The sequence below is a fragment of the Vidua macroura genome, chromosome 3 (genome assembly GCF_024509145.1).
Source record: "Vidua macroura isolate BioBank_ID:100142 chromosome 3, ASM2450914v1, whole genome shotgun sequence".
Classification (NCBI taxonomy): Eukaryota; Metazoa; Chordata; class Aves; order Passeriformes; family Viduidae; genus Vidua; species Vidua macroura.
In genome coordinates this window covers 96,366,685-96,489,314 of record NC_071573.1, presented here as the reverse complement: position 1 = coordinate 96,489,314, position 122,630 = coordinate 96,366,685, and the positions used below count along the sequence as shown (strand labels likewise).

At 36.4% G+C, this 122,630-nt stretch overlaps 1 protein-coding gene across 1 annotated transcript; it reads left to right on the top strand.

Moving 5' to 3' along the window:
• The first annotated feature begins 9,671 nt into the window (after window positions 1–9,671).
• PXDN (peroxidasin) lies at window positions 9,672–94,721 on the top strand. The gene is made up of 23 exons (XM_053973960.1): window positions 9,672–9,892; window positions 36,162–36,233; window positions 37,883–37,954; window positions 44,767–44,838; window positions 52,216–52,287; window positions 52,848–52,919; window positions 53,437–53,606; window positions 54,907–55,024; window positions 57,096–57,265; window positions 58,167–58,439; window positions 59,730–59,846; window positions 61,010–61,168; window positions 64,204–64,316; window positions 65,275–65,431; window positions 68,944–69,052; window positions 69,492–69,649; window positions 74,087–75,590; window positions 76,437–76,571; window positions 79,101–79,309; window positions 87,422–87,542; window positions 89,992–90,124; window positions 91,038–91,151; window positions 91,803–94,721. The coding sequence occupies exons 1-23, from the start codon at window positions 9,672–9,674 to the stop codon at window positions 91,923–91,925; spliced, it is 4,464 nt and encodes a 1,487-aa protein (XP_053829935.1). The 3' UTR covers window positions 91,926–94,721.
• Window positions 94,722–122,630: the final 27,909 nt, after the last annotated feature.

Sequence of the window (122,630 nt, the reverse complement as noted above, 5' to 3'; positions counted from 1 at the left end):
ATCCCTGATTAAAAATGCTGATACCCCAAAACTTTATGTTTCCTAAGAAAAAATGGAGAGCCTTCCTATGCTATACCTCTTGGACCAAGAAAGGATTTTATCTTTATTTCACTAATACTTTTGGTAAACTACAAAAAATGAAAAGTTCACAGTAAAATCTAGTTTTGCTCTCCTCCCGGGAAAATGGCATGACAACAGTAATAGCAGCAAATTTAACCAATTCAAGCCTATTCAGGAGAAACTTCTTTCTATCAAGTGCCAATTTATCTGATTAACACCTGCTTAGTTTTATGGTCCTTTACAAAAAAAATTATCTTCTGAAATTCCCTTGTAGTCATTTCACTCTTTCTCATTTGCAGCATCTATGGTTACCAGAATACATGTGAGGACAATTTCTGAAAATTACTTAAGCTGAATTTCTATCCCAGGAGGAAGGTCTGGAGCATACTGTCTGGAAGAATAATTCATTCCAGGAGAGAGAAAGGAATGATCTTTTTTAAGAAATTTCATTTACTCTAGGACAGCTGATACTTAAAACCAAGAGCAAAATGTGGTATGTCGAAAAACAGATATTGCAGTATCAGCAGAACTGCTAAGCTTTTGTAGTCGTAACTTTTGGGACTGTATAATTATAAGCCATTTTGAACTGACTGGCATGAAAAGGGAATCTTTCAGGGTATGTAGGTAAATAAGCAAGAAGCAATAGCAATATTCATGGCAAAGGTTGCCCCTCTCATTGGATGTGCTGACTCAGGCGAGGCTGCTAGCACTGCACAGGAGGTGATCTCATCTGTAGATAGGGATCATGAAAATCATTCCATGGTGCATCTTGTCCATGCATGATCAGCAGCTGTCTGAACAAAGATGATCAACATCACTTACCTTGGGAAGTCATTGTTCTCTCATGCTTCCCTTTGAAAATCCTGGATAAACCTTGATTTTTCGAACTGCCATTTGAATTCACCCACTATTTCCTAAGGAATCTGATACACAGTTAAGAATTAGTGACAAACAAACCCATAGATAAACTGTAAAATAAAAATGGTAAATTTAGATAAAACATAGATAGAAGGTAAAATAAAAAAGGTAAAACAAAAAGGTAAAGTATATATGCCACCCATAATACTGTATACTAGCATATAGCAGCATATATACTCATAACAATACTCATCTCTTAAATGATGTTTTAAATGTTCCAAGTGTTCTTTCTCCAAATCTCACTGTAGTCAAGAGGAAGTATGACTGTAATGAGCAGGACTACACAATGTGAGTGTGGCAAGGTCCTGAGCTGGCTTTGAAAAGGCTGCCTAGGAATTCTTTTCCAAAAGAAGACAAACTATTTTAAACACTGAAGAAGACAGATTTTTAACAAAAGTAGGAGGTTTTCTTTTTAAACAACTAGAAGAGAAATAAAAAGATTTTTCAGGTGTTCTCACGAGCTCCTTGCAAGAATGTCCTTGCTTCCAAGCTAACCAACAACTTTCTGAGTCATTGGCTAAGTCCTGGCTTATGCCCCCTGGTCCTAGGAGGCTCCTAAACCCACTCTGAGAAGAAACTCCAGCTGTCTGCTCCAAGTCTCTCAAACACTGACTGCTCCGGGCCCCTGCATTCACACAAAGGAGCAATCCTTGTGCTCCTGTGCCACAGGGTTCACCTTCCTTGGTATTTTTCAATAACACAAATTTATAAGAGTCAAATAAAATTAACACCACGACTCAAAAATAGAAATAGAATTAGGAATCACTCAAGCACCTTCCAATGTTTTGGTTTTTAATCTAAGACCTAAAAACCTTGTGCATTGAAGAGAAGGGGCAGGTAAAGCATGAAAAAGGATGAAAAAATAAAATTTGAAATGGAAAAATAATGACTGTGTAATTTTAATTCTGCTGCCTCTGAAAAAAAGTTACAAATTAATATTAGAAGTATGTTGTTCATGTCGGTCTTACAAATGATACAGGTTTGTTTTTTTTTTTTTCCATTTAAAGGCTAGTATTTTGTACTAAAATGCCTGCCAGCTGCCAGCTTCTTAATAGATAGTTGTTAACAAAGACAAGGTCTCTTGTGGTCTGTTTCTCCACAGAATAGGACATCTTAATTGCACTGAGATTTTCAAATATTTTGCTTTTTTGATAAAACAAAAAAAAAATACAATTAAAAACCAAACAACAACTTTCAAATTCATTACTACCTTAGGGCTGTTTTGGCTGTTCTGCTAGAAAAATGAGAGTGAGAATAGAATGAGAATTGGCAATGAAAGAAAAACAAACAAAATCAGAAAATCAGCAGAAAAAAATATAAAATTGGCAAATTTTCTAAAATTCTTCCACCTAACTTTCAAATGACAAGGATAAATAATAGAGCCTTAACTCATATTTTGAAGATATTGCTACTTTCAGTCAGAACTGGGTGGGAATAAATTATGCTTTCCCAAGCTATGCAAAAAGAGAGAAAGGAACCACACCTGCCAAATGTCCATTTTGTGGATGAGGTGGGACAAACAGATGAGTGGAGGCCTGTGGAACATGTACAGCAAGGACCATGGAAAATAAGATTACTGTCTGTGCAACTGAAGAGAATTGTACATTACATTATTTACATGCAAAAGGTGCCCATACTGCTTCAGGTTTTAGTAGTGGATTTTTTTCTCCATTTGCTTCTTTAGGACACTCTATTTTACTTACTCTTATCTAAAATCTTGCATCTGGAATGGCTATTTTGCCTTGGCAGGTCATTATAAATTCAAGGGCCAACAGGAAAAGAGCATGGCTGCAAACATGACATTTTGGTCATGATACCTGAATTACAAATCAAGACCCCCGATTTCACTGCCATTGTAACAATTCCCTGGGGCAAAGAACATTGTTTTGTTTTGTTCTCTTTTTAGTACTTATTTGTCTGCATTCCCGTTCACAGGACTTTCTTACTCTCTAAAATTACTTAATTCTAACCAAAGACTGTAACAAACAACAGAACATCAAAGGTGACTAGAGGAGGAAGATCAAACAGCAATTAGTCAATCCGGGAAGCAATTAGAGGACACTGAAAGTGCCCTAAGGGAGAGAGCAGGACTGAGCTGGCCCACCCTAGCAGAACAGTCATATTTGGCTTTGATCAGCCTGGAAATTGTGGATGTTGATAGCCTCAACCTCAGACAACCTAGCTGAACACAGCCTCTTGCTTCTTGCTGTACATTGGTATTTGACCCAAAAGTCTGAGAAACTACATCTTTCTGGTATATTATTTTTAAACACAAACATCTATATGGAAAAATACATATTCTTCTGACTGTCCTGTTAAGTATTGCATTACTTCTGATTTTCCAAAGACTTTTTTTAAACTATTGCTGCAGTCAAACTATGGTAAATTGATTTTTCTCCAGACAAACTGTTGCATTTCACTGGAAACTAAGGTCATGATGAATAGAGCAGACCATTCCTGACCCAGACTGTGTCATGTTGGTGAAGTTGCTCATGAGTCACCCTTTAAGCTTGTGAGGCATCTTGCCCAAGCTGGTCACCCAGGCTCAGCTGTTGTTAACAGTGAGGTGTCATTGCCAAAGGGCAAGTCAGGTGATGAAAAAAAACAGATGATGCCTGGAGGGGATGTCTGAAGATCTCTTGGCCCACCTTCTGCTGAGGTAAGGGCTATTGCCAGCAATCTCTCATAGGAGTCATGGCTTTGTCTAATCAAATCTTGAGAACCTCTCAGAAAGAGGATTCCCAGCATTTCTATGTAAAGTGTGCCAGTGCCACACTGCCATCCTAGTAAAAAATATTTTTACACAATATCTAACCTAAATTTCTCAAACCACAATTTACAACCATTACACTTATATCAGTGCTATTATATCATCTGCCACTGCAAAAAGATGGCTTTGTTTTATCAATGTTTGTACTTTTTCTTCCAAGTGTCACAAGTCCAAGTGCCACAAGTGTCCAAGTGTCACTTTCTCTTCCAAGGTCGCTGTTGGGTCACAACCTTAACCAAACTTCACCAGCTGAAATAAGCCCAGATCCCTCAGTCTGTGCTCACAAGTCATGTACTCAAGGCCGTTGGGTATCTTGGTGTTCCTTCTAGCTTTTTGTCACCCCCTTTGATCCGGTAAGGCAGAACAGGATGTGTCCTTCCAGGCGGGACCTCATGTGCACCAGCTGTGGTGGAAAGCATCTTCTCTCAATCTGCTGCCTCTGTTTCTCCTGATTATGCTAATTCATTTAAAATTAAGAACAGAAAACATCTACACTGCTCTGGAGACTTAAACAGCATTTGTTCACCACTGCATCCAGGATCCTTCCTAGGATTTCGTATGCCCATGGCTGGGGCTTATCCCTCCTGTCAAACCCCTCTGGGCTGGGGTTGGGATCAGGTGCATAGCGGGAACCAGTGTCTGGCACAGCCATGGGATGTGTGAGCAGGGCTGTGGGGATGGGGATGGGCTGAAGCCAGGCTGGAAATGGCAGTTTGTTTAAAAGCAGGTCTGCTTGCCCTCACGGGGGCTCTGGCCTTCCCCACAGCAGCTCCCTCCGCCCAGGGACCAGCTCTGCTCTTCCCAGATTGTCCCAGCACCCCAAGAGCCAGGTCCCTGGGCTCAAGGTGCCCAGGGTCAGCCCAGTACCCAGCTGGGAAGTGGGCACAATCCCACAGCATTCATCTGCCTTCAGAGAGGGCATTTGGTTTTATTTATGATTGTAAACATGTGGCTGGTGGCTCTGATCCTCTGAGGCCCCCAGGCACAGCTGCAGAACAAATCATAGCCTAGAATCTCTTCTGGGTGAGGTATTTCCTCAGTGTAGTCAAGGGATTAAACTAATAACACCCAATTTCCCGCTATGCTGATATTAAAGAAAATTACTCTGTGGGAAACCAGCAGCTCATTGGTTCAAGTACATTTTCCTTTGGGAAAGTCTCTTCAGAGGAGTTTTCTTATTTTCCTTTATCATCACAGGCAAACTCTTCCACTGTATGTTGGCTGGCCATGTTTCTTTGCATTTTAAGTGGCTTGCCAAAGCAAAAAAAAGCCAAAGCAGGGCTTTTTTATTATGTTTTTCTTTTATTCAGTATTTTTTTAAGCATATAATTTAAAAAGCCAGAAGGATAAAAACAGGTTATCCTCCTGTGCTATCTACTTTTCAAGCCTGGCTTCACTAGCCAGTGCAGGTTGATAAGTGTTTTATCGCTGTCTTACTTGTGAGGATTGTGTGGAATCAAACCAAAGGAATTAGGTCTAATCGATCCTTATTGCACAGTTGGTAAAAAAACAAGCTTATGGTTTATTTTCCTAAATATCAGTTAAGGGGTAGTCAAGGCACATTTCCTGCATGTAATAAACTGTCCCTTTGAAAGGGAGGATACATTAAAATGCATTGGCTGAAAGAACAGAAATATGTGGCAAATGTAAGTTATACCATTTGATTTAAGATAAAAAGTAAGCATCTTTCCTTGAACACATTCACTAGCACCAGGTAGTCTGGTTGAAGTGAAGATACAAAAAAATAACTTGGAAGACAAACTTTTCTTTTTTTTTTTTTTTTTTTTTTTTTTTTTTTTTTTTTGTCACGGGAATTTGGGAATTTATTATTATAAAGAAACTAGCAACACTTGTTCAGGTGTCTGCAAGTCACCAGGCAAATAAAGTTACCCATCACACTCTTGGCACACTCTTGTTTGAACTTGGATGGAGCATCTTATAATGGAGCCAGTGAAGGAATAATTTCCTCCAGAAATTCATATTATATTCAGGAAAGGAGAATGGCAGCTTTTAAAGGTATCAACATTATTATCCCAACTGAGAGGAAGAAGGATTTGTGAGTATGTGGAGACAATGTCCTCAATGTTCTTTGCTGTGCCAGCAGATACCATAAACCCTCAAATGCCCGTGGTCAGAGAAGTTACATTGCCTCTGACAGATCTGGCTGTGAAGATGCACGAGGTGTTTCAAGAATGATGTATCTGAGTGTAGCCTAAGCTTCCCTGGATAGATGAGAAATGCTTATGAACAAGCATTTATGAATTTTAATAATTGCATTTAGATCAATTGCTGACATGCCATCCAGCTACTCCATGACATCCACTTTGCATATAGAATAGAAATAAAAGGTAAGATTATGTGCTTTTAAAACCAGTTTGAGTTTTGTTTCTGCCTTTAAAAAAATCAGTGATCAGATGTTTAATCTTTAGATCCCTGTGCTGGTAAATTATCATGAAAACACTTTAAGTTTCTATGGTGCTTTGTTCAAGATTTTGTCAATCTGGTCCTCTTAACTCTTACTGTTATTATTGACCAAAAGGTTCAAATTAACGGTCTAGGTCATGATTCAGTGCCTGCTAAAGACAATGCGAAGCATTTGCACTGTCAGGTATGTGAAGTTATGTTGAAATGTCTAGAATGCCTGATTTTATATCCAAAGACAGAATGTTAACGTGGAGATGTAAACAAAACTGAAGAGGATTTCTTATACCTGAATTTTTAGAATAACTGAAAATAAAAGTATTAACTATTTGATCTTTTAGAAAGGTTTTTTTTAGTACCTCACCAAAGCAAAATCTATGAAACTAAATAACTGGTATGGAATAAAACCAGCAAGTGGCAGTATTTGACAAAATTTGTGAGATAGATAGGAAACTTTTAAAAGCAAATGGAGATTAACACTATATCTAACCATAAGATAATCACTTCTGCTACCATTCAGAAAGAAACATATCTCATTTCCAGCATTTATTCTTTTTTTTTTTTTTTTTTTTAGGTCAACTTTTCAACTAGAGAAATTGGAAACAGAAGACAAATTTCCCATGGATATTTATATGCAGGGTCAACAAAAATGACCCTGCACATTTTATAAAAATTCTTCTATAAAAACCAGCTAAGAATAGAAACATATATCAAAACCATTTGGAAGTTTTATTTATCAAAAACCTTCCCTGCCACCAATTTAGAATAGCATGCAATGAATATTAAAATCATACAATTATAGAATTGTTTAGGAAAAGATCACCTTTAAAATCACTGAGTCCAACTATAAACATAACACCTCATTGTTCTGGATTCCATAGGACATGAAAAAAATTCTAACTTAAATTACTTATGAGGCATCAATAATATATTAAACAAGAGCTTGGAAGCTGCATGTAACAAAGTAAATGGCAAGAATGCTGTAGCACATGTTAACATCTAAATTGCCTAAAGACCATGAGAGTATCTATGCACATTTATTTTCACTATCAGAATTACATGTGTAATAGCACAGATACTTCTGAGGCGTAGCACAATAGTCTATCAAGATCCCAAATGCTAAAAACTTTTCAGAACAATTTTAATTTCCTATAGAAAACATAATTTTAACTATGTAGTTTTTCCTGAAAAATAAATCAACATAATGCACCAAAATTACATGAAGTAAACTGTCATCATATTTTCCTAAATGCTACGAATTTCCCAATTTGGTGCTATCTCTATATTACTGTGTTTAATTATCTAACCTCAGATGTTCTGTTGCTTCCAGTACAGGTGCTGCAGGATGACAGATTTACAGCTGCCAAGATGCTCTAATGTGAGTGGCATTTCTGCAAAACAAACTTACTTGTGCCAACATTTGCACTTTGTGGGTCAAAAGTGTCAGAGGTTTTCCTGGACCAGGAAACAAATTTAATTTTCAGATTAAGACATGCTTATATCCCAACACTGATTACAAATGCAGAGGAGGTGATACACATAGCAGCTGCTTGCAGAATTGACATTGAGGTGACAAACTTTTTAACCTGTTTATTCTGTAAATTCTCTTCTACTTCAGACTATCTTCAGCTGATGTGGAAGTATATGAGTTTCTGAGCAACTTAGTATGTTGAAATAGAAGACTAAGGCCAGCCCTGCAAGAGTATTTAGAAATACACCCAATTTAGAAGTGTACCTAACCAGTAAGAGTCTTCTAGGAGTCTCTGACCACCCTAGAAACTCAGTAATCATACTGATGGCATGACAGTAAGCCTCCATTACCTCCAGACACAGATTGAGCCCACAGGCTCTCAGTTAACCACTGGGGTGGTGAAGGAAGCAGTTGTGTTGCTTTAGAGAAGGAGACATAATGACTCATGGAAAACATAGTCAAAGATAATGAATCATCTCAGTGTATTTTAATTATGGGTCCATTAGTGATTTCCAGCATCACAGCAGACTTCCAGGCTATGATTTTCTTGATGAGGTATTTGACTTGATGTTAAAAAAGAAAGAAAAAAAAATGTCCAAAAGTAATTCCCAGATTCATAGGCTAAACACAGGTTTCCATAGTGAGATTCAGAGTAACAGAATCACAGAGTGGATGAGGTTGGAAGGTACCACAATGTGTAATCTGGTCCAACCTCCCAGCTCAGGCAGGGTGGTTCTAGAGCACATGGAACAGGTTTGCATCCAGACAGTTATCTCCAGTGAGGAAGATTCTGCAACCTCTCTGAGCAATCTGTTCCATGAATTACTGTAGTTAAGTTTTAGGCACATGGAACAGGTTTGCATCCAGACAGTTATCTCCAGTGAGGAAGATTCTGCAACCTCTCTGAGCAATCTGTTCCATGAATTACTGTAGTTAAGTTTTAGGCAAGAATGGCCTCTACATTGTTTCTTGAAAAAAAAGAGATTCAGTCAATGCTGCAGAAGTGCCACGGCTTATTTCTGAGGTGGAACTGGGGGTGCTGACATCCATCATTTAGAAGAGGATGTGTTGTTGTTAGACATAATAGGTTAGTTGTGATCACTGTTATTGTCATCATAGAAATAATGTGCTAGTGCTCACCTGGGATAGGCAAAGGGTTGGTATTGATCTGCTTAGGACTGACTGACATCACATAAGAATGACAAAGTATTTAGGGCAATGTTAGAAATCTCAAAGGCAATCTAGGTTTTGTTTGTTTGTTTGTTTTGTTTTCAGGAAAGATTTAAGAAAGTGTTAAGATGACGTGAGCTGTGGCTGCAACCATTATTCTTCTACGTGACATTCTAGTGGGTCCTCTAATACCTCCTTGCCTGTGCACCCACCGACCCAAAACCACCACCAGGAAGTAATTCAGGGCAAATCCAGATTGACCTGGCTCAGCAGTCAAAGTTGCAGCACTCACAGGGGACAGTCTAAGGGGTTGTGTATGTAGGTTTTCAAAGCAGGGCAGAAATGGAAATTGGCTTGTTGGACTTGCTTCTTCCCATAAGGGTTTCCCTTTCCCTTATCTGTTTGTCCTCATCTTTTCTCTTTGCTTTCTGTTCTCCTTTCCTCTCCTTACCCTTTCCTTCCCCTTCTCCTCTTCCCTCATTTTGCCTTCCTTCACTCGTCTCCCGAGGTGCAAGCTGCCGTCCCGCTCAGGGGATGCCTTCACGCTCTCTCTTCCGAGCACGGAGGAGCAGCAGTCGGGGTGGCGGGCGGACCCCCGGCCCCCGCCCGTGCCCAGCGCGGCTCTGCCCCGCGGTGCGTGCGCAGGGCGGCGCGGAGCCCCGCGCGGGGCGGCCGCCCATCCCTCCGCCGGCCGGGGCGGGCCCACCGCCGTCCCCTCCTCCAGCCCGCGCGGGGGACGGGATCGCCCCGCCGCCGACCCGAGCGGCAGCCGGGAGCGGAGCGGGCGCGACGCGGATCTGCAGAAGCCCCTCTCCTCCTCCTCCTCCTCCTCCTCCTCCTCCTCGCCCTCCGCCCGGCAGCATGGCCCGGTGCGAAGCGGCGGCCGCCCCCGGCTTCTGCCTCCTCCTGCTGCTGCTCCGCAGTGGGGGGCTCTTCCCCCCCGCCGCCGCGCAGCCGCCGCCGCCGCCGCAGCGCGGGAGCGTGTGGTGCCCCAGCCGCTGCCTCTGCTTCCGCACCACGGTGCGCTGCATGCATCTGATGCTGGAGAGCGTCCCCGCCGTGTCCCCCCAGACCACCATCCTGTGAGTACCCGGCGGGGGCTGCCGCGGCGGCCCGGGGCAGGGAGGGGGGCGGAGGGAGGCAGGAAGGGAGGAGAAGGCGGAGGAGGGGATGGATACCTGGGGTGAGAGGCACTGGGGTGGGTGGCGGCGGAGCCTCAGCTCTTTGTCTGCGGTCGGGGGAGGGGGCCGGACCCGAGGCGGTGGCTCTGCCCGAGGGGCCCGGGCGTCCCTGCGCTGCCCTGGGGCTGCGCTCGCCGCCCCCGGTCCCGCTGCCCGCTCGGCCCCGCGGTCCGGCCGTGCCCGGCGCGCTCCTGCCCGGCTCTGGCAGCGCGGGGTCGAGTGGGTCGGAGCGGTGCCCCCGGTTCTGCGGGGCTCTTAGAGGTGGATGTTCTGGTTAGCGTACGGGTGTTGTGTCCCAGTTTAGTCGTCCCTAGAAGGTTTTCAGTACTTTCTTCTTTCTGTTTAAAAGCACATTCAGGCGGCAGGGGGATCATCAGGGACATAGGTGACGCTTTCTGCTCAATTTTTAGACATGTTGGGGATGTACGAGCAAACCGGGACCCAAATCCTGGGTTGCTGAAAACTAACCCGGCTCAGATTCCTGTAGGGATTTGCGAACAGTAGTTAATAACCAGTTTTTTAGTTCAGACAGAAATGTGTCAGTTGAAGTGCCCGGCCGTTCCTCTGGTCACTGTTTTGGGTGGGATTGCATTGGTATAAATTTCAGTATTGACAATGATTGACATTTAATTCACATTGATTTGACTGAAACAGTTACCTTTCCAGGCATATTTCCCTGCAATAAAGGCAAAGTTCCAAATGAACATCACACGCTATTTTGTTTCGTGGCTTACTAAGAGGAACAGATTTGTTCCACTGACCTGCTTATATGTTACTGGGGCTCAGAAAGCTCTTGGCACCAGCCCTGCCCTTTCCTTACACACAGGCAGCCGTGGAAGCTGAGCAGAGCTTGGCCCTGGGAATTTTCTGCGGGGCCTCCTGTCATAAATTAACTTGTGACTGTCAGATATTTTCAAAAGGGGTCTATAAAGCCTTGCTGTGTTTCAGCTTCCAAGTATTATTTAATGTGAAGAGTACAGTCATTTAGCATTAACTGAGTCCCTCTTTGGCAAGAAGTGCAGGCTTTTGGCAGAATTGGATTAGTCCTGCAGTACTTGTAAGCCTTTTAGGGAACAGTACAGGAAGTGGGTGGTTAATGTTTCTTACATTTGAAACAAAGTACATTTACAGAACACCTTTTGCCTTGAGATTACAGGAAACCGTGTAAAGCTAGTTTTGTGAATCATCTTAAATGTAAAAAGAAGAAAAAAAAAGGCCTTAGAGTGTGGAGTCAAGTCTTAATGGCTTGGTTTTGTCTTAAAGGTAGAAGGGTCTGCAACAGCAGAAAATATTAGATTAAACCTCGCCGGGGTGGAGCTCCCCTTACGGTGGGTATTTATAATCTTGCAGTGAGTCAGAGGAGAATGCGTGAACAATGCAAGCATTATACTTGTCTTACTCCACTAATATAGCAAGTTGTCTAGTATCCCAAATCTGAATTATCATTCTGGTATAATACAAGCTACCATGCTGCAGAAGTAATGCAAAAGAAGTTTAAAATATGTTTTCAGCTTGACAAAGAATGGTCGTTTTCAAAATATGCCTGCAGATGACCAGCATTCTTCAAAACCTAGTGGTGACCTTACTTGTCATCTAGTAATGGGTATTATCCTTTCTGGGGAACTATTATAAATAAAATAGGCAGTATTACATCTGTAAATACTCAGTTACTCCTTCTGCTACAGTTCTGCTGAATGGCTGTGAATGAAAAGGAGCTGGGTCAGAAGACAGTCAGGCAATATGAGTCTTTAGGACAAAGAACAATGGTACAATTTATTTAATAATCGGTAGTTTGAAGGTACCAATCATACATAAATAGCTTACCTGTTTTATATTAATTGCCTAGATTTAGCTGTAGGATGTGCTTTCAGAATAACTATTACATGTCTGAGGTACTCACTGAATTACCTACCACTCTTTTTGTTTTACTTACCCGCAATGTTGAACTGTAGTTCTACACTGCAGTGTTACACTTCACAGAGGTAGTAGCCCATCACCCACAGAGGGCTTTCTACACTCAAGAACAGTTTCTTTTTTAAGCATGAAAGTAAGCAGTTATTTCATCTCTGGTTTGACTCTCAATGTTTGTCTTTCAAGTGGTGCCTGTATATTAAATGTATTTTCTTTAGTAGTGGTGTTGATAGTTAGATAATTAAGTATAATAAATTAATTTAAATCTATCACCTTCCCCTTTAAAACAAAAATTTAGGAAATCCTGCAAAGTGTATTGCTGATGGGTTAAGTCCATTTTTACTGGCATTGATAAATTCCACATTCTCATCTGTTTTATTTCTTACCTGCCCTAAGTTTTTCCTGGTTTATAAGTATTTTGCTGAGTACTGATTCTGAAAAATTCCCCATTTTGGAAGCTGAGTTGACTTTGCTCTACTTTACATATAATTTGTTACATGGATTAAACCAGCATGGGGCCCAGACCAATGGTGCAGACAGTTGTTTTCTCCCACATATCAAAAATGTCTACTCGTAATCTCAGGTTCTCTTTTGAAAACTGTTCATAACATTACTAGTTGCTGACCTTGCCAGTGCTACTTCTGGCTGTACATTTTCTCACTCTCCCCTGCTTCTCCCACTTTCTGACACTTCCCCTTTCCTGCTGCAGGCTGGGAACCATGGTTTAGATTGTTTCTGCAGGGTGGATTCTGCCAGCTTTGAAAGAGCTCATGGAGCTTTGCATAAGCATGTGGTTTCACCCAAGATGAGATTGTTACCTGGGCTCTTTTTTTGACTAGGGCAAACATCCCAATCCTATGCCAACTTCCCTTAAAAATGGAGACCCATGTACAAAATGGTTTGAAAAACTACTTAATGCTGTAAATACAATCATGGAAATTTAATTTCATCTCTGACTAAATATAGAGTGCTTATTTTCACAGAAATTGCTGAAATATACTTATATTAAACCATTTAAACAGTTGAGGAATGTAAAATTCTGGGTATCCCCTCTTGCTGTTTCTTCTTCCCATAACTGTATCCTGTCTTACACTTTTTTAGGGAATTTCTGTGTTCTAGAGCAATTTCTTGTATGTGGTGTTGATGATTCTGATGGGAGACCTTTTAAAATTGATGCAATATGTTACTATTTGTATCTAAACACAATCCAAATCCAAACCTGTCTACAGGACTAGCTACACATACTCAGACCAATGCTGAAATTTGTTCACAGTTTTTCTTGGCAGCACCTCATTGCTCTCTTGTTTCTTGCTAGCTGTACAAACAAAATAGTATTCACTGCACTTGAGTCTAACAGACTGAAGAAGAAAAGAAACTAATGTTCTGTTAATAGCAGAAAAGGTAAAAATTGACAAAAATAGTTGTCACGAAAGAAAGTGGACTTGATTTGCACTGAGAATGACATGCAAATTATTGAGAAGATTTAATTTTAAAAGAAGTCATTCTGTATTTGCTGTGTGATTATTACTTTGGGTCACCTGCATGTCTGCTATGAATAAAATGCCTTTTCAACATGCGAGTATAATTTTAAGTGATCAAACCTTAATAGGACTTCTTAAGTTGCAGCCATTCCAGCTGAATAGCTTTGGAAGGTAGGCTGTGAAATGAAATTGAAGGCAACAGTCTGTGTTGCTTGTTACTGCTTTTGTTACATGATTCTAACATATTCTCAACATTGGATAGTTTAGGTTGTGTACTTTTTTATTTACTCATTTATCAATGTATTTTAATTTCTGGTTTGTTCTGTAGATGTCAAAGGGAAAGGGGGAAGTGTTAGTCATTTAATTCTATGGTGACTTTCTAGACAGCTAAGTAAGAAGTACTTACATTTTTTCATCCCTCCATAAGAACTTTTGGTGGAAACTAAAGTACATTCATAATGCTGGTGAAAACCATTATTGAGGCTTCCCAAGAATATCTGTCTTAATACAAAGAAAAACACCACAACACTAAATTACACAAATCACATCTATTTGGAGAATATGTGAATCACTAAAGAGGTAGGGGTAATGGAAATGTTAATGACATTTTGCATTTCATTGTTGATTGTTGCTAACATTATACCTCTTAGCAGAGGTGTTTAGGAAAATGAAATGGGTGATGTATATGGAGACTGTCAGTCAGTGCAGGAGTCTCTGGGCTATTGTAGCAGAAATCTTACTGCATGCTGTTTGCAGATCTGCTATTTGACATGATGCATTTTCAGCCCGCAAACAACCATCCCATTTTCATCTGAAAATACAATGTCCTTGTGTTCTATTAGATCTTTGAAACACTTTTAGAAAAATTCCAGTAGATTAAGACAAAATAAAATAAACACACCTCATCACTGTGAAGGGTGAAGGATTGCAATCTCAAATGTGGACTGTAAGTATACTTGATCACTTTATGGGTAAACATCAACTTGCATGTAGGAGTTAGTCACGAGATAACACACCAGAAGATTTTATTCAAGATGCAGGGATTTGTACATCCTTAATGTGAAAAAAAGAAGTACAGATACTGAAGATTTATTTGAAAGGTTTGAAAATAACTTAATACCGACACAGCTATTGGCACTCCTGGCTGGGCAGCTAAGTGCAGTGGGTGCCAGTGATGATTTGCTTGAATGACACAGAACAGGGAGGGTAAAGCACAAGATTATTTCAATAAAAATTATCTTACATCTTCCTTCATAGAAATATTATGAACAAATAAAGAATTCAATTTGAGATTAAGACACCTACATTTAGGTCTCTATACACAGGAGTTTACATCTGTATTTGGTTTGTGAATTTCCCTTCTAATAAGTAGCAACTCAGCCAGTACAGTTCATAGTGCCTGGAGCAGAACTCACCTCACTCAAAAGGGGAAACCTTTATTGGAAATAATAATTTCTAACCTCAGACTAGGTCCCTATTGGGCCTGCGTCATAGCTGCTTGCTCTCAGCCTAGGACATCTAAATCAACAATGGGCACCACTGGTCGGACAACTGAATTAATTAGCTACTGTTTGGGCAGTTTATTAATTTATTTGTGCCTTCTCCAGTCCAAGTGTGGTGACTAGTCTTCTGTTGACAATAAAAAGAGATGAAATGTCTGTATGTAGATTTTGGTATTTATTTGTCTAAACCAAAGTTTAAAGTATTTTTCAGATGAGAATGTTTTCATAGAATTTTCAACAGAAAGAAACTACTTGCAAAAAGTAGGCAAAGGAGTCATAAGTGATTTTAAAAAATTAGCTTTCAAAGTGCTTAAACTGTTGCTAAAAATTGTTGTTTTCTCTCTATTAAGCCCCATCCTGAGTCCCAACAAATCAAGTGGATACTGCAAAAGATACCAATCCTCCCCAGCAAAGCAGCTGTGGAGGGTGTGTAGGATGTAAAGCCTGCTGATGCCATTCCCAGGCAGTCTGGTTGTACCGCTGATGGAATGAGCCAGGACCAAGGCATGAGTGTGTTAAGGAGACATTTGCAGAGCTTGCAGAATGTGTTTGGTCATTAGCAGGGGCCAGAAGGGCACAGCACTGATAGTGTTTGACATTTACTGGGAGATGAGAGGCAAAGCTGCTGAGGGCTGCAACTGAAGGCCTCGAGTCTTCGCTTCAAGTCATGGGATTCACTGGTGGGAAGATATTTTTGTCATCTCAGCAGTATGTTAGCCCTCATCAAATTCTTTGCTGAAGAACAGGAAAACATAAGGAACAAAATCATATCCATCATTTATTGCAAGTAGTTTACTTTTCCCCTTAACACACTGTCATCAGGGGAATACATTGTCATATATTACAGTGAATAAATATGATTTCTTGTTTTCATCTTGTTTACTAAAATGTATTTTTGAGCAGTAAATACTTAACATCTGAATTTTAAAATGATAAATATGTATTTATTTACAGAAAGATACCTTTAATAAGTAGACCCAAAGACCCGTTTGACCTCATATCTGTTTTTTGAGGGTGATGGAAAGCACAGCTTATGAACAAGTAGACAGTATAGAGCAGCATATAGTTGTTTATACCTATAATAATTTGCAGATGTTGATTTCTGGGGCTAAGATACTTCCGTATTTTATGTAAATCTTGATGGATCTCTGCTCCACAAATTGTTTAACCTCTTTTTTTTCAACTAATTTGGCTGTTAAGTTACATTATAACTTTCAGTGATAAGGAGTACTACACAAACTACATGGTGGAAATTGCTGTCTTCTGTTTGAAGCCTGAAAGTTGTTAGCTTCACTTAGTGTTCCCCATTTCTTCTATTGGAAGAGACAGTGAGTCCTCGATCCCTCTCTATCATTCCAATGCCAGCCATGATTTTGTGATCTTTGATCCTAAGCTTCTCCATTCCTTTCTTTTTAAAGTTGGAGCCTTCTCAGTGAAAGGCTGGTATTAATCTCTCATCATCTGGACTGTTGCTTCCCCACTCTGCTGTGTTTGGAGGTGAGGGAATTGTAACTTTGCCCAGTATTTGTATGGACAAATCTGGTATGAGGTTGCATGGACTAATCAAGGGTAGCTTAAGAATCTTGTCTGTAAGTAGTAATGGTCACTTCTAGGCCTGCCATTTTATTTGTAAAGTTTGGTTTTCTCCATATACATTATTTTATATAAATACATGCATTAGGTCTGCATTTTAATAGCCATTCATGGACTGTTGACAGGTCTTTTTGCTGTTCTTCCTGTTAAAATAGAGGAATATCATAAGCAAAACTTTGTTCATTCTGTGGTCATCACTCTTCCATTTAGGAATAAACTGAACAATGCACAACTCAGCACAGCTCTCTGTGAAACTCTACTGGTGACCTTTCCCAACTACAAAAATTCTCCATTTACTGCAAACATCTTTTCGTATGCTCGTCTGGACTGTGGAGTATTTGCTTTATAGCTGTTTCAAAAGATTGTCTTCTAATTCCCAAAGCTTTGGGAGTTTGGACTGTTGTCAGCACAAGGTTTTTTGTTTGTTCTACTGAAATGTTTTAGCAAGCTATAAGGATTATACAGATCAGTGAATTGCTTGGTGTTGTTGTCTACATCCCCAATTCAAAATCTGTTTTAAACATTTTTCTGTCTTTCTGATTCTGTTTAACAGAGAGCTTCAGTGTCTCTGCTGTTACTCAATTTTCCCAAACAACATAATTAAAAAATGATGAGTTAAATGAATTTTCAGCGTTACTTTGGGGAATTTAGGGGCATGAGGGACTGTGAATAAGAAATTTTTGTATTGCAGAGACAAACATGGGATTACGTATTGGAAAGCGTAGGAAATGGATGCTTGGGCATGAGTAAATATATTCTTTCTTTCTTAATTCCCAAAGGTGGCTAGTGGAAAAATAACAGGGAGATGACTACCCTTACATCATCAGGAGGGTCTGGATCTGAAATACAGGGAGAGGAGTGTCTCACCTAAAACAGTGGTAAACACATGTCTAAGAGAAAAGCATGATTAATAAATATTCTAACCTTCTCCATTTTCTGAGTAGCCCCTACTGATTTTTCTCCCAGATGAGGTCAGTGCTCATTAAGAGATGACAAGGGGGTGTCACTAGCCTGCAGAAAACTTTGTTATTTAGGTGTTAAAAAATGTTAGGCTTGTTGCATGTGCTTATGGATTGCCTTGTAAGTAAGTGATGTTTAAATTGAAAGGTTGCAAGTCTAGCAGAAAAAAAAATCAGGAAATACAGCCAGTAAAGAACAGAGCTTGGCATGAAGATAGAAGGAAACTGCAGAAAGAAACCAACATAATATAATAGGAGAAATCGATATTGCTATTATGACATGAAAAAATAACAGACAGCTATTCAGGAAATAACAAAAGAAGAAGAGAAGTAGTGTATTATATTTAAAATTGCATACTATTATCTTTTTTTAAATTACAAAATAGTTTTTATAGGAATATTTTACTGTGTGTAATGGGTAAAATGAAAATGCTAGATTAATGTTTTGAGGCTCCAATTCTATTTTGAACAACTGAAAAAACAGCTAAATTCTAATCTATCTTGATTCATGTTTTAATATGGTATTTTTCAATTATTTATTTTTGGATTCAAATTTCTGAGACTTTCAAAGCTTATTGTAGTTTGTTTACAGTATTTTGTGATCAAATATTTTGTACACTCTTGATCTAATCTTGCAGAACTCACGCTTAGCTTTGTATACATGAGTAATCCCCAGGCTTCTGATTTTTCCCGGACAGGGACATTTGCTGAGTCTCTTTCCAGCAAGCCAAAGTGTTTACATCCTTATAGGATAAGACTTCACTTACAGAAAAGATCCATTTATAAAGGTAACATTTAAAATCTGTATCACACAATCTAAACATTTATAGTTGCTTGTCTTTCTGGTGAAGTTTATGTATTGGTTTTTTAAATACTTACATGTATGTGTGTTTCTGTATATTTATAAATACACATGCTGTACATAATGTGTGTGTATACAGATAGATATAGGGAAACAACTGAGCTAAATTGTCTACCATTTTTTCCATTTGGATTCATTAAAAAAACCTGAAAACCCAAACCGAAACAAAAATAACTTTAAAGGCTTTCTTATTGCAAATGTGGGCAGGGTTTCAAGACAATTCATAGAGATGGTGCAATGAGAGCTGACTGAGCTGGAACAGAATGACTCAAATGTTTCCTTTTCCTTCCTTTGCTTATCAGGCTGCCAAATTTGATTTCTTTTTCTTATGGCATTATTACTGCTGCTAATGAGAGTCAAGTGATTCTTTTAAACAGAAAATTGAATGTTTATTACAAATAAAAAAGAGTCTCAAAATCTTGAGAAAGACGCGCAGAGGAGAGATTAATGTGGTCTCTCATCTTCACGTCTTTTTGTTTAAGCTGTGTTTTCAAAGATAAGCAAAGATTAGGACATTGAAGAGTTTGTGCAGTGGCTGGCAGGGTTTCTGGAAACTATGTGAAAGTTTGTAGAATAAAAAGTGTGAAATTTTGTGCAATGTAGTGTTCTCTTTTAGGTTTTTTTCTGAGTTGTTTTTTAAGTTTCACTAAGGAAAACGATGAGTGAATATTTTTAACTCCAAATTAGTTTTACTGCCTGTGACATTGCTCTCTTTTTTTTGTGATCTGTTGTTGTAACTTTCAGATTTTTTTATTCTCTTTCCAATTGCCACTCCCTGTATCTTTCGGAAACATTTTCTTTCAGCATTCTTTCCCCTTAAATCACTTATTACAACAGACTGCTCATTGCCTGGCTGGTCTGAAAAAGGAAAAATACTACTTGGTACACAGTGTTACCTTAACTAATGACTGTTTTTGGTAAGCAGGATGATGACTGCTAAATGTCAAGTTCTTTGTACTGTGTTAGCCAGATTGGACTTAGCAGAATTTTATTAGCCATTTTGCTGCTGGTTTCCTTTGTTGCAGAAAAAATAAAGAATAAATGAGTCCTTGCATGCTTGACTTATCTCTAGGCAGTGTGAGCATTGTGACTGGGACAGCATGAAATTCAGTGCAGACTTCTCAAAACAGTTAAATTCAGAGGCTTATAGCCTCTGTCCAAGGTCCATCATACTCTACAGAAGCAAATATTTCACTTTTACAAGATCTTGGTTGTCCACTTTGATATAAAATTTCATTATTTGGTGTCTCGTGGTGGCTTCTATTTAATGATAGATTATAATGATAACCAGATAAAATCAGTCACCAATTTTCAAATCTTTAAATTAATGTAATGTTTTAATGGTGAGAAGAGAGAACTTTTCTTCCCAATTTTTCCACAATATTTTGAAAAATATGACGGGCAGCGTGTGTTCTGGTACACAGATAACTCTAGTGGGCCATTCAGCACTCAAATACAAATAAATGTCACATTACATTATCTGCTAAGATAAAGTAAAAAGCTAGAGCAGCAGTATGATGGTGTGACATATGTATATTAAAAAGTACATGGCAGGAAACCTTTTAAGGGATGTTTTGTCACTCTTTGGGACAATAGCTAATTTGGGTTCAAGAAAAGTTTTGGTTTGGTAGCATTGTGATAAACTCTCCAAGAAATTGGAGCGATAATAGTATTTATTTCTTACAGGCATAAATTGAATGAGCAAATGCAGATATTTGACTTCGGTAAGGTTTTCAGTCTCCAGTAAAAAGGGCCTAGGTAATTGAATTAAAGTGCCAGTAGAAGGAGAGACTTATATCAGGCACAGAGAACTGCAGAGCTATGACAGAGCTGTAAGAGCAGTGAGAGCAATTTGATTTTGTGAGTTAGTGGCTTGCTCTGGCCAGATTCAAGACATTAACTTCCTGATTTAATTTTATTGCCCTGGGAAAAGCTTAAGAACATGCAAAAGCACCTATGTAGGGGGTAAAATAAATTAAAATGTTTCCTAGTAAGACTTTTATGTATATCTAAAGCATGTTAACTTATAGATTGGAGACTTAGTTGTTAGGTGTGTAAATAATGGCTACCAGACAATTATTAAAGGTCTGTAAATACCTTTCTTAGTATGGTCACATTTATGATTCATTTAAACCAATTTTTAAAACTCAGGACATCATATTTTTTTCCTGAGTTGTCTATCAATAATCTAAATCACTTGAAATTTCTCAAATGTTGAAACATGTTGAAACATTTTTCTTGATTCAGTAAACGACAGTTTTGAAAATTTAGCCAGAAAATCCTCTAATCCTCTATTGTGATATGAGTATTTTCTTGGATGTTTTATACTATATCCTCTTTGTGTACTTTCTGAAGTAGATGTTTTCTTTTTGATATCCTCTATTTTACTTAAAAGTTTTGGATATATCTTGCATGGGAATAATTGAATATAAGATTTGGAAAGAGAAAAAATATGTAAAAAGAGTCTGAGACCCAGTATTCATTAGAGATTTCCAATGGAACAGTAATTAATTGGCTGAAAGCAAGGTTTATTAAAAAAAAAACCCAAAAAAACAAACCAGCCTTCAGTGTCAATCTTTATATTGGTCATATCTGTACAAAAGATATATATATATCAATAGGTGTAAGATAGACTTGTCTTTTGAACAAATTTGTGGGATTGCCAAACACCTCAGATCGTACAGGGGAAATTTTCTGGTTTTGATGAAGTTACAATGTGAAGAACACTTAAACCAGATGACAGGTAGGCAAGTGACTTGTGTACAGCCCCCACAATCAGGTATATTATGTAGGCCAGTTTTATAACTCCATGGCACGTGTTTATAATCCCTTATTCATCAGCAAAAGAAATAAGAACTAGTTGTGGTTTTCCACTCACCATTTAACAATATCAAGTTGAATTAAAATTAGTTTTATCTTTTCAACATTGATAAAATTTGGAATTCCCACTGTACATAGAACACAGCAATATCTGTGCAACCCAGATTCCTTAGATGAGAGCTTTTCTTTACCTATCATTTACTTTTTTTTTTCCACTGAATATCCACAAGGAATTATTTCGTAATAGTGCTAGAATAGAGCAAGTGCCTGTCTTGCATGTCAGACATTGTTTGTAACAGAATTTGTATCCTGGTTGGTTGGTAGGTTAATTAAATAACTTTTATATACTTACTGGCTTTTGCAGGCTGACTTCACTTTAAAAATATCTGTATTTCTCTGAAAGAATATTTCATTTTTCAGGAATCAATCTTCTAGACAGTGTAAACAAAAAATTTCTTTTAAAAAGGGGTCATGATTTGAGTGGAATTAATTTATTTTATTTTTTAACTTTAAAATTTGGAGATAGTTTGACATGATGCTAGACCTGTAAAATAAATCGGTTTAACATCCAGATCCACATGTAAGGAATTTCTGATAGCATCAGGATTTGTAAATCTTGTTGAATGCCTTTGGGGATTTAAAATTTGGGGTTTGTTTTGTTTTGTTTTTTTCTTGATTGGTGTCTCTTTCATTTTGTAAATCTCTTAGTTTTAACTGCATAGTGATGAAGCTTCAGTGGCCAGGAAATAAAACGTTCATTCAGTTCAGGCTTTAGCTGTATGGTTTGGACATGGGAAGGACTTGTCCCTCCAGAGACCGGAGCTCTGTATAATCTCTCAGGAGAGATTCCAGCTACAGGACTGCTGTAGTAGCACAACATCTGATGCCTGAGGAAACTTTACCAGTAGAAAGTTTTTCACTTATGTGCTGAGTGCTGGGTTTGTGGCTTGCAGTCTTCAGCCTCTTCAGTTCTTGAAGTGTCTTAAGTATTTGTGGAAATCCCAGCCATAAATTGGTGTTTGTATGCCTTTGGATCAGAGGGTGTATTTGCACTTCTGACCAATCGTTTAACTGTGGGACCAGAGGATTCTTTTGCAGTTGAACTTAAAATTTGGTGATTAATGTTTCTGGGAAAGAATTTTTTTCACAGGCTTTTAAGCCAAATATATGACATAGCAGTGGTCTTAGTCAAGTGGAATACTACTAATTTATACATTTTCAAGTCATGTAGATGTGTTTTTCAGTAGTAGAAACATTGCAAGAATCTTTTATTCAAAGCTGGAAATTAATTGGTAGATATATGTGCTTGAATTGAAAGTATTGAAACTAAAATTTTGGTAGATATATGTGCTCAGATTGAAAATATTGAAACTAAGATTTTAAAAAAGTTGGCTGCAGATAGTAGACTTTTTTTTTTTTATTATTTAGATTGCATATTAAAAGAAAATAGTAAGTCAAATGTATTTAAGTAGCCAGTCTATTTAGTATATAAATGCTAGTATATACCTACTTGCTTTCTTATAAAAACTTTCTTTTTTAATTTACAAAACAGAGATTGTACCCCTTTGCAGTAAAAAAAAAATTAAAAAAAAACCAAAGCAAAACAAAAATAACTCAGAAACACCCTGTGAAGGGACCTTGGCTTTCTTTTGGCCAGCAGTAGTTGTTCACTCCTGTGAGTGGTTTTCATCAGTTCTCAGAGTTAGCTGAAAAATAAGCAAGGGAAGAACATTTGGTTTCAGTCTGAATCATTTCCCTGGTTTGGTGGCCTGGTGGTGATGTTTGAGAGAGGGGAGGAGCTGCCTCCTGAGCAAACCTGCTGACCTGCCCCTGGGGCCTCATCAAACAGGACCTGCCCTTAGAGAAAACCATAAAATAAGCTGAATCTGTGATGCAGCTTGAAGGGGTAGGTTTGAGCAAACAGAGAACTGTAATGCCTCTTCTTGAGAAAAAGCCCCCTTGCACTTTCCTTCCTTGCCAGGCTTGCCAGGGATGCAAGTGCCACCAGCCCCTGCTCTGTGCTTCCCTGGGCTACTGCACCCACCTGCCAGGGCAAACGTTCTACCTCAGAAATGTCTGCAAGTTTAACTTCCACAAATTAATTTTTAATTAATGTCCCCTCTATGGAGTTGTTATGCTAGATATTTATTATGTGAATATTTTAAACCATCTGATATTCCTTAAAGGCAGGTTTGTACTTAATTGAATATTTTAGAGATAATTCTGGTGTTTTCATGCTACTTTGGCAAGAGTAATCAAATGTTTAAACTTTTTTTACATACACACTAGGTCAAAAGTGTTGTTCTTTGTGTTTGAGCTGAGGAAAGACCCCTTGAGAATCCGTTTGCTATTATGTGTTACTGGGCAGCATGGCTGCTCTCCATGTGGCCCAAATGGTGTTTATATGGCCTGGGTATAGCTAGTTTGTATGGGGCAATAAAAGCAAGAATGTAAGTTGAAACGTGTTCAAAATAGAAAAATCAGATTGAATTATAACTTTAAAAATGGCATTACAGTGTGAAGACTGAAGAAGGATAAACTTGTCTTGGATTTTATTCAGAAATTACCTTTTTTGTATTATGAACAACATGGAAGTGTATAAAACCATTATTCTGTCTGCAGATGTTTTCATACTTTTTTCTGGTATCTTCAGTATTTTGTCAATAGAATGGAATAATTACAGAGAGATTCATAGAAGAGTGCTTTCTAATTGATTGCTGGCTTAATGCTGCCAATATTAGAACTGCTAGGAAGAGGGTGCATGACAATGCAAAATAGGTGTGATCTCCTGAGGCCATTAGAATTTAAAAACTGACAAGACTAGTAAGATTTACTTGGAAATTTCAGATACATCCATAATTTTCAGCTATCCAGTTTTCCAAGCTGTTTTTTAAGATGGCAAATCAATTTAATTTATGGAGAGAAAGAAGAAAAGAAATGTGCAGGGGAAGAAGTTGTAGGCTAGTATTACTTAGATCTGCTTTTGCAGTGTGAGGTAAGAGATGATGTGTATTGATTGAGTCACACTATGGAATATAATAAAAATGTATAAATAATAATGTTATTAATCTTTTATTATTCTCTTGATGCATTCTCTAAGGTAACTTGTGCATTTTGTAGTGTCACTCGTTCCCTAATGAGTAGTAGCTCGAAACTGCTTTTTGTTTAAAAATTTGATATCTGTATGAGGATGGACATGATGTAAGAAGAAAAGTGAAACAATAATCTGTTCCCAGACGTTCCCTTCTCTGCATGTCATTAGGCTGGGTCTTCTAGTAGCCACTTGCATTACTCTTCATAGGGAGAAAACAACTTCTCCCAAGAGACAGGAACGCCCAGTGCCTGTCTGCACTCCTGAGGACTGGGGAAATAAATATCAGAGGAGTCCTAAGACCCCTGTTCCTCTGAGTTTTCTTTGCCAGGAGCAGGAGGAGGTGGAGGTAGAGTCAGAAAGCAGCTAACTTATCTGCTCTTGCAGCCTGTTGTTAACCTCAGGAAGCAGAAAATTCCATTCCAAGAGTTGCAGCTCTTTCATTGAGGTGACCTAGGATTTTCCATGAAGTGGAAGAAGAGCTGTTGCTTTGTCTGAAACCAGGAATCCAGTCTGCAGCCAGGTGATAGAATACCTGAATTTTTGTTGTTACTCTTTGTGCAAGCCAACAGTGTTTCCATTTTGATAGTAAAATGTCCCTTAGCATTCTACAAGAACAGCTATCCATATAAATTCTAACACCTATTGGAATCTAATATGCCTATCACTATTGGAAATAAGTGGGAAGTACAAAACAGTTGGAAATATATTCCAACAAAATCTGCCTAGTGTAGGGGGAAGAGTGACACATAGATTTACAATGAATAAAAAGCTTTTGAGTCAAATTTAGATGTTATTTTTAGATGCAGTAATTCCTTCAATTTTCCACATCCTTTGGCTTGATGTTGGTCCTGAATTGCAGAACTTCTTTTTTTAATTGAAGGAAACAAAATGGGCATTTTTTAGTAAGGTCATTGGCATCTTAGATGCCGGATGTTATTTATTGGCATAACAAATATAATACAAGCTCACATGCACTGCATCAATGAGGCTGCCTGCCCTGAGGAAAGAAATCCCTAAAACTGCAGTGATGGGGAAACCACACTTTTATACTGGCTTATTAGTTCACTTGTCCAGCTTGTTTGTTCATTCAGAGCCCTCACTCTCACCCCTGTAGGAAAGATCCTACATCTTTGTTGCTGAGAGCTCAACCCTGCACTGATCCTCACCCAGCATAGGGGGTACCCAGCTGGGTGCTCCTGTGGGAGAGGTGCTGATGTGGCAGAGTTAAGGGAGCTTAAGGTTCTCTGGTAAAACACAGGGGATTATTCTGTGTTGGTTTTCAATCATGAATATGCACACTATTTGCATCTATTTTCCTGAGAGAACTAATCTGCTACAGAACAAAATCAGAGTTGCATTTTTTTCCTACCCATCCCTATTTGAAGTTTTATAGTTTATTTATTTTTAAATCATTCAAGAGCTGCTGCTGCCAAAAGAAAAAAAATATGCATGGACTTCAGTGTTTGGATTTTTTAAAGAAAAATGGTCAGTGCTATTCCTCACTTAAAGGTGTTTGTTTCTGCTGAGCAGAAACTGAAAACAAACATGCTCAAGCTGAAGTTTGGAAGCAGGATGATACTATCCCATTTTTAACAGTGAATGTAGTCTACTACTAGAATCATTAGCAAGTCATTGTGATTTTGCTTGATTAATAGTCTTGAATCAGAATTTTATGTGTTTCTCAAAGCGATGGCTCAGCTCTGACAGCAATAATTGCCTTAAAATAGGAATTTCTCTATTGTTGTGTGACTTACCTTGTGTGAGAGGTTCAGGGATGATAATGTTTCTTTCTGGCTTTCAGTTTTTTCCTCTGAGAATATCAGTATTTCATGGATAGAGAGTTTGGAATTAAGCATTCCTGTGAGACAGAGAAGTGCAGAAACAGTATTTATTTTACAGAATGGTACATGGGAGGAAAATTAGACTAATTTATGACTATAGCATAACAGCAGAATTTCTGTGGGTTTTTCACAGTAGCAATTCACAGGACTGCTAACTTTAAAAACAAACAAAACTAGTGCATTTGTTTCAGTGGTTTATACTAAGCCATAACTAGTCAGCTTCCTATTTTGGTGTCTTCTTTAGCCTACTACAGAGTAACTTAAGTTTTTATTGAAAAGTCCAGTTGAAACTGCATATTCTTAAATATTTAAAAGGAAACCAAGAAAAGGTTGCATCTCCAGCTGCCACTAGTCCTCTAAAATATTTCAATCTATCATAGCTCTTTACACAGACTGTGCCAACCATTAGTTTGATCCAAGACCTTTGCTATCTCAGGTTTGTGTTAGTACAGCACGCAGACACAACTGTTGTGCTCTGTTTTATTGGGCATAGCACAAACACAGGACAAAACATCAGCCCTTTTTCAAGGTTATTTCTATGAAAAATAATCAGTAATGAAACATATGGCTGTGCTGTCAACAGCCTTTTCATTGTTTGGTTTTAGCAATAGATCCCCCTGAGAGAAATAAAGACAGATTTTGCAGAAACAGCAATTGCATCTCTGAATTCTATCCATTCTGGTAAAAGGAGGAGGGTTTGGTTGTGTGGGTTTGGTTCTGTTTTGTTGGGTTTTTTTTTTTAAAGATAGCATGAAAATTAGAAAACATTATAAAATAAAATTTCTAATATCAGAGTAATTTCTGTAGTGGATGAATATTGAAGGACTCTGAAAGTGGATGAGACAAAGAGCCACAATCACACCAGGGTAAAATTTCCATGTATAATTTTTGGCAAGCCTACAGGCCTCAAACTTTGGACCAGCAAATCCCACTTGAGTCCTTTAATGGCAGTTTTAATGGCACTTTTAATGGCTGGTTACAAATATTGGCGACAAGGGCAGCAAAGGGATCTAAAGACTTAGTAAGACAATACTGTAGTGCATTTCATTGAATTAACATTTAAATGATTTCCTTTCAACTGTGATGGCAAAATAATTGTTAGTTAAAACAATCTTTAGCTCTTGGAGAAGGATATATTATAAGTTCTGCATTCAGAAAAGCTATAGCTGATAAAATAGTTTTTAAGACATGTGAACTCAAAATTCCTGTTAACAAATCTTACATATTTGTGCAAATCAGATATTATTTTAATTAGATAATTGATATATCATCTAGACTTTATATTTTATGAAGCATGGGTTTATGATCAAGGCAAGTACTTCCAAATGCTCTGCATCCTGTTCAACAAATTGCAATATTTTTGTGGTCGTACCATTTACTTTTGGTATTGAAATTACAGTATGCTAAGTACTGTTGACTATGCTACCCCCTCACCATGTAAGAATAACATTTTAATTTCCCATCTCAAAATGCAGTGGCTTTTTTTATGTGCTGCATGCTAATGTACAGATAATAAAAATATCTCGATATAAATTAAAGAAAATTACATATTGTATGTAATAATTAGGCTGGGGAGGATTAATCCAGAAAATGAATCGCCAAGAAAAAGAAGAATGATATAATTTTGTTTGTAAAAGGAGCTCTAGGGCTAAATCTGAAAAGGAGGCAAAAATCCCACAAAAATTTAGTTCCTCTAGTATTCTAGCAAATGTTACACTGCTAACAGAGATTATTACTGTAAGTAGTGCTATAGCTGCAAGTAGGTTTTGGTTTTATTTTTTTTAAGTGGTGGCTGTGTCTTTGTTTGTTCAACAAAGTGACACATTTTTTTACAGGGCAGTAGTTAAAGCAGCATTAAAGTGCCATTGACATCATCCAGTTACTCCACTAACTTGATTATATAACCTCTTTTGTGCAATTTTCATGCTCTGCTCTGTTTGAATGTTTTTACTATGCTGATGGCTGTTTTTCATTTCCTGCTGGGATGACCTTGAATAAAAAAAGAATAAGAATAAAGTAGACATAAGCAATGTAGTCTTGCTGTCATTTGCAGATCTTTTGTTCTGTATTGAGAAACATAGCAGTTTGGTGTTCAAGGTATAGGTTATTTCTGCTGGGTAGTAATTAATCTGCAACGGTTAGGAAAAAAATGTGTCTTATTTTGTTCTTTTGGATTTAGCAATGGTAAAATCATCTGGTTATGACAATTCCTACCTTACGAACATGTCAGAATAAGTGCTAAATGCATTATGGCAATTATGTAAACTTAAATTATTGATTTACCTTTTGAATCTAATAGAGCTACAAATCTAATGTTTATCTATTAAATTGCTCCCTTATTTTTATTTTTTTAAAGGAAAATGCAAAGGAAAAAAGGAAAACTTTCCTTTTTTTAAAGGAAAAGAGCTACTTTGCATCTTTTTTCCAGATTCAGTATATATCACACAGCTGAAGGAATTTATTTTCCATTTTGTCACTTCTTGTTGTCAATCAGCATTTCATACTAGCCTTACAGATGAATGAGTGCACTGTGTTTCACATAAGCATCTTTCTCAGGCTGTTCATATCCCTCAATATCAGAATGTTGTGACAATAATAAACCCATAATTTTAAAGCTTACATTATTTCTGCAACTACCTACTTTTAGTTTGTCAGATTAAAGTAATGAAGATTATATTACCATACACTTTACAATCACTTATAGAGGAAGAGGTTTAGCTTTAAATAGTTTTCACTGGACCTTTTAAAAGCATCTACCTTTGCAGCAGAGCTTGGGTATTTGAGAACCTGTCCATATTTAGAATACTTAAGACAGTAGTGTTCTTTTAGATTTTTCCATTTTGCTGCTGTGGTGATTCTGCTTAGCTGAGGAAATAACTCTAAATTTTAAGTTCATTCATATCTTAAATCGATGCTGAAGTACTGTTTAACCCTTGAAACAAGGTAATGAGATACTTACCTTCATTGCTAATAAAAATCAGGATTTGGTTTCATTGGTAAATGCTTTAGATTTTGCTTTTAAATGAGGACTGGTAATAAAAGTCATTAATGGGTCAGCATGGCATTTGAAACAGCATATTATATGACTGAGTTGGTTTTATCCAAATTGCCTTTGTCTTGTCCAAAGCTAACAGATACACAACTATTTTCAATTTAAAGTATGGAATCAGATGCTTTCAATATGACAGGCTAAAAAAAAATGCAGCTCTTCAAAACTTCAGTTTAAATTCTTTGTTCTAGGTTGCCAGTGGTAAATTTGCTTTATTCTGTATTTACAGATACTGGTTTTGGAGACACTCCTAGGATTTGGTGCTTTTAAAAATTATTTTGTTTTACTTACTCTCCTTTTCATGTAGTGTTCCTCAGCATGAATGTGTGAATATGATCTTTACTCTGTGATATCTGGGCACAATATGCTGGTCAATAGTCCCTAGAACAAATATAACAAGTGTAAGTGCAATTTGGTGTTTAGGTTGTTCTGTTGTTTGCATTTAGTGTTATTAAGCAGTGTAAGAGGATATTTTCATATTTGGGCTAGAAAAGCTTACAACAGATCCTCAAAGATTAACAAATTATTAAAGGGATCTTCTCAAGTTGGGAAGTCTAGGTGATATGAAATAGTAGGTCTAACCAAAAAGTACTAAGTAAGACATAACTTCGTGTTGCACAATTGGTTGGCATCAGTACAACTAATGAGTGCTAGGTTTGACCAGCTGTGTGTCTTCCTCAGCCTTAACAGTGAAAACAATAACAAATTTATTCTTTAATGTGAGAAGGAAATAGGATCAAAAGTCTATTTTTGAATTTATCTTTTTCAGTATCGGGAGAGGTATAAACAGAAGGTCAAATTACATGTTGTACTTTAAATCTTCCTTTTGCATATAGAAGTCTCCTCTCAAGCATTTATCTCAAGGAATAAAAGTGTCCAAAGCAAACTAAATTATCTCCCTTATAGTAAGGGAGTCTTATAGTCTAAGATTTTGGGGCTGTGTTGGTAATTCTAGCAGCTAAAGTTAGAAACTCTTTCCTTATACTACATTTTGTAAATCTTATTGTTACACCCAAGCAAATGAGCCTTAAATAAAATCATTTATATTTTTGGTTTTATTTCTATTCTGTAGCAAGGAGTAACCAAGAATACTTGTAGTTGTGATACTAGATTTGAAATCTCTTGAATTGTCTCATTTCTGTGACACGCAGAGTGAGTTTTTTTGTGAATTCCCTGATGTTATGCTTTGTATACATGCAATATCTCCCAAGATAAATGTTTTTAATTACATCATCACTTAATACAGTGTTTCTATATCCATGTTACAATTGGCTAATTATATATGTATATATAGAGAAAGATGACTCTAGAAGAAGCAGTAGCATAATATGTTAAATTTTGGGTTTAATTTTTTTATTAAAGATCTTAGTATTGGGTCATGACAATTTTTTTTTTCTGAAACAGATTAAAATTGAAAAAATGAAAGCCATTTTTAATATACTCTCTAGCAATGGGGGGATCTTAGGGACATCCTCTAAGCCCTAATAAGTCACAGGATGCCCAGTCCTCAGGGGGAGATGAGAAGTAAATGTCTGGGATGGATCAAGCAGAGGAGAAGCCCTGCTGTCTTTCCCACTGCTGCTTCAGCAGTTCTTTATAAGGAATTTTCACATTTGTCCTGCTTAGGATGACACTTTTTGTCATAACTGCTGACTAATGAGTGCTTATTATTTGAGATCAGTGGGTTATCACTGGTGGTGTGATGACCGGGAATGCCCAGTTTTGATGTTGAGTATTCACAATCTTATCCAAAGGTAGCCACCTTTTGAGGTAGCTGCCTTTTGAGGTCCATGATGAGAGCACATGAAGGTTCTTCACAACCCTACTTTAAATCCATTTGACTTAGAACAGTTAATGATTTTTCTGATTTTGATGAAGCAACAGAATCTTTAAAGTTCAAGCATGTGCAAAAAGGGATCTGAAATAATATTATTGAAATACCTGAAGTCGAACCCTTTATAAAAGTAATGAAATTATAAACTTTAGCTTTCTACTCTGTATGTTGCTTAGCAATAACTAGAAAAAAAAGAATAAAGGAAAACTGCACTTTAGGCATTTTATATAAAAAGTTGCACTTTTTATGTTAAGCACATGGTTTGATCTAAGTAAAAACAATCCCTTCTCTCAGAGATTTTGAACAGAAACTTCTTTAATTAGTTCTTCTTGTAAGTTGCTGATGTTTAAGGTCAATTTTGTACTGTTTGCTGTGTACCCTGTGTGACTGTTATATATCGAAATATTTATTAAGGTCTTTAGTGTTTATAAAGAGTTGTTTTGTAAATTTGCAGTGAATTCATATGATCCAATGTTGCCATACCCCATAAGGATGTTTTAAAAGAGAAACCCTATCTTTCATTACTGCACACTGCCAGTGCAAACTTTAAAGAATGTCCTGCAGTGCAGGATGTGCTACAGAAGCATTGGATCTTATGGGTCAGTAATGTTTTTTAATTTTTATATACTTAGAAATTTTCACTGTGTTTAATTAAATAAAAATATTGTTAAGTTAATTTTCCATGCTAAATTGGAAATAGTTAAAAATGGGCAGTGTAAAGAGGGGGAGACAAATGGATGCTGTTAGTTCAAATAAAGAATTTATTAAGAAGAGGATTCATTTTCCTCCAGACAAAAAGTGTCTGCAGCACATTTCTTGTTTGCTTTGTGACAGAAAAGGAAACATATACAAATATTGTATTTACTTACATGCCATACATCTGGGCCTTACAGATCTTCCCACAGCCCTGTTCAGGTAACGGAACGCAGGAAGCCTGCAAAGCCAGTGTGTGTGCACACCCTGCCTGGCACATGTCCTGGCCATGGCTGTGGGACCATGGCCATTCCGAGGCGCTGGAACGTGAATCTCAAGGGCATCCAGTTGCTAAATTGAGCGCCTGCTCCCTGGCACGTTCTTGGCCCATGCAGCCTCGCGCTCTGCCGAACATTTCCTGGTCATGCTCCATGGATTAGCACAGAACAGAGCTCCTGAGTGCAGCCAGGAAAATAACCCTTGAGAGTATTCAGTTTACTGGCTATCATGGACATATTTTCTTCGTGTTATTCAGGCAAGACATGCTTCAAAATGATGGGCTTAGCTTCTGTGGAAGCCTGTGCAGCTGAGGTGGATTCTTCAACTTGAATTATGTTGTCCAGCTACAATTTCAAGAAGTAAATGTTTTCACTTTGAAACACATAATAAAAGAGACAATCGGTATTAGATGTAACACATTTTTATTTTAAAAACCAAATGTGTGACATTTAGCCTTGAATTGTTATGCAAAAGTTGCTAAATGCCCTAAAATTCAGCGTCATCATCACAGGTGTTTGCATTTCTTTAATTGGTCGTTTCACTTATTGTTTAGAGATTAGGAGGGGGAAAAATGACAGTCGACAGCTGAGTGGCTTCCCTCAGCCTGCTGTTTTGACCTCCTGGTGCACTCTGGCTGGTCAGTGGGAGTCAGGCTTGCTCTGGTCCAAAGCACAGCATCCAGCCAGGATATATCAGTTTGTAGGAGTGAAAAGGGGAGCGGCAAAAAAGGTGAAAGAGAATTGAATGGGCAGGGAACAGGCTTTTGTGAGTGAAAGTCATGTGGCATGGTTGGGCCGGAACTAGTCAGAAAAAAGGGGTCAAGAAACCTCATCATGCTGATTGACCACACATTATTTCAGCAACACAAAATGCGTTAGAAGATCTGCTCCATAATGGCCTATTTGTGCCACCCATACTCATTTTTCAATTTTAACACAGTCCTCATTCCTGCCATTCACTCTCCAAGGGGATGTTTCCGATTGCTGTTGGGCTTTTGCTCTGAGCTCTTCTGTTCCCTGAAATCATTCTGTTATCATAAGCTGGATATGGTGTCTGTGCTATGGGGGCATGACATTTCAAGCCTGAGAAATGGCGCTTCAGTTTAGTATGGAATGGGTTTGTTTATTTTTTTTTTTTCCTATGATGGTATGACAGTGGTAACTTCTCAGACAGTAACTAAAGTTTTTTGCTTTTTTTTTTTTTCTTCTACTGAATCTGATTTCTGCCAATTCTGTTTGGTGCAACCTTTCACTTCCATAACTGGTCTTGCATATGTTTTCCCCTAGCAATTGAACACTCGGTTTACAGAGATTTCCTCTATTGTTTATGTGAATGGCATATACCACACCCCCTAAACTAATGCATGCAATGTAAATTCTATTTCCTTTATCCGCTAGTTTATTATCTTGTTCTATAGGGAAATTATCACAGTTTCACAGATTTCTTCTTTAGAAATCTTCAATGGTTGTGATTTAAGTTTTATCCTCTTAATTTGTGAGCTGTTTAACTCTTTATTTTGGGGGATTATGTGCTGAAAATTAATGAAAATACTTTGAGTAAACACTAATAAATGCTACTTCCTTTGAAGAAGGAAATATTCTTTGAAAGAATGGATAATAAATATGGATAATAATAAAATTATAATCCTACATTTTATTAAGGTTAACATTGTTTTTTCCCTCCAATTTTAATGTAAATGTTGTACTGACTTTGAACAAAACATATATATTCTTTATAATTTTACTTACAGATACAAAATATATTGTGCTTTAGAGAAAATTTATGTGCTGTGTTTTATTGCAGCTCCTTTTTCACATATCTTTATGTAGAATGAAAATGAATGGGTAGAATTTCAAACTTGATGTGTTCTTTAGCTTTTACAACTTCATATGAGAAGAGCAATAGTATTAGGAGTAGAGATAAATTGCAGCTTGGTACTGCATGTAATAATGCATGTAATTACTTTGCTTGGTGTTCCTAATCCCCAGTTATTCTCATGAGTTACTGCACAGTAGATTGGATACATCAAAAGAGGGCTCATTTTGCTGCTGACCCAGTGGACTGGCTCCTTGTTTCCCTTCATAAAAGTTAAATTTTTATTTATTGTCTTTGCACCGATGTAGGGAATAGGCCTGCTTGTCATATGGATGAATGTATATTATTTTATATCTAAATAAAGAGGTTTTTAGGAACTAAATATTGCTAGTTGTAATGGTAGTTTGAGGCTTTTAAAAAATACTCAGTTTCCAATATTACATACATGAATATTGATTTTTTTTTCACTTTTGACTATTTTAATCAAAACTAAAATGCTCCCTTAGAACACAATAAACTGTCAGATAATCTAGAAAAAGCAATGAAAGCAAAGTGGTAGTCATGTCCAATGATTCTTACAGAGGGATCTGCTGTGTCTTCTCAGTGCAGAATATGACATTCCATGGTTGTTTAGAGTATCTTGGCACCTGAGATTCAGAGGCAGTGTCTCCTTCTCATCAGGAACATATATGTATGACACATAAAACACCTGAGTGATGAGCAAAACATAATGCTGTTAAGGTAGAACTAAAGAAGTGCTCTTGTGAAGAACAAGTTAGTGCTGTGAAAATTTGTGTTTCTAAATCTGGAAATCCTCAGTTCACTGAGTGTTATGTAAAGGGGCTGTCCAGCACATCTACAGGCAGTTTAACTAGACATCTAAATAAGAGATAGAAGTTTGCATCCCTCATTTATTCCAGTCACTGATCAAGTATTTTGGTGGAGTGTAATGCAAACAGAACCACATGTCTAATCCTTTCCTTGCAGTCCTTCTGAGACCATTATTCTAGAGCTGAATAAGTTCTGATGGGTGGATCCATGAGAAATGATGCTTAAGTATGGTCTTTATAAAAGACTTTCGACAACTATACCTGCCATTAATACAGCCTCAGCCGGTGGGGTTGTATGATTTAGGATGCAGCTGACGTTTTGTCTGCTCTTCTGTATTTCCTTTGACCAAATTGCAGAGAGACTTTTGTTAACATATTACTTGTTAAAATGCAGAGCATATTTGTTTTAACTGAGACCAGGTGTGGTGCAAAGATTACAGTTGTAACATGTTTATGTCCTACTTTTTGAAAGCAATTGGTAAGTGTGTGTTCTAAGATACGTCATCACAGTGTTTTAGATTTTACTTACTTTCCATTTGCTTCCCTTCTGTTTGCTTACCAGGCACTATAAGGTCCTGGTGTCCTTGGTCTGTTGCTAGGGAAGAGGACAGACTTATCACCCTGCTTCCTTTCCCCTGGTCCTGTAGTCCTCCTCTCACCTGAGTGCTCTCCCAAGAAGCTTGTCCATTTTGCTTACCAGGCAGAAAATTATTTCCTGGTAGTTTTGGGTTCTTTTGCATGGGTTTATTGCTGGTTCTGACCAGTTGGTTAAACCAATGTTGGGCTGCTGGAATACAGTAGACAGACATGGAGTCAGGGGAGAACAGGAGGTGGCAGAGGTGGAAAGCCCTGCTGCCTGCTCTCAGCAGAAGAGAGGGGTGAGACAGGCACAGCCAAGGTGTTTCCCCACATCCCTGTTCCACTTCCACCTTGCTCCCTGTCCCTGCTTTCTCTACAGAGTGCTGCTTGAGAAATAGATTTCCTTCTTCTTGGAATTCTCATTAAGCTGTAGAACTAACAGGAAACTGAAGGTTGTAGAAACATATAAAAAAAATAAGAGAAAATAAAATTAAATAAGAAAATGTCTAGCTTCAGGCAGCTGGGTTTACATGTTTTAAAAGCAAGACAACACAGGGCACTTAAGCCTCCTTACTCAGAACTAAAAAATTGAGTAGCTTAAAAGTCTTAACCTGTCTCTTCTTTTTCCTGCTTTTTTTTTTTCCTATGCAAATGTTTCTATATCTGTTTATTTATAAATATGCATTTTTGTCCTATGGTATTATTTACAAACAGCTTTTAAAGTACAGAGGCAATTCAATTTAATGAAATACTGAACAACAAGTTGCTTCACTGTGGAAGAGAACATACTTCGTGACCACAGGTTTAACTTAGAGCCTTCAGCTGACCACTGAGGCTGGATTTGGTGAATCCTCTGCCTAAACTTGTCAAACAGTGCTTGGATTTGTTTTGCTTTGGTCAAAAGCTGTGTTTTATGGACAGAGGCTGGTCAGTCATCACAAAGGACTTGTGCTTAGTTAATTTTTTCATATGAAAAAATAGCTTCTATAGCTTTTTTAATAACTTGATTTTTTTTTTTAATTCTACAGAGACCTAAGATTTAATAGGATTAAAGAAATCCAGCCAGGAGAGTTTAGACGGCTTAAAAACCTGAACACACTGTAAGTCCTTTTTCAACCCTAAGACCCTTTCCCTTTTGACTTAATATGATCAATTTGATAATGTGTCATATTTGCTCACTTTTCGCAGGTAAGCAGACTCATAAATTTGAGCTGTAGCATTTACACAGGTGGAAGTGGGGGTTAGGACCAAAATATTTGAAGGCAAAAACACACATATGTCTATCAAAATAAAAAGAAAAATATTTACATACTAGTATTTTACTAATATACTTTAATTGAATTTCATGAAAAAATGCAGACCATAATTGTAAGATTTTTTTGACATGGTGTTAAATTGTTTTGCTGGAATATCACATAATAATCCATGGGGTTACAAGAAAGCTGTTCAAAGGCTGAGATGTGCAAATGTGTTACAGCTACAAAATATTTGACAAATTCTAATATTCTGAATTTTCCTATTTTAATGTGCTTACCAGGACTGGCAGGAGTCAGATGGTTTTGTTCCTACTGAGCTGCCTTTTATGGAGGTCTTTGTTATCATATACAATTGTGAAGAAAAGTCTCTCTAAAAGACCTTTTACAACCAATAATACAATTAGTATGAGTTTTGTAATTTTAACTTTGTATCTCTTCTATCATTCCTTCAGGCATCACTTTTAAAACAAATGCATTCATGTTTCTCTTCTTTAATATATTAGCAGGCATGAGGAATTAAGGCAGACAATTTTTTTTTTTTTACTTTTAAATGTACATAACTTATTATTGTAAATGTGACTGTTTCCCAGAAGAAAAGTAGTGTATGAGTTGAAATACAGTAGTGATGTCAGTGAGCTTTGGATCACTATTTATCTGCAGGCAATCATGACAAATATACTGACACATCTTTTATTCTATATTGAGACCAGAAGAAAAGACTTTCCCTGAAATGCATATTGTCCAAATCTGTGCTGCCAAGATATTCTTGCTAATTGTCCCTATTTCCAGTCTTCTTTGATCTAACCTCTCTTTGCAGCTGATCCCAGTTTTGAATTACAATTTCTGCCAAATATCCAGCTCAAGTTTTAACTGTCCAAATCACTGATCTGATATTCACAAGTCCCAAATAAAGACAGGATACATTAAGTTTAATTCCCTTCTCTTTGTAAAACCAGTGTATGAGGGATGAGTGCAAATATGTGCATACGGACAGTTGTGTTCCTGTACAATGTAAAGGGCCCAGTACACAAGATATTGCTAAGAAACATCTGGGAAAAGTCACTTTAATGCACCTGCTAGTGACAAATCTTTGTTTTTGTCAGTTTCAAACTGATGTGTATACTTGATGCAGAAGGTTTTTTCCTCCCCTTCATCTACATCACAGATAACTGCAAGAAACTATATTATTCCATTTCTGGGTGGGTCTTTTTGTTTTGGTTTGGGTTTGGGGTTTTGTTTGTTTATCTTTGTTGCTGTTTTTATGGGTTTGGGTATTTTTTAATTTATTTTTTCACAATTCTGTCTAATTTTTCAGGTTTTCACCTGCAAGATAGTGGTTGACCAGCTGTAAGCACATAACATTTTTTTCTCTAACAGTTACTCTTAGGGGAAAAAGCATTTTCTATTTAATACTATATTGACCTTGCTTTTACACTTTTTTTCCCTAGTGTTTCTTTATGTTAAAATAAATGGTTGTTTATTTCTTTTTGTAGGCTTCTAAACAACAATCAAATCAAAAGAATTCCTAGTGGGGCATTTGAAGACCTTGAAAATCTGAAATATCTGTAAGTTAAATGAAATGTCACTTCACTGTGTAACAGCTTCTTCAGTGAGAAAGTGTTCTAATCTGAGATGGTGATTTCTATCTGACTCATTATATTAGGAGATAAACTGCACTGAACGTCTGTGAAATGAATTTATGGGGTGGGGGCAACTGTGTTTCTCATAGTAGCTGATAATAAAAGACTGCTATCTGTTGGCAATACATTTTAAAGGACTGACTAGTTGTGGTAGCAGCTCTCTGGTCAGAGAGAGCGAAAGCTAGACAAGCTTTCCCATGAGTCGGCCTGGGAAGCTTTCGGGTGCAGGAGAGAAAGAATTCTAAACAATCTGCACCTGGTGTTTTGCAATAAACTGTTTTACCCATAAGGTTGTTTACAAATGTGTGCCTTGTTAATTAACCAATCATGTGAAATGTATTGATTAAATGACCAATCAAGTCCACCTGTAGTGAACTATACTATAGTTCTATGCTATATAGTTCTATGCTATAAAACAGGAGAGGATGAAATAAACAAGGCTTATGCTAATTAGCCTTCTGAGAATGCATGAAGTGTGTCAATAATTTATCTGTGTCATCTCTGACCCAACAGTGACAACTAGGTGCTGTTTATTATATGCAACTTATAATTTAAAAAGGGATATGTTGAAAGGTGTAGAAAATCACCTCTTCAATGGTCACTGAAATCTTCACACAGGTACTTTTTGTCTTTTAAAAAGTGATTCTAAAGTAGCAAGTCCAAAGGTTGTGTCTGCAGAAGGCTGTAACTTACCTAAGTTTATTAACTATCCCTAAATTTTTCACTGAATTCATAAGTGAAAAATTCAGTCAAACCCAAAATATTAGAGTATGTATATGATTTGGTGCTAGTTCTAGGTCTTCAGTCACCCTGTATATTTTAAGACTAACTTCTCTATTTTTTAACAAACATACCAAGGTTATTAATTATATGAATAAACAAAAGGCATCAAAAATGTTATTTTTGTCTGTATAATAGACTAAAGCTGCTTAGTTAGTTGTCATAGATTCTCAGCTCTAGTTTCTGGAGTTGACCTTATGGAGTGTCATTTAAAAAAGTTTCACTCCATTGTCTTGGAGCATTGATTGATGGTTACTTGAATGACATACAGAAAAAAAAGGTCACATTCAGATTTCATTGCTTTGGAAACAATTCAGAAACTGAAATTTCCATGCAGTTTCCAAGAATACAGCCAGAAGACCTCTAAGGAGGTGGGAGTTGGGAGAAAATCTCATCAATTTGTGCAGACACATTTGCCTGTTTTTCCAAGTTGTGCTTGATTACGTTTCCTGTTCTTATTTTTATGTGTATTGTCTTTCAGCAATGAAATTGTTTAACCTATACAAAATAGGAGGGAAAAGAATATTGAACAGACTGTTGCCAATGAATGATTAAAGTCCATGATGATTGTATTTGTTACAAGAAATGTCTGCATGATTATTCTGGTAGTGCAGTACATAAGGTTTTACTATGTGAGGTTTCTAAACTTCTTTAGCAAACTGACTATGGAGTCAGCAACTGTACAAAGATTCTTCTTGATTCTCAATACTATTTTGTTTTCACAGGCTTGCCTTTTCCTAGCTGTAGTAAACCTGAAATAAAGCTCAACAATGCAGTGTGTTCCGTTCAATGAAAAAGTGAAAAAAGTTAACTGAACTCTGATTTGTTTTCATATACATGTAGTAATGGCTGTCAGTATCTATATTGTTAAAAGGAAGATCTTTTTATTTTCCTGTTGTTCCCTGGCAAATTTAAATATAAAGTTCAATGTGTTAATTTATTCTACTGCAGAGAGCTCTTTAAAGCTATTCTTTGGTTTGAAAAAATAAACTAAGGGGGTTTTTGCCTGTGTCAATGGCTGTGACAAATGTTTAAATTTAGCAGCCTTAAAGTTACAAAATTTCTGGTACCGGTCAGATTATCAATACTGAACACATAAATGTAACAAATCAATACAATACAATCAGCAGTGAAAGTTTCAGCTGAGTAACTGAATTCTAACTGTATTCTGTGAAATGAAGGGAACAAATCAAAATGTTTCTTTTCAACAGGATACACTGAAGTAGAAATCAGGGGTGAGAGATTGTGCAAAAGTTAGAAATACTGCTCAGAATGTACTATTATAAAGTCAAATCACCTGGAAAAATGGAGGTTTAGTATCATCTGGTCCTGTGCGTATTTGCAAACCTAACTTGTACTGTCATGTTTCATAAAACTAGATCATTGATCCAAGATGTTACTTCTGTTCTTATGACAAGTTGTACTGAATTGCATGTGGTTCTGAAAATATATAATTCCCTCACTAATTTAAAAAAACCTGTCATTTCTCAGTGGCTCTGATTTAGCCACTGATTATGTATATGTGTGTATATATAAATATAAAATCTGTAGCAATCAATAAACATGCATATATAAAACTAAGTAAAAATATTCACAGTTCTATATTTTTATATAAAATATATAAAGTATAACACAGCATATTTATTTTTTTAGAAGCCAGTCTCTGAGAGATAGATATTAAGATCCATTCCTGTATGGCTGCTGAAGATCAGCATTTTGCTTTGAAACAAAAATTTTTTCAGCAGGATCTAAATCAGGATTTTCAAATGCTTCTTTGTCCTATTCCTTTCTGAAGTTGAGCTTAGAGTTTTAGGAGGAGTATATGTTACCAGAACTATCTGAAGAACACTTTTTGACGAAGAGTAGTATTTTCGCAATTTTCTCTGCATTGAAAGTATTCATCACGGTAAAAGTTGGTCTTGACATTGTAAAAAGAAAACTGTGCACATAATTTTTAAACTTTTTTTTAGGATTTTTTATTATCTTGTTCTTTATGTAATTGAAATTCTGGCAATTATAAAATCAGTTTTATGTGATTTTGCTGTTCTGTTTGTGGTAATAATTTGGTTTTGTATTAATATACTAAAGGTTGGAAAGAAAGAAATGTAATTATTGTTTTGTTGTGAAACTAAGAGGGTACTTTTTTTTTCTTCTGCTTCTCTGTTTTTCTGTTCATCTGTCTTTATTCCATATACCTCAGTGCTGGCAATAAAGCTCTTTAGTAAGCTTCCCAACCTTATAATGTAGATGCAGGTAAATTTGTAGCAACTTGAAAGGATAATTCTTCCTAAGCCTAAAAGACAACAGTTTATTCTCCAAGAGAGAAGATAGTTGGGAATTGAAGGGAGACATATTATTACCATTTCAACATGTAGAATACTAGACGATTTAGAATCAGAAGTGGAAAAAATGAAGGTAAGTTTAAAAAGAAAGAAGTCAGGAGGAGATATAGAAAAATATATAATATAGGTTAGCTATTAAAAACCTGTCCAGATAAAGAGAACATATATTAGACATTGACAGAGCAGTGAACTAGAAGATAACATGAAGGAAGTGAAAGAAATAAAACTGGGCAATGAAATTAACTTTGTCAACAATGTATATTGGCCTGGTATGAAATGCATGGAGGAGGAAACAGACATGAAAGTATTACCATAATTATGGTAAATGGTAATTGAGACTGCATGAAGTGCAGCAGTTCCAGAAATGCCAACAGGGAGCAAGTTTTGTTTTGTGTCTGGTGCATGAAGTGGTAGATGATGTGTTTGAGATTAGGTCTCATTTCCTTCTGTGCCTTCTGCCACTCTTGCTGTCTTGGTCATGTTACTTGGTCCTCGGGGCACCTTCAGTGGTTCCAGATCTCTTTTCTTTGCAATTCATGTTGCTGGTTCCACTGTCTTTCGTGTTGCTATGTAAACCTGTCTTTGGGTGTTTATTTACTTGTGATATTTAACACCACAATGCCTGTTGTTACTTTTTGCCTTTTTTTCTCTCCAGTTCCAAGCAAATATATCTGAATCTTACTTTTCTTGAATCACATGATTTTTAATATGGCCCATTAAAAAAAGAAAAAAAGAACCCCCCAATAATATCCTCATAGACAATCTAGTACACTTGTTAATTAAAGCTACTTTTTCTCCCAAATTTTCTGATACCTGATTACCTGTTTGTTAATTTCTGAAGTATATGACCAACACCTCTGATCTCTAGCAGCCTTGCTTGCATTTCTGGAAAAAAGAAGCTTTTTTTTTTTTTTTTTTAACATTTCTAAAACTAGATATTAGTAATTGTCAAAAAATAATTTAATGTCTTAATAAAATATATCCCTTTTTCATCTTAATCCACTGTTCATCCATCTCCTGTAAAATTCTAATATTCAGTACTGTAAGAGAGCTTTTAGGTAAATTAAATGATAAATAGTTTTTTCCCTAATTGTACTACATTTGTTTTCTGATAATGTAACTGAGATAAATTTTGAGAATGTTTGTTAAAATTTAGCAGTATTTACAGAGTTTTACTTCTATAACACTGTATGTGCATGGTACCATTTTAGAGGGATAATTTTTTTTTGTGAATGATACTTATTTGTACTTTATATTCTGTCATGTCTCTGTCCATTAGGCAAATAATTATATGTTTTCCTTTCTGTTAATGTCCTCAGAGAAATAGCTACATAATTAAATGGAAGTCTGGTTAACACATTTGTCATAGGGCACGTAGCCCTGAGGTTGCTGGGGTTTCTCTGTGAAGGGAGGGATATGGTTGACTGAGGTTGGTTGAGTTCCCTGCAGCTGAGGGTTTTCTGGTCAGAATGGAAAAAGCTCTGGTTTAAAGCTGAATCCCAAATAAAGGCTCACTGCAGTGGCTTGGTAAGAACCCCTAAAGGCTGCTCCCTTCCCTGCAGTATGGTGGTAAAAGTCTGCAGTACTACAGTAATTATCCAGTCTAGCTCAACTCAGATTTTCACTCTCTGCCTTCTTCTTCTCTGCCGAGAGTAAATAAAAATTATATGAATGGCTATGGTAAAACTTCTTTAAAAATCTGATTAATTCAGATTTTTTGAATAAAATTGTTGAAATGCCCAAAAGAGATAATTAACTGAGGGCAGTTTTCAAAACTGTCTAAGCCCACTTTTGTTCTCTGGTCTGACCAGAAATTTAGTACTCAGAAATAAGAGGGATTTCCACACTGCCAAGTGGAATTAAGTGTATTAAGAAAGATAAATAACATTTCAGCTCTTCAGTCCTCGACATTTCTAAGGAGTGAAAAGATGTGCTTAAAATTCCCACAGGAAAATAAGATAGGAATTAAATATCAAACAGAAGGGAAAATTAAGGAGAGAAAATTGTAATGACTGTGATCCTCAAATGAATTGGTAAATCTGAGCCAAAACAAATATTTTAATACTCATGATATTTTTCAAATGAATAAAAACCAGTTCCACATATAAAATCACTGTTTTAAAATTATTTTTAAAGTTTTTACAGTAATTTCAGATGACATTAATTTTTTTCTTGTTTTGAATATTTTAAAAACCTCAGAAATTTTTACTTCCATGTTGCCTGTTCTTGGAAGAACTCTGTTTTTTTATTTATATGCATATCTACATTAATAAAGCACACAGGAATCTCTGTATATTAATGTGTTGGATTCTCAGCAAGCAGTGCATTGGAAAAGTTAATTTAGATTCAAAAGAAGGATACTACTCCTTATTGTTCTCCAAAGTTGCCATTTGTTGAATATCAAATACCTACAACTTCTTTCCTTGTTAGGGCCTATTGTGAAATGTTGCCCATTGTCACATCTGTGTAAAAACTGCCACCACCTCCAGCAGAGCCAGTATTTTTTCTGTTGCATCAAAAGGAGTTTGCAATATTTCCTGTAAGTTACTGAAAACTGTAATAATAGAAAATCCAAAACCACTACTAATAAGATGCCTGCTAATAAAGTCATTTGTGGTACAAAGTCTCTTCATCCCTTTTCCATAGAAACCCATGCCTAATTAACTGAGTTTCAAATCATTTGTCAAATAATTGTGAAAAAGTTCTTAACTGCAAACCTGTGCCTATCCTAACACAAGAAGAGTGACTCACATTGAACCCCGAAGTATTTTCATTTGCTGTCTCCATGCAGAAGCTGTAGTCATCAGCTAAACTGTGTGATTTTTTCTCCAATACCCCCTCACTAAATCGTCCTTGCTGCTAAGAGCATGATGAACATGAGCACATACACTGATCCTTCCTGATTTATTTTAATTCCATAAAATGGTGTAGGCAACACGTGTGATCATACTGATACTCTGCATGTGTATTCTGTTTATATTATAGAGTATCAATGGGGACCTAATGTCCATCTTCTACACAGTGATAAAACAAATATACAGTGCTGCTTTATGGATGTAATACCAATATTCTAACTTGTATTTTTTTGTGAATATTCCAATGGTGACACAGGTGGAGTTACAGAAATTTCTCACTGTTTGTTCTCCAAATCCAGTAAAAGACTCACTCTATCTGAATTTGAATATTTACACAAGTATTCAGATGAGCTATTTTAAAGAAAACAAGAAGCTAGTGGCATCCCTGGTGTGTTCTGGTAGAGGCACGTCTAATGAAATTCTGTCCCATTAAGTTGAACTTATTTTGACTTTTGGCAAACCAATCAAGAGAACAAGGGACAAAAATCCAGTAAGTAGTGCCATGAGCACTGGGAAGCCCAAGTACATACATCCGGGTGTTAGCCTCAGGGCCTTCAAGGCCCCAGACTTTTGTCTTTCCTAGTAGTCATTTGGGATGAAATCTCAAGGACAGAATATTTTTATGTTTTTAGTTTTTGATTTGTATTTTTTTCTAATATGTAGTTGAAAAACTGTCTTCACGTGTCAACTTAATTCTTCTTTTCCACCTTCATGTAGCTCTTGTTTGTGTACTAATATTACTGATTGTTTCTTGTTTCAGCTATTTGTACAAGAATGAAATCCAGTCAATTGACAGGCAAGCATTTAAAGGACTTGCCTCTCTAGAACAACTGTAAGTGCCTTTTCTCTTCTGTGCTGTCATCTCCATGGTTCCCCTGCAGAGGAAAAGTGCACGCCTTGATCCATACATCCTACCTGCATGCTCTGCACGTCTGCACTCCCTGGGTTGGGCAGAGAGCCCCATAATCATTTGCATGTGAAAAAACCACAATTGATCTCTGTGTCAAATTCCTCATTTCTATGTTTGTCTTTTATTTGTGATTTGCATTCCTGATGTCCCTATACATTGTTACATAGCTTTGACAAAGGAGAATTATTGTGGAAAATGTTGAAAACTGATGTGTATTGCTTAGAGATAGATTCTGCTTTCATTTCTGCAGGTTTTTATAATATCTCAATTCCTTTCACTGCAGCAGTTACTTTGTTTTACACAGCATAACTAAAGCAAAATTAGCCTCTGCAAGTTCAACCCTAGTTTGTTATACTTGGAAACAAGAATTGTTTTTTTAAATAAAAACCTTGCTATTATTTATATGTCTTAATCATTGCCACATACAGATATAAATGTTTAAAAAGTAAGGAAGTTCATCATTTGCAATGTAGGTGTTTCAGTAATGTCCTCCAGAAAGATTGATTAAAATCATACTTATTTTCCTGTAAAATGAAGAATAATTTCTACCGAAAAAGAATGAAGAATACAGTCCTAAGCGTGACAAAACCATTGATTCCATTAAGTTCAACTATGTTTTGTTTTATAATCACTATAGGAGAGACATTGAATTGCTGGCGTGAGTCCAGAGAAGGGCAGTGAAGTGAACGAAGGGGCTGGAGCACAAATCCTGTGAGGAGCAGCTGAGGGAGCTGGGGTTGTTTAGTCTGGGGAAAAGGAGGCTCAGTGGAGACCGCATTTCTCTCTACAACTACTTGAAATGAGGTTGTAGTGAGTTGGGGAGTGATCTCTTCTCCCAGGTAACAAATGTCAGGACAAGAGGAAAGGGCCTCAAGTTGCACCAGGAGAGGTTTAGATTGGTGTTAGGAAAAATGTTTTCATGTGACGGGTGGTAACGCATTGAAACAGGCTGCCCAGGGAAGCAGTGGAGTCACTCTTTCTGGAAGTGTTCAAGAAATGACTGGATATGGCACTCTGAGGTCATGGTTTAGTGATGAACCTGATAGTGGTGCTAGGTTGATGGTTAGACTTGAAAATCCTAAATGTCTTTTCTAGCCTTAACAATTCTGTGACTCTATGATCAGAAAGCATTGCTCTACATTCATTGTGATAATGTTTAGAAAAAGGAAAAAGCTGTAAATGTTGTAGTTGTATGTAATTGTTTCACAGTTTTACTACCAAATAATGGGAGTAAACCAATCCATTTTGTAGTGTATAAATATATATTGGGGGCTGAATATAAATTTTTAAACTCCTGAAAGGTATCAGTGTATTACAAGTGTTCTATATGTACCAGTTTCCTTGTCACTGTAAACCTCTAAAGGATATTAGTAGACACAGAATATATATGAAATAAAATGACACTTCATATGGGTACAAAATCATACATGCTCCTTTTACAGTGCAATAGTTGCCTTTTGAAGGAGGAGCCTCTATGTAAAACAGAAGTGTTAATTATAAAAAGTATATAAATATGTTTTTTTTTTTCCCTAAGGCCTTTCTCTTCCTTCTCCTTTTACTCTAGAAATTATTACTGCACCATATTGACAGTAACTGGTAGGGCTTACTTGCATGCTAATAGCAATACATAATTTCTGTGTAGAATTTGGAAAACTGAGGCCCATTTATTGAATTACTAATGTTTCCAATATAATGTTCTTCCCCATGCCACAAGCCTCATATGCTGTAAGTGGTGATATTTATCCTTTTTTCTTATATTCTTTTTTCCTGTTGATTTATGTTATTACTGAAAGACATAAATCAGTTTGAAATATTAATACCTTCTGAATGCACTTTTCCACTATGTGGCAGTTAAGCCTCTCTGCCTACGGTGACATCACACTGTATCATCTTAAGCTCAAACTTTTGAGACATCCACATTATTCAGTATGAAATTGAGATTCACACTCAAGGCTTGAGTCTCATCTCTAGCTGAGAAGATTGGAAATGGAGCCTGGCAGAGTCACTGCTCATTTTCTGCCCGTGTGTCATGTCAGCTGGGGGATGGGGGGCAGGTGCTTCCCCACTGCCTGCATCAGAGCTCACTGCCTTATAGAGTTCTTCTGCTTCTCTCCTAAACAGAGAGCTTGCCAGGAGGGAAAATGGGAACACATGAAGCCAGTGGCAGGCACAGAAATAAATTTAATGGCGAGTACACTTAGAGATTTTTAGTTTAAGAGAGATTTGGCATTTATGCATCTTTAGCATAAAATATGTTGTGACTCTGTTTTATCACATTAGCTTTGTAGAAAAACTGCTGACAAGACAAGAGTTACTCTTGACAAACAAGTTCCTAAGAGTCCTAATTTCAGTTTTGAACTGTATTGACAGTACTAAGTCAATGCTTCTTCATTTGAGGTCTCTCTGGCCACAGGTTATCGAACACATTTTTCTACTGGTTGTGTTAACTCAGCCAAGTGCTGTTCTCAGTGCTCAGCAGAGTTCTCAGAAGTAGACACTGTGGACCACATTTCAGGGAATGACTTGTTTCACAGTAATTTCTTCTACTCCAGTGAAGCAGAATTCAACCGATAGTTGCTTTTAAAAAAATACCTGAACAGCAAAGCAAACACATTTTTAGTGATTGTTGTTACCAGAAACTAAATGTAGTTAAATGTAACTAAATTACACTAACTAAAACCTAAATGTACTGTTGCAGGTATAAGGGACAAAATCCCCCCAAGTATTTACTGCAGCTGGCAGGTTCCTCCTTAAACCTCTGAAGCAGAATTCTTAGCTGGTGATGTAGTCAAAATAGCTTTTCCTTTGGAAATTTCTGCCAAGGGAATAAGATCTTTGAATCAGGTCTTGAAGCCTGTTTGCTAGGGTGAATTCTGAAGAAAAATTGGCAGTTTTAGGTACTTGAATACGCTGAGCCATACATATTTCATCACCTAACTTTTCACCTGTGGCTGGGCATGAAGAGAGAGAGTCAGTTGATGAAAAGTAGCTGCTTAGTACCAGTTTAGACACTGTTAAATCTGCAAGACATATGTTTGGGTCTGGCAGAGACAGCAGAAAGCTGCAGGAAACTTGCATTTTTTCAGAGCGGCAGCCGGAAGGCAGCAAGAACACCCGAAAGGCAGGGAGGGCTGTCTGTGTGCCTGGGCTTAGACAGCTGGTCTGTGCCTCTGTGTGCCTGGGCCTGACAACTGAATCCCACCTGAAATGTCACAAATACCCTGCTTGGGAGGTTGTGAGTTTGGATCCCAAGATCTAGCTCTAAATGGAGTCCATTTCCAGATGTGTATACATTGCTTTCCTTCCAAATGTCTGTCAAATTTTTGAGATCTCAGCTTACGAGTTTTATGTATCAGGGACAAAAAGTGTACTCTCCATTATTTAACTAGTGGCATCCCCAAATATTAATGGAATTATTTAAATCTGTTTACCTAATCCTAATTCTGCATTTTCTTTTAACTTTCATATTAACATACTAATTTTGTTCTTTATAAGCTGTTATTAGTTATGATGTAGTTTATGTATATATATATATATATATATATACACATATTTAGGGGGAATTAATAGACAAAAACCTTAACTAACATATAGTGATGCAGTTTATTATATTAAGTTTATTTACCTCAATTCAGTTTTCAGTATTTTTGAAGTGTTGCTATTTATTTTCTTGTTTTATATGACAAGTTCCTGATTTTTGCATGACTCTATGTCAGATAATTAATTAATAAACAAACAAGGTAACCCAAAAGGTATGATAGGGGCCTTGAGAAGTTTATCCTTATTCTTCTACAATAAGACCAGCTAGGGACAACAAAATGGAAACAGATACTTGTCTAGCCTTATTTTAAAAGCCTTCAGTGAGGATTCCATAATCTCCTTAAGTATCCTGTTCCAATATTTTATATCATTATCACAACATACATTAAAATATTTTTCCTTGTGGTTTAAGGTTTCTACTTGTTGTTCCTGAGCAGGGAAAGCTCTTTGATAAATATGGAACATATATGTTCATTCATTCTTATTCAAATAATCAAAAGGGCAAACATGCTGTTTAAATATTCAGAACATATATTATACTCAGCTAATGGGTAAGTACTTCCTCAAAGATGTGATGATACTATTAGAAAAAGAACAGTTGCCATATATAATAAAAGTCCTCACCTACAAAAACTACTAAGCTACATAAGATGTAATCCTAAATTTAGTGCTGTGACAGATGCCACTGGGACTGAATTTTACTGTAAATTTTTCTCCTAGAAGATTAATAGTAAGAAACACAATCTATACTATGCTAATTTGATAAAATCTTAATCTTCCTCTTGAGGTCTTTCCTTTGGACTATTTTTCCCTATAAGTATTTCCTTTCCTTCTATTTAATTCTTGATAGCGAGTTTAGAATTAAAAAAGAAAGACATGTAGGTATTTAAAAGTCACTCTTGCATGCTTTTTCTTTCAATTTTCAATCTGAAACTCTTTTTAATATCTAACTTATTACATGATACTACTATTTTTAGTGCTTTGTACTCTGAACATAAAAGATGCCTATAAAGATATGCCAGTGTGAGATTATTTCCTGAATATGGTTACCTTTAAAGTGAATTTTAAATCCAGGAAATTACCATATTAATTAAAATATTAAAATATACCTTTGCAAAACTTTAATGTGCTACATAGAAGAAAATAATAGAAGTGATAAACCTAAGTTATAAAACAGGATTAATGTGTAGGCCATAATGCCAAGGATTTTTTATTCTCTTTATTGTAGACTTAAAATGCAATCTGGTTTTTGCATCTATTTATTTTGAATTACAAATTATTTTGGCCAGATATTTAACACCTTGTTCTATTAATAAATTGCACGATAAGTTGCTCAGGACTATTATAGGTCATAATTTAAAGACCTGCAAAACCCAACTAACTTGTGTAGCCGAACTACTGTGAAGCAGTTAAGAGTATTTTCCAGCTGGACTTTATTATTTGATTTTTTTGAGCTGCTTTAGCCAGTGTGATATCTGATGAAGTAAAGTTAGCTGTTAAAATGTTCTTCAGCACCTGAATTATTGTATCTGCAATGGTGTGAGCTTGTAAACAAGGCAAGGTTTATAACAGAAATATTTTTTTTTAATTTGTTTGGAAAACCAAGGTGACTTTTCAGGCACATATTGATTACATCTGTAATTCTAATAGTCCTGAGTACTAAACAACCATTATGGGCTGCTGCTTTGAGTTTTGAAATGTATATTAAACTATCTGAGAGAGGTATTCTTTCTTTTTTTCTCATTCTAATTTCAGCCCGATTTGTGGTGCTGAAGAAGGGGTTGTGTGCCTAAGTGTGTCTGCTTTTACCAATGTTATTTTTTGTTCCAATAAGAAGTGCCTACAAATCTTGCCTTGTCAATGCCAAAGAAGTACAAGAGATTAATTTATTTGGAATATAAAGAGATATGTTTGCAAGGTGCTCATGAGGCATAAAAATGCAAGAAGAATTAAGAAAGTTAAAAAGGAAAAAAATCACTGCTGCCTGCAAAAGAAGTAGTGTTTGTAATTTTTTTCCAAAATGAAAGCTGCTTCAGAGATAACAAACCCTCTAGTTGTGCCTGGTTTTTCCCTTTGTCCTTCTTCATTGATCCCCACCTTGCCCATATGCTGCTGACCCTGGAAGGTGGATGAGCAGAGTCCTGGCTCCTGGCAAGCAGTGCCTGCCCACCTCATGGCTGGGCCATGCCCAGTCCTTGTCCTACCAGTCCTTCCTCACTGAGGTCTCTCTTCTGTCTGCTGGCAAATGGAATGAACCTTGCAGGAAATATCTGCCTTTGAGATCTGTCTTTTTAATTTAGAAGAAATCACCCTGTATTTTTAAAGGGGAGATGAAAACTGGCAGTTCCAGCAGGGTGATGCAGTTCTTGGTTCTTTGTGCTAACAAGACCATACTCTGTGTTCAAGATACTCTGTGGCCACACGTTGCACTGGCAGTAAGCAGGCTTGACACTCCGATGTGCTTGATCATACCCGTGCTGATTTATTGGCTTTTTCTGTGGTCCCCATTCACTGCTCCCTGGCATCGCTCACTGGCTCGCGCTTGTCCTGGGAGGCTGCCAGGCACGTGCCTGGCTTCCCCCTGCACGCGCCTTCCAGGGCTCCCTGCAAGGGCTTGGCCGGAATCGCCGCTTCTCCCGCTTTTCTCTCTGCGCAGCCACCATCTGGCTCAGCACGGGTGAATCCCCACGTCCTTATCCTTGTCATGCTGAGGGATTGATGTTTCAGGAGCTTGGAGTTCTTCTCACTGCTTTTAAATGACAGGCTTTTTTGTTCTTCAGACTACTGTGATTTCTGTTTATACACATTCTCCAGAGGTTCCTGAGTTTGTCAGAGGTCAAATAGGAAACTTAAAAAGTTTTGAACACATTTGGATATAATCAAGATCCAAAGTCTACAAACAATTTTCACAGTTTCTTGTGCCAGTCTCATCTATTACATCTTGTTTTCTCATCTGCAAGCTTCAGGGTTATCTCCACAAAATAGTAGATGCTGGAATGATCCTGCCATTGCAGTCCATTTTCACAACAGTTACAGGTTAATAGTCTGGTTAATCGTCTTGTTATGTTAACTTTCTCAATTTTACAGCATTAACAACTGTGTAGATTTATTGTTGTGTAATGTTAATAGCTTGCATAAGCATCAGAGAGCATCAAACAGCACCAATTGCTAGGAAGCCCTTTATCTAAAGTCAAATTAGTCAAACTTGGGTTTATATTACAAATTTGGTTTTGAGAACACTCACAGCTTTAAATGCCAGTGTTCATGGAATAGAGAAGATGATTTCTCAGCATCTTTTGAAATTTTCACTCACGGAAATGAAAACATTTGGCCACGAAAAATGTAATTGTGCTGGAAACGGTAAATGTTTTCTAAATAGCCTCTAACATTTTTCTTATAAAAAATAATTTTTTTGGATAAATTGTTTCAAGCATGCATACAATGAACATCAGACTTGACAAAGTAGTTTTCAAAGTATTATCTCCAAAATCTCCAAAGCAGTGTTTGGGTTTTTTTGCATATGTATGTATACACACACACAGTCAATATAGTGATCTGCAAACACTTTGCAATCTTTGTTTGTCATGTCTTTTATTTCTCAGATTCAAGTATGAAATTCATATGGTAACAGAAAAAAGCTGCTACATCACTATGGCCATTTAGATCTATAAACAGTATGGAAACAATAAATTCTTTAAAATATTTTACCAATGAAGAAAATTGTTTCAGTATTTTTCTTTTTGTTTAACATATTTTCAGGTATCTGCACTTTAATCAAATAGAAACGTTGGAACCTGAATCCTTTACTCATCTTCCAAAACTTGAAAGGCTGTAAGTTTGTTTTTCTTGGGGTAAGATTCAGAAGACAGCTTGCTTCCTTATTTGAATTAAATCAAGCATTTGAAACTAAAAAATAATATTTTTATAATTGCCATAGATTGTTTTTAAGCCAATTTTTTTTACTGTAACTACTACATAGTCTTTCCAAGAACACTTTGGTGAGGCTGACCTTAGAGGCATGCAGAAGTGAGCATTGCCTGTGGTTTATTTTTCTTTTGCAAAAATACTTCCCAAAGATCTGTGATCAATGTTTGGCCTAAAATAAATGTTATGAATGAAGAACTAGACTATTTATTTAAGACCGTTTTTTTAAATTTCTAATTTGAATGCTTATGAACTCCCTTCCTTGTAGTTACTTATGGCTTCTTTTTCCCCACATGGACATACCCAAGTACACCTTGGAGGCTGCTTAAAAAATAGCAGACAATGAGTTGCTGAACAGGTTAAATTATTTTTCTTAAATTTTCTGAAAACCTTCCAGAAGTATGTAAATGAAATGAATGTGTCACAAAATCTGAATTATTACATGAATATTTCTTTATTTTTAACAGGTTTTTGCATAACAACAGAATAGCTCATTTGATTCCTGGAACATTTAGTCATTTAGAATCTATGAAAAGACTGTAAGTAAATTGAATTATTATTGAACTAATGAAATCTTAACCCAATTAGACTTCATCTTCTTTTGCAATATTTATCTTCCTTGCAAATGCCTTTTACAGTATTTAAATATTAATTTTTATTTAAAATATTAAATATTAATTAAATATTAAATATTAAATTTATTTTCTTAACTGTGCTTCAGTTGTTTATGTGCATAGATTGAGAACATTGTTCTATATCTCTTTTCTTTAGTTACTGAAAGTCTTAAGTTTATTTCCTGTATTGGGATTATTTATAATCATTGTTTTTTAGATTAAATAGTATATATAGATTTTTCTTTGGGCAGTAAAAATAACACACATTCTTCTAATAAAAACTACCAGAATGCCTATAAGCATGTAACCATCACCTGTATTGCATGTTGGCTGTTGTGTGTATTCATAGATAAAGGCATTGCTCCATTACAGAACCATATTGATCCTAGCAAAATGGCAGGGGCTTGCTAACAGAGCTCTGGCTGCTCCTTGTTTTGTGCAGGCGTTTGGACTCGAACGCTCTCCACTGCGACTGTGAGATCCTGTGGCTGGCGGAGCTGCTGAAGACGTACGCGGAGTCGGGTAACGCTCAGGCAGCAGCTACCTGTGAGTATCCACGGAGGATCCAGGGAAGATCGGTGGCCACGATAACACCAGAAGAATTGAACTGTGGTGGGTTTGCCACTTCCTGATGGCTTGTTTTTAATGGGTTGCATGTACCTAAACTGTGTTTTTTGGGGGAGTTAGAATTGGTTGTTCTGTTTGTTAACGCTGATCACCTCTGGTTAATATTGGTTATTTCTAGAAGTCTCTTTGTGTTCCTCTTCTGGTTTTGTGTCATTCTGACAGGATTGATTGCTTTTACCCTTCAGCCTATCTTTAATGAAACAAATATAACCATGTTTGAAATTTCCCCTTGAAGAACGAAAGGTGATTATACTAAAGGAGTTTATTTTTTCCTTTTATATTTCAGTTCTGATCATAAAAGGATTGTCAACTAGGGTCTATGGTATTGCAATAATATTATTGTTGTTTATTCCCTTCTGTATGAGGGAAAGGAAAGAAAGAGGCTCTACTGAATTGCCCCTGATGACACAGTTCTGGGCTTTAAAATTTTTGTTGATGTAGGAATTGGGGTTGGGCCACTGAATTTTTGTTTTACTCAGCTATAATTAATAGGACAGCCCCACACAGGCACTGGAATCCTTTGCCACTGAGCATTAGCTTGGCCCCATGGGCACCCTGTGACTTGGCCCAGCACCTCTTGTGTTCTGAAATCAAAATGCAGATTTCTAATCAAGCTATGGGCATTTGCCTGCCCACTCACATAATGAAGCCAAGGTATACAATAAGTAAACTGTCCTTTTGGTTATGTGGTGGATATAATTCTGATCAAGAGAACTATGACCATAAGTATCTACAAGGTTCTTGAAAAAGATAGTACAAAGGGAATTTGGTGCAAGAATAATGCACATGGCATCCTACCAGCTCTTCGCACATCTAAGGAGCCTGAATATGGAAACTGCAGGAAGCAAGCTGTACAAATTATTCTGGGAGGCAGGTTAGGCACTGATACTTATCTAGAGGAAGTTATTTTGAATGGCACTTGTGCTTGCTGCTTTAAAGTTTTTCCTTCATAGGCAATTTGAATCTCTGTTCAAATAAATAAAACAGCTGCTTTAGAACCTGATACAAATTTGCACAATCTATTTCCAGTCTGCAGAAAGGTCCTAAGGAACAACGAAGGAGGTCAGAAATCCCACAGTCGCTTTTGCACAGGGAAAAGTGCATTTAATCCTGACTAAGCATATACATATTTTAAGTCAAAACATTTGTGAAAAATATTTTTTACATGATGTAAAATATGTGGAAATATTTTTATTTATACAAGATGTGGAAATATTTTTATTTACCAGTTTTTAGTAGTTTTAAAATAAGTAAGAGTTCCTTGTATGTTTTACTGTTGATATAGAGAGGCCAAGAATTACATCAGAGCCTCAGGATGTGGATGTTACCTCAGGGAATACAGTGTACTTCACTTGCAGGGCTGAAGGCAATCCTAAACCAGAAATTATCTGGCTTCGAAACAAGTAAGTTGAAAGAGGAAGAGAGAAACTTGATGCAATTACATTTGTCTGTGTGTGTGTACATTTCTGGGTGCATATCCATGTGCTGTATATAGTAATATATGCAATAGTTACAGCAAAAACATGCTATAATTAAAATAAGCATATGAAGTAATGATGGCCCATAGCTCTTTTATTAATAATTTTAAACATTTAAGAGCTGGTAACTAGAAAGTACTGCTACTCTAGTAGTATTTGTAAGATGTTCAGCTGTAGAATACCTGCAAAGCTGCTCACACCTGTAATACTAAATCATTTATATAGAAGTACCAGGCAATCCACTGTGGGCATGTTGTATGTACTGTCTGTGAATTACTTAGCATTTGCATATGTTTTGGGGTGGAGCAAAATATACTTTTTTTAAGGACTCCAGCTAGATACAATTAAAGTTTCAGAGAGCTCTTTCTGGAGCCCTAGCTTCTCAGAGATATCTTCCCTCCAAGGTTGAGCTCTGTCCCAGGAGAGGAGAGAGACATCTGTTTCCAGCCTCCTCAAACTAGTACATGGAGGGCAGGCAAGTCTTTATATCATAAGATTGTAGTGTAATTCAGGTTGGAGGAGGTCTTCAAGGTTGGAGGAGGTCTCTAGTGCAGCCTTCTGCTCAAAGCAGTATTATACCAGGTTGCTTCATCCCAATGGGTCTTAAAAGCCTCTAGGGGTGGAGATAGGACATGTTGTCTGGGCGTCTCTTTCCCTCAGCGCTTAGAAGATGGGGGAAGATTCTATAAAGGATGACTATCTTTAAACAGCCCAAGGGCCAGCCTGCTGCAGAGTGGCTGCTCAGGCTGTGCCCAGAGCTTGGCTCCCTCCAGCTGCACTGGGCACAGCACAGCACAGCTGAACCAGCCTTGTGCCAGCACATCACCCCCTTAAACTGGTGTGAACCTACAATGGACACATGAACTGTGAGTTTACCATCAGCAAATCAGATTTAGGATTAATAATGCTCTTATACAAACCTGACCTGGAACATAGATTCCATTATAGTTTCTATAAAGTATTTTAGTTTGTCAGTTGCTGATGAAATGGCATGGTTTAGAGTCCTGGTTCTAGATCTTTCTGCTGATGTCAGTGAGAACCCCTCGTGCAGCAAAGGTATTTATGGAGTATGTCAAGAACAGAGCCTTGAACTCGAATGGTATAATTATTTTTTCAAAATTTCCTCTGGCTCAAGTATTTATAATACACAAAGAAAACATATTCACAATACACATATGAGTTTTAAGAAGAAACTTGAGCTTGGGGCAAGGGATTATTGACTGGCTCGTTTCCTGGCTGCATGAATGAGAGCAAAGTAGTTTGCAAGGTAGTTGAATATGGCAAGATTTCAGTCAAAAGCCATCAACCTGTTGAGCAGTATGTTGAATAGATTAGTAGGCTGTGTTTTGTACATAAGATGTGTGATGTCAAACCTCCTCTGGGCTTTCTTCATCATGTAGTGAAGGGTGGACTGAGAAACAGTTCCTTTAACAAAACCCCTTAAGACTTCTTAGGTTATATCACAGAAATTCATTCATGACCTAACCTGAAGACCTGACCTTAATTTAGATTTTAAACCAGTACAAAATACAATCAGCTTCATTAGTGCTCCTTGAACTGTCCAGGCAGAGGTTGCCACAAAGATGGTTTTGAAGCAACTAATCTCTCTCCTAGTAGAAGGTATCTTGAATATTGAACTTGTATGACATACTTCCAGTGGAAACAGTTTTAATTGTTTTGCCAACTAGAACAACCTTTTAAAGACCAGGTATGTGTATTTGTTCACTATTTTTTTCCCTGTAAGCTTTTCCTCATAAAATTATTTTAACTTTTCATTTTGAAGATGCATTACTTGCATTAGCAAATTAGTTTCATGATTTGTTTTTCCTTTTCTTCTCTTTAGGAGAAGATGTAAAGTTCCATTATTTTTAACAAAGTAAAACTTCTTTTTTCCCACAAGTTATTTTGGGTAATTTATCTCCTGGATTTTATTATTTGGCAGTTTTCTGCACTTGTGATTTAAAGCTTTAACTCTAGCAGATCCTTTTCTTCTCAGTAATGAGCTCAGTATGAAAGAAGATTCCCGTCTAAACTTGCTAGATGATGGCACGTTGATGATCCAGAATACTAAAGAAACAGACCAAGGCATTTACCAATGCATGGCAAAAAATGTGGCTGGAGAAGTGAAAACTCAGGAAGTTACTCTTAGATACTTTGAGTCACCAGGTAAGGAACATTAAGTCTGAACTTTGCATTCAGATAGAGAGTAGTTTTGATAATAAGATTGTTAAAAAATAGAATGCTTTGGTGCTTGATATGTAGATTTGTTGGGCTTGGGCATCTTAAGACCTAGATCATGAAGCTATAATATCCCTAGAACAAAAATACAACTCAGCCAGTTAATTAATATGTTTATTGTAGTATGCAATTTTTATAATAGTCTCGTATGCTGTAGAAGGGTTAGGTAAAGAGGCTTTGCATGACAACATTTCTCAGTGCAGTGTCTCTCTGGATACTGAAAACCACAAGCTGCTGAACAGGCCACTTATGGAAGCTTCGGCACACTCTGTGCAGCCATCCTGGCTCAAGAACCTTTTAGCTCTGTCTAGCCGAGGCCTCTTGTTTGTAAGGACTAAATTCCTGTCCAGGATGGTAATGTTTTTAAAACACAATCTTTGCTGTGAGAACATTTTGTTTTGACACACAGCATCAGGTAAACTTAAAATGTCACTGCATATTACTCATGTACTTGAAAAAAGTTACTTAAAATGTAGCTTAATCAGTTTTGGCTTTTGTGCACTTACAGCAGTTTTTACTGTGTTTTGGGTCTCAGTGTCCATGCCTCTGAAGAGACCTTTATAAAGATCAGCATAAGAGAGCAAAATGTTTGAAAATTGTTTTAATGAGAGTTGAGAAAAGAAACTTCAGAGCAATTAAGAGCTTTTGTTTTTATCTATTGATGTCTGCAGTTAGATTAGACTTAAAGCAAGGCAGAGTTTGCACAAAGATTAGAGGTATGTTGATTATGATTAGAGGTATATTAAATCCCCCCAGGTGTCCCCAGTTTTAGACTATATTTGTCTAAATTAGAACTGTGCTGCATTTAGGCTTTGCTGTTTCCTCACAGCCAGGCCAAGTTTTGTGATTCACCCACAAAATACTGAAGTGCTGGTTGGAGAGAGTGTTACCTTGGAGTGCAGTGCAACTGGGCACCCTCAGCCACGAATTACCTGGACCAAAGGCGACAGAACCCCTCTACCAAATGACCCTCGTGTCACAATAACTCCATCAGGAGGACTTTACATACAAAATGTAAAGCAGGAGGACAGTGGCGAGTACACCTGTTTTGCAACTAACACCATAGATAACATCCATGCGACTGCATACATCATAGTCCAAGGTAAATAATGTTAAACTGGGAGAGACATATTACTTGAAATTGTGTGGATTTGTCTTTTCTTCTGAGTTGACAGAGCCAAACGAAAAACATAAGAGTTTTTACTTCTAATTGCATTATTGTAGTCCATAGGGAAGTTGCTATACACTTTACACAGAGTATGGTATTATATACTATTTCCCTGAAAATTACATTTCATTGATTATTATCAGAAGTTTAATGTTTTAAAATGTTAACTTCTTATGTTTTGTTTGCATGGAGGAACAAACAAGCAGTATCAAATTTTTGAATTATTAAATATTTTCTGTAACAGGCAGCAATGCTAGAGATTAGAATTTGTACCTGGAGAAATAGAAATGAAGTTTTGTATACAGATCTGTGCCACTTTTCTTTTGTAGACACTTCAGTGAATGTGGAAACATTTTCTGCTGAGTTTTATAGAAGCTATCATTCTGCCAGCTGAGGCATTAGACATCTCTTCTGCAAAGCAAAAGTCAAAGTACTCTAACTTGTGATTGCAAAAATTTTGATATTGTATGTCAATAGTGTGATTATAAAATATTTGAGATCAACTATCAGAAGTCTCCTGTGTATATAGATAATATTCTTTGCAAACACTTTCATGCTGGAACTTTTATTTCCAAAATACTTAAAGTAACCTTTAAATTTGTTTGCTTCTGTTCTCATGTTAAAGTCTTTAGCTGGCAAACAGTTAAGATTGCAAATGCCTTTTTAATGAATTCTAAAGCTATACAAAACAACCTGTCTGCGTGGTGTTCATTTATTACCAGTGTATAATTTTGTTTTGAGAGCTGAACAAATACTTCTCACATAGTGAGTAGTTAGTGCATAGTGCTACTGCAGAACCTGGCCCACACTCCACTCATTGCTTTCATGGAAGAAAACAGGCAGTTCAAGAAGGTTTTGATTACATTACTTCCTCTTCACAATTTAACTGGGAAATTTTGAGAGAAAGAGAAGATAATATTTTTAATCCAGGGAAGACTCTATGTTTGATTCTACCAGTTTTACTGTACCTCTTATTTTGGATCTGTCACAGTAGATCCCACATGCCTTCACGGACATCAGGGCCGGGTTGTAAGAGAGATGTTCCTTTTGCACAAGTGGTTACCCTAACTCTCTTCTCTTTAGGGGTCACAATATAAAAGAATTCCATTAGCATCCCTTTTCCCACCAATATGAGCTATTTCAACTTACACAGGAAATAGTATGTAACTTAGTCATGCATTTTTCAGTTGTTTTTTTGAAATGGCTTTGTTTCCTCTTCTGTAGCTCTACCTCAGTTTACTGTCACTCCACAAGACAAAACAGTGATTGAGGGACAAACCGTTGACTTCCCTTGTGAAGCACAAGGTTATCCCCAGCCTGTTATTGCCTGGACTAAAGGAGGTAAGTGTGTTCCATTCTTACTTTTAAACTACCAGGATAGTTTAGCAGTCATATTGGAATCACTTCTTTACTGAAAGGAACTGCATGTATTTGTTTAGATGTTTCAGTCTCTGAAGGAAACAGTTCATTTCTTTCTCCTTTAGCTGGGAAAGGCAAGGTGTCCCACAGGAGATAGCTGCCCAAGCATTTTTCATTATTAAGTAAAAAAGAGTCAGTAAAATATGTATCCATAATAGATTCCTAATAATAAATGTTTAAGAAGCAAATTATATATAGCAGTATGTATCACTGCTGTTGTACTGCAGAAGTGGAGATGGCTGTCATTAGCTGGAGGTCTGAAATTAGGTGGGATATATTCTCTACAGAAACCAGAACAGTCCAGCCTGCAACTGTACCAGCATCTCTGTTACTTAATGCACATTGACAGAAACAATGGGGTGCACTCTGCTGACTATTCTATCAAGTTATAGCTCTAAAGGCATTAAGCCAAATTCAGCAGGAACAAATATTGTAGTGGATATTTTATCAGTAAGCAAAAATTCCATTTGATTTGAGTGAAAAAACTGCAGCGGGCTAAATAACTCTTAGGAAATTTGAAATTATGGTACATAAAGTAGATTCTTAACAAATTGTTTGTCATTTTGATGCTGATAATGTCCCTGTTTCTCCCTTTACTTAGATTGTTCCAATCAAATAAAATGTTGAGAAAGGGAGGATAGGGTACAGACACCGATGGAAATCCATTTTTCTTATATTACATTTTTTTTCAGGGCCATGTCTATTTTTCTGTAGATTATCTAAGCCTAGGTAAATGAGATAAATTGTGTCTTACACACATGGCAATAATATGACATGAGCAGTAACACATGTTGGTGTTTTTATACCTTCTCATTTGGATGCTTTAGCATGCTTCTTAAATGAAAATATTTATTTCTACCACAAACAGAGAAGTGATAAGAATTATGATTGTGTGCATATGTCTAATGCGTTTGCTTTTCATGTTTATCTTCTTAGAAGTAAAGGTTTCACACTTCTTTTCTTTTTTTTTAAGAAACTTTAATATTTTCCAGTGTTTTATAAAATTTAAAACCTGGGCTTCCCTTTTTCTGACACCAAGGGACTTTGTTGCTATAAAGAGCAAATGATGTTGTTGTGTGTTTCAGGAGGCCAGTTGTCTGTTGACAGAAGACACTTAGTTCTATCCTCCGGAACGCTGAGGATTTCCAGGGTTGCTCTGCATGACCAGGGACAGTATGAATGCCAAGCTGTCAACATTATTGGATCCCAGCGGATCGTTGTGTACCTGACTGTACAGCCTAGAGGTACAGCCCATGGACAGCTGCTGGGAGAAAAAAAAAGAAAAAAAGAGAACTATTTAAGCTTACACTAAAATACACAGTACTGTGTGTGATTGTTTCTGAGTATATCCCCTTTTAGATCCCAGTGATTTCCAACAGATAACAAGTCTGGAAACTTGCCAGTATTTGTGCAGGGTATCATTCCATTAGAACAGTCTGTCTTCTGGGAAAGGTTTATCTGATTTACTTTTTTTTTTTTTTTGTAAGAAGTGGAGGTTTGCTTTGAGGATGACGTATTCCTATGCATTGGAAAATATTTTATTTTATGAAAAGTCTAGCTTCTAATAAGGCTCTAATAAGGCTCTAAGTTTCTAATAAGGCTCTATGATGTTAGTTAAGTGGTATTATTAACATAATGTTTCATGTCCAGAAACAGAACACTTTATTTTACAGAAGCAGAACAAACTTCACAAAGAAGTCATTCCTTGTACTGAAAATAAACTGACACAAAAGTCTTAAAACACCAACCCCAAAATCCATTTTTATGCTTTTTTTTCAATTAAATTCTAAGTTACTTCCATGATAAATTATAATCGTATTACCATTCATAATTTATTTAAGTATTTTTTATGTTTAACTGAATTCAAGGAGATAAAACATGTAATTCAAAGCATTTCTTTTTACTGATCTAATTTAAAATTAATGTATATTAGTAAAAGGGTCTCAAATGAGCTTAGAAGTTTGTCAGAAAAAAATTCTATTGATTTTTCTTGGTTTAAGATTGTCAAAATAGAGATGATTTTTTAACCTATATGTTGATTAAAATTATGTAAAACAAGTATCAGTTTAAAAAAGTTTTATATCTTTACAGCTGTGTTAAATTTCACTGGACTTGAGTGAAGTTTAATAAAACAATTTTTGTGCAACTCAGGTTGCAAAATTCAGTCACCAAAAGATAGTAAATATAAGATTGAAGGCTGAATATGTAGCATGAAATTGGAGCTCTCCACAGATTATCTGCAATGCTGTTTTCAATTGTGCAAGAAGAGAAATTTTCTTTTGGGCTTCTACCAAAAGGACAGTTCACCTGAGGAATGTTTAGTCATTGGTCACTGTGGTTAAATCAGTGTTAATAAACACAGATTAATGGTCCAGGTCTGTTTGCTGGCGTGACTCAGCTCACATCCACAGAGCCAGACTCTCTTACCTCTCAGTCCTGGACACCTGCCTCTGGATGCCTTATTTGAACTGATTTCTGGTCCTTTACAGGCATTTGTGTGCAGTTTAACAGTAGGGCCAGATTTGGTTGGTAGTATAAATGACTGCAGTGGAGCCAACTATTTCTCTGTAAAAGCACAACCCTCCACCCTCTCCCACTCTTCCACTCCCCCCTAAATATCAGTATCATGACATTGGTATAGCAGTATATATTACAGCAGAAATAGAATTCTTAATGTCTTCATAATCTTATATGTGCTTTTTATGATGATATCTGAGTGCCAGGCATCAGTTTGGATTTGAAGACAATTAGAGTTTAAAAACACATTAATTTTATTCACAGTGGATTTAGGTAACAGTTTACTCTGGCCTTAGAATTTAAGGTGATTTTTTGATGTTTTAAGGGCTGAGGCTCATAGGTGTCATGGAGGTAGGAGCTCTGTCAAGACTCAGTGCCTCAGCAAGTCAAGCTGAGAGACTCACTTGAATGAGTCGTGGAAGGTTTTGCTTTTGTCATCTGAGAAATTGCAGTTGTCACTACTTAAAAAAAATTAAAACAACAACAAAAAAAAAGATGACAAGTTAATGCAATATTCATTCTGATTAATTTGTACAGGTTTAGCTATTAACAGAAATATTTTTCAGAGCTCTAAATTCACAGAACTTAAGTGGTTTTTGACAACTCCTAGCCTATTATGTTAGAAGTTAAGAGTACTTTAAAATCATCCTGAAGCAGACATCAGAAATAAGGTCATAGAATCATTAAGGTTGGAAAAGACCTTTCATCAAGTCCAACTGTCAATGTAGCACTACCACCATGTTCACCATTAAACCATGTCCTTAAGTGCTATATCCACGCATTTTTTTGAACACTTCCAGGGATAGTGGCTGTACAATTTCCCTGGACAGTCTGTTCCAGTGCTTGACAACCCTTTCTATGCAATTTTTTTTCCCCTGTATCTAATCTAAACCTCCTCTGGTGCAACTTAGAGGCATTTCATCTTGTCCTGTCACTTGTTACCAGCCCTTCTCTGGACATGCTCCAGCACCACAATGTCTTTTATGTAGTGAGGGGCCCACAGCTGGACACAGGACGCGAGGTGGGGCGTCACCAGTGGTGAGTAGAGGGGGACAACCACTGCCCTGGTCCTGCTGGCCACACTATTGGTGATACGGGCCGTGATGCCATTGGCTTTTTTGGCCACCTGGGCACACACTGGCTCATGTTCAGCTGCTGTCAACCATCACCCTCAGGTTCTTTTCCACGGGACAGCTTTCCAGCCACTCTGCCCTCAGCCTGTAGCACTGCAGGGGGTTGTTGTGATCCAAGGGCAGCACCTGGCCCTGGGCCTTGTGGTACCTCATACAATTGGCCTCAGCCCATTTATTCAGCCTGTCCAGCTCCCTCTGTAGAGTCTTTCTACTCTCCGGCAGATCAACACTCCCACCCAACTTGGTGTTGTCTGTGACCTTGTTTAGGGTGCACTTGATCCCCTCAGCCAGGTTATCAATGAAAATATTAAACAGGGCTGGCCCCAATACTGGGGAACACCACATGTTACTGGCCACCAATTGGATTTAACTCCATGCACTAGTATCTCTGGGCCTGATCATGCAGCCATCTTTTTATCCACAGAATATACATCCACACCATGGAAAGCTAGTTTCTTCAAGGAGAATTTAATTCCTAAAATGAAGTTAAAAGCAACTATAAGCCTGCAGATAGAATAGTGTAATTGATCAAGAAATGTTCAGTAACTGATAAAAACAGACCTATTTTTTGATCGTCTTTTGCACAGTTGTATTTCATACTTTATCAGTGTATCATTTGGCTTTTTTAGTGACCCCTGTGTTTGCCAGTGTTCCCAGTGACATGACAGTGGAGGTTGGCACAAACGTGCAGATCCCATGCAGTGCTCAAGGAGAGCCAGAGCCAGTCATTACATGGAATAAGGTAATGAACATATTCAGTTATTGCAGAAAGGCAGTGGCCTTTCCATCTCTTCATAATTAATTATTGAATTATTGAAAGTGCACGTTGCCAGATTATTGCTTCCTATGGTGTCTGAAAACATTATCTGAAGTCCAATCAGTAAGTATTTAATACAGAGCATTTATATAGATACTAAGCCTGAATTTTATATAAATAAATATATACATGTAGTTATGCAAATTATTATGCAGACCAGCTAAAGTTCATAATATATGCTTTAAAAGGTCTGTATTTAGTGACAGTTCTGTGTGAATAGCCTACTAATATTCACACTTTCAATGATATTATAGATATAAAATAATAAGAAATGCTGTACTGGAGCCATTTGCTACTGCTAGGTTGAGACCAACCAGGACAGGCTTTGGTAATTTTCTGGTAACCTCTTTGTGGCTTTGATTTCCATTGATGTAATAATTGATATATCAAACTATAGAGTATTAGCAGAGTTACCAATGAATTAATGAGTTGCTAATATTGATATTCAATTTTTCTGATTATATTCTTCTCTTCAAGTAATGAATATTAGAAATTTACTCTAATGAACCTTAAATAGCTTCTAAATTTATAGCACATGAAGAACTGATATATGTAAAGCTCTTGAGATCTATTTCAGTGGGTTAATTTTGAGAAAAATAAAATATGTTCTCAAGTGGTATTATCTTTTTTTTTTGGTCATAGATCTTATGTGGTGAAAGCCTATTAAAATACTTTTATTTGTAATAATGAGTAATTGTAGAAGTAAAGAAATACACTGTACAATTTAGAGGTACATGTGATTTTTCTGTATAAGCTTATCTAACTCTATCTGACTGTAAACTTGGCATACAAAATAAGAAATATAAAAAATAAAAGCAGAAGAGAAAAAGATGACAAAAAAATCATGTATGAAAACGAGTGTGTTTTTTGGGCTTTCCTGCAGGATGGAGTACAGGTAACCGAGAGTGGAAAATTTCACGTTAGTCCGGAGGGATTTCTCACCATTCGCGATGTTGGCACGGCCGATGAAGGTCGCTATGAGTGTGTTGCCCGCAACACCATAGGATACTCCTCTGTTAGTATGGTGCTAAGTGTAAATGGTAAGATACATGACTCAGTATGACTTGGATTGTTAGTTTTGTCCTAATTGTCTAACACGTAAAATGAAACAAAGTTGTCAAGATACTAAATTAGTTATTTTATTCACGTGGCTATTTTCCTCCCATGATTCTTTTTTTTTTCCCATACTTTAGTAAGATGGTAATGTCGTAATAAGAATATCTCTAGATGTTAAGCTCCAAAACCAACTATGCTTTAGGCTCAAATTAATCTTTCAGCTTTCTTCCTGAGATATTATTTAGAGCTTTTAAAATTTGCTATTCAAATACCCAGTCTAATTTTTAGAAATAACTTGGCAAATGTCTTCTGGCATCTTCAAAGGGACACTTACAGCACTTCATTGAAAATTAGGCTGCAACTATTGCAAAACAGTTCAGGAATATTATATGGACCTCAAGAAGCTAAAAGAGAAAACAGAAAGAAAAGAAGAATATTTGATCTTGTTCTAATAATTTGAAATTAATAATGGCAAATAATAGTTAACAGTTATTACTATGTAATAAATGTCAATAAAGCAGCAAAAGAGGCTAAGGAAATAAATTTTCTACAAAGATTGACCATAGAGCTTTTCTGAGTTATTGACTGAAACAGCTGACTTTTCAGTTTAATTTTGATGGAAAAGAAAAGAAAATGGTATAATTTCTGTCTCTCAGTAGGGAATATAAGACAATATCTTTGTATCTTCAAAAAATTAGTATAGAACAGTGATTGTTTTGGTATTTTGAAGATTAGTGTGAAGATATCTTCAATATATTGGATATTGTTTCCCAGTGCTATTTGGGATATTCTGTATTTTGTTTATTAAATTGATAAAGATGTACCAGTGATTTTTCTAATGTATTGTGTGCCATAGTATCAATAAAACTATGATGTTTCCTGTCTTAGGTTGCTTTTAGTAGATTTTTAATCTGTACTTTCTTCTATGAAAATTATTTCTTTAATCTGTAAAGATTACTCAGGAGAGAAAAATTGTAGGGCTAGGAATCATTCAGTAATAAGATTCCTATATCTACATGTATGAATTAGGAAAGGAAAGAAAGTCTATGAAAATCAGTTAATCTGGCTACTCTGGAGATGCATAGCAAAAAACCATTTTTTGTTTAGGAAAGATTAGCTAGTTCTCAATTCACTAAGAGTGCTGAAAAATGAAATCATGAGTTGAAATAAAACCCCAGTGATATGAGTTTCAATCACTTAGCACAGGTGTAAATTGATCATTCTCATCTGCTGAAATCAACAAACTAAAAAACTAGTTATTTGCTGATTTGCAGTTAATAATAGTAATATGGGTAATTTCTTCCAAACTGTAGCATAAATAAACCTAAAATTAGTGAAAGTACACTTAATTAATCTGCATTCCATCTGAAACTGTAAATTAATTTTCTCCTTCAAACTAGTGGGATATGAGATGCTGATTTGCTATGGCTACTTTAAAACTGATGCTGTCAGACGATCAAGGAGGAAAGTGGACAGATTATAAGTATTGGTTAATTGCTGTGTGGATAGTATTTATAATGATATAGCCAGAAATTCCTAAAAACTTGCCTGGCATAATTTCTTTTAAACAGGGCAATGTTTTATGAATGTTTCTAAACCAAAACACTTTCCTAAGACTGAGACCAAATAAAGGCATGTGTATAGAAGCTGGGAACAGGTTTTGCTGGCTGTGTTGGATAATATTTTAAAGATGTTTTCCTTTAGCCATTCTTTTCCATTGTTTTGTAAGAGTCATTCCCCCACCCTGCCCAAATTAAAAAAAAAAAAAAGTATTGTGGGAGACTCTTACAAGGAGCTTTAACTTCTAACATTAATCAGTCTAAAAAAAGAACTGCTAGCAATAAATAATCTAAACAAAAATTAAGTACAGAATAGTTAACATCTAACAAAGGTTTATAATTCAGCCCACGTATAACGTATACCATTAATCAGAAAGATAGCCCTGCAACACCAAGTTTACATCTAATGTAGATAGCATTAAGGAGGGTAACCAGCCACTGGATTTCTACAGACTGCAATTTTGCACTGTTTACATCATTCAAGGCACACAAACATGCTGAAACAACTAAAATGTAAAATTTAAACCCGCAAATGGCATTTCTTCCTAAAATAATCAGCTTATCTGATAGTGTTTCAGTGTGGTTGCTATTGAAAATGAAGCTGTCCAGCAAGTGCAGTTGGTAATTAGGACAGATCAGGGTCTACCGCCCTCAGGGAGTGTGGAAAGGGGCAGCTGATTTTGGATGCTGGGAATATATTGTCAAAAGCCTGAGACTGGCCTCAGGGCACAGAAAGGGGCTTCATCTGCAGCTATAGAGTTCCAGGGACTGTTTTATTTGATGGTATAGATGGTTGAGTTTGATTAAGTGGGTCTAGACTATGAAACTCATGTAGAGACAATTTAAGCTGCCATTTAGGAAAGAATAATGAAAAGTTGCCTAAGGGGAAAAAAAAAAAACAAAAAAACAAAAAACCAAGAAGTAATGAAAAGCTTATAAACAACAGTTTTTATGTCAGATGATTTTGTACATCTGCTGATTTTATACCAGTATATTTGCTTTGGACTTTTTCCCTACTTTACCCTTCTTCCTGTGTGACTTTTCCAATCTAAACACACTCTGGAAATTGTTAGCTGTTGCCCCTGGATCTCGTAGTTCTTAGTTTAGACTGAAAGGAAGGTTATTAGTCCTACATAGTTTGTACAAACATCCAGCTGCAACAAAGCACTGTATAAAAAGGCCTATGCATTATTGAGTTTCCAGTGTTGTATATGGTTATTAAATAGCATTTAAGCATGTGAGTTATAATCTAGTATTAAAAAGATAATTGTAAAGTAGGAAACAAAGTAGTGATCTAAATTTAAAAAAAATATTTACCGCCCTTTACAATTAATCTGTGTTGCTTATTATACTAAGACCAGGAGAAGAACAATGTTAATTTATGTTCATTCAATTATGTAAATTATGTTCATTATGTACCACTTGCAGCACATTCCTGTAATCCCTTTAAGTTCTTATATTGAATTCAATACTAATTCAGAACTAGCTGAAATCAAAGGGGAAATATGCATTGATTTCAGTGGTTATAGATCAGGCTCTTGGTACCAACACCTGAAATCTGATAATACACCAGAAAAAAACCCTTAATAATAATAATAATTAATTTTTGATTTGGTCATCTGCATTTGAAATTGTAGGTCTAATTAAAGGACAGCTAAACACTCTATGCATTTATCTTTATCTTGGTTTTGAGTTATAAGCTAGATGACTTTTAAACTTAGGTTAACTTCTGTTTTAAATTAATTTTATTCTACTTTAATATGCCTTGATAGAATTCCAAAATGGTTAAGAATTTTATATTTGGATGAATTAAGATTTAAAGAACAAGGGTTTACTTTGTAGAACTGAAATGATGTCGTGTCTAGACTCTGTTTTATGGAAGTATCTTTTTGTGTGTGGCCATTTTTGCAATAACATGTGAATTCCTTTTTCTCTAGTTCCTAATGTCAGCCGAAATGGAGATCCTTTTGTACAAACATCAATTGTGGAAGCAATTGCAACTGTTGACAGAGCAATAAATTCAACACGTACACATCTGTTTGACAGGTATCTCCTTTTTTTTTTTTTTCATTAAGAAGTCAGAATTAATTTTGTATATACTAGAAATAATGGGAGATTTATTAAACAAGAAACCATCTTGTTAGTTAAAAGATATTGTTAGTGTCTGGTTGTTTCTGAGAATACTAACAGTTTAACATGTAAAGATTTTTATTGTTCATACACTCTTGCTGAGATCTCTGTTCACTGCAGCAGCTCTTCTGCTGAGATTATGTGTATTAAAATGCTACTAAATATTTAATTACTACTAAATATTTAATTTTTTATTATTTTATTGAATTTTTTTCTTCTTGGTTTGCCTTCCATTTTGAGATGAGTAACCAAGGTATGTACTAATCATGTTGCTGAACATTTATATGATTTATGTAGTGTTGTTGTTTTGTAACTCCTGTGTACACTTACTATTTTTTTCCAAATTATCTATCAGTCGTCCTCGTTCTCCAAATGATTTGCTAGCCTTATTTCGATACCCAAGGGACCCATACACTGTTGAGCAAGCAAGAGCTGGGGAAATATTTGAAAGGACCTTACAGCTTATTCAAGATCATGTACAAGATGGTCTAATGGTTGACCTGAATGGAACAAGTCAGTATTCTTTCCTTTTTCTTCTGTTTTGCCATGTATTTGCCTTTTTAAGTCATTATACTTCAGGAGACATTAATTCTCTGAGGTTTGGTCCCAATTGTAGAACCATTACATTAAAAACAGTGAAGTATTTGACTTTGCAAAATTTTACCAAATTCCATCCTTGGTTTGCACATTGCTCACTATATAACTCTGAGCTCTCCAAGTGGAATGTTTTTTCTCACACTGACATATTAGGAAAAAGTTCAGATTCTGATTCTTCTGCTGGTCAAACTTAGTATAATGGAAGTGCATAATGCATCCTGTTTGTTAATTCTCTGTGTGTTTATTTATTAGGATCATTGTCTCATAGTCTCAAAGCAGAACAGACTTTTCTCCTGTGTGGTAAAATTAAGCAGTGTTTTGTTCCTGTTTCTTTAAGAAAAACCATTTAATATCAGCGTGCCTTGGCAAGGAGAAAATATGACATAACAAGAAAGATTTGTATACTTTACAAACCAAGGTTTCTGCATGTACCACAACAGTATTCAAAGAATTATTTGCTACTTTATGACTGTCAAACTAAGCTAATTGTTTTGTTTAACACTGACATGATGTAATGAGAAATACAGTTCTTGTTGCTTTTTATAGCTAGCAAAAAAAAGTGTGAGGTTTAATTTCTGCCTTTTAGGTATTGGATTCCAGTCAAACTCATGAAGTCCAGCTGGAGTACGTACAGCTAATGTGTGTAGATATATGGGTGGATAGGCTTGAAACATAGGATTGAAGCATTTGGAAATAATGATAGAGTTTTAGGAGAGCTTTTGAGACTTGAGACATAGCCAAAAACTACACTGACAATCTAGAGGAAATACTTTTACTCATTATATTCTTTTGATGTTTATAATAGAGTATTTATTGTAACTTCTGAAAATTTTAACACTGACCATGAACTATCAAGTATTTATAACACCAAAGACAACAAGCTTTGTGGTGTACTGTCACATTTGCTAATCAAAGCAGCTTGTTACTCATTATTAGAGCCCAGTAGATAATTCTTGATGAATTGTTTACCACAAAAACATACTCAAAATTCTTTGAAGGCTGATGTATTATAAGAGCCACCCCATTTGGTTTGGTTCTCTGATTAGATGCATATGTAAGAATATTGAATATATATGCTATAAATATATGGTACTAGCAATATATAAAATGTGATGTGTGAGAACTGATTGACTAGGATTCATAATAGTGAAACACCTAAGGTTCACCAAAAAGTGGCATTAAAGCCTATGGATACTAGTGAATAAAAACAAAAATAGGCAACTCTTTGTGATACTGGTAATCCTGTTTGCAACCAGATCTTGCTTTTTAGACCTACAGAATCCAAAGAAACCTGGCTTTTAGGGAAACTTGAATAGTAAAATAAATCTGTTTTCATTTAAACTGCCCAATACTCCAATTTTTAATAGTAAATTTTGTCCTTATTTAATTTTATTTTGAAATACAGAGCCAAATGAAAGGTGTTATTTAGCACTTTAGCATTGAGAACAGTTGAGAAACGTGACAGTTTCCCAGTCAGAGTGGTTTTTTTTTGTTTTTTTGTTGTTGTTGTTGTTGTTGTTGTTGCAAAACCTTTGAATATCCCAAGGAGAGATTATGGAGCCAAATTCTCCTCCACAGTGCCAGACTGTGTAACAAGGGGAATGGCCATTAATGGAGGTTCAGATTAGATGTTAGGAAAGTTTCTCACCAGAATTCCAGTGCAACACTGAAACAAGTAATCCAGAAAGGTGGAGGAGTCTCAGACTTTGCAGGTTTTCAAGCCTGCTGGACCAGCTACACAGGTATCTAGTGCTGGAAACAGCTCTACTTCTAGCAAGAGCTTAGTCTGGATAAGAGGTCCCTTATAATCAATATTTCTATGACTCTATGAAACATTTTTCTTGCTTTGAAAAAAAAGGTAATATGTGAATTGAGCTAGCCAGCTTCTAAGCACTGGAAATGCCCAGCCATTCAGAGAGCAGAGGCAAAGTTAGTGCCTACAATGGGAGAGGCAATTAAGGATTAGCAACGGGCATCAGAAAGCCAAAATCTAATTCATCATGAAATATTACATCCCACTTGAACTTCTAAAGAGAGAACCCAAGCCTTTTATTTTAAATTAGTACTGAAGGTCATTCCACCCAAAAGGTTCACAGTTGAGTTTTGCTCACAACTTGATTTCAGCAGTGGGGGTGGCAATCAGGATAACCACAAATGTTTATTTGAATGAATAATTATCATAAGCAAAGAACTCCATAATGAATGATGATCATTTAAACAGGAGTGTTATTATAAATAAGATAAGTTTTCTGGGCATAGTTCTAGAATTAAACTGGCAGCCAGGTAGCCCTGGGAGCCAGGATATTTTAATATGCTATCAATTATAGCCTCAAAGTGTGTATTTTGCTGCATTACCCAGTGGCACTTACAGGTTTTGCTCTGTGATTTGTATTTATTTTTCCTCGTATGGAATATTCCATAAAATAATTTCTGTATGTCTACATGAGTGTGTTAGCTTTGCCTAATGCAAGCACTAAGTCTCTGATATCTTTGCTTTGACTTGTAAACCTTGTGGAGTACTCATAGCCTGAGGCTGAGAAAACAGCTTCCCTGGCTGAGCACAGCTTCTGTCCCAGCTGGGCAACTTTGAGCAACCCAGTCCCTTTCAAGGCAAAGACAAGGCTGGGCTTTAGGTAGTTTGTTTGCAATTGCCCTGCATTGTGGAAGTTGGCAGAGAGCCAGTTGTGCCTAGCACATGCTTATGTGTTGAATTTAGATGAAGACCATTGTCTTTGCAGGCACACTGGGACTGAGCTCAGGACTAAAAGTAACATTTCCCAACTGTGTGCAATCAACCGATACCGACCTCTTGCAAAACTGCATTCAGTTCATATTTTTGAGTGTTTGCCATCATGCTGGGAACGCCTGAAGCCTGTGGGAGCACAGTACCCCTCTACACTCACTCATTTGCTTTTTTCCTTTTGACTTTATACTGCTTGTTTGGTTTTATTCCTGACTGCAAGCTTTCCAGATCAAGATCCCTGTTGATGTATGATGGTTTCTAATTAGCTAAACGTACATCTACACTGCCAAACACTCCACCTCCTGGACTTTCTCCTGGATCCTGGAACCTTGTTTATCCACGCTCTATATCCATTAGTCACTCATAGTATGCCTTTTGCTTTGGACCAGTGGCTCCTTTTTGAATTTATCTCCACTTACTGTGCTTTGGTATGATTTGTGATAGGGTCTTGAACAATGTGAACTCTTTTCAACTTAAATGAAAAATTGGGTCCAGGCCCACATTCAGTCCAGGAGTACAAAGTAAAGATTTTCTGAAGGAAACTTATTCTTGGATACAGTAGGTATGTCTTACTCAGCAGCAAAAATTTCACTTTACTGAGACATTTCTGTTGACCTACACAAGTTGATAATGTAGACGTAGCCAGAATTTTTCCCCCTGAAATGAAATCCAAATGTTACTAAGTAAAAATCGCTTTTACAATGATTCCTAATAGGCAGCAAGGACAAGGCACAGGCTGACTCTTCTACTATTTCCAGTCAGCCAACACTGTGCTGGGAGGCCTTACGGTCTTCAGTCCTTCCACATGCCATCATATCACAACAGAGATCACGCAGTACATAAACTTACTTAGAGGTTCTAAAAACATAATTCTATGAATTACAGTATATATTTTGTAGGTATTATTTTTCTATGAACTGAGAAAAAAATACAGGAAAATGATAAGTATGTTTTAGTCCCAGAGGTGAATGGTGTGGATTGCAGAAGAAATCTGTGCCAAGTGCAACACAAACACTACTTTTATATAGAAACTCATCCAGGGTAATGTGAATATGAGTTACTCCACAACATTTGTCCTAGAGATCATTCCACATTTGGCTTTATTGCTGGTGGTTATTTTATTTTTTCATTGTTGAAACTTTCACTGTAATTAAGCAAAACAAAATAGTATTGTCCAGTGAATGAGCAAGTCTCAAAAGCTAGTCTTGAAGTCCATTTTAGTGTTACTAACATTATTTGAAATGCTTTTACTAACATGAGGAAAATGTTGTATTTGTCTCAATATGAAGCTTTTATTTCTGAAAATATCTCTGCTTTTCTAAATGACCAAATGAATTCCTTTTGTGATAATTTTGTAAAAGTTGCACTTGAATTGGCATTTTAGAATATTTCCTTCTGACCTAGTGGTGCTAAAGTTGTTCAAATGACCTAATGCTCAAATATACATATATGATTATTGCTGTCCTTATCTAAAAATAGGGATGTTTAATCTGATGGGAAATGTAAAAAAAAAGAAAAAAACCCCAAAATTCAAATACATTTGTGATCTGTGGGGGGACCATGAGTCTATGAATTCTCTGATAGTTTTCTTTCTCTGTTTTCTCTTTCAGGTTATCACTATAATGACCTTGTATCCCCACAGTACTTGAATCTGATAGCCAATCTCTCAGGCTGTACAGCTCATCGACGAGTGAACAACTGCTCCGATATGTGCTTCCACCAGAAGTACAGGACACACGATGGAACATGCAACAACCTTCAGCATCCCATGTGGGGCGCTTCTCTGACAGCTTTTGAACGTCTGTTAAAGTCAGTCTATGAAAACGGATTTAATTTGCCTCGGGGAATTGAACCCAGAAGACTCTCTAATGGCTACGCACTCCCAATGCCTCGCTTGGTTTCAACTACTCTGATCGGGACAGAAACCGTAACTCCTGACGACCAGTACACTCACATGCTCATGCAGTGGGGTCAGTTTCTTGACCATGACCTTGACCTCACTGTGGCTGCGCTAAGTGAGGCCAGGTTTTCAGATGGTCAGCATTGCAGTTCTGTTTGTACAAATGATCCTCCATGCTTTTCAATCATGATACCACCAAACGATCCCAGAGTTAGAAATGGTGCACGCTGCATGTTTTTCGTACGTTCCAGCCCAGTTTGTGGAAGCGGCATGACATCTCTCCTGATGAATTCTGTGTACCCACGAGAACAGATCAACCAGCTGACTTCATACATTGATGCGTCCAATGTGTACGGCAGTTCAGACCATGAAGCACTAGAAATCAGGGACTTGGCAAGTCAAAGGGGTCTTCTGAGGCAAGGCATTGTACAGAGATCTGGCAAGCCCCTTCTTCCATTTGCCACTGGCCCACCAACAGAATGTATGAGAGATGAAAATGAAAGCCCAATACCCTGCTTTTTAGCTGGTGATCAGCGCTCTAATGAACAGTTGGGTCTTACCAGCATCCACACATTGTGGTTTAGAGAACACAACAGAATTGCTACAGAGCTACTGAAACTCAATCCTCACTGGGACGGTGACACAATATATCATGAAACACGCAAAATTGTTGGTGCAGAAATGCAACACATAACATTTAGCCACTGGCTCCCTAAGATCTTTGGAGAGGTAGGCATGAAGATGCTTGGCGAATATAAGGGTTATGATCCCAGTGTTAATTCTGGCATAACTAATGAGTTTGCAACTGCCGCTTTTAGGTTTGGTCACACACTCATTAATCCTTTTCTGTATCGACTGGATGAAAACTTTGAACCTATTCCACAAGGCCACCTACCTCTTCACAAGGCATTCTTCTCTCCATTTCGGATTGTAAATGAAGGAGGCATTGATCCACTTCTAAGGGGATTTTTTGGTGTTGCTGGTAAGATGCGTGTCCCCTCACAATTACTCAATACAGAATTAACAGAAAGACTCTTCTCCATGGCACGTACTGTGGCTTTAGATCTGGCAGCTATGAATATTCAGAGAGGCAGAGATCATGGAATTCCTCCCTACCATGATTTTAGAGTTTACTGTAATCTTTCTTCAGCTCAGACTTTTGAAGATCTGAAAAATGAAATTAAGAATCCTGAAATCAGGGAGAAACTTAGCAGGTGAGCCTGAGGTGAAGAAAAAGTCAATTATCTCAATGTGCATGCAAAAACCGTATCTGAATGTCTTATCTAGGAAAAGATACTTGCTAAGAAAGACTTAATGGATTTTTAAGAAACTTCCATCAGTACCAGAAAATAGATGTTAATAATTTCCACATTCAGATAATTTCTCTACTTCTACATCTCTATGAACAGTAAGAATATATACAGTATATATACAGTAATATATACTGCATGTGTTCATGAAATTATTAATTTGAAATGCCTAGTTTTGTAAATATTGTTAAATATGAATGCTATTTCAGTGTAAGGTCATATTAAATGACAACTTCATGGAAGTATATAGATGTTCAATTCCATTAATTCTGTACAGTGAAACAAATGTCAGTATTGTCCACTGTACTGTCATGTGGACATCCTTCACTACCAGTAATCAGTTCTTCTTTAGAGATTCGGTGTTTGAAATTAAGTCTACATCTACCAGCCCCCCTAGCTTATTTGCTCAAAATTAAAGACAGAGAATTAGTCTCAGCTATAGAAATATAAAACGGGTGTACAGAGGCACAAGAAAGAGAATCTATAAAAAAGAAACAATTCTAAGAAATCAGAAGGAAGCTGCTAGGAGAAAAAAAATTGCAGGCTAGACATGCAGACCCACATGGTGTATGCAACCTGCATTGGAGGATTTCTTGCGTATACACTCACAACTTATTCACAAAAGATATAGTGCTATCACTACATTTTTTCCTGTGAGTTGTTTGTGAGTTATTTTAGCTTCACCATGTACTGATTATTTTGTAAATGTAAAGTATTTGTTATTCAGTATTTGTATTTTTCAATTTATAGGTTGTATGGCTCCCCACTGAACATAGACCTATTTCCTGCTCTAATGGTGGAAGACTTAGTTCCAGGGAGTCGACTGGGGCCAACTTTGATGTGTCTGTTAAGCACGCAGTTCAGGCGTATTCGGGATGGAGACAGGTACATTAAAATACCACGGAAACCAAAATGAATTTTAACTTAAGGATGCTTAATAACAATTGCAACATGATATTTCCAAAACCAACTCCATTTTATGTTCATTTATGGTTGTAAAATATTACTGAAAGAAGAAGAATACATGTTTAAAACATTGTTAGAAGCCATGATTTTAATTCTGTTACTTTTTGTGATGAATATCATATTGACCCCCAAAACACAACAGCCAACATATGCTGAGTTTCCTTTTGCCAAATATTCAAGTCACTTACCTTTTTGAAACAATGATGCTTCTCTCATTGTTATTGAGTTATTTTATTGGCAAAGAAATGGTGGTTGTTACTTAAGCATATGTTGGAGCAGTATCACTCTGTATATATAACCCCTATGCATACTACAATACAAGCAGTCTGTGCACCAAAAAAGTATTAAAAACAGACAGGTTAATTCAAAGACCATAATTTGATAGTTGTTTTTAAATTACTTTAAATTATTTTAAAATTACTTTAAATTATAATTATATAATATAATTATATTTATAATTAGAATAATTTAAAGTAAAATACTCTAAATATGTGCAAATATGAATATAAATTAAATAATTATAAATATAAATATATTTAATTTTGAAAAATTTCTCATTTTCAGTTTTTAGAATACCTGAAATAAGAGAGTAGTCATTTCTCTTGTCACAGCAACCAGATCTCCTTTGCACATTTTCAGCATACTTGTTCAGCATCTGAAAATCAACATTTCCCTAATTTTAACATAATTTATGACCTAGAATCCTGTTCTTTTCATGGCATGAGAGTACATAGACTTAGGCTGATTAATTCAATCCTAATGAAAGGAAAACAGAGGAAGAATTAGGAAATTAGATTTGATTCTCTTTATTTAATGTTATTTTCTTGCATTAAGTTATTAAATTGCTACTTAGAATATTATAAAGGCTTTTTTTGTAATCAATAACCCAATCCTTTTTCTATGCTGTTTAAAAGAACTACTAAACTTTTTTTACATAAAATATGTTTAAAAATAAAACTGTGAAGCACAGAACTCTCATGCCTGAAGTAGAGAGAGTAAAAGGGGAAGAAATATATGCAATATGAGCTCCAAGTTACTGGTGATAATTACCTATTTGTGTCACAACAGGATATCTATACTTCTTTTTTATATATATATTTTATATATATATATATATATATATATATATATTTCCATTTTTTCAGCAAAAGCACCTTTTTCTGTTTTGTTTTGTTTTCTGATACAACATTTAGAAACAATAGGAACACACTGAATATTTAGGAAAGAGGATTCTGCTGTCCCAGGAATACAAATATTTGGAAGCAACATGTCAGCAAATAGTAAAATATTATTAGACATAATGAAAGCAACTCTTACTTCTTTGAAAAGTCTTTTCAATGGGCAGAGGATCAAAGCTGGTAACACCATGCAAAGCAGATGTGTCCATGCATGAAAAAGGAGAGATATTTGAAGGGAGCCTAACTTTATGTGAAGATGGAAATTTGAGAATCTGATTATAGTACTTGGAAATTCATTGGCCACTGTTCAATACTTTATGAAAATTATACACTAAATAGTTAAAATGAAATTTCTTGACCATTCTTCTAAGTTTACTACTGGCTTTGATTTTTCATGAAGTTTAAAGAGCTGCCTTTTTTTTTTTTTTTTTTTTGGTTGGTTTTGGTTTTGGTTTCTGTTTAAAATAGGTGGGGGGAAGAGTATCAATATTGATACAGCTTTGGGAGACCAAATAAAAATGTCCCAGTGAGCAGTTCCTATGTGTTAGAATGGTGTAAAATGTTTTCAAATCCTGCATAGTAACTTAAGAAATTTTCTTTTCCATGTAAAGCTTGCCTTTTATTGTAATGTATTATTTATATTTGCTATTGATAACAGGCTTTTAGCTCTTTAAGTATGAAAAACAAACTATTTGAAACCATAGAGTTTTCTTCTTGAATATAGTGAATTAACTGAGCATGTATGAGAAAGTTCCCGAATCAGCATAGTCATGAAAATAGTTTAAAAGAAGAAAAATTGTTAGTAAATTAAATCATCTTACTTACTGTGATAGTAAACTAGAAATAGATTAACCATTCTTCTAATCTCAGCAATTCCATCAAAAGGTTTTCATGACCATAAGAAAGTTGCTTAAAGAAAGAAATTATGGTCATTTAAGTTTCTTACTTAAAAGAACCCTTAACTTGGTAGTCTGGTGCTATTTTAGATGTCCGGAGATACTCAAGACATCAAATTGAGACTAGAAGAGAAATCAAATAATTTCTTGAAGATTTCATGCCTTTCAGAGTGTCAGCATGACACCAGCTAGTGCTTAAGTGACACTAGGAACTAACATTTTTGCATTTGGATCAGTCACTTGATAGAATGTTGAGTTGTGAACAGGATTTATGAGATAATTCATTTCATTCTGAACACAGTATTGAAATATCTTTGAAAAACTGCCACTTGTTTCTTTTCACTAGCAGACTTGTCTTTTCTGTGAGATTACAGGTTATGGTATGAAAACCCGGGTGTGTTCACGCCTGCTCAGCTCACTCAGATCAAGCAAACATCTCTTGCCAGAGTTTTGTGTGACAATGGTGACAACATAACCAGGGTACAGCATGATGTCTTTAAGGTGGCTGAATTTCCACATGGATATAGTAGCTGTGAAGATATTCCTAAACTGGACCTCAGGATGTGGCAAGATTGCTGTGAAGGTCTGTATAGAGGTGGATTTGGGGGCAGTGGGGTGTGTGCAGTTTGTTAAGTGTCTACTTTATTTTAAGAAGATATTTTACTATTTTTAGGGTTTTGTTAAGATATTAGAAATTCTAATCTGAAGCATAGCCCCTGTTAAGTGGGAATTCATTCCATATTCTATATTAAATAAACACCTCATAAAAATAGCATAGATTTGAGCTTTGCAAGGTGTAGATAATTGTTTACTTGTTTTCTTTCTTTTGCGGCTAAATATTCTTGTTCATTGCCATCTCCTTCAAAAGTTAGGAGTGTGAGGTAATTTTTTTTTTTTCCTGAAAAATAAGCTTTTTTTCTCCTGAAATAGGATTTGTTTAGCTGCATGGAGCACAGGACACTGCTTGGTGGCCTGTATGTTGGCTTCTGTCTCACAGATTTTCTGCGTGGCCTCTCTTCAGCCATCGTCACATCAGAATTCTCTGCAACTGTTACTTAGTTAGAATCCATTCCCAAGAGAATCTCCCGGATCATGCAGAATGATATTCAGTAGCATCAACAACAAAATGCTTCTGAGGACAATGACCTCTCTTTCTTGAGATCTCCTTGACAATGTTGTTATCATTTTCTTTGGACAAAATTCAAATGACATGCCCAGGCTGTGAAAGTATATTCAGGAATTTTGGGAACTTTGGTCTTGAACTCTGACTATTGAGAAATTGCTGTCAAACAAATTCCTAGTATGAAAAGCCTTGCTCTTATTTCAGAGGATAAGGGTAGTATTGGTTAATATTATTAGAATCTGATCATTTCCCTAATTATTTCAATACCAATACCTTGTAGATTTGCTGATGAAAGGTATCCAGATCTGTGTTCTTCATCTTTTTTAATCAAATTCTCTTGAGTTTACTACTGCTGAGTAGGATATTCAATATTCTGTTGAAAGAAATGCACATATAAAGAACTGGTGGATTTTATTTTTGAAAGAAGTCACCCACTAGTGTCTTGTCTATTTAACTCTTTTGGTAAGATATAATTGTCCACAATGACAAAGTTCTTTTGTGATACAGTTCAGAATTTAATGCAGAAGGTAAAAGTTAAACTGATAGAGGATGTCTCTTCAGTCTGCTACAGATGCAGTAAGTACTGAGGAAGCATTTATAGTCATGTGACTGTACCATGAGAACAAACTCAGATATCATTAACAATTAAAAAGGTAGATAGAGATTTACTGTTCAAAGTTACTGCATAACTTAGCTTTTAAACTGATTACTGTATTGTCTTATCCAGTAAACAAGTCTTTAAAAATAATCACTCTAAGAAAATTCTTCCTTGATGACTGTTCAAAATGTCAGTTTTCAGTGTGAGACTAACAGAAATAAATACTTTAAGTTTCAATAAGATCTTGTACAGTATTCCCCATATACAATATCTTACAGGCCTTACTCTAATTTTCACAGCTTTTTTTTTATTGGTAGGTTACTTGTGATTTTTTAAACAATGTTTACCTGGTTTGCCATCCCCGAATTAATGATAGTAGTTTCTAAAAAGCTAGGCATGATTGACACACTGTAATTTTAATACAAAGTCTTCCAGAATCTCTTCAGAAATTCCCTGACATACGCCAGAAACATTGGGAGAAATCAATTATCACCTTTAAATGCTTTACCATAAATAAAGCACATTCTTCCAATTCAGGAGAAGTTCACTTTGCCATGGTTCATGAAGCTTGACAGACAGTTTCCCAAATACATTTTTTTATATTGATTTCTAAAAAAGGTAAAGCTGTTCTGAGAAATTATGTGTTGATTCTCTAAATGTTATGTTATCACTGAGCCAGATGATATCTTTGGAAAGTCTTTAGAGTATTCTTGTGTTCAACAACCCAGTTTGCATTTTCTTCCAAGAAAGTTGCTACCAAAGAGCACCACTGGATGCAGCACAGTTAGACAACTGTCAAGCAAAAGAAAGGGTAAATAAGTAGTGTTTTGTAAAAAATTTCCTATTTTTATCCCCTTTTTCTGAACTCCTGAAGCCTTGCAGGGGTTAATGAAGAGAAAGTGAAGTATTCATGGCTTGAACTGCTTTCTTGCATGGATGAATGACTGTGGCATTTTCTGTGGGAATCCAGTTTAAGTAACTGATGTAAAAAATTTCCTTCTGTAGCCACTGCTCCTCTGAGGTGTTGCATACACTCAGGAACAGCATTTACTTTGAGTTGAATACCTTAAAGGGGTTTGTTTCTTTAAATTTATTGTTGTTCATTATATAAAAGAAAAATAATTAAACCCTTCTCCACATTTAAAATGCTTCTAATGATTTTAAAATTAAAATTATTCTAAGTTTAAATTTCAAGTACAGAATATTGCTCATTGAACTTTATGTATGTTTCATAAGTGACCCATGTGTTCAGCTGTTTCAGCCTGTTTAAAAGCACATCTGGTTTTGTTGTCCTTCCTGTTTTGTTAAAAGTCAAAATACTTTTCCATATGAAGAATAGAAAAATTTCTTAGTTATAAAAATCTGCCTTGTAGATTTTTTGAGTAAGGCTAGTATTTACTTCTTACAAAGCAAAGTATTATTACTCTTTATAATAAGAAAAAAAACAGATTACCTTTAGATTTCAGTTGGCAAATCATACAACAGAGTTACTAGTTTATTGTGGCAAAAAGTAGGAGTTCCACTGAAGTGCACAAGTTTTCTTCTGTTTTCCTTCACTTTCTACCTTTCTTTGTCTTGTCAGAGATGATGAGTAACTGCTGGATTTGCTGCTGCTCTTTAGCTCTTTATTTGTGCAAAGAGCGCTTGAGCTTCAGATTTTCCAAACAAGAAACTTTCAGTGCTTTATTTCAGGTTCTCTAGTGCAAGAAGTGTATTTTAATTTTTTTTTTTTAAGTAATCAGCATATGCTTTCATGATTACTCAAATGTGAATCTTTAAAAATTTCACACTTCTTGGTTTCGTTTTGTTTTTTGGGGGGGGATTTGTAAGTTGAAGTAAAAAATTTCTTTAACCTTCTGTTTTATGTCAAAACCCATGAGGTTTCACATGGACCCAGGAGGACAATGGACAATGACCCTGGAGGAAGTGATTCAGATAAGATGCGAGTCATCCTTATAAGTGTAAACTGATTTGGAAAGATTTTTCTTAACTATTTCTCAGTTAGTGAATAGCCTATCTCCTCTGTCAGATATTGTTTTTTTCTTTGTTTAAGTCAGAAATACAGCCTTATACAAATTATGATCAAACGTTTAAATCCCACTGAATTTCATTAGAAGAGTTAAGACACATTCTTAATCTGAATGCTTTCAGTAGATTAGACCTATATTTATGAACTCTTGTATTTTAAGACCAGAGGAACAATTATGCTGTCAATTATGCTATTGCTTCTCTACTGACAACATTAATCTCTTACTATGCACTTCTCATTATGTCCTTTAATCTTCAACGAGAACACTAAACAGCACTGGGCAAAGCACTAAATTCTGTGGAATATAGTGGCAATAACAATGTAAAATGTTAACAGAAATCTCTGTGTGAGACTGGAAGTTCTTTTTTGACTAAGGATATTGTTCACCAAGAACTCTCAAAATACCAAAATTATGTGATTTATGCCTGAAAAGGTTTTGTCTTTACCCAGAACTTCTATGCTTTGGTCAGGTCATACATTTTTGATTTCTACATTCAAATTTTCTTTTTACATTCAAATTTATATTTAATGTCTGTTAGCTTAGTAACAATTTAGTCTATGCCAGGCTACTGAAATTAAGTTCCACGGTCTATAATTATAAGGACATCATCCTTTTTATCTTTTAGTGGAAGTATCTAATATAGCCTAGTGTTTTTGTATGATTACAAATTTTACTGAGAGAATCAGTATTTTTATTTGTATTCATCTAAACCAAAAATATTTCATCTTTCTCAGGTATCTATGATACATTAAATACAATTCTACATTCATTCATAAACATAAAAGAAGTAGACTTAAGTTATGACATTGCTTTGTCTTTGCTACCAGGAGTTTCATGCCAGTGATTGTCATCCCTTCCGAAAAGCAACAGGGAAGTAATAGGCTTCAATCATTGTGTTTCAATTCAAACTCCTGAATGAGTTGCCAGATCTGTCAAAGTTCCACTGCTGGCAATAAAGAGATGTGTGTGGAGGATAGTCAGGCTGCAGTCTCAAATTATGTCAGTGTTCATTGACTCTAAAATCAACATGGGTAGGAAAGCATCTCAGTGAAGTGTCTCGGTGATTTCTACAAATCCAGGTAGCTGGAGGATTTCCTTCTTTCCTGTGGACTGTTGCTGCCTTTCTAAGACACTGTTGATCTCGCTGTCTAGTGGGCAGGACAGTTCTTAGGGTCTTTATTTTTTAAATTTCCGTGGATTTTCAGTCTGTCTGAAATTACTTTTTCTTACTGATTTGTATTCCAAAAGCTGCATGTTTTTAATCTTCAAAATCCCCTAACTAGTCCTATTTGACTTTTCCACTGGAGAGGTTGGATTTGCTTTGGTTTGGTGTCAAGAACCTAATGTTTCTCCTTTATCTCCCTGAAGACCATCCAAGACCTATTTAGATCATGAAAGCATGGTATGTTTTTACATGTCTTTAGTCTATCATTAGCTATATATTAACAAACTGGACATTTGCTTTCCCAACAACATCTGAACCTTCTAGTTCTCGTAGTAGACTGATCTCAAAGCTCAGTGTGTGAGTTTTGAGATAAACTACAGGAAATATCTTTATTCTTAAAATTCCCCAGTATATCAGCTGGAAGATGACAATCTGAGTTGTTATTTCATTTTCTACCTTCTATACATTTTCCTTTTCAGATGTTTAACTAATCTTTTTACAAAATACATCTGTTCTGATCTGAGCAGATTAGTGTTGGATTTCAGACCACCACGTTACATTTTTGGTGGTGTTTAATTTATCTTTTGTTAGAAAGTCTTATTCAACAGAAGAAATGAAGATATGCTGTGCAATGTGAATGCTTGTTGCCCATTTAGGCAATAACAAAAACAGCTATTTTGAGTTAGGGCTTCATTTTGGGTGAAAAGTCATTTTTCTATATTGTGCAATTTTTAAATAGCTGCTTTGTAAAAACATCTACTCAAAAAATCATTTTACATCAGATATTTTCAGTGTTTCTCCTTTTACTTGTCCCACTGGCATGTCTACAAGTTCTTAATACAAATGTTTACAGTAAAAGCAACCTAATTCACTCCAATAAATCTTGGAGAATCAAACTAGTATCAAATAGATATATGTGCTTTGCTTTACATTTCCTCAGTCTTTAAAGTTGTTTTGTTTTAATCTACCATTAGATTAATTCTCCATGGCCTAGATTTTGAGGAGTGATTAATAGAGAATTAACACTGTACTATGATTCTCTATCAGGTTTTTTATTATCCAATTTATGTAATAATTGCATTTTTAAAACCTTGTGGGAAAGAGGATTTTCTAAAGATGTGGACGTGGCTTCCATATACAAATAGAAATGCCAATTTCTTTAAGGAAAGGGTTGTTATACATTGCAACAGGCTGCCCAGGGATGTGGTGGGAGGGTCATCATCCCTGGAAATGTTCAAGAAATGACTGGATATGGTATTTAGTGCCATGGTCTAGTTGACAAGGTGGTGTTTGGTCAAAGGTTGGATCTGAAGATATCAGGGGTCTTTTCCAACATAAATTATTCTGTTATTATTTGTGATTCTGGAAATGGATCAGCTTGACACTTGCAGTGTAACAGCAGCTAACTTCTGGAAGAAAAAACTGTCCACAGAGAAAAATAATTCCTGGTTGCTTTTAAACACTCACTTTTTCTGCAGACAATTAAATGGAATGGGTATAGCTAATCTGGCGACATATTAGTTAAGCTGGGAAAAATATTAGTTAAGCTGCTACTGCTATTTGTCATTAAGAATAAAAGTTAAAAAAGCAGTGAGAAGAAATTTCTTGATTTAGGCTTTCTGAAAGCTGATGCATTTTGTGCTGCGCCTCTCAGCAGTGACATTCCTCCCTGTTGTACCTGAAAGAGAAACCAATAACAAATTACCAACAAGAGCCGGTAATTTGGCAAGTCGACATATTTGAGTTTTAAAAAACTTGGAAAGTCAGATCTGTGTACTTAAAGCTGTCACTGAACATATGGTTCTCATATTTACCAGTCTAAGGTGATAAAACCTTCCCAAGATTTCAGACCTTTGTTTCTAAGAAACAACCTAGGAATGAAAAAAACAATGGGCCATTGTGTTCTTATACCAAAAAAAAAAACCTCAAAAAATCTGTATTATGCAAGATGACTATAGCAGTTGCTAAACAAAGGAGGATAGCGGAAACTTTTCACATATTGCTTCCAAGAGAAACCAGAGATTTTGTGATACTCAGGAAAACTTTAAGCAGCACATTGCTTTGAGAAAAAAATTACTCAGACCAAAATTAGTTCTTTCTTCAGTATGATCCTTTTTCTCACCATACTAAATATAGAAGTGTCTAAGGGTGTTCAAAAATGCCTTCATGCCGAGCTTCTTACAGACACATCAGTCTGTTCCCATCTGAACAAGTTTACTTTCTGAGTGGACAGCAAGGAGGTTATGTGGGAAACAGCAGAACACACAAGAAGAATGAACAATATGTTGGCAGCAAATAGCATGTAGTTCTTTGGTGGATGCTGTTATTATAGGAGGAAAGTAAAGCGTTTATTAAAGAATGGGACAAACCACAAGGAAAGCACAGGGAAGGGGAATTGTGGATAACCTGTGTTCAAGAATGATCTGTAGATATTGTTTGTGATCTGATTTTTTTTTTTTGACAGTTATCTTCTTTTTTCATGTCTTAAATGATATGAAGCCATTAAGACAAACTTAAATTTTTCCTAACAGAGAAATTATAATATTTTAATATACATAAAAGTTCAACACAATTAAAAGTAGTCCAAGATACCTAATTTTGTGTAATCAGAGCAACTTTCCATTTGTTTCTCTAGTTGCTCATTTCAGCAGTGTTTATAGACTTGAAACTTTGCAGTAATTCGTGTTAATATGATAGGTATTCAATCTAAATTCCAGAAAAAATACTTTATAAATGTTACCGAGTTTCTGATTTAATTTGTTTTGATGCAAATTACGAGAAACATTATGGAAAATTACTCTTTCCCATGTTCAGTTGCTTTCATGGCTCATTCTACTAATACCAGACTTAGCTGAGAAATGTCTATGGCATTCTGTATTTAGGCTTTCCCTTTGGTTTTAGCAGACTCTGCTTCTAGCAGTTGATCATATAGTTTGTTCCTGCTTCAGCTTGGCCCATTATAACTTTTAGCTTTAAAGCTTCTGTGAACAGAAATGAGAAAACTTCTATTTTCTCATTGTCTCCTCTATCAAGTGCTGTTGCAGTTTTGTTTTCCTTTTCTTTCTTAAATGGGACTCTTTCCAAATACTCACTGTGTTTGAAAGGCTAAATAAAGTGAACTGGAAGAAAGATATACTTCATCCTGCCAAGACATCCTCTTTGGATCTTAGGAGAAGATTTATGTTATAGCTCATTTCCAGACTTGAGATTTTTGCTCTGTGGTGGAAGGAGTCTTAGGTTCTGGTGATACATTCAGATTCCTCAGATTTGGAAATAAGACTTGTCAACCTATAAAGCATGTCTACAAATTTGGAATTAAATTGAAAATTCTCTTTCAGATGGCAAAAATAACAAATAATAATGGCTGGGATATCTGAGGTACCCACAGAGTGGTTTTTCTGTCATTGTTTCTGTCATTGGTTTATCTTCATATGTAATTGCCCTGTTTGCCCAGAAAATAATTAAAAACCAAGAGAGTGAAGATTTCAGAAGTGAAATAATAGTTAAAGTAGCACTATATGGATTTGTTAAAACTGTATTTATATCTTTTTTTTCACACTAAAAAGCTGGTCTGTGGGTAAACACATTCTCTGCATCTAACTAGCTTAAATATTCTATCACTGAGATATATTCATTCATCTGCCATCAACCAGTTCCAGGGGGATCAGACTCAATGTATGACTTGCCTTTACCAATTCAGAAAACACTGCAAAACCATATTAATATTGTACCTGCTGAAATATGCTGTAGTTTATGTGTAATTTCTTATCTGTTTTCAGACTGTAGAACCAGAGGACAGTTTAATGCATTTTCGTATCATTTTCGGGGAAGACGTTCTCTTGACTACAGCTTTCAGGAGGATAAGCCCCTGAAGAAAATGAAAATATCCAAATCAGTAAGGTGAGACTTTTTTTTTAAAGAATTCTAAAAAAACATTTGTTTTCAAAATGAAATGAAATGGAACAATTTATTTGGGAGCACATGCCACTTTTTTTCTAGTTCCTGCTTTCTCAAGTTTATTATTGATGTATTTTATTCTGACGCTTCTGCATATCTACTAACAATAAACCACCTTTTTTTTTCAAGCTCAAATTTGTGTAAACTCTTTGTGACTAGTATAAGTATAGTATTTTTGTTCTTCCTGCAGTTTTCATGAAAAAAAATCACTGATGAAGTGTGATTTGAGGATTTGAAATGCCACATTCCTACAGTGACTGCAGTAATTAAATTAATCTAAATTATTTCATTTCCTACTTGCAGCTTCTAGATTATCCTGTAGGAATAGGATACCAAGTGTTGATTTCAGTTTCATAAAAAATTGTGACAATGGTAAGGATTGCTTCTGGTACCAAAATACTTCAAGCAGGAATGGAGAACAGCAGTGCTAATAATATTGTTTATAACTCCCTAATCCTCAAAATATAGCAAGGAAGTAAATCACAGTTTCAGTGACAAGTTGTCAGCTGCACAGGGTCCCTGCCCTTTCGTGGGAATGAAAACTTAAGTATGAATCAGTGACATGAAACAAGTTCTGCTCAGACCATTTCTTGTGAAGATCCATCATGATGAACAAATTTAAGACACCTGAATTATAGCTCTTTCTATTCAGCATGCATTCTTTTAACAAATAAAACTTTCTATTTGAGTGATGACAATGGTCAAGATGAGTCTACCCACTCTGGCAAGAAAAGCATCTAGACAGATGCATAAAGAGGTAAATGAATTTCAGCAATTTCAGATACTTTGGAGGTGTTTTAGTACTTGAAGGAACACCACTTAACTGAGAGGAATCTGTCCCAAAATAAAGGACCCTTTAATTGTTTAGGATTTTAGACAAGAGAAGACAGCAGCTATGGATAAGCTGGCTTATAGATAATACGAAAAGACAGGTTCCTTTGAAGCAATCCTTAAAGAAGGGTTTTTGTCCATCTTTGCAAGTGAACTGGTAAAAAAAAATATACAAAACACAATTCTCTTTTTAAGAATGCCTAGTCCCATAATTCTAAAATTGTAATAGGGGTTAAATGAAATCAAAATGAAAGCAAGAAAAAAATAAACGCTTACATCTAAGTACCAGCTTGTTTGACTGTATTACAGTCCAATTACTAATTAGGAATACAAAATAGTAGATTCACAATACTTCATTTGTAGCATAAATAAAGCTAAAGCAACCTCAGTCATTGAACATTCCCATGAGTTCTCATGCTCAGTATTATACTTAAATTGCATTTGTGGTGAGAAGGGTTTTTTCCTCCTTTTTTTTAGCTTCTCATTTTCAATAACTTGAACAGGTGGGGAAGATTAAATATTTTGTTATACAATAGCAGCTGGTTTACTTGAATTTTGGCATGTTATGTTGTTTAGAGTTCTTTTTCTCTAATTTAGATTAAAAACTATGGGAAACTAAGTAGCTTGAATGCCTGCCAGGAAGTGCTGTTTTAATTTATGCAGAAAGATTACAAATCCTGAGCCCTAATATATGAGAATTTCTTTGCCAGTTCATTCTTTGGGTATCCCTTAGCACTGGAGATAACATGTTAACAAAATAGCAATACCTGTAATTATTAATGGATTCAAGAATCTGCAAAAAACTAAATTGATTCAAAGATCTTAATATAATAAATGACTTAAAAATTAGCGCTATCCATGCTTTTGAATGTCTGTTTTTTCAAGTGGTACTAGATAATATATCGTTAGTTACAGACAGTTCCTTTTGTTACTCTTTCTCATCAACAGATTGAATTGATTAACAAAATTTAGTGTTATATATCTGTTATGAGATATCAGCTGGAAAATACTACAGACGAAAGACTTTAGATTTTGTGTACTATATTACTTTAAAATATGTTCATATCTAAAAGTACTTCTCATTTACTTATGAAACCCACCTTTCTCCTTTTTAAAGTCATATTTCTTAAAATACATGTTTTTCCAACAAGCCTGTAGAGGAAGAATCTACGATTCAGAATGTGAAATGTGAATTTCATATTGTAGGGAACACTTCTTAAGACTCTTTCACTTTAGTCTGCTTTCGTATTGGAGGCTCAGGGATGAATTTAAGGTGATGCTGTATAGTGTCACTGGTGACAACTTTGTGTCTATCCCTGCATGACATACATATTTTTTCTAAGTATAAGAAATTCCCTGTTGCTAGTGATATTGACAGTAATCTGGAGCTCACCTGTCCTGAGTCTGTCTTCAGCACCAGTTGGGCTTGTGTACTGTTGTGGTTCATATTCCTACATTTGTTGGTTGCTCTTCTTTTACATTTTTTGTTAAGTGTCCTAAATATCTAGCTAAATAAAAATGAGTTTGATGAATATCCTGACTTGGCATTCATTTGTTGCAGTTCTGTGAAACAGAGTAAATATTTTCGTAATGCAACATCCACATCTAATGAAAATAGAAATCTACCTGCAGTGAATGACTTCAAAGAATTTGTTTTGGAAATGCAAAAAACTATTTCAAGCCTCAGAAATCAGGTAAGATGCTATAATGAACTTATTGTAGTCTATAATGTCTGATTGTAGATTTAATTAATAATGTTTTCCTAACATTGTATCTATTATGTATCTGTCTTACATTTTTTGATATTTAGACATCCCCTGCAGATAATACCCACCACACAGTATCTCAAACAAAAACCAACATAGAAAATGGTGTGTTATTCTTTATTTCTGTTTTCTTATGAAATCATACTGAAATATTCTACAGCTGGACCCTCTTGACTTTTGAACCTGAAGCCTTGTGTAACCATGGTATACTAAACACAGAATTAATCTTCTAAAAAATTGTTTGTAGTGTTAAAAAATCTTTTTTTACTATTTGAAATGTATATAATTTGTGTAAAGCAATGATTAAAATGCAGATTTCTATAAAGTAATGAGTCAGAATACAGGTGTAAACAGATTTATGATCTAGATCACTTAGAGAAGACTTTACAATGTTTGCAGGTAAACTCTATTCAGCCATAGTGGAATCCCATTTTAAAAATGTACACCATACAGTAGTTAGTCAAAAATTCAAGTAAACCTTTTAAATTAAGGTGTTTTTTAAAAACATTAAAAATTCACTTCCTTTCCAAAACACTTTTGACAGTTTAAATTTGTCTTTCTGTATATGAAACTTGAAGGTTTTTTTCTCTTTGTATGCTCTAGATGAGTATTTCAATGGTAGGAAAGATGTATTTTCCGTTAGCTTTCTTTTGAAAGACTATCTCCAAATGTATTACCTGTTTCTAGTCTTTTAGCATTATAAAAACTAAGTAATGAGAAGAAGAACCAAGACAACTATAACAAGGATTATATAACCTGTATTATAAGAGGAAAACCAGAATACTTTACACAAACAAAAACCTTTTTTGATTCAGTTGCTAACTTTTTTTAATGTTTTCAGATAAAAAAACTTGAATCACGCCTCAGTAATTCTGATTGCACTGATGAAGAGGGTAAATCATATTCCAGCAATGAAACCTGGAAAAGGGACCCTTGTACTGTGTGTGAATGCAAAGTAAGTATGTGGAAATTAATTTTGTGATAGAAATTATAATTTTACTTCTAAAACAGCAGTTCCAGTTTTGTGCCTGCTAATTTCTGGGTAATACCTGCAAATTTTTTTTTATGGTTCTCAGTTTTTTTTTGCAGAAAATTCTATTATTCAGATATCCCTGCCCTGGACATTGTCTTTCCATCCAGATGTTATCTATTATATTTTTATTTTCATGTATGTATAGTTATATGGGTAAATTTAACTGCAAAGTGAGACATTTTTGAAAAAATCCAACCGAATGCATAAAAATCAATAAAAGCTCATCTGACATTGTCATTTTCTTCTGTCAGAGAAATTGTTAAAAAGGTAGTAAAAAAATAAGTTAGTGCTTGGTACCTTGGTCGCACCTGAACATTGGAAAAAGCATATCAAAAAATGCTTTATCAAAAAATGTGGTAATCCAGAGAGTGCCTTAACCTTCTGAATGTTAGTTTATACTAACAGAGACTCTGTGGAGTTACCATATTATATATGGTACATACGTCATTACATATGTCAGGTTCTTACAGAGAATGAATGAGAACATTTTCTGCAATAACATGAAGAATGTATTTCTTGTTTGGAGCATGCAGCTAAGTATGTTTTTGTTCTGTCATTTTTCTCCTGGCACAGGTTGGTCAGATTACCTGTTTTGTGGAATCATGCCCGCCAGCTGACTGCGAAGCACCTGTGAAGGGTAAAGGAGATTGCTGTCCAGTCTGCTTACAACAAAATACTAATAAAAAGAAGCCATAAGTCTGCTTTTTAAGAATTTAGGGTGCATACTCCTCAAATCATATCAGTGCCTGCTGATGGCAAAAACAGGTAACTGCAGTCCTAACAACAGCAAGAAATCAAGATTTACAATATTCTAATGGTGCTGTAACAGTATAACATAATGTATAATTTTATTTTCTGCCCATGAAGGTAAATCACAATGCAAAAACTAACAAAAGGGAAAACAGCTAACAGGTCAAAGTTAATTGAGTGTTATACTTCTCAGGTTAGACAAACTCGAACTGGTGCTACTTAAAAGAACACTGTCAGGTAGTTTTAGGTATCCAAAATGACTGGGTTTAGGATTTACTCTAATATGAACACTTTGTTTCCTATCTGTACTTAGCAAAATTAAAAGTTTACTGTCCCTTTCTAGTACCAATCTGTCTTCATACTTAACTTTTTGCTGTTATCTGGTAAAATGCCAGGAAAAGGAAAACACGATGTCACTGTGCCTGAGTAATGCCATATCCAGGCCAGTTTCTGCAAACATCAATGCATGGAAATTCTGTTAAATCACACTATCATTGCTGGGCCTGGACCAGCAAGGAAATAAAGACAGTTACTTGACACCTTTCAACATCCTTTCCTTAATTTAAGGAGCAAAATTAACCAAATTTTCAAAGCAATAAAAGCTAGAATTAGTAAGGAAATATAAATAACTGTAATTGGAAGAAAGCAAAAGCAACTGAATGTGTATTATAGATGTAATTGACAGTGTTCCTCATTCTAGGGAAACATGCATGACAGAGTAGCATTTGATCTTAAAAATTAGCAGAATCCTTTTTGTCAAAACATTTATAATTGCTTGATGGAATTTTTTTTGTTTGTTTGTTTCATTTATTTTAAATTTTGTGACATACCCATCCAGGTCAGTTTGAAAGCATGCTTCTCTTTATCTCAGATCAGCTCATGTAATTGTATGGCCCTGTTTTGAAAATGTGAAAAGATGTCACATGCCATTTTGTATACAAAGATTCCTACTGATTCATTGTGCATGTTGTCAATAGACATATGTTCCTGATTATATTGTGGCACTGTTGAAAAAAGGAAAAATCAAAATCAAGCAACATGATTAATTGTGGATTGACTACTTTTTCTGACAAGGTGTTTGATTTTTTTTCCCCGTTTCATCTAATGAATATATATATTTACCTCAATATTCTTACCATTCGTGTTAAAAATGGTCCGTCAATGGACTTCATCTCCCATTTAAACGTTTAACATTATAGAGTATATGTCTACACTAGCATTTCAAAGTTGTGTACTTTATAGGATGCAAACTGTGTGATTTTGACCAGGAATTAGATTGAGTGAAGGACAACTATCATACCTCATTTTACAGTTTTTATTTTGTTTATTCAGAACTGATTCTTTCCCTGAATACTTAATTTGTTAGAGGTTATTGCCCTGTCCTTTAGTCCTAAGCCAGGACTCACTACAGCCAGAACTGGTTACATAGTTCACTGACTTTTGAGTTTAAGTGTTGAAATTCAAGCGGCAGTGATTGGGGTATCAAAGAAATCTGCACGAAATTAAACCTTCGTATGTTAAGCATTTCAGATTATGCAAACAGACTGAGTACTTAATTATTGCGTGGTAGAACAAATACCTGTCTAATAACTAACCTAGCACAGCAATATGAAACCCACTATCATATTTTGGCACATAATTTCTCTGATTACTAACATTAATAATTTCTAATTTGATAAACTATTACCATGACACACATTCAAACTTGGGTGTAACTTTAAAGCTTACTACAGAAATTTTGTTTCATACTATGGTAGAAGCAATGTACATGTGAGTGCTGTGTTAAAGGTGTGTGGTACACATGGAATTGCAATTTATATTTTTAAGAATATTTTAATTGATTTTATATACAATGTTTTGATTTATGTAATAGTCTTTGTTAATACTTCTAGAAATTGTGTGGCGAACATGTTTGAGTATCACATGGTTCCTAAAGATGTCATTCCTGTATTTCTTTGATACTCTTGTGTTTTGTTGACTTTTCTTGAGAGTCCAAACCACATGTCTCGTCCTGTAATTCCAACTCGGATGGAGCTCCCACTGACCTATAGCAGAAATTCTTCAAAGAGGAAGGGTTGCAGAGCTAAACCAAATATTATTTAACTGTCCAAACAGTTAAATAAGGCAGTAATACATCCAGCTGGTTACTACTTGCATTCTTTCTTTTCAATTTTATATTAAATAAACGTTCTCAAGATTTCTGCTTATAGGAGGAGTTTCCATTTTATATATTATAAAATAGTACCTTATATCTGATTGTTCCTTTTCTCCAGCCTCCAAAGTGGGAGGTTTTCTTCGTTGTTCACTGTTTATTCATATGGTATATAAAATGGGCTTAGGAGTCTGGATATGCTTAAACAAATGTAACAAGTCTAATATTGAGTTATTTTCCACCATCCATCTGTTTATAAACCAGGAAAACCAGGTCTTTATCCACAGTGTAAAATGTAATCAGTCATGCATTGTACTAGTTCAGTTTTATTGCAGTGTCTTAGAATCAGCATTGATTTTAACATTTCTGAAACAGTGGCCAATGGCTAGCTGACCATTTGCTCAGTATCCACTGTGAGAATATTGCTGTAATGTGATGCAAATTTTACATATTTATTTTCTTTTTTTAATGTTACCTAAAGGAAAGTTGTCATTGTTGTTATTTTAATCAGTAAATTTACCAAAGAACTGTTTGCACTGTATAATGAATGCTTTACAGTTAAAATAAAATGGGCCACATTTCCAAGTAAATGTCAAGATTTCTTCTTGCACATGTATTCTTTAGATTATTTGCTGAAATTCCAATGTGTAGGCTTTGATAAGGTTCATATTACTTATCTTAAGCAGTATTGTCATAATCAGTTTCTGAGAAGTAAGCAATGGGCTAATGAGTAATGTAGATTCAGTAGTTTATGTTATATTACAACACACAGAATTAAAATGTCTCTTCACTGTTTCCTTTTAGATGATTGGAAAAAGATACTATAGACTTAAGAAGGATATTTAAAAATACACTTATTTTTTAGCAAAATGCATTTTTTAGACCTTAGTGCTGAACTTTTTTTTTTTTTAATGGGAATGTCCTAACAGTTAAATACAAATACATACAAATTTAAGCCTGTTCTTACTGTTCCTCATGTCTCCAAATAGATCCAGTCATGATTTGCCTTGCCAAGCACTTGATTCTACATTCATTCTTTTTTTGCATCATTTCACCAATCGATATTCAGATTCATGTAATCTTAGTTCAAAATGAGTCTTCTGTGCAAGAGATCTTCTTTACCTCATTTATTCTTTTTATCCTGGTATATGAATTACTGCTGGACACATGATGAGTTACTCTCATCCTTTGGTGAGGTGTTAGGATCTCCAGGACACTAGGTCAGTTCCTTTGTCAGATTTACTTGAAATTAATTTGAAGAATTTTGTGATACAATATTACTGAAATTAATACAATTCTAAGTTACCTTGTGTTGATATGGGGGAAGTTAAAGAAGGACTCCAAAAGACAAAAGTTAAGAATCGTGTTCAGGTTGCAGTTAATTGCACTTCACTATAGTTTGTATAGTTTATAGTTTTTCATAAGGCAAATCTAGAAAAGCAAAACTGCAATAGGTCATTTGTATGTTTTCCAGTAGGGTGGTGAAATATACTGCTGATCACCCACACTTAGTGTTAATTGCCTAGAAGTTTGCTAACAAACCACAAAGTGTAGATATTTAGAATAAAACCCTTGCACTGATACTGATATATTTTGAGGAAGACCCGGTTACATTTGAAATAAATCAAGGTGGTTTTTTTTTGGTTTTTTTTTTTTTTTTTTTTTTCTTTGTTATTTCTTTTAGTTGATTACAGCTAAGAGTCATTTGGCTGCAGTATGATTAAAGTTGTCTTTATAGGGAATGACCTCCCATAGTCATTAACTTTGTTTTGTAAAAGAATATTTTTCTTCCATAGCATATATCATTATATTATCTAAAGTTTTTCTCCTCATATTTTCTTTCAAATCCTCAACTAGCTTCATGTGTTTTGCCTATAGTATGTACCAAACCAGTAATCTTTGCAGAGAGATTATTAGACATGTTGGATAGTTTTAGTTTGAAAACTAGATTAAGGTATCAAAAGCTGGTATATTTGACTAATTTTCTCAAAACCTCTGCATTATTCTATTGTTGTATTGTTAAAATAGTTTAAGTTATGCACACACAGTGTAATAAAATTATAAAATTACCAGTAGAAGAAAAGACTGTGTAACGTCCTCTAATGGCCTCCCATCTACAACATGGGGTTCAGTGAAATATATTTCAGAATTCACTAGACTAATTTTTGTTTTATATAAGAAAAAATGTGATCCAATATATGAATAAACTGTGTCAACAAAAAATACTAATATGAGCATATGCACATACTTCATTCTGAAGTTTGTCAGACTCCCAGTGGAATTAAGCATTATCCTTAAAACTAATGCAAACCAATAAATTGCTAAATGTTTAATAAATTGTTCAATACTAATACAGTCTTGACCAGCTTTGGATTATGATGTCAGGAGATTGTTCTGAGTCATTAAAAGGCAGCAGTGTCGTTTAACAGCATATTTAAAGCAGACATACTAAGAATACCAGACTCTTGTTTTGCAGTTGTCCTGGCTGCTTAGTTCATAGCACCACAGAATCAGCTGAGTTGGAAGGGACCCACAAAGATCACTGAGTCCAGCTCCTGGCCCTGCATTTCCTAGAGTCACATCATGTGCTTGAGAACACTGTCCATTGAGCTCTGTCAGGCTGGTGCTGTGACCATTTCCCTGGGGAGCCTATTCCAGTGCCCAAACACCCTCTGGATGAAGAACCTTTTGCTGATACCCAACCTAAACCTCCCCTGACGCAGCTTCATGCCATTTCCTTGAGTCCTGTCTTTCATGACATAGTTCCATTACTTTCCTTTTTTTTCCCATTTAGCCTGCTATGACTGGGCAAGGAAACCTCTGCACCTCCAGCATAACTTCTTTTCTTTTGGGCCCAATGTATTTGCTGTCCAGCTGGCAGTGTTATGAATGGTCCTTTCACAGGGCTTAAGCATTACAGCCTGCTAACAGATGGAACAGAGTACAGATCAGATGTGTCTAAGTTACAAGAAGATCTGGCTAGCTGTGTTTGGCTGAAAAGCTATGAATTGAATATCTGTTTAGATTCAGAAATGGAACAGAACAGAAATTCTTGCAATAAGGGAATAAACTTAATTGTTGCATTTGGTGAAGATGTTCATGGTTTTTTGATGCCTCCCTCAGTGATACAACTTTACATTCCCACAAATCGTGTGCTGTTGCTGAGTTGCCAAAACAAATCTCATTATTTACTTATATCTTTATGAGATGCTGTAAGTGGTTAATCTGGTGTGCAGCCATTCCAAGGACTGAAATGGCAAAGTGCTTGATGTCTCTTTTCATTGAGATAAGCATGAAAAAGGTGTCCAGACAGGGGAAAAAAATGTAGTCAGGAATTGTCCAGAGAAAAGGAAATAAACTACTGTTTTGTTTTAGCAGGGAGAAAAAAGGAAAGATTTTATCAAGGCCTCTGAATTTATTCAGGCAAATGCAAAAAATCATTAGGAATATAGGAGCAGGTTAATTTTACCAAAGCAACACATATACTAGACTGTGATAGAGAGTCCCGAGGCACTGGGAAGCAATTTCACCATTTATTGAGCCAGCTACTAGAGGTAGTAAAGCAGGATTTTAGTCTCCTACCTCCACTCTGTGCATTGCCTCTCTTGCAGTGAAGATTTTTCTTTTCCATCCTACCTGCTTTTGCAGCTAAAGAACTTAAATATGAACACATGACTGAAGGTCAAGGTGATTATTATGGCAGATCATCAGCCTGACCCAGCATGGCAGGTCCTGGCTGGTGAACAAGGACAAGAGAGGCCTGAACGAGATGCTTCAGAGAAAGATTCAGAGTCAGCCAGTTAAAAACATTTTCCAGAGGGACATACAAGGGTTCCTGTTCTTTTCTTCTGCTTGGGTAACAGATTTGGCACTGTTAGTTATGGATTCCAATAACAGATTTCACACTTCCATGGAACTCAGCTAGGAGATGCCAAGCTGAGGGATTGCTCTTTCCTAGGTCACTCTTTTTGTAGAAAGCCATCTTCTTGCTACACATGAGAGGTAAGTGTGACAACTTTCATATATAGAGAGCTATTCCAGTTGCTGAAGCTCAACTTGTTTTAACCAATGATTTTCTTTACCTCTGGGTAAAAATCAGTTATTTTTACTACCTATATTTTTATTTAAAAATGCAAATGTTGTCACAGAAAATGATTTTTTTTTAAATTAGGCTTTGTGGGAATAGCTTTCTTGAATGGAGTGCAGCAGACTGGAGACATTGTAGAAGTGGAATAAATGTTTTCTTCTATCTGAAAAGCCTTGGCATGATTGCATACAGCCTTGGATGTTGCTAGGCTGTTCTCTTATACTGAGAGTATTTAAATATTGCTGTGGGATTATTTGGGATTTATTTTATATCAACAATCAATTCAGGCAATAACATACAATAGGTGCCTTGCAGTTAGAAAAGGACCACTTCTTTCTGCTACAGGCAAACATTAATGTAGATTTTAAAATGTTCATCCTATGGTGTTTTTTTTTCTGGTGGAATGTTATTGTTACCACAAACCCTACTTCACAAGCAGCTAGTATTTTTTATTTGACCTGCAGATATATATCAGAAAACGTCACTGTACTTTTTTGAGTTCAAGGATTTTGCACATTGGGAGTCATAAAAGGGGCATAGCTCCTACCTATTGCTTTAGATTAACAGACTTTTTAAAGCCGTGAGAAGTCACTGTAGCCTTCTCTAGTAAACTCAATTTGTCTAGAGCTTCTTGCATTAAAACACTATATTGTGTTTGAATACTATATTTAAAAGGCTTCCAGTCTTGATGGAAAATTTTAAAATGTTACTTCTGCATGACCATAATTTAAAGTGCAGTAGGGGTTAGTCTCACAAAAAAATCAGTCTGCAATAGTTTTGTATTCTACTACTGAACTGATCATCCTAACCCATAGTTTCACTTTTAAATTAGATCAGCCTTCTTTTTGTTTTAATTTCAAACCTACAAGGTTTAGTTCGGTGCCATTTGCAGTGTAAGATGACTCTTCTTCACTAAATAACACACAGATCTTACAGCTGCTTTTAGCTATTTTAAAGGCCTGATTTTTTTTTTTAGTAGGAGTCACATTCTTTATTCTCCCATGAATGATTTTGCATTTAACTATGTTACTCTAATCAGATAAACAGTCTAGAAAGTAAGCCAGATTTATCAGTAATTGTTTTAATTTTCTTTATAGAACGTTATTTACTTAAGGTTTCAAGTTATAAAATCTGGTATAGATATTCTGATGCAGTTACAGTGAATCCATCTTGTAGATTCTTTGTAGCAATAATTAGCCGAGTATGACTGACCACACTTGAGAGAATAAGAAAACTAAGGAAAAACAAATGAAGGCTGAGATGCTGCTTCCCTTCTGTGGTGAGAAGATGTTCACAAATGAAAAAAGCTGGTGATGGTCTCCGGCTTTTTTCCCCCCCATATCTGCTGCTGTTTGCTTCACTCTTGATGCACTATTTAAAGGTACAAGAGCTTAAAAAGAGGCTTTGGTAGAAAGTCAGGATTTACACTGTGTAGTAACACACAGTGTAGGTTGTGTGTTCCTAGTGCTAATCTTGTCTCTCCCTTTCAGCTTTCCTGTATTGCTGCCCTTAGTTCTGCCTCTAATTTAAATTAGATTAAAACAAGAATCGCCCACACTTATGAAAGAGCAGAAAAATATGGCTGGGGAAACTGTTTATATTAGAAGTTTAAAGAGTTTGGGTTACATGAAGCTATAGCTGTGGTCAAGAAATTTGCATATTTTAGTGCTGGATTTGCACCACTGGAAAATAAAATGCCTTGGCCTGCAAGGTTGGCAGATGTGAGAACATCCTAGCGCCTCTGAACACCACCACAGCTCTGCAAAGTTACTCAGACACAGATGAAGATCTGAGTTCATTCAAGCCTTGGTGTCTCTGTTGGGACTAACACTGCAAGTACCAGCCTTGGTGGACTTTGTGGCATTGCTTGTTCACAAACGGTTAGAAAGGAGTGTGTCTCTCTTCTGCACTGAATTACTGGTTACAATTTTGCTTATCCTCTAGAAACCCTCCAAACCATCTTACCTGTCTTGTAGAAGCATTCACATCAGCAGTATTTAACTATAGCCATGTTGAAATCCATAATACTTATTATTTAGACTATTAGAATATTTATGCATTAAAAGTTACTTACATGGTATTTTTTAAATTAATTACTACTTTAAATAGTAAATATGAAAGGAATAGAATAGAATAGAAGAAAATGGAAATGCTATAACAATTACACATTGATTTTGTAAACCAAATCTTGAGTGCTTATTACTAAGTACAAACTAGTGTTAATCCCAGACTTACACAGAAAATGTTATAGCTTTACTTTCACAGCTTCTTGCAAAGCAACCAAGATACTAGTACTAAGTTTGGTCTGAAGAAAGCTGATAGCAGTGACTGTTCCAGCTCATGTCAGCTGTTTTAAAATAATCATCTTAATTTTCCTATGGGATTACAGAAATTTTAAGTACTTACTATTTAAACTCTTAATAAGGTATGATCTTGGAAAAGTGTTGTAGAAACTGCTTCCCTAAGTGGACCATTATTTTTCTGTTTTGTTTTTCTACCTTGTCATGGTTGGACACTGGCGCAATGCCAGCGTCCCCATGAAAATGCACCTTTTCTAAATAAATGCTGTGAGATGTTATCAGGAACAGAGCAGAGCAGGCGTAAGCTTAATAACAAAGGAAAAAAACTTTATTAAACTACTACTAATACAGAAAACACATAAACTAAATCCAGGATGAAGACTTTTTAAACTACTCTTCCTCTTTTCAATTCTAAAAACACCCAGCCATGAAACATCACTCGGGATTCTTGATCAAATCACTACTCTTCAGGTAATCTATACTCAAACTATCAAGGGAGAGAGAAGTCTCTCTTGTACCACAGACCCCCAGGAAACACAGCTGCCCCCCTGTGTTTCCCTGTCACACATGGCAACCGCCCGGAAGAAAAAATCTGCCAGTGTAACACTCTCCATTTTATGTTACAGTGCTCTCACTACTGTGCATGGACAGACTGCTCATAGGGCTCCTTTAAGGATGCTTTGCCACAGACCTAAAGATACAACAGTTCAGTTTCTCATCCTGGGACTACAGTCCCCCCCATTTTCCCCTGGGGCCGAGGGGTCCAAAAACAGGACTCATCTTCTTCCCGAAGACAGAGGGCATCACCATTCCCTCTTCAGCTTTCTTCGTTTCTCGCCATTCTTGTGCTGTTCGAAGCTGAAACAGGTCTCCTTGGGTCACTACTGCATCCCCCTAAAATGCAGTCTCTATTGCAGGAGAGTTTGGTTTAGTTTATGGCTAACAAGAAAAGTCTAGCTAAAGCTACTTCATCATCTCTTCCCACCTAAATATTTCTTCATCTAACATCTCAGTTCTCGGACTATCTCTCTTCCACTATCTCTCTCCACAAATTAAGGAGGAGTAATACTTTTAAAAAGCCCTCATTTCCTGGAAAGGGTTAAAAGTTCAGACTCCCTAGACGGCTGATATCTCAGTCCAGCATTCCGCCTCCCACAGTGAGCATCCCCCCCCCCCTCTCTTTCTCCTCTACCGGTAAATTTCCAGGTGCTGCCAGGCTCTCTGTCTCTTTCCCTCTTGGGGGGGGGGGGGGGCAAAGGTATCTCTGCTTTTCTCCACCCTTCCGTCCACAGGAGCTGGCTCGGTTCCAGACCCTCAGCCCCCTCGGCCTACCTGGACAAGGCTGCGTGGCTTCCCCTCCCCCACCCAGCTTAAGGCTGGGCAGGGAGAGAGTCTGCACTCTCTGACGACTAGAACCAAAAGAGAGAGTTCTCCTGAGAGTTCTTGCTTTTAACTCCCTGTGTTCTCAGAGGCGTATCCATACTTTCAGTAGTCACTCCAGGTACTAATATCCAAACCTGACTACTGATTAATTTGACCCAACTTCCTAGAAAAAATTCACTTCCATGTCAAACCATGACAACATACCTTCAACCAAACAGGTCCTTTTTTTCATTCTTAAAGCCCATAAAAATCTTTAAATTAACATTAAAACATAAACATTAAAATCTCATAAAAATTAACAAGACATAAGACAAGGCTAGAGTCTTCTCTCTGCTAAGTCAATGTGGTAATGTCATTGACACTTCATGGTCAGTCCTAGGAAGGACTATTGTTGGGCCAAGATTTCCACACAGATAATCAAATAATATTCCTGTAGCTCTGGATTCTGTGCGTTAAGAAGGAGAAGGAATTTGGTGTCTAAGATCCAAGATCAGGAGATCAGTTTTAGTAATGTCATCAGTATGACAGCATTGAACAGTATATTTTCATTAGGAAGAAATCCTATTCTCTGTAATGTCCCAGGCCTCTCTCCTAATTTTTCTTTGTTTACACCAGTGCCCAGTGCAAGTAAACTGAATAAACAGAGAAGTTAGTTGCAGCTCCTGAAAACAGAAGTATCCCAAGGAACACTCATGACCAATTTACTTAGACATCTTCCCTAATAAGAATGCCAGGGATAATATGTGACTACAATTTAAAGACAGGATTACACTAAACGTATTCCTTTTACAGGACACCGATAAAAACCGTGGTGATGTTATCCTAGAAAATAATAATTTTTTTTTCTAGGTAGATTTTATTACGCAAGGTCCATCCTTGTGAGTGCTAGCTACAAATAAAATTGGAACCCATGTACAAACTAGCTTTTGTGGTTTGGGCAAGATATCAGGAAATCCTTCTCTCTTTAGAGAATATCTTTGACTCTTCCAGCATATTCAGAGAATTCTTCTAGACAGCTTGCCAGACTGTCAGGATGATGGCTGCTATCTCAGATCTCAGTTAGCACATTTGGGTCTTCAGTGAAGATTCCCAAAGCTTGTTACATCAGTCTTGGCACAGCACACCATGGAAGCATGCATAGGATCATGACTTACATGAACACATTTTTCTCTTGGGCCCTGAATAAAACCTCTGGCAATCAGGCAGAAAATCCATACTTCCCTTTTGTCTTGTAAACTTGAGACCCAATTAGTTAAATGTCTCTGTAGAATACATGAATTTCCAGCTGGAGGCAGGAAGGAAACTTCCACTGAAAATAGTATTCCTTTATTACATGTATTTTCTTTTAATTTTGAAATATTTGATATTTATATAAGTCATTGTAGTGATACATGCATCTATTTCTAAGATGCAGATATTTCTAATGCCTATCTAGTGACCTCTGTAGTCCACATGACTCTCTATTGCATGACACTGTACCCTGTACCTAAACAAGTGATCCAAATCCTCACCAAAGTCCCATGGGGACTGGTTTCCTAAGGAAGTTAACAGACCTTTTGCCAAGCAACCATTATGAAGTGTCTGAATATGGCAACAATTCACAATTATTTAGTAGGAAATATTTGGAAAAATGAAAGAAAGGGTGGGTTTTTTTGGGGGGAGAAGAAACATGGCCATTGAGCATTGAGCTACCCTATTCAATTCCTCAAAGTGTGGAATAATCCCTGAAGTAAACAGAGGGAATTAATTTGTTCAGTCCATGGTAAAATTTACACAAAAGTAAATAAAATAAATATATATTAAATAGTTAATTTTCAAGATTTGCAGCATATCTAAATACATCATACCTGCTTTTACTTATATGCTGATTTACTCATCATCATCTAGAAAGTTCTATTCCTTGTGAAAGTAATACCACCATGTAAGAACTATCTGCAGTATTTAAAGTGGGTTTTTTAAAGTGATAATTTGCAATTACTGTGTTGAATAGACTGTATACTCTTTTCATAATTATTTTAACATGACAGAATGTCATGGTTTCACCCCATCCAGCAAACAAGCTCCATGCAGCCTCTTACCCACTCCCTACCAATGGGTTTGGGGAGAGGGTCAGAAGGGTAAAAGCTAGGAAAAAAGCTAGAAAACTGGTTAAGATAAAGGCAGTTTAATAGGGAAAGGAAAGCAAATCAAGGGATTAATTCAGGTCTTCCCAAGATTAGGCAGGTGTTCAGCCATCTCCAGGACAGCAGGGTCCCATCACACACAGCGATGACTCGTGAAGACAAACATTCCTTCTTCCTTCCTCCCCCCACTTCATATACTAAGCATGATGTTGTACAGTCTGGAATATCCCTCTGGTCAATCTGGATCACCTGTCCTGGCTGTGCCTCCACCCAACCTCCCATGCACCCCCAGCCACCTCACCAGCGTGGCAGCATGGAAAGCAGAAAAGGCCTTGGCTCCGTGCAAGCCATGCTCAGCAATAACAAAAGCATCTCTGTGTTATCAACCCTGGGTTCAGCACAAATCCAAAACACAACCCCATACCCGCCACTGCGAAGAAAATTAATCCTACTCCAGCCAAAACCAGTGGTTAGGAGTCTTGTTCCTTGTATCTGATATTAATATGTATTTTTACATGTTTATCCATATATTAGTTGTCTTTCAGTAACTGGGGTTTCTATTCTCTGTTACAATTCTGTTTCTCTGACCTGAAAGCAATACAGAGACCTGTGTACTGAGAAGTGGAAATTATCTGTTAGGGAGTACTCTACAGTCTGCACAATATATCCTCTTTTTTAATGTGTTTTATATACATGATTGAGCCAAAATAAAATGTTTTTTAAAAGTAAAAGTTAGAGGTAGAATTAGTTGCCCAGACTAGACTAAAAAAAGCAAAAAAATGGTTTTCAACACTATCAGTCGAGCTGTGAGTTAGCCTAAGTAGTTAAATATAATTTAGGAGGATGTTTTGCTCTTAAACACATTGGAGAGGACACTTGGCTATTTGAGCTGCTCACCTTCCCATCTCCAGACTTATTGGATTCTACATTGATACTATTTGACATCTTGATCATAAAAAATATTCTGGATCAAGGCAGACAGAGAGAAAAAACATCTCCTAACTTTCGTTGACTAGATTTGGAGCAACTAATTTAAGGCAGGATGGCCTTGAAGATAAGAAACAGGATGGTTTCGTCCTTGGGTTAGCTTTTGGCATGCTCAGGCAATCAGTTTTAGCTCTCAATATTTAAGTCTCCCATCTGTAAGAAAGACATAATAATGCAGGCCTCTTAAAGTCTTTTAAAATCTCTGAAGCTCACTGGTGGTCTGTTGTGTCTCAGAAAAAGTTTACTGTTGTTCCTTCTTATGTGTTATTTCCTTTCCTTGTTTATTTTTCATTTTGGTGATCTTTGCCTTTATTTTGAATAGAAGTTTGGTCAATCAAAGGAAGACAAATCTACCATGTACAACACTTCCATGAACATTTAACCAGAGGGGGAAGCTGAGTCTTAGATTATGACAGAAGTTTTCCAGGTCTGGGAGTGGCTGATATTGGCCTAGCAGTGCCTGTCATTTCCTACCAGCTGCTCTGTAGTGGAGATTTAGAGTTCCCTGTCCTTTCTTCCTTCCTCTCATGTAGATGGAGTTAGGCATGTGAAGAATTAGTGACACCATACTTGTGCATATCTAATTACTGTCAGATAGCCTGTGCCCTTAAAAATAAATCCTCAAATCACTTGAACATCGGATTACCCATCTGAAACTAAACTGAAGGAAAAAATGCCAGTTAATATAATTTGAAAACAATCATAGAACATCCCAGAATTTCACTGAACCCCACTGAACTTGAAATCATCATCAGACAACGCATAGACAAAAATATTGTCTCTGCTAGCAGATAGAATTAAGTTTTTATCCGTTTAATTTTCTGAGATGTTTGATGAGTCTTAAATTCCATCTTTCATCAGAATGTCTGATTTTTTCAGACAATCTTCATCCTAAATTAATCTGGAAAATATTGTCTTCACATCCTGTTGGCATATTCACCTTCCTTAAATTTTCCTAGGCAAGTATGGAATCAGACAAGACATGCTTCTACTTTCTCAAAACACTGGAATTTCTGCTACCATTCTTCAATCATCCTCAATAACAAGTTTGTTACTTCCAAGTTGTTCATCAAGACATTTTGATAAAGAGGTAAAGATGTCCCTTTCATAAATGTACCTGATGAAGGATGAGAGATGGGCTTATTTCACAGCTGAATTCAATTTCTTCTGATTAAAAATAGGTATATCTTTATAGCATGAATTATATTTTCATTCCCTTCCTCCAAAAGGAATTAGCAGCTTTAATTCTATTTAAGAAGTTCAGTTAGAGATTTCTCTGTAAAAAGTTGAGCATAGGTAGAATTTAATAATTTCTTAGAAATACCCTTACACTCTGTTAGTCTTTGAATTCCTTATCTAGTTTGCATGGATGTTTTTACTAAAAGATTTATATGATAATCACCAGTGAACTTGTTACCCTGTGACAAATTTTCTGAATGGCCATTAACTGCTTGATGTCGTAACATAAAAAGTAAATTTGTATTTATATATACTCCTAGTAGGAAGAAGAACCTTTTGTACTTATCTAGATGCTGTTGACAGAAATTACTGTGTACAATGGTAGACACTCAATCAATACAATATTTCTCCAATGAGTAGAAATCTCTCTGAAGATAGCTACTTTATAAGAAATACCACTAAATTTATGGTCAGAGAAAAGCATGCTGTTGGATATTAAACTTAATATAATGCACTGTGACAGTTAAGAAACTAAAAATGGGCAATATGATAAAAGAATATGCTTAACAGTGAGAAACTTACACTAACCCAAAGGGACATTTTCCTTTATGTAACTGGGAAAAGGCATGCTAGTGCTAATTTTCAGCTACTTGATAATACTTAATGTAAAAGTTTACTGAGACTTTTATTTTTTTAGTGCTTTGACAGTAATATGATGGCTTATAAAGCATCAGAGCAACAATGCAGCAATGCAGTTTTGCTAATGTAGCTCATTGTGCTTGAGAGGCTGAGAACTAGCTGGTGTGTAATATTAAATGTTCATGGAATGAAGACAGAGAAAATTCACAGACTTGAGAACAACTCTATCTGAAGGCTAGGCTGTTCTGCATGCAAGAACAGCTGATTGTAGGCAGGGCAGTGATGCAGACATGCAGCTGACTCCAAAGGATCAGGTTGATGAAGCTCTGTATGACAGTAAATGAAACAATGCCAGGCTTCATACCTGTGAATGAGTTAGAAAGAACTAACATTTTCTAAAAAGTTAGCGCAAACGAGCCAATCACTTTTAGAGAGTGGCAATTTTTAAATATCTAAAACCAATGGACTAGATCATGCCTGGGATAACTGGCAATTATGTGAGCTTCTTGAAGACCACGTGTCCATGTAGTTTCTACATTAGCGGACAAGCCCTGTTTGGGTCCAGCCCTGCTTTCACTTCTCTGATGTACCTTTCAGTTTTCCTTCTCTTCTGCATTGCCATCTTGGTTGCTTGCTCTTTTTCCTCCCCTTTTATCCTTAACTACTCACCTTAATCCTTCTACTCCCATTAGATTTTCATCCAGGTTTGCTCGTCCCACTCCCACTTTTCCTCCAGATGGGCTTAGTTGGAAAAATCAAGCACATCATCAAGCCCCAGCAGAGCAATTTCGAGTCTAACTTAAGAAGGCATTGCCTGTAAACCTGATATCGGGATTATATCCATGATGTAAGGATGACAAATGGCTTACTAAATAAGAGACTTCATAAATGCATTATCATTTCAATTAAATGTTCCATAGCATTTCTGGAAAGGCAAAAAGAAGTGAACTGTAGTGCAATTCTCTGCTGAGCTTCACAGACAGGGACCTAATTCTAGGTCCCTGTAAGATGCTGAAAAAATGAGTTGCCACGTGATATCATCACCAGACGCTAGAGTCATCACCAGAGATATAATTTGATGTATTTCTTTTGGTTAGTGGGCCACATTATTCCCCTTTGTATAAAAGCAATGATACATCTGTTAGGAATTGCACTAGGCCTTTGGGATTTTCAAATGCAGCTATGCAGTTTTGCAGATGTAGCTCATTGTAAATTGTTCGATAATGAAGATTTAGATTTGGGGGGGTGAAAGGAGAGGAATGTATTCCATATTTCATTTTCTTAATATTATAGCTAAATGTCCTTATATTCTAACTCACTTAGCAGAGGAGAGGCTTGAAAAAGAAACATTTTATTTGATTTGTTTTTTTTTTCAAGACGTGCCAACTTCTCTCACAGTGATCCTTTTACACAGCACTTTGCCATGTAAATGCCATAATTTATATTTCAAAGATGAGATGAACTGACTGTGGTATAAAGAGTTGGTCTTACAGAATGGCCATCACACAGGAACAATGCAGGAATTTTGTTAGTGATGCATAAATATTTGCTACAAAATCTTATTTTAATCATTGCCATTCGATCTCTGAAATGCAGAGACAAAAGATAACTTCAGTTAAACTTGATGTTTTCTTGGCAATAGATGCACATTTTTTCCTTTGAAATTTTAGAGTTCCAACGAAATGAAAAAAATTATTTCAATGAAATATATAGATCTGAAACCTAGTTTGGACATTCCAGTGTATATATCTTGCAGCTGAGTTGTAACATGTAAAGGAGAAGTACATTCAGGGTTGTAAAGCCTGCAAAAACAGCCGGCCAGAGAGCTCTTTCTCTTAGAATACTATCTACCCAAACATTATTTTTAGGTGAGCAGCTTAGGATGTCTGGTAAGACAACTGCTCTTTACATGTGCTGCTAAAATATGTATATCTGGGACAAAACCTTTTGTCTCTGACAAGTGTTTTTTGCTGTATATACTATGTCCTCCCTATTCACAGCAGTAGTTAAGAAACACCTCATTTAACATTGATGACATTTCAGGACAATTTGTGAATATAATTCAGGCAAAACTTTGTATATCTGAATGTTGGAAAACTCTGGTTAGCCTGTGAAGACATTTTAAACCACTTTTTAAAAAGTAAATCCACCTGAGAAATCCTGGATATTAAAGCACCACTATGGTGGTGCTTATCTCTCCTGTCATTATCCAGATATTCTGTGGATTGGTCTGTGATAGTCCATGGCCTCTTCATACAGGAAGATTTGTTATTCACCATCTTTAAGAACCAATGGCTACATAAGAGAAGCTCCATCTTTAGCCAGCTTGGGAATTTCTTGTTATGGATGCCACCACCTCTGAGGCTGTGAGACCATATATGAGCAGAGCAGCTGACGGAGCCTTGCAGCTCAGCAGGGTCTCCTCCCTCTGTGTTCCTGATCCCTGCCTGAGGCTTTGCTCCAGCTACAAAGTCACTGCTGGCAGACGACGTCCCGGGCCTGCTCCTAGGCCCAGGGCTCTGCACACAGCATTCCTCTTTTCAGCCTAAAGATAGACAGGCCCCTATCTCTCAAAGAAGGGAATGGGGATTACGAAGGATTTTGCCACATTTCATTATATTGAGGGGAAGCTAAGGAGGACTTCAGCAAATGTTGTGGCTGGTGACATTTGTATATGTGAAATAGTTTGCCGTTAATTTAAAGGGTATTTGCAACAAGCTGAACATTGCTCAGCCTTGAGAAGTCCATTCTTTGGGCTACCATTTGACCTTGGCCACTTTTTCTTTTTTCAAAGATCTTTTGCTCTCAAAAGTGTAAACTTCAAGTATGTCTTTTTCCCAGTAAAATAATTTATGAACTTGAAACAACCTTATGAATTTCTTCCAACTCCTGCTAAAACCACCTGGTTTACACTGATTTGCACATAGGTTTGAGGCCTTTTCTTTTCAGTTTCAGGTTTACAGGACAGGTCTGAAAAGTACATTCACAAATCCTTAATGTATCCCCAAATCAGGACACTAGGCAAGCTACTGTGTGTAGGCAAGCCTCCTGACATTTTTATGTCCTTGACAGAAAGCAGCAATTATATGTTTACTATTTGTTTTGCAGCTGAAAAAAATCAGAAATATTTTCTCTTTTATTAACCAGACCAGCTTGTGGACACCAGGGAATCCTTATAAACCAACTTTTTTCAATATTTTATTTTCTCCAGGTGGCTGAGGAAAATAATGCATCTGTTCCAAATCTCAGCAGACCCACACATTACAGACATTACCGGAGCCCTAAAACAAACATGTTGTATAAGGCTGGAAATGTTTCAAGAGTTCTCACATTTATGGATTCATCTGACATTCACTTGAGAAACATAACAGCTTGGAACAAATTATCTTTCTCAACTAGCTAGCTACACCTACATTTTCCTCAGTGTGCAGGAGGGGTAGGCAGATTGAACGGTGTCCTGTGCTGAGCCAAGAAAGGGCAGAGGACGTTCCTGGCAGCCCAAGGTCTATGACTGGGAATAAGATAACAAGTTACCAGTCCCAGGTTTTACTCTTCTCTGGTGGTTTGAGCTGTTTAAATCCATTGATTTAAATTGAGAGTGATATGCGAGGAGAGAGCAACTTCTCAATAACTCAAAGCAGATCCCTTCTGCCCGAATTAACACCTTTGCTTACTTATACATGGTTTCATCAGGAAAATCCTCCTTGTGACAGACTTCACTGTTTCATGGAGTTTCTGGTAAATCTTTATGACCCCATGGATAATTTAGCTTGTTTCTACTTGGGACAGAGCCAATTCCATTTATGTTTTCTGTGACAGGGCATTTAAAAAAGTTTTTTTTTAAGAAATATACTGTTCAAAATTATTTTATCCCCATTTAACAAAAAAATGTTCACCATAACTATTCTGGGCTGTTTTAGGGTAAACTCATTTTCATACATTAGTTTTTCTTAACTGTTCATCTTTATAGATGGCAAAGTTAAAGCTTTTTTATCTCTTCAGAAGTGTTTATACTTTTAACTGCCTTGCTGTTATTTTGAGACATAATACAGTAAAAACAATTGTGCAAAATTTTATGTTGCATTAACTTAGTATTATTTTTAAAATGTCACCCTTTGTCAAAGACCCAGAAAAATACCATTGCTTATCAGTATAATTTTAAAAAATCTGGGCTTAAGTACTCTAAATAATGCATTTCAGAGCAGGAGGAAAATTTATCTGTGAGGAATAGGACCTGAGGGAAATGCAAGATGCATGAAAAAACAGAGTAAACAGGGGAACGAAAACCAGAAATTTTACTCTGTAGAAGGGCTTAAGTTGTTGATACAACCAGTGCATTTTTATGACTTCTTTTTAAAGGTGACTGCCTTAAATTATTTTAAGTCCCATAGCTTGAACTGATGCCAGCCTGTCTCTATTTAGACTGTTGCTTGTTTTTGACTTATGCCTGTTTCCAATTTCTACTTTATTGTAACCTCTTTTAGTCTTCTTGTATTTATTTTTCCTTATTTATAGAGGTCATTAGTTCCTCTCCAGTTTTTGGTCATGAAGTGTGTGGCAGGGAAGAGCAAATGATCTTCAGTCTGCCTCTGTACAACTCCCTTAAGGCTCTCCCTCAGCACATGCAGGAGTGAAAAACAGCTCGGCACTCGGATACCTGAATTGGATGCCTAGCCCAGGATGTTATCAATATTTGCAGTCCTCACAATGACTGACAGTGAGCTCTGATAATCCAAAGATCTTTTCTTTTGTCATGCTCTACCAACCGTTTGTTGGAAGTGATAAAATCCAGCATGACTAGAGAAAAAGGACAACTTTGTAAACCCAGCACTTTTTTACTACTTGATTAATGATGCATTCATGTGGTTGAAGTGACACTATTCTTTTCCTTAGGACTCTGTAGACCTAGGCACTTTCACTGATTTAAGGTACACTGACAGACTTTATACTGTTAGGGGTGTTTGAAGCAAGAGATGTGTCTTGATAAAGCAGAAAGTAGACATGAGGTTGAGTGCATATGCTCTTGCTTTGAAGTTTTGTCCAACCTGGATCTTGCATCCATCTTCCTGCTGCTGCTAACATCCTTCTTCCACAGCCATCACTTTTCTGAGACTTGTGCTCTCCAGTGAGAGAAGGGGTGTTGGAAAGTAAATAGATGCAGCAAAAAAAAGCATGAGGGGTTTAGGTTCCCTGCATCAAGAGAAGACAGACAACAATAATGGTAAAAATTTCTGCCTTATGAGATATAAGAGATGAAAAATATAATTTCTAAATTTGGTAAGTAAGTTGGTACATGCTTTTAATGTAAATTTCTTTACCAGATGGACATGTATGAATTTGAGGATTACAGGGATATGTGAGGATGATTTGTCTTTTATTATCCATTAACGGTAATTACTGCAGTGGCAGCCAGTAATGCATGCTGTATATTGAGACTGCTGTATTAACTGCAGTCTGCTTATGGTTCTCTGACAGATCATGCTTTGGATGGACCAGACCTAGTGCAAGTGTTCGCTTCCCTCTGAGATGTCAGTCTGTGCATCACATCCAGTGGGCCCCATGTGTCCTGGAACCCTGTCCAGATCGTTCCACATATGGTGGAATTCCAAATTAACTGTATGGAATTCCAAAACCTAGCACATGTACATGTCTTTCTGCCTAGGAGGTGCCACTCAAAAACTGCCAAGAAAACAGTGTATCTTACCTAGGGCAGAAGGAAGGGATCTTGAATCTGGTCTCAGAAACTTTGGTAGCTCAGTTACATCTGTTGCTGAAATTCTGGAAGTGATATGCAGGAATGAAAAATACATTTTTCTCTACATAGTACACTTAATGGGTTGAATTTGTTCTTCCGCCTTTTCAAATAATGGAAGAGATTTCAAAAGACAATGCCTGCTGACAATGATGAGGTGAAGGATTTCTAAATCTGCATTTAGAGACAGTGTTTCCTAGATCAGAGACACAACATAGAAGGTCCCTTTCACTGGCAATCATTTTTCTGGTGTGAAGCCCAGAAGAGCTCTTCAAGCTTTAGAGTGAGATGCAACAAAATGCTTTTAAGCAATCAGTTGATAGAAAACACTATTTTGCTAGTTTGAGCATTGTGGGATGCTCAGTTAGTGATTTAGACAATGACTGAAATTAGTTATGGCTATGAACTGTTCACTGTTACAGTCATTAATATAGTTGTATTCTAGTGACATTTTTATATGTTTTGGTGCATAGATATATGTTTTTAGAAAGTGTATTAAACATACATGGTTTTAAATGTTTGGTACAGATTTGATTTTCACATGTAAAATCATGTTATGAACTTCAATTACTGTGCCATGTGTTCATCTTCCCCAGCTACTTCCTCCAATTCTCTGCTGCAAATTCATGCTCCAGATCCTCTTCCTTTCCCTTGTGCTCCTCAGAAACATTTCCTTCCTGCTCTCTGACATGTCTACAGCAAAAACAAGATTACATATCTTCAGTATACCAAGCTGATTTGTCATACATTAATCATTATGAAAAATTAGTATTTTTCTCAATGAAAATTCACGTAAGATTATGCTGTGACAAGAAATTCAGTTTAGTGACTTATGGTGGGAATACTGCAGATACCTTATGCTGGTGTTAATAGGTACTTCTGCCCTGGAGTAAGGCAATCCTACATATACCTGACAGTGGCTTGGATGCACCTCTAAAGATGACTGATGTTGGGTGCTGAGCAAAATGAGCTGTGGGACTTTGTTCAGAGGATTCCCAATTAGAAACCCTGAAAGAAGAGAGATTAGTAGATTAGTCTATGGAAGCCTTGGCAGTAGCAGGGAAATAATAATTACAGGCTAAAAATTACCTCTGTACCTCAAGCCCGATCATAAAACCACAGAGCCTTGTGCCAGCTCTGTATTTTCCATCCCCTTTGTGATACTTGGATCTTTGTTTGCATACTGCAAGTTATAGTGACAGTGGACATTATTTCTAGGAGGCTGCAGAGATCATGCCTTTCCCTTGCTTTAGTCAGAAAGGGTCTGTTTTTCTCATAGCATTTCTTTTCCACTTGTCCTCAGAGCAACTGATTGTTCCTTTGGTTACCATGGGGACTAGAAAGACATTCAGCATATTCATACACAGTATTTTTAGAGGCTGCCTTAAGCCTGCACAGTTCCAGTAGCTCGACACCATGCTATCTATATTTATGTAAAATTTTATCTCCTCTCTTAAGGAAATGTGCATTATAAACTCTGGACAAGCTCACAAGATGCAACAAGTAGTGCTAGCCATATCATTAGCTCTCTTTTCTTCCATTTCTTCATTCTGTTTTTTAAAAGAAAATTAAAATAAAAATGGGGGGTGGGGGGGAGGTCAATTCAACCCTTTTAAAACCTCTGTGTCCAAAAGCAGAGATTGTCCTTAAGCCAACAGAATTATAATTACTTTTGTCTTACTCTCTTAGACATAAATGACATACAGATGTATTCAAGACTAGAGAAAGTTAACACAAAGGCCATTTTATTTGTGTTCTGGGAGTAATAGAACAAGAATCATTCCATGTTATTATTCATTAGATCAAAGCTGCATTATGTAGGAATGTTGTATTTATGTTCTAAACTTGGATTTCCCTCAGCAAAGGGCTTTAGACCCAAGCTTTGGTGATTAAATAGTGAAAGTCCGATTAAACACTTCAATGAAAAAAAAAAATTAAAAAATACTTGACCCATGGTTCACATTTATTTCTGCCTTATTTTACTGAAAATAGTAATTTTTTTTAAGTAAGTACCCTGGTGGAATATTGTCCCATTTATTTTTTCAGTGCATCTAATCATTTACACGTCAAGTGATTTTGGATGTTTTGGTGCTAGAGCAGAGATGCAAGGCACTTAAAATTGTCCTCTGCTTGGCCTGCAAAATTTCAGGGGTCTAAAACCACTCAGCAGTTTAGAGATCCTTGCCCTATCTTTTAAACAATGCCCTCTTTATGTGGAAGCTCATTGTAAAATTGTTCTGTGGCTGAAGCAGTAAATCCTCTATCTCTAACACTGGGATATTTTCTTAAGTGTTTTCCTTACATTTGCTGGGCTTTGGCATTGTAAGAAATGGTATCCTTACTCTTTTTGGATGTAAAGGAAAATTGGAAAAGCTCTGGAAAATTCCAGTTCAAATTTGCCCCTTTCTCTTACAAGAATAACCATGTCTCAAACTTTCTCAAAAGCTGACCTTCCCTGGGCTTTCTTTGTAAAGCTGACTCTGTTTTACTTCTACTGTGAAGGCCCTTAAAGGCTGCTTATCAGATGATTGGGCTCAGAGAGAAGAAATAAGGCTTCATTTCTGGGCATGGGTCAGAAAACTACAGTAGACCCATCAGAAATCTCCTATATACAGAAAATTTCCCCTAAGAAATAAACGTTTTCTTAGAGACACTTACAAAAGACATATGGCTGTCTAAAATGCCCTGAACATCCAGCTTTGCCATCTCCAGGTTAATGAATTTTAGCTTTGTCCTGCAGAGTTATGCTATACCCCAGGTACCACAGCCTTTCCTGCTTCTCTTCTCCATTTTCATCTTATAGTACCATTTGCCCCTGGACTGGAATATGCAGCAAGTGTTTGTGTGAAAAACACTCAGCAGGAACAAAGTTATGTGTTTAATCTGATAAAGCCTCACATCCCTGACTCCCTGAGCTGTTCATGCTATGAGGTTACGTGAGAATTCATGCATACTTGGATGTGATGGGCTTCTAAAAATAACAGACTCCAATGTACATGCACACTGACAGCAGAAATGCCAGACATTCCTCCCTGCTCCGGGCTTTTCTACTGAATGTGTGTGCATATGAAAAAGAAACCAGTTTTAGGAATGAAACCACCTCCCATTAAGGAAGATCTCTAAGAATTGATTTAGCAGTTTCTTAGCTAATTATCCATAGATTCTTTGTTTCAAATAATTGGCAGCCGTAGCCCAAAGTACTGTAGGTCTCCTCCTGCCCTCGGCTATTCTATTGATTTGACTAACTGTGAAAAAAATCAAAGAGAGGGCTGCAGTCAAAGGAAATTTGTTATTGAAACAAAAGTGGATCTGCTTCCCTGCCAGACTTTCCATGGACAAAAGGGTATTTGTTTTCCTCTTGGTACCCACTGTGGCATGGCTTTCATTAGAAAGTTAGTGGGCCAAGGTTACAGCTGTACAGGATTGCCAGCCAGCTTTTGCAGCCAAATGGTCTAAAGCAATCCATGAGAGCACAGCTGTCTCACAGTACAATGAGGTGAGGAGCACATGATGGATAGCTAAGGCTGTGTCTGTGGGGGAAGTGGGGAAGGGGAACAGATCACCAAGGATATTGCAGAATGCAAGTAATACAAATTATTCAGAGCATTTGCTGTCAGTGAAATGAACTATGTATCTGATAGTGCCTGAAAGAACAGATGGATTGAAACTAGTGTGTCACATCCAGCTCATCTAATCTCTGGCCAAGAAGGGCGGGGAAACATTTGAATTCCCAGCTTCAACATCATTTCTTTGCTTATGGTTTCCAGTAAAATCCCAAAGCTGGAAGAGCCTGTTTCCCATTTCAGATGCAGCCAAGATTTTCAAAAAACAACAATTCTCAGGAGATTTCATGAGATTTTTTTCCAAAACCACATAGCTATTAGAAAAGATTTTGGCATGGTTGATTCTGCCATCAACCCAAGATGTAATTTTGGTAAACTCCAAGCATAAGCCAAGGCCAAAAACATCTCTTTCAGCCCATATTTACTAGAAAATATATAATATATTTTGCTGATGATAGAAATGTCTATATTTGAATTCAATAGTAGTGAAAAAATTGTATTTATTGAACTTTATTCATCTTCCTTTGGACTTTAAAATGCTGTGTAGCATCAATTGTTTCTAAGAACAATTACCCTTAAAATCAGTCTGATGTGTGTTAAATCAAGAATTACTTTTTTTGCTCCTTTGAAACTTTCCAGAGCCATGAGAGAACTGATACACCTTGCTAATCCTGCTGGCCTTCCACACCCCTCCCTGTAGGCCAGGACACCATTTAAGCTTGGACACAGCTTCTTTGTCCCTGTCCAAACTGTTTTCTGTCTGTTTGCAGCTATTTCCATCTCCTTTTGCCCCTGATCAGATCCTTGGCATCACTTATGGACCTGGATCTGGGGCTGTTGATGGACCCTACTACCAGCCCGTGCTCAGCCCTATAGGACCGTACCCACTTGGTGAGGACATGATTTGCCCTGGATCACCTTCACCATCATTGCCCTTAGCCAACATCTGGCCCTTGCTACTCCCTGGCATCAGATTTTTATCAATGGATTTCTTTTTTCTTCTTTTTTTTTCTCTTTTAAACAGAAATTTGGGGGTTTTTGTGCACAACTCCACAGCACTGTTTAACTCTCAGCTGATAGTTACACTCGGATTCTGCCTTTAAAGAAACAGAAATATGGTCAAATTATGTCATTTAATTATTAGTGTAGCTTGCCTCTGTTTCTGATTTAGCTCTTTATGTGGTGCAAACACTCTTTGTACAAATACAAGCTGATGCATAGTATGGGGGGAAAAAAAGATTACAAGATTGGACAGTCCTCAGTGTTTGGCAGTAGCTTCATATTTTCTGAGAGCCTCTCTTGCCAAAAGCCTAGCCCAAGAGGGTGACCTAAGCAGTAGTGATGGATGAACTGGCTGCATGGACCCTGCTCCTGATACACTTGCATGGGAGAAATAAATCATAGTGGCCAAACATCTTTAATACCAATCAGCACCAGAAATGGCCTTGACTCTTTATGTCCTCCTTGTTCTTTTTGTCACTTTTAAAGTCAGAAAAGATTAAGTCATGCCAAGTTTTCTTTCCTCAGCCCTATCCAGATTACCCAGTCCTAATTCCTTCAACATTTATGGACCATGTTTTTAAGACCTTCAGTCATTTCTGTTGCTTGTCTGGACTGACCCACATTCTTCTTGATCTGCACTGCCCAAAAATAGACAGGCTGCTCCCCCTGAGGTCATGCTACTGACAAGTTACTTCATGTGTTTTGCAAACAAAACTAAACTATTGTTTATCTATCCCAATATGGTATGTTCTGTTTTTCTGTAGCAGCCTAACACTGAATAACTTTCAACTCATGGCTCACCATACTTTAGAGACCCTTTTCTATAGTACTAGAGACCATAATTATTCAGCCTGTCATTATACAGCTGATCACTCTTATGCACAGAACTTGACATTCATTCCTGATGAATTGCATTGTATTCTTTCCCAGACAATATCTTTAATATTCTCAGTGATTCTGCTGAAAGCCTATTTTTAGAACCAATTTTGATAGCAGAAGGTGGCTAAAGCACTGTCACTGATGCCAGATTATCACAGGTGATGTTTGCAGCGCCAGTTCTGTCCCTCCACTTTAGAGTAGCCCAGACACTGACAGCACGAAAGACACCTCCACTTAGATGCTTGGGGTTAAGAATCTACAGGTATTTTAAGCACTTAAACTTCCACTGCAGGCAATGAAAATATAGTTCAGTGTGATTTACGAATATTTGAGGATTATTTACTTAATCAGCCATCAGTACGTGATTCCTGAGTGTCATTTGAGATGTCCCAGCCTGGCAGCAGAATGACAGAAGTCATACAGGAATCTGGGGACATCTGGGCCCTACTGAATGGCAGCAGGGTGTCAAAAAAGAGATCCCTTCAAAAGGGCCTTTCAAATGGTACTGGATCCCTCTCATAGATGGAATCAACCCCTACACAATTAATACGCAGTTAATCTCCAGAGGTCACTTCCAACTCAAAGTATTTTGTGATTTTGTGATAGTCAGTGAAAGGAGGCAACAGCCACAAGTTGTAGCAAGTGCAATTCCAGCTGGATATGGGGATAAATATTTCATTGTGACATTGGTTAAGCACTGGAGAAGAAAGGCTATGGGATCTTCATCCTTGAAACAGAAGAAACTCAACTTGACAAGGACCTGAACAGCCTGACCTGGCTTGGTAGCTGGCTCTGAGACAGGAGTTGGACTAGACAGCCTCCAAAGATACCTACCAACCAAACTTTTTATTCTAAACAGCATGCAATGTTACTGTAATTTCTTTAGTATTGCATTCACATCACATTTAATTAGGCAATAAAGAGACACAAGGAAAAAGACAAGAGTATGAAGTAATTGAAGTTATTTGGTTTCTTTAATTGAGACAAAAACAAAAGCCCATGGCAACAACTGCCATTTAGTTAATTCACCACTCTTAATTAAAATGAATAGCATTTTTAAAATCAAGCCTCTTTATCAAGTTTATAGTGTATTTATTCCTTACATGACACTTCATTACTGTCAGCCATGACCTGAGAAACTTGACAGATGGAGAAAGAGCAGCAGTTCATTGGCAGAACTGGAAACAGAATATGCTCTTCCAGTGTTCAAAGCTTTAAACAATTTTGCCTGTTTCCTGCTGGAGAGCTCTTTTTTATACTGCTGTTTTAATGGCTAGTCAAAACTAAATCAATGCTGTGGTTGTTCACACTTGGACCAAATATGGCCAGCTTGCTAGGTCATGTTAGAGAGCACTTCACTACCAAGAATCTCTGCTGATGTAACTCCTAATTTATTTGTTTTAAATGACATTAATGTAATCCGAGTCCCCATGTTCCAGTGAATTCCTGAACAGAGTAAATGGAAGTCATACATGGACGCTGTTTTTTCTCCCAAGATCCCAGCACAAAATAGAAATGGGAAGAAATAGCCACCATAGGAAAAAACCCTTCTGTTCCAGCTGTTCTATTATGACAGCTTGAGCCCCTGAACGTTTTGTCTCCCATTGAGCTACTCCTTTTCCTGTCGTGTTTTCTCCAGCCTGACAGCTAATTTACTGGCTCCCTATTCAGTTCTGCCTTCCTTCAGACTTTTTTCACTGCCTGTTTTGTAACATTGCTATTCTTTCTGCATTCATTTTTGGGTTATGGTGGTGTGGACTCCTGGCAGGTCATTGCAATTAATAACATGCATGAGTCCAATCTGCTTTGCCTCTCTGAGAAAAAACATACAGTGGGATTCCAGTTTTCCTGGAAAGTTTTACTGTTTGAGCTTTGGTGTATTCTCCATAAGTTTTCACAGGATAGGATATCTTACTATTTGACTCTGCTTTTTCCTTTGGCAGTCACACAAAGAAACCCAAAAGTCAGGCACTATTGCTTTACTTGCAAAGTTTGTACAATTTATCTGGATTTTTTTTTTCCTGTTGTCTGAATGGATTTCTTGCAATTGACTGACAATTTCTGACTTAGATGCATAAATTCCCACCTTTTTTTTAATATGCATTCACTATATTAGGACTGTAAGTAGCTGTAGGAAGTGTTTGTGAAGAATGCTACTTATGGTGAAAGCAATAGAAGATGTTAATTATTGTCAGAGAACTATGTGTGCATTTCTGCCAGCAGTGGATGGAAGCAGATGTTTCAGCTTGGTGTAATGGGCTGCTGTGGCAGATACTACCTACGGGGACTTACGTATCAAAGAAAAGTTCTCTGAATATGTTCTATCCTCTGGATAATTTTACAATTTGTAAAAAGGTCCAATATGTTGGACAACAGCTAAGCTATTTGGTTTCAGTAATGTCATGTTTGAATCTTGTAAAATGTGTTCACTCTTCACAAACCCTAAAATATATGGGAATATCTCTTAACAAAATTCCTGCAGAAATAAAACAAAACAAAACACAGTGTTTAGAGCAGATAGAAGTTCTGCTAAAATTATGAGCTTATGGAAAGGAAGAAGATCTGGATTTTTCAGTTTAGCAGACAGTAAATGAATAGGATTGGAGTAAATATAATGCTGTTAAACAGAAGCAATAACATCGGTCTCCAAAGGAAATAACTTGTTTAAATCCCCATATCCAACTCCCTCTTACATCAATAATAGCTGCAAAGACAATCCACAGTAATAGAAGTCCGTAGGTGTTTTAAGATGACTGCTTCTTGGAAAACTGGAAAAAATATGCATTGTGAATAATGCAAATCTTAATTGTTCTAACAACACTGATCATAGAACCAGTTAATGAGTGCAGTCTCCACTAATCACACATAGAAAAATCTAGGCATTCGTGGAGGAAAACAGAAAAGAAAAACAGCTGATAAAATACAGTACTTTGCTGAAGACTGTTTCAGATATGGAACTGTGCTAATTTTGGATGAGATCCATTTCACCTAAAATATCTATAGCAATAAATTAAATAGTGCTATCATAGATGCAGTTTACAGTTTGGATGAAGCCATCCTGCTTTAGTGGGATAAAACCATTTATTATTAATGAAACAAACTGTTTCACACCTGTTGCCTCAATGCCAAAAGTGGTTCCTGGGCATTTTTAACTTAGTACTATAGCTGTAGAACTAAGGTCCCAGCTCTTCTTTCCCAAGTAAGAATTAGAATGACTAAAATTCATCCATCTTTCAGGCAGGAATCTTTAACAGTCTTAACTTCAAAATGTCCCGAAATTACAGGCATCAATTCTAACTAGGCACATTCTAACATAGCTTGAGAGTTTCCAAGACCCTTTAACAGATATTTTTCATTCCATTCATCTGCAGAGGGGCTATTCTTACTTCTGGCTTACTTCTCTGCTCAGCATTTTGCCTTCAAAAGAGAATGAAGGCAAGGAACTTCCATCCAGCTACTCTGTATTTGTGTGCTTGAAGATTTCTCTTTTGAACAAAATTGAGCCAAGAATTAAAATTTCTTCTTTGCTGCTGGAATTCTCTAATCATTATTCTGTTAGGCCAAACAAAATAAGCCCACTGTACACCTGGTCTGTGAAGAAAAAGCCAGGGATAGGCTGCATCCTTGCTCTATGTACTATTAAAGACAAATGTAGCCTAAAATAGGAGGTGGATTTTATTTATGACACTGGAGCTACAGAAGGTGCTTATGCTGGGCAGAATGGCTGTCCCTTTTCTGGTTTATGGTGTCTCAATCCTCTAAACAGGCAAATCAGGCATTGATTTTAGACAGTCATAGTTCATGTTCACAAAGACTATGCTTTAAATGTTATTCAAGTAATCTGCCTTGAGTTCATTAAATGCTTATTTCATACCTATGAAATGTGAGAATTCATCTGGAGAAAGTGCTGCCTAGACCATTCTAACTTTGAAAGACAATATAGAAAATTATAGGTTTCAAGTTTTTTTCACGTTGTCATTTAGAAAACTGCTAGATTTGTTTTGCAGTGCTGGGAACTTACAAAGATGGGTGAAAAAAAAGCAGCAGACATTAAAAAGACTGAGAAATATTCAAGACCTTCCCTGAACTAAACCTATTTATTTTTACAAGGAGCATGTTATACCTAATAAAACTGTCCACAGGAAACTTGTATTATCAGGATCACAATATGAAAATTGGACAGAAACTTGGATTTATAGTTCAAGGGTAATTAAGCCCAAAATGCAGCTTGAAAACAGTCATATAAAGTGACTTTGCTCTGGGAATAGTTAAAACTTATGGACAAAAATGTGAAAGGGCATTCATTGGCTCAGAATCTGAGACATTAATTTTGAATCTGTCTTTATTTGGTCTGTCACAAAAGGCTATATATTTACAAGGCAACTGTGCATCTGGGGCTATTCTGTGGCACTGAGGCCAAGGGGCAGAGAAAGAATCCATTAACATCTTAGACACCAAAGCAGGTTGTACATCCTTTGAGATCAGTTCCTAGACTGCACTGACATTCAGGCCATACCTGGAAATTGTCTGATAGAGTACTTGCTGGCCCAAGAAAAATGATGCCAGGGAATGTTCTAAGAGTTTAACATATTCAAATTCCAGTGT

What these genes read in the sequence shown, in the direction of transcription:
- PXDN (XM_053973960.1), top strand. Translation starts at nt 9,672, where the DNA reads ATGGCCCGGTGCGAAGCGGCGGCCGCCCCCGGCTTCTGCCTCCTCCTG. An exon ending in CGTACACATCTGTTTGACAG is followed by an intron (nt 69,053 to 69,491) that starts GTATCTCCTTTT and finishes ATTATCTATCAG; the next exon opens with TCGTCCTCGTTCTCCAAATG. An exon ending in GTGGCAAGATTGCTGTGAAG is followed by an intron (nt 79,310 to 87,421) that starts GTCTGTATAGAG and finishes ATCTGTTTTCAG; the next exon opens with ACTGTAGAACCAGAGGACAG.